This window comes from Equus quagga, chromosome 11 (assembly GCF_021613505.1).
Source record: "Equus quagga isolate Etosha38 chromosome 11, UCLA_HA_Equagga_1.0, whole genome shotgun sequence".
NCBI classification, from domain to species: domain Eukaryota; kingdom Metazoa; phylum Chordata; class Mammalia; order Perissodactyla; family Equidae; genus Equus; species Equus quagga.
In genome coordinates, this window is record NC_060277.1 from 41910021 (window position 1) to 42022563 (window position 112543).

At 42.2% G+C, this 112543-nt stretch overlaps 3 protein-coding genes and 1 pseudogene across 10 annotated transcripts in view; 2 read left to right on the forward strand and 2 right to left on the reverse strand.

The window, feature by feature from the left end:
• ANKRD6 (ankyrin repeat domain 6) overlaps positions 1-200 on the reverse strand; it is a 176702-nt gene extending 176502 nt beyond the window's left edge. For 7 of the 8 annotated variants that reach the window (XM_046676224.1, XM_046676233.1, XM_046676232.1 and 4 more), the window contains exon 1: positions 67-200. The gene's annotated coding sequence lies outside the window, so the exon portion shown is untranslated. The remainder of the gene's footprint in view (positions 1-66) is intronic. The other variant, XM_046676222.1, reaches the window with a different exon arrangement.
• Positions 201-6600: 6400 nt separating this feature from the next.
• On the reverse strand, positions 6601-7064 carry LOC124246281 (60S ribosomal protein L21-like; annotated as a pseudogene).
• An 11850-nt stretch (positions 7065-18914) lies between these two features.
• Positions 18915-69354, forward strand: RRAGD (Ras related GTP binding D). The gene is made up of 7 exons (XM_046675987.1): positions 18915-19315; positions 40046-40341; positions 46847-47046; positions 48131-48245; positions 49722-49864; positions 54472-54620; positions 60194-69354. The coding sequence occupies exons 1-7, from the start codon at positions 19177-19179 to the stop codon at positions 60343-60345; spliced, it is 1194 nt and encodes a 397-aa protein (XP_046531943.1). The 5' UTR covers positions 18915-19176; the 3' UTR covers positions 60346-69354.
• A 15677-nt stretch (positions 69355-85031) lies between these two features.
• UBE2J1 (ubiquitin conjugating enzyme E2 J1) lies at positions 85032-110636 on the forward strand. The gene is made up of 8 exons (XM_046676442.1): positions 85032-85169; positions 93764-93837; positions 94777-94908; positions 97118-97202; positions 97488-97593; positions 99703-99832; positions 101774-101893; positions 107307-110636. The coding sequence occupies exons 1-8, from the start codon at positions 85139-85141 to the stop codon at positions 107583-107585; spliced, it is 957 nt and encodes a 318-aa protein (XP_046532398.1). The 5' UTR covers positions 85032-85138; the 3' UTR covers positions 107586-110636.
• The last annotated feature ends 1907 nt before the right edge of the window (positions 110637-112543 follow it).

Consider the following 112543-nt stretch of genomic DNA (forward strand, 5'->3'; position numbering starts at 1 on the left):
GAGTGGGGGGCGCCCGCCCTCGGATGAAGAGGGGTCGCGAAGGGACCCGGCGAGGGCGCACGGTACCTTTCTCTCCCGCGCCGGACGTCCGCGCCGCAGAGACCGATGCCGGCGACAGGGTGGGGGGCGAGGGGAGACGATGGGCACGCGCTCCCGCTGGCTCCGGCGGCCCCAGGGCCTCGGCGCCGCGCAGCGCCGCCGCCTCCAGCCGCCCCTCGCAGGCTGCGCGCCCCGCTCCCGCAGGTTACCTGTGGCCGCGCCGCCGCGCCCGCCGCCCGCAGGGCCTCCGCCCCGCCCCGCCCGCGCCTCCGAACCTGGGGCCGCAGCGCCCCGCAGCGGCCGGCCGGGGTACGGCGGGGGTCGGGGGGAGACGCGGCCCCCGAGGCCCGGGGGCGGTCCTTAGTCGCCCAGCTGGGGCCGCTGCCGGTTCTGCGGCCACCGGAGAGGCCTCCTTCTGAACAGTGGGAGGAAAGCGGGTGCAGTGGGGTGAGGTTTTCCGCACGGGAGTTGCCACGAGGTTTATTGAAAGGAGAGGGGAATTAGGAGAAGAAACCATCCCTCAACCTGTGGCCAAGTGGATATTTCAATATATTCGTAGTTCACTTAACTGTTGGCTCAGTGGAAGCTGAACAACAATGATGAATGATCCGGATTCATTAAGAGCTGGAGAAGGGCAAGGAAGCCTTTATTCTGAACACCTTGTCTGTTAGCATGTCGGAACTATCTCATATGAAACAGGCAAAAAAAGCATTGAGCTTTCTTAACTCCTGTATTCAAATCACACTTTACCTACCATTACCTCAGTCTGTTTTTGTCTGTTTTTCACAGTTACTTTTTCAGTATCTAGAAGAGCTGCCTAAACGTAGTAAACCCTGAATAAATTGTGGTTGAATGAATGTATGAATGAATGGGACCCCTTCAACCTTTTGAAGAAGCATGACAGGTATTTGCTTTCCAAACACGGGGAGCTGGAGAGGGAGGCAGAACCCTAGAATGGAATTACAGTCTTGTCTGAGGTATGGGACAAGCCTATTTTGAACCTGATTCTTCTTATCCCCTCTGAAATAGGCCTGCTTTCCGGGGGAAAAGAAACATGATGATTTCCTCCATTTTCTTAAGATATTTGTCTCCCTCTGTCCTTCAGGGAGCGTGAGGCAGGAGAAATCCACACAACTCCTACCCACCAGGGAGGGGTAAGTATTTTCCTCTACTACTTCGGAACTTCCCCCAACCCCGTAGTCATAGCAGCAGCTTTACTTGGCAGCGTGTGAAACCTCTCTTCTGAGTGTCCTTGGACCTTCTTTAGATGTGTTCTCTGTCCCTGTCACTCCCCAACTAGAGCTGTTAGGAGAGCACATTTCCTTTCCCTGCCCATCAGTAGCTCTGAATTTCTCTCCAGGCAGGTCACCATTGAGTTCTAGCGGAACCCCTGAAGTCAAGGTATGTACACGTGACCTTTCAACCTGGTCATTTCTTTCTTTTTCTTTTCCGGATTAGGGAGTTTTCCTAGCTAGTCCCTTGGACAAACTGTCTACAAAAATACAGAGTACTCCATTCCTTTGGGAAGCTTTTGTAACATCACCATAAAGTCATAATGAGATGGAGTTTTAGGTTACATTTGTGGGCAGTCAGAGTCATCCCATTAAGTCTGCTGAAAGGAACAGAAAGCCCAAGCCAGCCAGTAAGACATGTGACTGCTCCTGGGAGCTGCCTGGTCTGCAGTTGTTCCCAGACCTTGATTAATGGGAATTCCTGGCAGGGGGCCTCATGAGAGCCAAAGCAGGCAGTGGGTGATCCGCCTGGAGATCTTGCTTGCTCATCTCCAAGTGAGCACACAGTCTTTGGGCAACTAATGAAAGGAGATTTCTAAACCTCCCTCTGTATGAGGACGGCTCCCAGCCTGCAGTTCTTTTTTTTTCTTTTGAGGAAGATTAGCCCTGAGCTAACATCTGCTGGCAGTCCTCTTTTTGCTGAGGAAGGTTGGCCCTGAGCTAACATCCGTGCCCATCTTCCTCTACTTTATATGTGGGACGCCGACCACAGCATGGCTTGCGAAGCAGTGCCATGTCCACACCCAGGATCTGAACCGGCGAAGCCTCCGCCGATGAAGCAGAATGTGCGAACTTAACCACTGCACCACTGGGCCGGCCCCCCAGCCTGCAGTTCTGTTCTTGCCCCTCTGCTCGGCTCCATCGCAGCCAGCTTCATCTACCTACCCCACTACCTGCTCCTTCTGTCTCATGAGAAAGAAGTCTGCTCTGCCAATAATTTTCATTGCTTTGTGAGAATATAATCCTCTTCTATTTGCAGCAACATTTCTTTAATGAGTTGACTGCACTAGCTATCTTTCATGTCCTTAACTTCGATTCATCCTTCAGCCCACCACTCTGGCTTCTAGCCCTGCCACTCCCTGAAACTGCCCTTGCTAAGGCCTCTATTCAAGAAATCTTCCATGTGTCCCTCCATGATCATATCCTCCTCCTCCAGAGGAAGCCACCATCCTGAATTTTCTGTTAGTAATTTTCTTATCACAAATATATATACGTCTCTCGAAATACTACATTGTTCAGTTTTGCCTGTTTTTGAACTTTTTGTAAATGGAATCATTCTGCGTGATTCCTATGCCACTTGCTTTTTTCACTCAGCATTCTGTTTCTGAATCAGCTAGTCAATTTCTCTGTTACGTAGTATTTCATTGTAAAAAGATACCACGATTTATTTACCTGGTTTACTTTAGGACATTGAGCTGGCTCTAGTTTTTGCTATTGCAAACAATGTTGCTATGAACATTCTTAAGTATTTCTCCTAATGCATGTGTGCAAGAATTTTTAGAATACCTAGTAGACTTGGAAGTGGACTTGTTGGGTCTGAAGTATGAGTCTGTTCGAATTTACTAGGTAATGCCAAATTGTTTTCTAAACCAGTCATACCAATTTTTATTCTCATCAGCAGTGTATGAAAGTCCCCTTGGCCCACATCTTGCCACTACTTGTTTTTTTTGTAGGTGTGAATTTTCTTATGATCGTGATCTGTAGTTCCCCAATTACCAGTACAACTGAGCATCTTTTATGTTTAGTAACTATTCTTGTTTTCTCTTTTCTTTTCCTTTTTTTTAAAGATTTTGTTTTTTTCCTTTTTCTCCCCAAAGCCCCCCCGGCACATAGCTGTATATTCTTCATTGTGGGTCTTTCTAGTTGTGGTATGTGGGACGCTGCCTCAGCGTGGCTTGATGAGCAGTGCCACATCCGCGCCCAGGATTCGAACCAACGAAACACTGGGCCGCCTGCAGCGGAGCGTGCGAACTTAACCACTCGGTCATGGGGCCAGCCCCGTTTTCTCTTTTCTTAATTGGTCATATCTTTTGCCCTGTTTCATGTGTTTTGAGAAATCCTTCCTGACCCTGAGGATATAAAAATATTCTCCCATATTTTCTTCTAAAAGTTTTAAAGTTTTGCCTTTCACATTTAAGTCCACATTCCATCTGAAATTCACTTCTGTCATTTACAATACCAGAGCTATCTTATAATGGTTTCCATGTATGTATGGGTCTGTTATAGGTTCTCCATTTTGTTCCATTTGCCTATCCCTGTGCTAGTACCATACAGCCTGGAAATTTGTGGTTTTATATTAAATCTTGGCTTCTGATCACGCGAAGTCCTACCCTGACTTACTTCTTTTTCTTCTTCATAAGGATGTCAAGTTGCAGCTTGACAGGCTTCATGAAAAATTTGGGGTTTTGATTTGGAATTGTGGCAGATTGTATTATTCATTCACAATTATTTGTTCCCGTCCCACCTTTGCCATGCTTTCCTATAGTGGTTGTAGACTCCTCTGCCCCGCTGGTTTGGGGTTTGTGTGACTTGCCTTGACCAAGGCATGTTGGAGCAGAAGCTTTAAATGTGTTGCGTGCTTTAGTGCTCACTGCTTGAGCTTTTACTCTTCTCCATGAGACTATCATGCCCCAGAGAGTGGCTGCTGCTTCAGCTGGGATCCCAGGATGAGAAGACACATGGAATCATGCAGAGCCCAGTATGGCTACACGCAGTCTGCAGCCCTCATGTGATGGGGGCAAGAAATAAATGGTTTGCTGCTACTGCAGTTTGGAGAGAACTGACATCTTTATACCGTTGAGTCTTCTTATCTATGAACATGTTTGACACATCTGCCCATTTATTTAGAACTTTAGTGACTTCAAAAGTTTTACAACTTTTTATTTTCTGACATTTATTCTTAATTATCTTTTTTGTTACTATTGCAAATGATATCTTCTATAAAAATGTGTTTTCTATCCCATTTTGTTGTCAATAAGAAAAATGCAAATGTCTTTGTTTATTGAGCTTATATCTGGCAACATTGCTAAATTCTTTTATTAATTTTTAGATTCTTCAGTTTTCTTTTTGAGGAAGATCAGCCCTGAGCTAACAGTTGCTGCCAATCCTCCTCTTTTTTGCTGAGGAAGCCTGGCCCTGAGCTAACATCCGTGCCCATCTTCCTCTACTTGTTATATGTGGGACGCCTGCCACAGCATGGCTTGACAAGCAGTACATAGGTCTTCACCTGGGATCTGAACCGGCATACCCTGGGCCACCAAAGCAGAACAAGTGAACTTAACTGCTCCACCACTGGGCCGGCCCCTCTTTAGTTTTCTATGTACCTGCAAGCAATGATATTTTATTTCTTCCTTTCCAATCCTTATATCTTTTTAAAAAATTTATTTTGAGATAATTACAGATTCACAAGAAATTGCAGAGCCAGCCCTGATGGTCTAGCAGTTAAGGTTCAGCACTCTCACTGCTTCAGCTGCCCAGGTTCACTTCTGGGTCGTGAAACCACACCACCCGTCTATCAATTGCCATGCTGTGGTGGCAGCTTATCTGGAAGAACTAGAAGATGGGGCTGGCCCTGTGGCGTAGTGGTTAGGTTCAGCATGCTCCACTTTGGTGGCCTGGGTTCACGGGTTTAGAGCCCAGGTGCCGACCTTCACCACTCATCAGCCATGCTGTTGTGGTGACCCACATATAACGTGGAAGAAGACTGGCACAGATGTTAGCTCAGGGCTAATCTTCCTCAAGCCAAAAAAAAAAAGGAAGATTGGCAACAGATATCAGCTCAGGGAAATACTTGCCTGCAAAAAAAAAAAAAAAAGAAATTGCAAAAATAGTATAGGAGGTCCTTTGTACTCTTCACCCAGTTTCCCCCCAATAGTTATATCTTATGTAACTATTTGATAATATCAAAACCAGGACATTGACATCAGTACAATGTGTGTATATAGCTCTATGCAATTTTATCACGTGTGTAACTTTACGTAACCACCACCACGATTAAGATACAGAACTATGCCATCACCACAAAGAAGCTTCCTCATGCTACTGCATTACGGCCACACCCAACACCCTCCCCTACAGCATCCCTAACCCCCAACAACCACTTATCTGTTTCCATCTCTGTAATTTTGTCATTTCTAGAATGTTATATAGGGGGCCGGCCCTGTGGCCGAGGGGTTAAGTTTGCGCGCTCTACTTCGCGGCCCAGGGTTTTGCTGGTTTGGATCCTGGGCGCCGGCATGACACCACTCGTCAGGCCACGCTGAGGTGGCATCCCACATAGCAGAGCCAGAAGGACCTGCAACTAGAATATACAACTATGTATTGGGGGGCTTTGGAGAGAAGAAAAACAAGAAGATTGGCAACAGATGTTAGTTCAGGTGCCAATTTATAAAAAAAAAAAAAAGAATGTTATATAAATGGAATCATACATAATGTGAACTTTTGAGACTGGCTTTTTTTCACTCAGCATAAATGCCCTTGAGATCCATCCAAGTTGTTACATGTATCATTAGTTCACTGTTTTTATTGCTGAGTAGTATCCCATGGTATGGATGTACCACAGTTTGTTTAGCCATTCATCTGTTGAAAGGCATCTGGGTCAATTACAGTTTTTGGTTGTTATGAATAAAGCTGCTAGGAACAATTCTGTACAGGTTTTTATATGAACATAAGTTTTAATTTCTCCAAGATGTGTCCATAAGGGCAATTGCTGGATTGAACAATAGTTGCATGTTTAATTTTATAAGAACCTGCCAGGGGCTGGCCCGGTGGCACAGTGGTTAAGTTTGCATGTTCTACTTTGGCGGCCCAGGGTTCACCAGTTCCAGTCCTGGGTGTGGAACTACACACCACATGTCAAGCCATGCTGTGGTAGGCGTCCCACATATAAAGTAGAGGAAGATGGGCACGGATGTTAGCTCAGGGCCAGTCTTCTTCAGCAAAAAGAGGAGGATTGGCAGCAGATGTTAGTTCAGGGCTAATCTTCCTCAAAGGAACAAAAAAGAAACTACCAAAGCATTTTCCAGAATGGCTATATCACTTTACATTCCCATCACTGATATATGAGAGATCCACTTTCTCTCCATCCTTGCCAGCATCCAGTATTGTCACTATTTTTTATTTTAGCCATTTTGATAGCCACGTAGTGGTATCTCGTTGTAGTCCTGAAGTCTTAGTATTTGCATTTTTTAATGGCTAGTGATGACAAACATTTTTCTTTTCTTTTCTTTTTTTTACAGTCCAGAGGTCTTTTATTTTTTTAAAAAACCTATTATGCCATGAATTTATAGAGAATGCGTTCCAGCAGCGCAGGCTCCTTTCCACTGGTTCTCACAAGGCATGCTTCTCTGTGTGGAGCAGGCTGGAACTTCAGTTGAATCCAAATACCTTTGTCTTTGGCTTCCTTCTTTTTCTGATCATTTTCCTTCACATATTTCAGGAAGCTATCTCAGCTCTTAGAGTGATTAATATGCTCAATATGCAAGAATCTGGCCCTTACCTTGTTTGTTTGCAACAATGCCAACAGCATGCTGGGTGACACTGTCCACTCCTCCAGTTTTGCAGGGTAAGTTTGTGGGGCATTCCTTTTTAAACAGTGCCCATTCCCCTAATGTCTACAATGTTACCTTTCTTGTAGATGCACATGCATGTGGCCAAAGGAACAACTCCATGTTTTCTGAAAGGCCTAGAGAACATACAGCTGGTGCTTCAGCTTTTTCCCTTTGGGTGGGTCATTTTGGCGAATACTGGAAGATGCTGGTTCTGCCTGGAAGGATGAACATCTTTTCATGTGCTTATTTAACATCCCTATAGCCTCTTCAGTAAAATGTCTCTTCATGTCTTTTGCCTATTTTCTAATTGGATTTTTTTTTTTACTGTTGAGTTTTGAAAACTCTTTATAGATTCTAGATATGAGTCCTGTGTCAGACATACAGTTAATGAATATTTTACTCCAGTCTGTAGCTTGCCTTTTCATTCTCTTAACACGGTCTTTGCAATGAAAGAGTTTTTAATTTTGGTGAAGTTCAACTTATTGATTTTTTTCTAAGTAGTACATGCCTTCAGTGTCACAAGCCTTTTGTTTCTTGTTCCTATCTTATGATGCAATCAAGCATTTACAGTACACTGTGGAACAGAGTGGAGTTAGTGGACATCCTTCTCTGTTCCTGATTTTTTTTTTTTTTTTGAGGAAGATTAGCCCTGAGCTAACATCTGCTGCCAATCCTACTCTTTTTGCTGAGGAAGACTGGCCCTGAGCCAACATCCATGCCCATCTTCCTCTACTTTATATGTGGGACGCCTACCACAGCGTGGGTTGCCAAGCAGTGCCATGTCCGCACCCAGGAGCTGAAGTGGCGAACCCTGGGACGCCGAGGTGCAACATGCACACTTAACCGCTGCACCACTGGGCTGGCCCCCCCTCCCTGATTTTAAGCTACTGATTATCGGTCTCTCTCACTGACTTCCAGTTTTCAAGAAAAAGAGACCATGTTTGTCAGTTAGAATGATTTGACTGCAAGAGAGAGCATGCCTGACGAGAGTAGGTTAAATAATAAAAACACATAATAGCTTACATAATAAAAATAGCCGGGCGAGGCTCTTTTCATGGTTCTACTGTCCCACCAGCAGTACTGGCTTTTGTCTTTCTCTTGATTTTGAGGCAGGAGAAAGGGGCAGGGTTTCTCACTGTATTTATTTTGATTTGGGAACAAATTCTGCTCAGCTACCCCTTGAATATCTTTCTCCTTACACGTCATTGATCACAACTGTGTCACAAAGGTGAGGGGCTGGTTACCATACCTAGCATAGACCATTCATGATTCGACCTCTGCGTCTGGGGTTCCTTCCCTGAGTGTGTTGATACCCAAGACATTTAGCAGAGTCGGGGTGTGGGTTATGCCACCAACAAAGTCTACCTGACATTTGTTTGACTCTGTGTTTCCTGTGCCTGGCCATGTGAGGCACATGGTGGATACATTTGGAGGTTTCTTTTCAGCTTATCCCCCTTTGTTAAGAGCTGTCTCCCCACTCATGAGAGTAGACCTCTGCACCCCCACAATTGCACCCCAGCCACAGTGGATTGGACCATTAATTCAGCATATTTATTGGGACTTGATCACCATCAAATTACCATGTTGTACATAGAATACAGTGTAAATGGTGTGCCCTAGAATTGTACTTCCTGGAGATTCTGACCACTGTGCTGGGCCCTGAGGACAGAATGGGGAACAAAGGCAGATGGTCCCGGAGTCTATTGGTGAATAGAGACTGCAACCAAATATTGAATCATTGCTGAGAGAAATGCTCTGAAGGAGTACACGGTGCTATGTAAAGTATGACCGGGGGACTAGGCCAGGAGCAGACCACTGGGCCAAACTCAACCAATCAAATTTCCTTGCCTGGGAATCAAAGATAATAAAAGCTAACACTCATACAGTGCTCACCTTTTCAAATGATTTTACATAGTTTAATGGATTTAATTCTTCCCATGACCCTATTGAGGTATATAACATCATCACTAGTTTAGAGATGAGGAAATTGAGCCACAGAGAGGTTAAGTAACTTGGTGCAGGTCACACACCTAGGTAATGGTGGAGCTAGGATTTGAGCCCAGGTAGCCTGGTTCCAGAACCTGGGCCTGCTATCACTGGGACTGGAGGGTGGGGCAGCCGTCTCCTGCCATCTGGTGGGAAAAGCACAGAAAGCCGGTATTCACGCAGAGAGAGGAGAATGAAGTGAGAAGTACAGAGAAAAGCAAAAACAAGTTCCCTTTCTAATGAAGCCTCAATTATCTCCTGTAATATCCTGAGCCACCTTTACCAGCATTCTCTGAATGTGACATAACTTCTGAACTTCACCACCAGGTATATGATCAGTTTTCATCCATCCGTCCATCCCTCCACTCATAAAGGGCATGTACTGTGTCAGTTAGGATCAGCTCTACTGCAAAGTTCAGAGCACCTTACCTTCAGTGGCTTAAGCAGGACTTCCCAACTGGTTTGCCGCTACCACCTGTGTGCCATAAGTGGGTTACAGATATGGCCAACTTATTGATCCCTCAGCCTTTGGGGCAGCTGGGCAGGGCCTGAGGTGGCCAAAGTCTCTGGGGCAGTCACCTCTGGCTGCAAGCAGCCTATCCATTTAGGTCAACGTGCCATACAAATAGTACCAATTTCTATGTGCGCCACGAATTGGCAAGATGGGGAAGCACTGGCTTAAGGAATGGATTGCTAATTTTCTCATGAAATATGAAGTTTGGGGGCAGGCGTTTCCAGATTTGAGTACAGCAGTTCAGCAAAATCATCTAGGCTCTTTCTCTCTTTATATTCTGCCATTCCCACGACAGGCTTTTGGTCTTCACCACGTTACCCTGCGGTTGCAGATGGCTTCCCTCCCTCCAAGTACAGTGTTCTTCCACAGCTGTGTTCTAAGCAGGAAAGGGTGGTGTCAGGGGCTCTTCTGGTTCATTGCCTCTTTTATTAGGAAGCAAACTCTTTCCTAGAAGTTCCCCAGCAGGATTCCACCTTACTGACCAGATATGAAGGAGTCTCTGAGTTTGAGGCTCTGACTTCTTCCGTCTCTGGTCTGGGAAGCAGGCAAGGGAGAAGGGGCTGGGAGTGGCTGGTAAGTAGCTGACCCACAGTGTCTGCCACTTTCGTAGGTAACATTAAGTGATGTGTGTAAGTGATAGTTCCTGGATTTCATGCTAGTGGATTTTTAATAAGGTTGTTTGCCTTGGAGAATCTGCTTTCTTTTTTTTTTTGACAAAGATTAGCCCTGAGCTAACTGCTGCCAATCCTCCTCTTTTTGCTGAAGAAGACTGGCCCTGAGCTAACATCCGTGCCCATCTTCCTCTACTTTATATGTGGGACTCCTACCACAGCATGGCGTGCCAAGCAGTACCATGTCCACACCTGGGATCCAAATCGGTGAACCCCGGGCAATGGAAGTGGAACGTGCACACTTTGCTGCGCCACCAGGCTGGCCCCATGAATCTGCTTTCTTGTATCGTTGGATGTACAAATTTGAGTAACTCTCCCAGCCAAAGCAGGGGTTACCAAGTCCAAACTGATCTACAGACATGTGGAGCTGTTAATAACTCTGTTGGGCTGGTTCTATTGTCAAGAGCTTTCTACTCTTGTGTTATGGCACCATTCATGTCAGAAGCTTGTTAAAACTCCATATGAATAGGGGCCAACACAGTGCTGTAGTGGTTAAGTTTGCACACTCTGCCTTGGCAGCCTGGGGTTCATGGGTTTGGATACTGGGCACAGACCTACACACCACTCATCAAGCCATGCTGTGGCGGTGTCCCAAGTACAAAGTAGATGAAGACTGGCACAGATGTTAGCTTAGGGCCAATCTTCCTCACCAAAAAAAAAAAAAAAACTGTATGAATAAAAAGTTAATTTTTTATAGAAGTCCATATTGTAGGAATTCCATCTCACTAGTTTGGGACTTTTCTTGGATAATTACAAATGTCTTTAGTTCATCCATGACTTGCAGTTGGAAAAATTTATTATTTATTCAAAAGACAACATGATAGACATCTAAGAAATGGCCAAAATTACAGGATTAAGGGAGATTGCCTTGTGGCAATATACAGTAACTGGAATGCTAAAAAATCGAGGACCTTGGTTCACCTCCTGCTCCCCATTCCTGTTCCTATCTCAGTTTTACTTATTTTAATAAATGCCCAATTCACCAACTGGGAGGAAATATTTAGAAATTAGATATCTGACAAGGAGTTAATTTCCAAAATATATGAAGAACTTATTCAACTCAACAACAAAAAGATAAACAATCCAATCAAAAAATGGGCAGAGGATGTGAACAGACGTTTTTCCAAAGAAGATATACAGATGGCCAATAGGCACATGAAGGGATGTTCAACATCACTGATCATTAGGGAAATGCAAATCAAAACTACAATAAGACATCACCTCATACCCATCAGACTGGCTATAATTAAGAAGATGAGAAATAATCGGTGTTGGAGAGGATGTAGAGAAAAGGGAACCCTCATACACTGCTGGTGGGAATGCACACTGGTGCAACCACTGTGGAAAACAGTATTGAGATTTCTCAAAAAATTAAAAATAGAAATACCATACAATCTAGCTACTTGATATGTATCCAAAGAACTTGAAATCAACAATACAGGGGCTGGCCCCGTGGCCGAGTGGTTAAGTTCCCGTGCTCCACTGAAGACGGCCCAGTGTTTCATTGGTTAGAATCCTGGGTGCAGACATGGTACTGCTCGTCAAACCACGCTGAGGCAGCATCCCACATGCCACAACTAGAAGGACCCACAACGAAGAATATACAACTATGTACCGGGGGGCTTTGGGGAGAAAAAGGAAAAAAGATAAAATCTTAAAAATATATATATATATAAAGAGACCTATGCACCCCTATGTTCATTGCAGCATTATTCACAATAACCAAGAGTTGGAAGCAACCCTCGTGCCCATCAACTGATGAATGGATAAAGAAGATGTGGTATATATATATATATAGTGGAATACTACTCAGCCATAAAAAAGATGAAATCTTGCCATTTGCAACAAGATGGGTGGACCTTGAGGGTCTTATGTTAAGCAAAATAAGCCAGACCGAGAAAGATACATACCATATGATTTCACTCATATGTGGAAGATAAATAAACACATGAATAAAGAGAAAAGATTAGTGGCTACTAGAGGGAAAGGGGGAGGTGGACAAAAGGGGTAAAGGGGCACATATGTATGGTGGCAGGTAAAAACTGGACTACTGGAGGTCAGCACTATGCAGTTTATACAGAAAATGAAATATAATAATGTACTCCTGAAATTACACAATGTAATAAACCAATATGACCTTAATTAAATTAAAAAAATAAATAAATAAATGCAATTACCATACATCTAGTTGCTCAAACCAAATGCCTGGGAGGAGTCCTTGTTCTGACCACCCACATTAAATAAGCTATCAATAAGTCTTATCTATTCTACCTCTGAAATTTATGTCAAGTCTATCCACTGCTCTCTATTTCTGCTGTCTCCACTCCTTTCTCTTATGGACTACTACAGTGACCTCCTAACTGTTACTTCTGCTTCCACTCTTAAATCTATGATCCATTTTCCCCACATTAGCCAGAATATGTGCATCAGTTATCTACTGCTGTGTAACAAAACACCCCAAATCTTAATGGCTTTAAAAAACAACCATTTTAATTTGCTCATGATTCTGTGGGCTTGCTGGAAACCAGCAAAACAGCAAGTCTGTGTTCCATGTGGCGTGGGCTGGACTTGCTCATGTGGCTGCAACTTGGGCTGGAGAATCCAAGATGATGTCACTCACATCTGGCCCCTCAGCTGGGACAGCAAGAATGCCAGGGGCTCTCTCCTCTTGTGCTCTGGCATCCTCAGGGCCTCGCTGTCTGTGGGGCCTCTCCAGCCAGCTAGCCCAGACTTCTTCTCATGGTGGCTCAAGGCCTCCCAGAAAGTGAAAAAAGGAAGCAGCAAGGGCTTGTAGGGCCCAATCTAGGAAGTTGCACAGTATCACTGTCACTTCCACCACACTCTGTTGGTTAAAGCAAGTCACAGAGCCTGCCCACATGCAAGAGGAGGGAAAATAGGTAGGAGGAGTGGCAAAGTCTTATTTGCAAAAGGGCATGTGGGTGGCATGGATGGTTGTGGCTGGCTTTGGAAACAATCTACCAGCATGTGCTTTTAGAAAAGTAAAGCACACATTTCACCTCTCTGCTTAAAACTCTTCAATGCTTCCAGTGACGCTTAGAATAAAACCCAAACTGCTTATCCTGGCTGAAAAGACTACTTGTCCCTCATGCCTACCGCCCTGCCCCTCTCTCATCACACCGACATTTCGGACATTTCGTTCCTCCAACACCAAGCCCGTTCCCTTCTCCTTCGCTTTTCCAACTGCTGAGACAGCTCCAGGGGAACACGCTCCATCTGACTTTCACTTTGCTATCTCCTTCTCATGGTCAACTCAAATGTCACCTTTTTAGAGAGGTCTTCTCTGGTTACCCCATCTGAATCAGGCTCCCAGTACTCTTTCATCTCCCTCTATGTATTTCCTGCAAAACACAGCCCTAAAAATCTAGTTGTCTTCATGTTCATTTGAAAAAAAAAATTGTTGACTATTTAAGAGATGAAGTTATCAAATATAAATCTCTATAATGGCTGCAAATATTTTTTGCACATTTAAAAGCAGACTGTTTCTAGGGCTGGCCTGGTGGCAGAGTGGTTAAGTTCGTGTGCTCCACTTTGGTGGCATGGGGTTCATAAGTTCGGATCCCAGGTGTGAACCTAGCACCACTTGTCAAGCCACTTTGTGGTTCCTCTATTTCATCCAAGGAAGATTGACACAGATGTTAGCTCAGCAACAATCTTCCTCAAGCAAAAAGAGGAAGATTGGCAACAGATGGTAGCTCAGGGCCAATCTTCCTCACCAAAAAAAAAAAAAAAAAAAAAAAAAAGCAGCACAGACTGTTTCCTTCTGTTGAGGGGAGCAAATAGACTGTAGGTCAGGAGTGGGAGAAACTAACATTTCATTGGATGTTCTTTTATGCTGTTTGACTATTTTACCATATGCATGTTTTTAAAATGTCAAAACATTATTTTAATAAAATCTCTTTAATGATGGATTGCCTCTGTGGAAACAATTTAATGATTTCATCAGGTTATCAACTGTCTTAGGAGAACTGGAGACTGTGAGCTGCTGTCTTGAAAAATTTGATTGGCTTCCCTGGTTTAGCAGGAGTCCAGCAAGATTCTGTAGAAGGCTCTTTCCTTTGTTTGCTTCAAGAGAGAATTAATGGCTTTAAATACATATTTAAAAAGAAAGCCTGAAAGGCTTTCAACATGTGAATCCCAGGAACCAGGCACAATGCCATCAGATACCTCAAAATACCCTAAGATGCAGGATGTTGGCTGTATTTAATGGCTTGCCCTATTCAGGACTGCAGTTATTCTGCCTAAACTGCACAGGTCTCTTTTAAATAGCTCTCGAGTTCTTTGTTACAAGACATCTAATTGGTAACAGCAAAGTAATTCACCATAATAAGGGCACAAAACTTCTGGCCTTTAAAATTCAAAATTTAAACAAAAATACAGATATTATACTTTAGCTTAGCATATAGTACAATATAGCCATATAAACCAGAAAGGGCACTAATCACTTGATATTTGTGTTCCTAATAAAAGGAGTGATATGATCAACAATCTTATTATAAGTAGTTTTCTGACATTTGTTGGTTAGGAAGTTGTTCAGGTTTTTTTTTCTTCCTTTTAGTGAATCCTTTAAGCTAAATGGCCTGAGACACCAGGTGCATATATTTTTTTTAAGATTTTATTATTATTTTTATTTTTTATTTTTCCTTCTTCTTCCCAAAGCCCCCCAGTACATGGTTGTATATTTTAGTTGTGGGTCCTTCTAGTTGTGGCATGTGGGACACTGCCTCAGCGTGGCCTGATGAGTGGTGCTAGGTCTGCGCCTGGGATGGGAACTGGAGAAACCCTGGGCTGCTGAAGCAGAGCACGTGAACTTAACCGCTTGGCCACAGGACTGGCCCCAACCATTTTTGAGTGTCTTTTTCTTTTTTGAGGAAGATTAGCCCTGAGCTAACTGCTGCCAATCCTCCTCTTTTTGCTGAGAAAGACTGGTCCTGAGCTAACATCTGTTCCCATCTTCCTCTACTTTATACGTGGGATGCCTGCCACAGCATGGCGTGCCAAGCGGTGCCATGTCCGCACCCAGGATCCAAACCAGCGAACCCCAGGCAGCTGAAGTGGAATGTGCACACTTAACTGCTGCGCCATCTGGCCAGCCCCGAGTGTCTTTGTGTGTTTTGCTTCTTTACCTATGAGCTTAGGAGCCAGCTCTTCACTTCCCCTCCCCCCTTTCAGTTTAGGACTATAAATTGACTTTAGCCTCAGGCCATTAAATAGGAACAAAGTCTAATGTTTGGCTGAGCACCAAAGTAGTTCCCACCATCCCCTCCATGTGGTACCTTGGGTGGATTGTTTAACCTCAGTTTTCTTATCTGTAGAGTAAGGACAATACTATGACTGACTTCATGGGAATATTTTGAAAGTCATGTTACCTTGGAACAGTGCCTCATTCACGGAAAATTTCAGTAAATATTAGTTGGTTAAATTTTAATGGGCAATAGACAATGCTCATCTTTCATGATGCTACAAAATATCTCTAAAATTTAAGTTTTTTTAGAAGGAAAGGTTAATAAAAATAAAATAAGCATTTAAGAGTCATTAGATTGTAATTCCTTCAAATCTTCAGGTCGTCCTGAATGGATGATGGCTCAAAAGTCATTGTCTCTCCCATGTCAGCTCATTCCTGGTTGTGCTCTTGTAGCTCATGGTTCATACTTATCTCACTGTGGCATGTCCCAGGGTTCAAAGGAAGCAGAAAACTTGGCTTCTCTCTCTTCGAGAAGTTCCTCTCAAAAATATGCCAGGTCTGTGTAGAGACCTGGCCACGTACTATCTAGTTCCCTTCTTTTCTTTCATTGTCTCCTTAAACATTTATGAAGCACCTACTATGTATATGGCAACCTGCCATGGTTACATACAGCAGCAAAAATCATGGGTAGCCCAGAGACAAATGCTCACAATCTTGAGAATGCTTTCCCAGGGAGACGTCACAGACAGCCTGAGCTCCAGGCCCGAGTGGCCCAGGGGGTCACCAAGTCACTAAGCAGATCCCACACCAAATTTCTCAAAAACTTTCAATTTTTTAAATTTTTATTCAAATTCTGAAAGAATCCACACACATGACTTTTTACATTTATGAAGTTCTATTTCTAAGATATTTTTCAACATATCCTTTATTTGAAAGCTGACAGTATCGAAATGATAACAGCAAAAAGTGAAAAGCAATACAATTTTTCCTGTTTTGTTTGTTCACACTTTATCAATACCGTACATTTCTGAAATAACAGTTAATTGGAATCTCTTAAACCTATATATGACTCTTTTATCTACTTTGGGGTGGAGCATACTTGAGGGTTTGGTTTTTACTGATTTTTTGTGGATTTGTCCAATTCTCAAATATCTTAGGGTGTGCTCCAATCCACTGCTGGTGTTCCCCCTAACATCTTGCTTTCTGGGACAGGCAGAGGATCATCAGATAGCTCCAGCCTCTCTGGGTCTCAGGCATAGTGGGGCTTTTAGCTTAGGAGTTCTCCTGTCCTGAATCCCTGGCTCCCTGGGACACACACACTCAGCCAGCAGCCCAGGGATGCCCTGACCGTCTGGGCTGACCTTAGACTGGCTTCTAGGGCCCCGTAAGTAGCCCTCTGCAGTTTGAATCAGGCCACCTCAACGGCCTTGCCAGGCTGATGGGTTTGCTCTGGAATAGCTGAAAGTCTTTATACCTCCTCTAGGAGAGACCTTCCTCCTGGGGACTTTCTCGAGTGGATGAAAATGGACTAGGAAAACTACCCCTAGTGTAACTTCCTCTTCTAAGAGCAGGTAGAGCCTGCTTGTGCTGGTTATGCTGTTTGTCCCCCACCCCACCTCACCCTGGGACCTACCCTGCCCTCCCTCCCTACCCTCTGTGTCCTGGACTAGGTTCCAGGCTCCCTTGCCCTCTGGCTTCCAGTTGGGTTTGGCCAATGGGAGGCACTTCCAGGAGAATGGAAGGTGGGAGGAGAGAGAGGTCTGAGTATCTCTTCCCACTGCTGTCTCCACATGAGGTGCTTCTGGCAGAGGCTGTGTCCTCACCAGCTATAGCTGCTGTTTTGTGTCCAGGACTCTAGCTCCCTTCCTTTACTCCTACCAGTTTTGGGGTGATAATCTCTTCCCACTGTTGCTAATCCCTGTGTTGATTCCCTAACCTCTGCCCACACCCCTGTAAATTGTCCCTTCACTTAAAGGCTTTGAAGTTAAAATCTTTGCATGTGCCATCTGTTTTCCACCTGAGAAGGACCTTGATTGATATAGTCACACCAAGTTATACTGTCTCCACCTGGAAAATCTGAAGACTTTTCCAATTAGAAGCAGCCACCTCCCAGGCTGGCCGCTGGCAGAGTGGTTAAGTTTGTGCGTTCTGCTTCAGCGGCCCAGGGTTTCACCAGTTCGAATCCTGAGTATGGACATGGCACCGCTCATCAAGCCATGCTGAGGCTGCATCCCACATGCCACAACTAGAAGGACTCACAACTAAAAATACACAACTATGTACGGGGGGCTTTGGGGAGAAAAAGGAAAAATAAAAAAAAAAATCTTTAAAAAAAAAAAAAAGCAGCAGCCACCTCCCAAAAGGTATCTGCATCCACCTTCAACATCCACACTTACTACAAAAACCAGGACAAGAATTGCGATTTGCTATACTGAGAGCTCCTCAGGACAGGAACACTGTTCTAAGCGTATGTGGATTCTCCCTTTCCCCCACTTAGTCCAGCCCCTGGCATACAGTAGGTGCTCAATAAATGTTCCCTACAGAGGCAGCACCCTTGGGCCCCAAGAGCCTCCAGCTTCAGCTCCCTTCTTCTTTTCCTCCCCCACACCAACTGCTGAGCTGCTGGCACCTGTAGGAACTGGCTCACCATGCTGGCCACCTGGTTTATTTCTTGTTGCGCTTGACAGAAGGAAGTTCATCCACGTGACTTTTGCAGTATCCAGAAAGGGTGAGTACAGTATGTCCTGTGGTGAAAAGCTTGTGGAGGAATGCAGGTTTTAGTCTCACCCCCACATTGCTGCTATTCCTATGTGAGAATTGTCCCCCCTCTCGCCCCCCCCCCAAAAGCCTCGAAACATTTTATTTTGAGATGTAGGATTACAGCCTACGCAACAAGGAGACAGGAGGAGGTGGCCATGAATAGCCTCTGAGTGTGTTATACACCTGAGACCTTTCCCACAACGCTGCAGAGGCATTTTATTCAGTCTAGGCAGCCACGAGGCATGTTACAGAAACATTTACATCTGGGTAGGCCTGATTTTTGAATATTCTTGCTGAGAAGCACTTTGAACCATAAAGGCACACTAAAAGGCAATTGCTATGGAGACTGCGCCTCCGCCGTGCATTTCCCTGAGTTTTCTTCATGGGGCGCTTCAGCACCCACAGGGGGTTCTAGGCACGCTGATCTGGGGAGAAGCCTGGGCGCAGCAGTGTTGCGGGGGGGCCGGGGGGGGCTGGGGGGGGCTGCAACCTACTTAGGACTGGAACCCTCGCCCGGGACTGAAATCTGCAAAAGGTCGCCCGAGGTAGGGTGTGTGTGTCGGGGAGGTTCTCAGGGTGTGCAGGCCCCTAGCTCACCCGCTTGTGTGGAGACCACGTGCAATAGGGGCGCGTGGGGGCCCCTGGCGCGCAGCCGCGGTGGGTGACTGCGCCGCATCCGGGGGCCCCAGGTCCGGGGCGCGTGTCTGTGTGCCCCTCTGAGACGGTGGGGGGCTCCGCGCCCCCCTGCGCCCTCGAGTGTGTGTGCGCGGCCTCGACCCAGCGCCCGCCGAGCGGTGCCTGCGCCCGGGACAGCGCGCGCGCGCCCGTGCGGGGTGTGTGTGTGTGTGAGTGTGTGACAGTGTGTGTCAGGTGACTTGGGTCACGCAGTCTCTCTCTCCCTCCTCGGGGAGGAACTGCCGCGCTCCGGCTGACTCCTCCGCGGGCGGGCGGGGCGGGGCAGGGGGCTCCGGGCGCGCCGGGAATCGCGGGCCCCAGACCTGGACGCCGCCTGCCGCGGGGGACGCGCGGCCCCCGCCTCCGCCGGCTCCCACGAACCTCCAGACAAAACCCCAATTCAGAAATCGTTGGCGAGCGGCAGGCGAGGAGGTTTGGCCCCCACCAGGAACCCCCGCCGCCCCCGGGACGGCCGGCCGTGGGCGCGATGAGCCAGGTGCTGGGGAAGCTGCAGCCGGAGGACGAGGACGACGACGAGGAGGAGGATGAGCTGGTGGGGCTAGCGGACTACGGGGACGGGCCCGACTCCTCGGACGCCGACCCGGACAGCGGGGCGGAGGAGGGAGGTGAGCGCGGAGTCCCCTGCCCGGCCCCCAGCCCCGCGCGTCCTCAGCTTGCAGCCGGGGCGGGCGCGCGGGCCGCGGACCTGGAGGGGATCCGGGAGAGCAGAGTTGCGGGGTGGGGGTGGGGAGGGGCTCTAGGCGCAACCGCGAGCCGCGAAATGGGGGCGCCGGGTGCAGGCGGCGGAAGGGGGACCCGGGTCAGTGAGAGGGCAGAGAGGAAGCGTCTGAGCAGGAGGGACAGGCACTCTCTGGTCCCTTCCAGGGCCAGTACCTCCCCCCCCCCGCCCCACCCCGAGCTCTCCGCGGGGTCTGGGGGTTGGGAAGAGGAGGGGACCGCCCGGCGCGCCCTGGGACCTCTCCCTGAATGCTGCTGTCGAAGCCGGGGTCAGATGTCGGGGCTAAAAAAGGCAGCCGGCGGCAGCGTGACTGGCAGGGTCGTCGGCAGCTGCGGGTGTCAGTCTCGCCCTGTGTCGCCGGGGGAGGGGTCCTGGGGCCGCCCAGGTCTGCGGCGTGGGGGCACCGGTGGAGCGGCCGGGGGATGCGCCCAGGATGGGAGTCCCGGAGTGGCCGCGGGTTTCCCGGGATCCAGGCAAATATGGTTGTTAGGACACCTTATCTGTGCTCAGTGTCACCACCTGGGCATGGCAGCGCCTGCCCTGGAGTGAGCGCGGGGCGGGGGAATGCGTTGCCGCTCCGAAGCAAACTCTGTTTCCTGTTCAAGAAGCGGCATTTAGCAATTGTTTAGCCTGTGGGGGCTTCCTACACTCTTAAGGCCTAAGGAAGTTGAGAGCTTTTTAGGATTCCAAAAAGGTTCATTTTTTTTCCCCCTCCAAAGCAAGGGGAAAAAGTGCTTTATTGAAAGGTCACTTGAAAAGGTCAGTAGAATGAGGCAGTTAAACCTAACGTCCAGGTGAAGCCGTATGCATCCTAGAGAAGGAACTAACTTTTAAAATTTTCACTTTGAGGAAATTGTATGAGGGATAAAACTTTGTGACTATTGATTTGAAGAACTTGTGTTGGAAAATTCATTGAACTTATTTTAAATTCTCTATTCAAAGCCTTTCTCCAGAGGACACTTTTCATTATTTTACATATGGTGGGTGCTGCTTTCAAATACTCAGAAAAGGAAGGGAGTTAACTAAACCTTGAGCCTGAGAGCTGAGAAAGAAGCTTTCCAAGTCATCCTTTTTCATAGTGTCCTGTCTCCAGCGAGGATTTGTGCTAATTCCCCATTTGCTTAAACTGGTGTGTGCACCTGTGCTCTTGTCTCTTCTGCACGCCCCATAATTGGTCCCACAGTTGAGCACGCGGCCACATTTTTGTAGAAAAAGGCTTTCAACCCTTCTGTTGGAGCCTCTAGGGCTACCTTTGGTAATTAAATTGTTCACTCATTTCATTATTATTCAAATTGCGTTCGTTGGCTCCTCCTAGATTCTTAGGAGACTCCAGAGATGGAGAATGGGGATGTATTTGCAAAGTATTTGAAATGGAAGACACACAATAGGGTGCACGGGTGATAATCTTTAAAAAAGGAAAAGAAAGAAAAGAGTCTATATCCGGGAAGAAAAGCCCTGTAATTTGATATTGTCCTGGGAGCCAGAGGTTCCAGGAAAAGCACAGGACCTGTTTGTTTATTCTGCGGTTCTTTAAGGGGGCGCTATTAAAATTTGATTTGGGGACTTGAAATTGAAGCGAAAGTGAAGCTTTGCCTGAGGGGTGGGATTTCCTGTGGGGAGGGCTTCCCCGGAGCCTGCTCTTAGATGCTGTCCCCGCTCCTAACCTCAAGGCAAACCTGTCTGTAACCATGCTTTTGATTACTTCAGTAATAAAACCCTCCCTCGTGAGTTCTTGGGATTAACCTGGAATCTTGCTATAAAAGCCTTGAGTATATTTATGTGGTATGAGGAGTATCAAATGAATATTTGCTCCTGCAAACATTACTGAAGCTGGGCCTTTCCACCTGGGCTCGCTGTGGATAGGTGGTCTGTCCCCAGAAGACTTCCTCCGTTGTCTCTGCTCCTGTTCTTTCCATGTGTCCCGGGCTTTGGTTTTGGGGTTTAGGCCTGAACACAGAACCCCTCTCAGGACATTCGCTTTCTAGAGTAGCAGATAGGCTCCTCAGTCAGCAGTTCTAGCAAGGACTGACCCTGACAACTGTCATGACCCCTGATACCGTCCCAAGAGCTGGGATGAGGGTGGAGGTTGGGAGTTGTGACTTCGAGGTGCCACCAAAGGGCCATCCTAATTTCTGATAGGCCCTGGGCATGGGTTGCATTATAATCCTGTATTATTTTTGGTTCAGTTTACATTTACCTATTCCCAAACTTAAGAAGTGGAATGTGGGGAGAAAAGGACTTATCTACTGTGAGAAAAGATGGATGTGGTGCACTTTGAACCATGAACAAAGCATTTTTCTAATAAACCCTCCTCCCCCTTCACCTTCCTAAGGAACTTGGTTTGGTGCCTGTGCTTAGTGGAGACCTGGGGCTTTTTCCATGAGGTTCAGAAGTCTACCCTGGTGGGTGGGATGCAGGACTACCTAGCATTACCAGGTCAGCTGCAAAGCAATTTATCAGGAGCTCTGCAAAAGAATGTGGACTGAAGGTGGATAGTATGGCTTTCATTTCCCTTAGTCTTATAAGGAACCTCTGACCTTATTTGTACACTGGGTGACTCGTAAGTTTTACTACACTGTGCTAAGTTTGAAAGCATAGTGCCGCTAAGGTGAGACTTCAGTTGCTCTTCTCTGGCTTGCACTCCCAATTTTATTCATGAATAGCAGGAGTGTCTTTGGGCTCTTGAGGTCTGTGAAGGACAGATTTGGGCACGTCTCAACACCCCTTTCAGGGCAGTTAATCGGAGAGCAGGTGCATCTCACCCTCAACCTCCACGCTCCAGATAAAACTCCAGAGAGAGGAGGCAATAAATAATCAAGCCATTAGAAACAATTGCACCAAAAATAATGATTGTTTTTAGACACATGGACTTTAAATCTTTAGTAAATTACTGTGCTTGAAAAACTATAATAACAAGAAAAGCAGTTAAAAGATCATATTTAATCAGAAAGTGAAATTGTTTTTCTTCAAAGTCCCTCCCAGTTTTTAGGGGAAACTTGGCTGAGCTGCTCCCCCACAGTCCAGCTAAGTGCGGTCTTGTTTCCATAGCAGCCGTGCCTTCTCTTAGGGTCTGAGGAAGTGACAGTCTAGGTGGTGAGTGGAGGCATGAAAAATCCAGGGTCAGCAGGTGATACTTCCCTGGTGGGTGTAAATTCAGTGAATCCAGCAGTTTGTATTTGTTCATCGTTATTGTCAGTTTTTTGTTTTCATAAAATAATTTTAGAATTATTAGTGAATTCATTTTCTCACTGTTCCTTGAGAGTAAGCAGAGATGATTGTTCTCCTGATACTGAAACTGTGGCTCGGAGATGCCAGGGGACTTTTCTGCAGCCACAACATGAGCTAAAACTGAGCAAGGTTTAGGAGAGGGTCAAGTTTGTGGAAATGTAAGTCCCTTTCTTTGTCATCCTGCCTTGTCCCAAAAGAGTTGGGTTGACTACAATCCTGGCTATAGCTAATCTCTTGAGTTTTCTTCTGGCCCTGGAAGTACAGAGATAGAAAAGAGTTGAATAGCTGGAAATACCGAAGAGTTAAAAATGATGTGACCAAGGTCACACCTTAGGCACAGTGCTCATCAGATGTTTTGTAAACCTGTTTCAGTGATTGAGGGTATCGTAGAATCTTGATTCTCTACTTTTGTCAGAAATCTCTCCCATTTTAATATTAGAACAGACATAAGGTGGTCTTTTGGAAAAATGAGGCAGAAATAGCAAGGTCTGGAGTTCCTTATATTATAAGGGTGTGGCTCTGAGTTTGAGAGATCATCTTTTTCAGTCCCCAGCTGCCTGAGAGTCTCTGTCTGAGTTCATTCTCCTTTGTTCAGCGCCCCCACCCCGTGGGTATTGTTGATGACAGGATTGCACTTCCTACCACAGCCACTTCTTCCTGCTCATTTTTGTGTCTTTCTTCTCTACCTCCTCTATTCTTCCGTACCTTTTTTGTAAAACTTTTTTTATTCTCCCTCTTCTGGTAAAGCCTCAAAGCGCTCTTGTGACAGTGGCTTTTCCTGGTTCCGCTGTGTCCTGGGAGCTGGTCGACCTTCTCCTCTTGAGGCCCTCTGGGGAAGACTCCAGCCCAGTTTCTTGGTGTGTAAAATGGAGGACTACGTAAAACCAACCTCGATCACTCTCAAAGTGATCGTTAAAACAAGGGTTCAGAAGAACGCTTTTCCCTTCTTGGGGGAGCAAGGAAAATTCTGATTGGTAATCAAAACCCATTAGAAACGTTACTGAATACATATGTTAAGGAAATATTCGTCTATAAAATCACGTTTTTTAGTTACCTGCCAGCGTGAAGTGGGAGGATTTCATAGAGAAAGATTTGGTCTTCACGTATAAATAAAATCACCTTCAAAAATCTTTATGCCTTTGAAAATATACGTTCTGTTTGCATTTAATTCTCCATACTAAGTAGTTAATCAAATGGACAGTGAATCTTCATGATTTTTGCATGTTCTCTTATTTTCTTGTTTTTTATTGTGGTAGCATTGGTTTATATTATTAAATAAATTTGAGGTGTACATCATTATATTTCGACGTCTGTATAGACTGCATCATGTTCAGCACCAAAAGCCTAGTTGCCATCCATCCCCTACACATGTGCCCCTTTACCCCTTTTGCCCTCCTTACACCTTCTTTCCCTTCTGGTAACCACTAATCTGTTCTCTTTATCTATGTGTTTGTTTATCTCCCACATATAAGTGAAATCATACAGTAGTTGTCTTTCTCCATCTGACTTATTTGCTTAGCATAATACCCTCAAGGTCCATCCATATTGTTGCATATGGCAAGATTTCATCTTTTTTATGGCTGAGTAGTATTTCACTGTATATATATATACACCACATCTTATTTATCCATTCATCTGTTGATGGGCACTTAGGTTGTCTCCAGGTCATGGCTATTGTGAATAATGCTGCAGTGAACATAAGAGTGCATATATCTTTTTGAATTCGTGTTTTCACGTTCTTTGGATAAATACCTATAAGTGAAATTGCTGGATCATGTGATAGTTCTTTTTTAAATTTTTTGAGAAATTTCCGTCTTGTTTTCCATAGTGGCTGTACCAATTTACATTCCCATCAGCAGTGTACTAGGGTTCCCTTTTCCCCACATCCTCTCCAACAGTTGTTATTTCTTATCTTTTTAATAGCCATTCTGATGGGCATGAGGTGATAATCTCATTGTGGTTTCGATTTGCATTTCCCTAATAGTGATGTTGAACATCTTTTCATGTGTTTGTTGGCCGTCTGTATATCTTTTTTGGAAAAATGTCTATTCAGATCCTCTGGCCATTTTTTAATCAGGCTTTTTTCATTGTTGTTGTTGAGTTGAATGAGTTCTTTATATATTTTAGATATTAACCTTTATTGGATATATGATTTGCAAATATGTTCTCCCAATTGCTCAGTTATCTTTTCATTTTGATGATGGTTTCCTTTGCTGTGCAGATGCTTTTTAGTTTGATGTAGTCCCGTATGTTTCTTTTCTCTTTTGTTTCCCTTGCTTGAGGAGATAGATTTAAAAAGATATTGCTCAGACCAATGTCAGAGAGCATACTGCCTATGTTTTCTTTTCTTTTTTTAAAAGATTTTATTTTTTTCCTTTTTCTCCCCAAAGCTGATACATAGTTGTGTATTCTTAGTTGTGGGTCCTTCTAGTTGTGGCATGTGGGATGCCGCCTCAGCATGACTTGATGAGCGGTGTCATGTCCGCACCCAGGATTTGAACCAGCGACACCCTGGGCCGCCGAAGCAGAGCACACGAACTTAACCACTCGGCCAAGGGGCTGGCCCCTGCCTATGTTTTCTTTTAGGAGTTTTATGGTTTCAGCTCTTACATTCAAGTCTTTAATCCATTTTGAGTAAATTTTTGTGCATGGTGTAAAAGACAGGGGTCTATTTTCATTCCTTTGCATGTGGCTGTCCAGTTTTCCCAACATCATTATTGAAGAGACTTTCCTTTCTCCGTTGTATGTTCTCACAAAATCTCTGATTAAGGGTACTGTTATTATTCATATAATAACTCCCACTTGTGTTGAAATTTCATATTGAACCCTGGGGTCTTGAGTGTATAAGTAGTTCATTGGTCAGAAATATAAAGGATCACAGATAATGTTGCAAATAAAAACAAACCAGAGGCCTCTTCCTAAAACCATAAGTTTATAGAACCTTAAGACTTTGTTGACTCTACAGAATACTAATAAGCAAAGAAATTCTAACTTTCCCTTAGGACTGAGTGAGCCTCTCACTGTAGTCACATTCCACAAAAGACCCTCTCGTTACCCAGGCTTGGGCTGGGAAAAAAAGAGAAAAAAAGAAGCTGCATGTGTATGTGTGTGTCCTTGATAGAGACTGATAGAGGAGGAAATAAATACTGATGGAGGGCTGGAGACATAGAGGACATGTATGGGGTCACACAGCTGGTAAACGGCGTAGCTGGGACTTGAACCCCAGCCTGGCACTAACGAGTACTTTTTTTTTTTTTTAAGATTTTATTTTTTCCTTTTTCTCCCCAAAGCCCCCAGTACATAGTTGTATATTCTTCGTTGTGGGTTCTTCTAGTTGTGATACGTGCGACGCTGCCTCAGCGTGGCCCGACGAGCAGTGCCATGTCCACGCCCAGGGTTCGAACCAACGAAACACTGGGCCGCCTGCAGCGGAGCACGCGAACTTAACCACTCGGCCACGGGGCCAGCCCCACTAACGAGTACTTTTTAAACTGTTCCCCTTGCCATCACTTTGGCACCATGCTATTCTAATTCTTTCATTAAATCTTTGTTTTATTTTCCCGTTTTGGACCTGTTCAAAGGTGTCACCTCTTGGAGAACTGTCCTTAATTATAATAGCTCTCAATTGTAAAATACATCAGAATTTATGAAGTGCATTTCATACGAGGTCTCGTTCTCCCCAGAGAGACCCCTTGAGCTCAGGAAGGCAGGGCCAACCCGTTAGAACTGTGGAAGGAGGTGCACATTGCCCTTCAATTCCCATTTTCCTGATTTCGGGTTCTTTCTTTGTTGTGGACATTCCCAACCCACAGATCAGCCAGGCATGCCGGCCGCCTTGTGCTCAAGGTGCCAGCCGTCTTTCTCTCCCTTCCTTCTATATTTACAAGGCCTATTGCTTTTTGACAGGGCTCTGCCAGTTACTGATTAAGTCATTAGCCTGCAGGTGTTAAAGCCTGAAAATGGCCCAGTTAGATGACCACTCCCCATGATGCTATTCCTTGGGTCACTGAGTTTCCGTGGGATCTCCTGCCGACTATTTGCAAAGCTGGGCTGTTTGGGAAATGGTACTGCAGGACCCACTGCAAGATAGGTAAGGTGTGTTTAGTACTCTGACCACAGTAGATAAACTTTATCCAGCATCGAGTTCATCCTCTTAATACCGAGTCCTGGTCTGGGCAAAAGTCATACGAAGTTTCATTTTAAAGCTTCAGTCAGTTTAGCTTCAGATTCAACTCAGTCACGTTCATTCAATCATCCTAACCAACAAACATCTATTGAGTGTTTATTGTGGTAAGCACAGAGGCCTCAGGTTTTACATCTGTAAAGGATAAACGCTGTCACTTGAGGATTACATGGGACACAGGTGGTCAGTAAATGGTAACTGCTGAGTGATAAGAGGTTGGAGCAGGTTGATTTGAGCTGTTCCGTGGTGGCCAAGGCTAAAACCTCTGAAATGTGCCCTCGTCTTCAGCCAACAAGATCAGGGAAAAAAAGGACCATCAAGGCATGGACACCCTCAGCAATCTGCATTTCCGCTTCAAACCTGTCTGCAACACCCTTCTGAGGCCCCAAATGCTTTCCTCACTGAGCTGCAGGCCGACAGGCACCCCAGAGTCAACAACTTCAGGTATCCGTTCAGCGTCTTCCGCTTCACCATCTTGCTGAACGGGCCCTTGCTCACTTGGTCTTCCAGGTCAGGGACCTGGGGCTTCTTTCTCCCTTATCCTCTGTGTCCAGTGGGTCACCAAGTACCATTCAGTCGATTTGAACTTCTCACAAATCTGTTCCTTTTGACCATTTCCACAGCCTGTGGCTTAGTTCTTCCATTTCTTATTTTTCTAGAACAACCTCCTAACTGCTGTCAACGAGGGGGGGTGGGGGGGGGGAACTTTTCCTCTAGTCTCTTAGCTTCTGAATGGGAGCCTGCAAATTAAACTGACAAAAGACAGATCAAGAAGAGAAAAACAGATTTAATTACATACTAATGCATGAGAGTTCATCAAAAATGCAATTCAAGGAGGTGTTTAGGATTTGGGGCTTATATACCATCTTAGAGGATGGGGAGGGGCAGAGGGGCACTTCTGGAGAACAAATGACTTCTTAGAAGGGGGTTGGGGAAGGGGCACTTATGGAAAAACAAATGACTTTTTGGAAAGAGAAATGGGCCCCTGGGAGAAAAGGTGGGAGATGGGATAGTTTCGGGACAGCGTCTGTTTGGGTGTGGTGCCAACTTCTCTTCTCATTTCAGTCTGTCTCCAACAATAGAAGATCATAGTTGCTCCTTTTGGGAGGCTCTGCTTTAGGCAAATAGGGATTTCAGGAACTCAAATGCCTTTAGCTGAAAATAATTTCTACCCCACAGAGGCTTATTCTAGGCCCTTCATTGTCTCCACACTGACCCCCCGCCCTTAGGGAGTCTATTTCTAGAGTGAACTTCCTAAAGTGTAAATCTGATCATGTTAGTCTCCCCTTAAAATCCTTGTGGGGGCCGGCCCCATGGCCGAGTAGTTAAGTTTGCCTGCTCCGCTACGGCGGCCCAGGGTTTCGCTGGTTCGGATCCTGGGCGCGGACATGGCACCGCTCATCAGGCCACGTTGAGGCGGCGTTCCATGCGCCACAACTAGAAGGACCCACAACTACAATATACAAGTATGTACTGGGGGGTTTGGGGAGAAAAAGCAGAAATTAAAAAAAAAAGAAAAAAAGATTGGCAACAGTTGTTAGCTTAGGCCAATCTTTGGGGAAAAAAAATCCTTGTGATTTCCTCATGTTTTTCTGGGTGAAATCCAAACTTCCCAGCATCTTGTTTGTGAGCTAGCCTGTTCCCTCTCTCTCAACTCATTTATTCCAGGATATTTATTGGATTCACGTCACATGCTACATTGTATTCTGCCTGTGTATATGTGAGAGGGGCAGATATTAAACAAGTAAACAGACAAGAAGACAAACTTATAAACTAAAGAGATAATTTTGTATAGTGATAAGTACTATTAAGAAGACACAGGGTTGTTAGGAAGTGATGGGGCCCAGCTGAGATGAGAGGACGTAAAATTCCCTCTGGGCCGAGTGGGAAGAAGGCGAGGTGAATCCTGGGGAGAGCTTAGCAGGTGGAGGCAGGGACAGGTCCAGACCCTGAGGTGAGGAAGCGGAGGCCAGTGTGGCCGCAGGATAGGAGCCGGTGGGGAGGATGGATTAGGCACCGGATGAGAGGGTAGCCCACACAGGGCCTTTTGCGGAAAGAAGGCGTTTCGGTTTTATTCTAAATGCTGTGGGAACCTACTGGGCAGTGTGAAGCCTTTTCTTGCCTTTTAAACTACAGTCCCTAAACTCTGGGAAGGTCAAAATCTCTTGCTGGCACGACCGTTCTCTCATTCATCTCTTTCGTGCCTCCTCTTCTTTAAGACTCGGATGTTATTTGTGCCGGGAGCCCTCTCTGAGCCGGTGGCACCTAGGTAGCAGTGCATCGTAATTGTCAGTCTCTCTTGTCGATTTCCCCCTCTAATCGCTAAGGGATCAATCTTGTCTTTGTGATGGCAGCCCCTGGCTCAGCCCTGTCTAGACTTGGCAGATGGTCAGGGAACTTTTATGAAAGGAGAACAAACTGCCCTCTTGTAAGTTTCACCTCACGCCAACAACTTCCTCCAAACCCCGCTGACACTTTTTTATTTATTTATTTTTTTAAAGATTTTATTTTTTTCCTTTTTCTCCCCAAAGCCCCCCGGTACATAGTTGTATATTCTTCATTGTGGGTCCTTCTAGTTGTGGCATGTGGGACGCTGCCTCAGCATGGTTTGATGAGCAGTGCCATGTCCGCGCCCAGGATTCGAACGAATGAAACACTGGGCCGCCTGCAGCGGAGCGCGTGAACATAACCACTCAGCCATGGGGCCAGCCCCCCCCGACACTTTTAAAGAGCCCTCTCTGGGTTCCATCTCTAGTCCCCAATCCTCCTGTAGTTCCTTTCTGATTTCCTTCTTCGTTTTTCTTTTTTTTTTTTTTTAAAAGTACTAGCCTTTTTATTGCCCCTTTCAAAGCAACTAACATCCTTCGTTCTCTTTCACACTTTAAGCTTTCTCAAGTTGTTCTTACCAAACTTGCGTGAGCATTTCCTGACCACTCCCAGAGTGGACTGAGACACTCTGAGAAACCCCGTCCGGTTTCAGAAGCAGAGATGCTTGGGGGAAGGGTGGGAGGGGAGGTTTTGTCAGCAGTCACCTCTATGTAAGAAACCTTTCCTGATCAACAGCAGTGACCTACAACATTTCTTTGACTATGGTCCACAATAAAAAATACATTCATATTGTGAATCAGCACTCATATATGGACAGGTAAACCTAGAAGAGTTTCACCAGCAGTATTTACTCTTATTCTGCATGATGTACTCTGACGTTTTCTAGTCTCTTCTCTTTGTTGCAGTTTTTGTTTAATGCCCTCTGATTGGTGGCCAAGGCCCTGGATGAGAACGCCACCACATACCAGCCCTGTGACCTGGGGCAGGTTCTTTCCTCCAGATTCCTCAGGTGGAAAGCAGACTCGTATCTCCTCATTGGGCAGAAATGTCACACAGTTTATTTCCATACAGACAGGCTAAATCTGATATGATGCATCTGCGTGGGTCTAAGGGTTCTCCACAGAGTCGATGGGACTCTTGCTGTTCTGGCTCATCATTTCCCAGCTGTTTACAGTTTGCGGCCCACGCTTGAATTTGGCAGGACAAGGAAATACTTCCAGCTGTATGTGTATTTTGCTTCCCAGCCACTCTATGTATGTAAACATGCATATACACTCCCTCCGCTCCTCACAGGGGTCTGCATTACCTCCTCACTCTCCTGGGAGGAGGTCCGACCCCAGGGCACCAGCATGGATGACCGTGCCACACAGAGACTTGCAGACCCTGCTGAAGATAGGTTTAAAATCTACACCGACATCCAGCAGTATAAATTGGGAAGAAAGAAAGACTTTTATAAGCACTTAAGTATTTTTGTACTTGTACATAATTTAATGTGGAATTTTGCTTTCGTTGACTGGAGGCAGTGTTGCACAGCAGAAAGAGAGTGCGTAGACTTTGGATGAGCCAGTCCTCAGTTTGAATGTCACTTGATCTTCCAGAGCCTGAATTTCTCCACCTGTGAAAGGGAGGTAATAATATCTATTCCTGAAGGAGTGTGAAAGGGATAAAGTGTATACCGTGCCTAGGGCAGTACTTGGTGTGTGGAAGGCACCTTCCCACTTGCTTGCTGTGTTTTCATTGCATGCGTATTTTCCTGTTCCGTGCAAGATGTTGTGCCCTTGCTTACATTTGGGCTCCCCTCAACGTCATCCAAATCCTGCACTGCTCTACATCTGCTTTCATAGCCTTTGTAATCCACTGGGTTCCTCCCCACAGCCCAAGGGCATTTCTCCCCTACTTTGCATTGATCTAACCTTGCTGTTTGGGAGGTGATAATGGATCAACTACAGCTCTTTAGGTTTCCATTCTTGTCTTTGAGAGTACATTTTTTTTCAAACAGCTGTATTGAGGTATAATTGACATAAAGTGCACCAATTTGATAAGTTTTGACATGTGTGTGCATCTGTGAAACCATCACTACAATCAAGATGAACGTACCCATCACCTCTCAAAGTTCCTTTGTGCCCCTTAGTGGTCCCTCCCTCCAACCCCTCCTTACTACCTCTTCCATTTCTCAGGCAACCACTGATCTGCTGTTTATCACTAGAGATTTGTTTACAGTTTTTAGAACTTTATGTAAGTGAATCATAGATTATGTCCTTTTTCAACTGGCTTCTTTCACTCAGCATCATCCTTTTGAGATTCATCCGTGTTGTGGGTATTAATGGTTTATTTCTTTGTATTGCTGAGATGCACCACAATTTGTCCATTCATCTGTTGATGGACATTTGGTTTTTCCCCAGTTTTTGACTATTACGAATAAAATTGTTATGAGCCTTTGCGTACAAGTTTTTGCATGGACATATGCTTTCATTTCTTTTGGGTAAATACCTAGCAGTGGAATGGTTGGGATGTAACATATAGATAATATAATAGATGTATGTTTAACTTCTTAAGAAACTATCAAACTGTTTTCCAGAATGGTAGTACCATTTTACATTGCCATCAGCAGTGTATGAGACTTTTGGTACCTCCACATCCTCCTCAACGTGTGTTACTGTCTGTCTTCCTCAGTGTTAGCCATCTTAGTGTGTATGCAATAGCATCTCATTGTGGTTTTGAGTTACATTTTCCTAACGATTAGTGACATGTTGAGCATCTTTTCATGTGCTTATTTACCTTCCATAAAAATCTTATCTGAAGAATTATCTGTTCAAATCTCCTGCCACCTTCCCTTTGTTAAATTGGGTTTTATTTTCTTATTAATGAGTTTTTAGAGTTCTTTACATATTCTGGATACAAATCCTTTATCAGATATATGATTTGCAAATACTTTCTCCCAATCTTTGGCTTGGTTTTTTTTATTATTTTAACAATGTCATTTGAAGAGCAGAAGTTTTTTTGTTTTGTTTTGTTCTTCCTGTACAAATCCCCCCAGTACATAGTTGTATATTTTAGTTGTGGGTCCTTCTGGCTCTGCTATGTGGGACGCTGCCTCTGAGTGGCCTGATGAGTGGTACCATGTCCGCACCCAGGATCCAAACCAGCGAAACCCTGGGCTGCTGAAGCGGAGTGCGCGAACTTAACTACTATGCCACGGGGCCGGCCCCAAGAAGATTTGTTTTAATAAAAACCAATTTATCAGTTTTGGGGGAAGGTGTCATATCTGAGAAATCTTTGCCTACCCCAAGATCACAAATATTTTCTCCTAGAAATTACACAGTTTTAGGCTTTACAATTAGGCCTATGATCTGTTTTGAGTTAATTTTTGTATATGGTGTGAGATGTAGATTGAAATTAACTTTTTGGCATATGAATGTCCAGGAGTTCTAGCGCTGTTTGGTGAAAATGACTATCCTTTCCTTAGTGAGTTACTTTTGCATCTTTGTCAAAAATCAGTTGTAGGTTTATTTCTGGACTCCCTGTTCTGTTCCAATAATCTATTTGTCTATCTTTATGCCAATACCATACCCTCTAGACTAGTTTTTTTTTTTTTTAAGGAAGATTAGCCCTGAGATAACTGCTGCCAATCCTCTTCTTCTTGCTGAGGAAGACTGGCCCTGAGCCAACATCCGTGCCCATCTTCCTCTACTTTTTTATATGTGGGACGCCTACCACAGCATGGCGTGCCAAGCCTTGCCATGTCTGCACTCGGGATCCGAACGGGCAAACCCCACCCAGGCTGCTGAAGCAGAACATGCGCACTTAACCGCTGCGCCACTTGGCTGGCCCCTCTAGACTAGATTTTAAGTTTCTTCAAGATAGGAACCATGTTTTACATATCTTTTGTCCAATCCACGTTTACCGATCAACTACTTTGAGTACATTAACCAATATATTTATTGTATTGAAAAAGCAAAATTGTTTTCTTTTTTTTTTAAGATTTTATTTTTCCTTCTTCTCTCCAAATCCCCCTGGTACATAGTTGTATATATTTTTAGTTGTGGGTCCTTCTAGTTGTGGCATGTGGGACGCCGCCTCAGCATGGCCTGATGAGTGGTGCCATGTCCGCGCCCAGGATTCGAACTGGTGAAACCCCGGGCCGCCGCAGCATAGCGCACGAACTTAACCACTCGGCCACAAGGCCGGCCTCTGAAAAAGCAAAATTCTTAAGACACTATTTAAAGAGAAAATGTGGAGTTGAAATCACAATTTAAGGAGTACTTAATATTTTGAAATGTTTGTGTTGGCATATAAAGTAAAAAAAAATCAAAGGTTTTCAGTGAGCTTGTTTATCTTTGAAATTTAACTTAAAAGTCTGAGCTTTGTAAATTAAAACATAAAACAGTATGTCAGTTGTTGTCTCTTAATTCTCCCATTTCCGTGTCCTTGACTCCCATACATTAAACATTTTTTTCATTCTTTTTTAAAACTAATTTTATATATATGTGCGTGTGTTTCCTTTTTAAAATTAAACCCCAAATCCCTTTAATGATTCCCCTAAATCCTTCCTGCCCCCATGCTTTGCCGTTTGCTATGCATCCTTCTGGACACTTTTCTAATGCATTTTTGCATATATTCATATTTTCTACTAGTTTGAGATGATTATTCTTAAATTTAAAAAAATTGATATGTAATTATGCTTTTCTAACAAGAACCATAGCATCCTTTTACATTCCTTTTGCCTACCTCTCCCTTACCAGTTTTCCATGTCTATGTTGTCTGGAATTTTAGTTTCTGATTTTTATTCAAAAATTTAAAACCAATACTTATTTAAAATGAATAGGTTTCAGGAACATGTCTTTGTTTTCTGTTGCTTATTGCATTGCTCTACATTTTGGGTGTATTTTTCTTTCAGGAGTACATCCTTGAGTAATTCTTTCAAAGAGATTAAGTGGACAGTAAACTTTCTGAGTCCTTAAATGTCTGAAAACATCTTTATTTTGCTCCTACATTTGAAAAGTAGTATGACTGGGTATATAAATCTGATTTCAAAGATATTTCCTTGAGTCCTTTGAAGATACTGTTCTATTTTCTTCTTGCATCCTGAGTTGTTAAGAAGTCTCATATCTTTCTCTTCTTTTTCCTCCCTAAAGCCCCAGTACATAGTTGTGTATAGTTGTAAGTTCTGGTTCTTCTATGTGAGCTGCCACCACAGCATGGCTACTGACAGACAAGTGGTGTGGTTCTGCGCCTGGGACCTGAACCCGGGCCACCAAAGCAGAGTGAGGTGAACTCTAACCACTAGGCAATTAAGGCTGGCTCCCTTTCTGATTTCTTTGTAGGTAACTGTTTTCCTTTTCTGATAGTTTTAAGGAGTTTGTTATTATCCTTGATATTTTGAAGTTTGACTGTGATTATTCTAGGTGTGGGCTTGTTTTTGTTTGAATTTCTCCTTTTTACTTTGTGGGCCTGTTCATTTTGAGTTTTATCATTTCTTGGTTTGGGAAAGGCTTATCTACTATTAGTTAAATATTCTTTTCCCTTATAATCTCTATTTTCTCCTTTTGGAACTTCTTTGAAAGATAATAGGACTTCTGAATCTTATTCCTGATGTCACTTTAACCTTTATTTCATATTTTCCAGTGCTCTATTCTTTTATACTGCATTCTGAGGGAATTTGACTTTCCAGGTCACTATTGCCCTTTTCATCTGTATTGATTCTGCTTTTCAATTCATATGCCCCCTCCCATTATATTTTTATTTCTGATATCTCTAAGGCCCTTTTTCATGTCTGTGCTGATTCTGAAACTGTCTGTTCTTGTTTCCTGAATGCCATATTTTCTCTTATCTCTGAGTAGTTTCGTTGTACTTAACTTGGAAGTTTACTCTGACTCCTTGATGAGCTCTCCTTCTTCATGTGTACGTTCTTCCATTTGTTGAGTCTGTAATTCTCTTCTATTTGAGGAAATGTCTGGAGGGAAGATGGTGCTGCTTCCGCCCCTTGAACTCCACACGCTGTAGTGAGAGTTAGGAAAAGTCACAGTACTTGGAGGGTGGTAGTGTGGGTGCTCCCTGTTCCTTCTGGGCATCACTGACCCCTGGGGTGCTGCCTTCCCTCTCACTCCCAGGCTCCAACAGTCACTGCTCCCACCTGGAAGATGATCTAGGGTATGTATAGGTGGGGTTGGGTAGGTGGGCAGTGGTACACAGGGCTTATCTGCTTGGCTCTTCTCATTTGATTCTCCAAATAACAACCCCGTTGGTTGTCTTCATGCCCCTTCCTGTTTGGGCTTCCACCAGTTTTACCCTCTGCAGCCGAACTCTGCTGTTTATAGGCAGATAGGCAAGGGCTACAGGGTCCCTCTTCAATCTGATCTTCATGTTTCTTAGGGATTTCTGAGCAACGTGTCAACTTTGAGTTCTCTTTTTTGTTTCAGGCTTGGCTATTCATGTTTATTTGTTCATCTACTTATTTAAAGATTGGCACCTGAGCTAACATCTGTTGCCAACTTTTTTTTTTTTTCCTTCTTCTCTCCAAAGCCACCCAGTACATAGTTGTATGTTCTAGTTGAAGGTCCTTCTAGTTCTAGTATGTGGGATGTGCCTCAGCCTGGCTTGATGAGCAGTGCTAGGTCAATGCCCAGGCTCCAAACTGGTGAAACTCTGGGCTGCCAAAGCGGAGAGCATGAACTTAACCACTCGGCTGTGGGGCCAGCCTCAAGACTCTGACATGTTATCAGTCTGATATATATATATATATAATTTTTTTTGGTAAGGAAGATTGGCCCTGAGCTAACATCTGTTGCCAATCTTCCTCTTTTTGCTGAGGAAAGTTGTTGCTAACATCCGTGTGACTCTTCCCCTATTTTGTATGTGGGACACCTCTGCAGCATGGCTTGATGAGTGCTGTGTAGGTCTGCACCCAGGATTTGAACCTGTGAACCTGGGGCCGCCGAAGCGGAGCATGTGAACTTAACCACTATGCCACTGGGGCAGCCCAGTCCTATATTTTTGAAGCTGAAAGTCCTGTTATCTTTTTCAGTTCATGCCCTGCTTTTGCTAAGATTGCCTTTTGATGGCAATACTGCAAGTGAATAGCATATAATCACTGATGAAGAAAAAGAAAGCTGGTGACCTTTTGGACAGTTTACTTCCACATCACTGCTTCTAGAGTATGTCATCAGCAATTTGTTGAATTGGGTTAAGTTGAACTGGAAAAGTGTGTGTGGATAGTATGGGGTGAGATGTTGCTTATAGTAGTGTCTGTGCACGAAAGGACCTGCTTACTTTTTTTTAAATTCAATTATTATTCTACCTGAAATTTGTGTGTTTATCTACACTTATTGCAGATTCAAACATCAAAATATTATATATAATAAATGAAATGTACTGAAATATTATCAGGTATTACTGTGTTTTGGAAAAAGTTGTTAGTTACAATAGGGAAATAAAGAGTTACTTTACAGTCTGTATTAGATTAGACTTCGACTGGCATCAGGGACTGAGAAGAACATAGAAGTGTAGTTCAGAAGGAAGCAAAAAAGAAATTTAGAGGGGCTGACCCTGTGTCCTAATGGTTAAGTTCATGTGCTCCGCTTTGGCAGCCCAGGTTTGGATCCCAGGTGTGGACCCATACCACTTGTCAGTAGCCATGCTGTGGCAGCAACCCACATAGAAAATAGAGGAAGATTGGCACAGGTCTTAGCTCAGGGTGAATCTTCCTCAGCAAAAAATAAAGAAATATAGAAAAATAAGTTAGCGTACATATATCTCTATATTTGCCTATAGTCTGCCTTTTTTCTTTTTTTTCTTTTAAAGATTTTATTTTTCCTTTTTTTCCCCAAAGTCTCCCAGTACATTGTTGTGCATTTTTAGTTGTGGGTCCTTCTAGTTGTGGCATGTGGGATGCCACCTCAGCATGGCCTGATGAGTGGTGCCATGTCTGTGCCCAGGATTCAAACTGATGAAACCCTGGGCCACTGAAGTGGAGCATGCAAACTTAACCACTCGGCCATGGGGCCGGCCTGCCTTTTTTCTTAAAATGTTGATTTCTTTTCTTGATCTTTCTCTAAGTTTCATACTGGGTCTTTTATTTTTATTTATTTATTTATTTGGTCAGTCATTAAGCTTTTTATTTTTAAAAATTGAGGTATATTTCACATACCATGATATTTTCCCTTTTAAGTATACAAATCGGTGGTTTTAGTATATTCACAAGGATGTGTAATCATCACCACTGTTTAATTCCCGAACATTTTCACCACTCCAAAGAAGCCATGTGCCCATTAACAGTCACTCCCCATTTTCCCTTCCCTCTAGCCCCTGGCAACCACAAAGTACCTTTTGTCTCTATGGATTTGTCTATTCTGGACATTTCATATAAATGGAATCAAACAATATCTGACCTTTTGAGTCTAGCTTCTTTCACTTCCAGTGTTCATCCATGCTGTGGTGTGAATCAATACTTCATTCTTTTTTTTAAAGCTGAGTAATATTCCATTGTATGGGTATATCACATTTTGTTAATCTGTTCATCAGTTGATGACCATTGGATTTTTTCTACTTTTTGGCTATTATGAATAATGCTCCTGTGAACATTCGTGTACAAGTTTGCTTGGACATATGTTTTCCTTTCTTTGAATATATTCCTAGGAGCGGAATTGCTGGGTCACATGGTGACTCAATGTTTAACCTTTTGAGGAACTGCCAAACTTTTTTTCAAAGCACACCCTTTTACATTCTAGCAGTGTATAAGGGTTCCAATTTCTCCACATCCTCACCAACATTTATTATTGTCTTTTTAATTATAGCCATCCTAGTAGTGGGTGGAAGTGACATCTCGTTGTGGTTTTGTTTAGTACCTCTCTGATAGGTAATGATGTGGAGCATCTTTCCATGTGCTTATTTGCCGTTTGTGTATCTTCTTTGGAGAAATGTGTGATCCTTTGCCCATTTTTTAAATTGGTTTTTCTTTTTACTGTTGAATTGTAAACATTGTGTATATATTCTGGTTATTAGACCTTTATCACATATATGATTTGCAAATGTTTTTTTCCCATTCTGTGACTTGTTTTCACTTTCTTGATAGTGTCCTTTGAAACAGTAAAATTTTTCATTTTGATGAGGTTCAGTTTATTTTTTTCTGTGGTTCCTTGTGCTTTTGGCGTCATAGCTAAGAAACCATCGTCTAATCTGAGACCATCAAGATTTACGCCTATGTTTCCTTCTAAGAGTTTTAGCTCTTAAATTTAGATGTTTCATCCGTTTTGAGTTAATTTTTGTATTTGCTGTACGATAAGGGTCCAACTGCATTCTTTCGCTTGTGGATATCCAGTTTGTCCCAGCATCATTTGCTGAATGAGTCCTATATGTAATAGTCATCTTAGGTCCGTAATCCCATTTAACTATCATAACAGCCCTATGAGATTTTTATTGTCACTATCAAACTTCATTTTATGGATTTTGAAACAGTCTCAAAAGCTAAGTATCCTGTCCAAGGTCTCAGAGCTCAAACCTTGGATCTTGTTGACTTCAGAGCCCTGACACTTAAGCACTAGGTGACACTTCCTTTGCTTCTGTGAAATGTACACGCTCTTGGTCACGGAGGAACACTGCTCGGAAATTAAGTGGTTGTCTAGGACTGAAGAACATTTTGGAACTAACGCTCTATACTTCAAGAACAAAGACAAGAGAGAGCCCTACAGAGTTTTAAGCTTTTACACCAATTCCCACTTATATCAAGTAATGCCCAATCCCTTTAGGACCCTTGGCAAAGGATTTTAGGATCGAATTTTTGTTACCAGGGACTAGAGTAATGCTGGCCTTTAGAACTCTATGATGATGACAGTATTCTGTGTCTGCACTGTCCAGTGCATTAGCCACTTGCCAGATGGGGCTCTTAAACCCATGCAATGTGGCTAATGCAACTAAGGAACTGAGTTTTTTTTATGGTGGTAAAACATACATAACATGCAATTTATCATTATAACCATTTTTACGTGTACAGTTCAGTGACATTAAGTGCATTCACATTCATATTGTACAACCATCACCACCATCCACTTCTAGAACTTTACCTTCCCCAGCTGAAATCCCATACCCATTAAACACTAACTTCCCATTCCCGCGGCCCCTGGAAACCACTATTCTACTCTCCGTGTCTATGAATTGGACTACTCTAGGAACCTCACTAACTCCCCGTCCTCCTCAGCCCCTGAAAACCACCGTCCCACCCTCTGTGTCTGTAAATTTGACTCCTCTAGGAACCTGATATAAGGTGAAATGAATTTTTAATTTTAATAAAGTTTAATTTAGACAGTCACATGAGGCTAGTGGCTACCTTACTGGACAGTGCAGGCCTGGAGCCAGGGTGGGCCTTGGGGAGGTGCGCCTCTCACAAGGTGTACACCTGCTTTCTGGCCACTCTGGTCTGAGGGATCTAGTGTCTGCCCATTTTCCAGGCCTTTGTGCATGTGAGGCACCAGCCAGGAGAGGTAACTCAAGTAAACACGCCTCTCTTTAGGGCATGGAGACACTGAGGATCTAGGCAAAGAAAGATGTTGCTCTGGAACGCTAAGACTGGAGTCTTTCCCCCGACTCTGCTCCAGGAAGTCTGTGCTCTTCACCCTCCAGATGCCCCTGCTCGCGAGGTGGGCTCCAACAGGTTTTCTGGCCCCCGGGGATGGTGTGAGAGGTGGTGAGACAGCATTGTTCAGTGTTTCGCACTTACTATAAGCCAGCCCCTCGGTGAGTGGGGTGATGTCGTTAGCACTGTCCGTATTTGGAAAAGTAGCACAGGCTGTGAATCATAAATCTCGTCTGAGGTGGAAGTGAAACTCCTCTGATTAACCGCCGTGACGGCATCTCACCCTCATTCTCGTTTTGTGGTTTCTCCAGTGCTGGACTTCAGCGATCCCTTCAGCACCGAGGTGAAGCCCAGGATCCTGCTCATGGGCCTGAGGAGAAGCGGCAAGTCGTCCATTCAGAAAGTCGTCTTTCACAAGATGTCCCCCAACGAAACCCTGTTCCTGGAGAGCACGAACAAGATCTGCCGGGAAGACGTCTCCAACAGCTCCTTTGTTAATTTTCAGATTTGGGACTTCCCAGGACAGATTGACTTTTTTGACCCCACGTTTGACTATGAGATGATCTTCCGGGGAACAGGAGCACTGATATTTGTCATTGACTCCCAGGTAAAGCACAGTCTCGGGGTGCGACGGACCTGTGGTGCCCGTGTCAGCAGCCCCTCCTCCCCCGTGTTCAAGCAAGTTCCTTTGTGATGCTTTTGGTTCGGTTTTTAGAAGCGAGAATAGGCCTTTCTACCAAACAAGCGTTTCTCAGTTGGGGCTCCAGGCCTTGCGATGGAGAGAAGGCTCCCGGCAGCCTTGACAACAGCGACATTAGGGAGCTGTGTGCGTCTCAGCAAACGGTAGGCCTAGGAAACCTCACACTTGGCGGGAACCACCAGACAGGCCAAGGACAGCAATATGTGTCCGCCTTCTGGTACTCCTGGCAGACATCTGTAAAGGATCACAGGTTCTCTGCAGCAAAAAGATGTATATAAATTTGCATTTTATTTATTTATTTATTTGTTTATTTGTTTATTTTTCCTTCTTTGCCCCAAAGGCCCCCAGTACATAGTTGTATATTTTAGCTGTGGGTCCTTCTAGTTGTGGCGTGTGGGATGCTGCCTCAGCGTGGCTCCATGAGCCGTGCCAGGTCAGCATCCAGGATCTGAACTGGTGAAACTCTGAAGCGGAGCGTAATATCCCAACCACGCGGCCACAGGGCCGGCCCCTACACTTTAAAATGTTTACTATTTCCTATGAAGATAAAGTTCTAAGTGTGAACATTTTTCTTATGAACCAAATAATTGTAATTATTACTAGTACGTAGTTGATTGGCAGCATAACTATAATATATGTTATAGGTAATTAAACATAAAAAATAAAATTTGAGATAAATATATCTCTTAAGAAGATGGTTATTTTCTGCTTAATTCATGGATCTGTGCTTGAATAAGACAGGATTTGACATCAGTTCTATTTTTGTCTTTTGTTTATAGAGGTGTAAGCACTGAGAAACCTTGTTCACATAAAAAGTAGGTAGATATGGGGTTAGTTTTTTTATAGCGTTCACTCAATTATTTAAACTTGTCCTAAGTTATAGTTCCTAAAGTACTCAATTTTCTATCACAAAAAATTACTTTTATTCCTTTATCAATAGACATCCGGATTATGTCCTCTTCTTGCTGAAAGCAGAGAACTGGGGACCCCTTGACCGGTGATTACTACCCAGGCATTAGAGTCATTCACTTTATCAGGATTCAGAACCAGTCATCTGAACTGTCTCTTTGGCACCTGGTTTTGTGTGCCCAGGGCCTTTCTCCTGTGAAGGGGGAGCAGAACTGGTGGTTAGAGGAGCGGGGGAGGGAAGCAGTGGGCCACAGGTGCATCTCAGACAGGTCAGTGTTAGGACAGAGTTCAGGCAGTAGGACTGGGCCACTGATGCTTTCTGCTCCCCTGTCCAGGTCTCAATGTTTCCCTGAAACTGTGGCCCTATAATCCGGTGACTGGGCTCTCCTGGCCCTTCCAGGAGCCCCAGTGATGTTAGGGAGGAAGGGCTATGAAGACTGTTAAAATAATGGTTCTGAGCCCACGCTTGGAAAATCATTCTCTGAGAAGACTGCTCATGCCTGAGAACATCATAAATTCATTCACAGAGCTAGGTGCCTGTTTGATACAATAATGAAATTTTCAACTAAGCCTTTTAGTTCCAAACGACTGCACCGGCTACTTCTGGTGTAGCTGTGGGAGTGTGACCATGTGGTTAGGAGGGTTTCCTCTTTCTTTTTTGGTGGAGTGTGGAGGGGAAGACTTGAAATTCCAGTGCCTGGTCCACAGACAGCAGCATCTCTCCTCACATGGGCCCTTCCAGAAATGCGTGCTTGTTGACATCTGTGTCAGGTTCAGGGCCTGCTGTCAGTCGCTGCTCTCCTGGCTGTCCCACTTGTACTGACCTGTTTTCTGGCCCATCTGTGGCCTTGGCAGTACCCCCTGCCTTCCTGCCTCAGATCTGCCAGCACCATAAATTAGGGAGCTTGGAGCCCAGGAGGAGCAGTTGGGCTGTGTGCACGCTGCTGCAGGGGAGGCGAGCCTCCAGGGATGTCATGCTTGTCTGTGTCTTCCGAACTCCACTTTCTCCCTAAGTCCCACGGCTACTGTTTCTGTAGTTGAAGTGGGTACAGCAGTCGTAGCCCGACCCATGGGTAAGTGGCTTCCAACCGGATGACTCATCACTTCAAGACCCTGGCTTAGAAGGTCCTTCCTTCAAGACCATGCTGTGCTACATGGCAGTTTGCATTTATGGAATTCAAATTCCCAGTGCACCTCCACCTCAGGTGTTTGTAAGATTGTTATAAAGTGTCTAAAATAAGCACACTTGCCTCTTTTTACATTGTGATCGTAATTTGGTCTTTTTTTTTCTTAAAGATTTTATTTTTCCTTCTTTTGCCAGAGCCCCCCAGTACATAGTTGTGTATTTTTAGTTGTGGGTCCTTCTAGTTGTGGCATGTGGGATGCCCCCTTAGCATGGCTTGATGAGTGGTGCTAGGTCCATGCCCAGGATCCAAACTAGCGAAACCTTGGGCCGGCGAAACCCTGGGCAGCTGAAGCAGAGCTCGAAAACTTAACCACTCCGCCACAGGGCCGGCCCCTGTAATTTGGTTTTAATTTTACCTGAACATAAAAAGTGAACCTTCAATTTGGATTGATAAATGTGCTTTTTGTTTTATTTTGTTTCTTTGTTCGTTGAGTTGCTTTTAACTATGGGGCAGAGAAAGGTATCAGAATATTAGAGAAATTCGTCTTTTCAAGTTATATCTTTTTTTGTGTGTGTGTGTGTGTTTTTTTTTTTAATTGAGTTAATGATAGGTTACAATCTTGTGAAATTTCAGTTGTACATTAATGTTTGTCATTCGTGTTGTGGGTGCGCCACTTCACCCTTTGTGCCCACCCCCGACGGCACCTTTCCCCTGGTAGCCACTAATCTGTTCTCTTTGTCCACATTTCAAGTTAAATCTTTTACAAAGGTAGGAAAAACATTGTTGAGAGCTGTCATTTACTAAAAATGAGGAGTGATTAAATACAGTTTCAGAGTCTGTCTGATATGCTTTTCTGTTGGAAGCAGACTGTAAAAATCATCTTTGTGGGAATCTTTACATGATGTGATTACAAGCTCTGAAGCGAAAACCAAACTTTAGGGGCCAGCCCGGTGGCGTAGGAGTTAAGTTGATGTGCTCCAGTTCAGCAGCCCGGGGTTTGCAGGTTCAGATTCAGGGTGCAGACCTGCACACTGCTCATCAAGCCATGCTGTGGCGGTGTCCCACATACAAAATAGAGGATTGGCACAGATAGTAGCTCAGGGACCATCTTTCTCAAGAAAAAAAAAGAGAGAGGAAGATTGGCAACAAATGTTAGCTCAGGGCCAGTCTTCCTCACCAAAAAAACCAAAAAAACTGAAAAACAAACTTTAGAGAAGTGTTTCAGCAGTGTCATTGCCTTTATTTCTAAGCAGTGCTCTGCTGGTCTGACACCTAATATTTTTATTTTTTGCTTGTGAATTCCTTACAATCACAGGATTGCCAGATAAATATATCACCAAGGAGAAAATGTGTCCTCACAGAATGTTGTAAAATAGAATAGAATGAAAGCATGAAGAGTGATTTCCCGTGAGCTAAACGAGGGCTACCACCTGCCCACCCCCCGCAGAGCCCACAGAATGGACCACATCCCCAGGGCCGCCCTCAGCCCCCGAAGCCATTTCACATGTGCCTGGGGATCCAAAATAGAGTGTCTGTCGGCTTGACCCACATTGGTGATTGTGACCTGCCTGTAATTCCTGGATCTAATTTTGGAATAGGAACTAGGCAGTGTATTTTTCCTTTATTTTTATTTGTTGTAGAAGATAATAGCAAACACAGTAGAAAAAAATCATTCACAACCCCTCTGCTCTAATAAACCAAGTATTTTCTTCTTTTTGATGTCATTGTTGGTCCTTGTAGCTATATACCACTTCATCAGTTTGTTGGTATCAGACCATTTGATATGCCTGGCAGGGTGGTCAGCGTAGCAATTTCTAGTCTTTGGAAATTGTGAGGCTCTTGATGTTGGCTGGTTTTGCTCACAGACATGTCCCCTTAACTCTCCTCTTCAGTTAAAGACATAAGCAATAACACTTTTTTTTAAGGTGTAACTTACATACAGTAAAATGCACTCATTCTAAGTGCACAATTCAGTGAGTTTGACAAATGTGCACACCTTGTAACCACCTCACAATCAAGGTAGAGACTATTTCCACCCCCCTAGAGGGTTCCTCTGTCCTTTCTCAGATGGCCCCACACTCCAGCCCCAGACAACTGCTGATGTGCTTTCTGTCGCTGCAGATGAGTTGGCCTTTTCTAGAATTTCATATATGTGGAACTGTACAGTAATAACTTTAGTTTTTATGTGATACATTTTAAGGTATTAGAAAAGTGCTGCAAATCATTAATCTGGAATTTTTCCAGAATGCTAGCCCAGTGTCCAATATTTGTCTTTCATGTTAAAGTCTTTAGAGTGTGAAGGATGAGAAAGATTCCATTTGCCATTTTTCTCTCTTCATAGTTTCCTATTAGTTTCTTTTTTTTAAAGATTTTTATTTTTCCTTCTTCTCACCAAAGCCCCCCAGTACATAGTTGTATATATTTTTAGTTGTGGGTCCTTCTAGTTGTGGCACGTGGGACGCCACCTCAGCATGGCTTGATGAGTGGCGTTAGGTCCTTGCCCAGGATCCAAAACGGTGAAACCCTGGGCCACCGCAGCAGAGCATGCAAACTTAACCACTGGGCCACAGGGCCAGCCCCTCCTATTAGTTTCTTGAATATTTTGATTTATCTAAAGACCAGGGATACATTTTTGTTAATTTAGTTTGGGGAATAGACGAATGCCGAAAACATCCCCTGTTTTATTGGCTTTCTGTATTTATCCAGGTTTGGAGTCAGAATGGGGGTGAAATGTCCTTTAAATTCTGTCCTGCAGATCTCTTCCCCGTTTTTCCTATAAAAACAAGACCCGTTCACATCTTGTAAATTAGCAATAATTAAGAGACCCGACAACACTGAGTGTTGGTGAGGGTCTGCAGCATCGGATGCTCTCACACATGCAGTCAAGTTCAAGGTGCTTGTTCCTGTGACCTGACAAGTCCACCTTCTGGGTAAGCCCTAAAAACTCGCAAACAGACAAAAGATGTGTACACGAGGCTGTCCACCTTATCAGATAGTTAGTGTCTGAACTAGCACATGACTGGAAACATTCTGAATGTCCATCAGCAGGCAAATGCATGGTAAATTATAGACCATCCATACAATGAAATTTTATAGAGCCATTGAGAGGAGTTATGCACTAGAGTTATGTGCCTCAGTGTAGGTGAATCTCACTAACATAATGTTGACTGAAAAAGGCAAACTGTAATATACATGTGCCTGGATATTTCTGTAAATTCCAAACCAATGTAAATGAATTCTGTATGTTGTTTAGGGAGACATATGTATGGAGTAATGTGTAAGGAAATGAGTGAGAATAAACACTAAACTTGGGATACTGGTTGCCTCTGGAGGGTGGGGGTAGAGACAGGGGTGGGCTGGGAGGATGGGGAGAAACACACAGGGCTTCAGTGTCTAATGTTTGATTCCTTAAACAGAAAGAGTGCACACGGGTGTTCATTATGTTGTTATATGAATATCATCTGTAGGAAGGAGAAAAAAATAGCATTATGTTATTTGGGGCAATTACTCTAGACCAGGGGTCAGGAAACCTTTTCTGTAAGGGCCAGATGGTAAATATTTTAGACTTTGCAGGCTGTACTGTCTCTGAGGAGTTTCCCCAGAGGAAAACCGCTCAGCTCTGCCACGGTACCACATAAGCAGCCATAGACAGTGTGCAAACCAATGAGTGTGGCTGCGTTTCCTTAAAACTTTACTTACAAACAACAGGGAGTGGGCTCAATTTGGCCCAAGGGCCAGGGTTTGTTGACCTCTGCTCTAGACCAGTGGTTCTTAAAATTTTTCCTCCTGGCTCCTTCCCCATCTTCCCAGTGACCCAGGTCATGTTTTCATCTCTAATTGTTCATCACAGTTCACCAAGAGACTCGAAATCTGGGAGGACTAGTATCCCAGGGAAGGTCCTAAGTGGCAGGGGGTCATTTTCAATCCGTAAAACTGCAGCTCTGATCTTTAGACGGTCTTCAAGCTAAATCAGAACTGCCTACAGCTGCATTTTCCTGACCTTTCTTTTTCTCTCTTTGTTAACAAAACTTAAGTTTTTAATCTTGAATTCTATGAAACTGGCTTTTATTTGGGCTTTTGCAAAATATTTTTGGAGGTTGCCCCCACATGGTTTTCATATTGAGTGTATGTGGAAGGAAGAAAATGATAACTGTGAGGTGAGGTGATGTTTTGGTTCGTTAGCTTGATTGGGGGATCATTTCACAACGTGTACGTGGATGAAAACATTACCTTGCACACCTTAAATATCTGCAGTGTTTTTTGTCAGTCATACTTCAGTAAAGCTTGGAAACAAGAAGCATGTGTGTGGAAGGCAGCATGGAAGGGTTCAGGAAACAAAGCAGCCTCTGCTGACAGGAGCGTGCCTTTGTTCCTAGGACGATTACATGGAGGCCTTGGCCAGGCTCCACCTCACAGTGACCCGGGCCTACAAGGTGAACACTGACATCAACTTCGAGGTGTTTATTCATAAAGTGGACGGTCTGTCAGATGACCACAAAATTGAAACCCAAAGAGATATTCACCAGAGGGCAAATGATGACCTTGCAGATGCTGGATTAGAAAAAATTCACCTCAGGTGAGAACAGAAACCCTTCAGGGCTCACAGTACTAGAGGGGAAAAAAGGAGGTTCGGGGTCCAAAGTCACCATGAGTGGTTTGGCATGGGCTGTAATTTACCTTTGTTTTGTGCTGTAGACAATGGATAGTATTTGGAAAGAGCAAGCTTTGCGTGTTGTAATTCTAACATTTGGGAAAGGCAGTGGGGTTTAAAAAGAATTTTTTTTAACAAATGGTCAAAGCTAAGGTTCTTCCCCCATATGAAAAACCGTAACATAAAACCCATGAACCTAATCCAGGAAGTTAGTCAATGCTGCAGTTTATAGTTCTTGTTAAATATGATAGTATCTATAATCGTAAGTAAAGGAGTACTCTGGAAATAATCCAAATAGAAATAAATACAGGAGAAGTCCACTGCTCTGTAAGTTTTTTGTGGGGTATATGCATCATTCATTTTGCAAATTAGAAAATAAAAAAATTAGACGCTTCCGTATCAGTAATATGTCTGTCACTCTGAAGGCACGTGTAAAGATGATCTGGTGTGGACTCTTTTGCAGAATGTAAGGCAGCTGATATGGGCACATTTTGCTGCATTTTTTTTTTTTTTTTTGAGGAAGATCAGCCCTGAGCTAACATCTGCTGCTAATCCTCCTCTTTTTGCTGAGGAAAACTGGCCCTGAGCTAACATCCCTGCCCATCTTCCTCTACTTTGTGGGATGCCTGCCACAGCATGGCTTGCCAAGCAGTGCCATATGCGCACCCAGGATCCGAACCGGCGAACCCCCGGCTGCTGAAGCAGAACATGCGCACTTAACCGCTGCACCACCCGACAGGCCCCCCTTTGGCTGCGTTTTTAAATTTTCCAGTCCAGCTAGTCAGCAAAGAATGGGCACAGTTCTTGCTTTTTGGAAGTTGGGCAGGAATGGCTTGTTAAGACATGCTCATTTTGTACCGAGGTGGTTTTGAATTCTGAAGGAGGCTAGAATGTGTGTGTGAGAACTGGCGTAGCTGCAGAAGGCAGGGTACTGGTGTTAGGATGTAGCCTAAGCGACCTCTTCCTCAGTTAAAGGGAAAACATGCTGACATATTGTTTCCTCTTTCAGCTTTTATCTGACAAGCATATATGATCATTCAATATTTGAAGCTTTTAGTAAAGTGGTTCAGAAACTGATTCCGCAACTCCCCACTCTGGAGAATTTGCTAAACATCTTTATCTCAGTAAGTAAATAACACCGTCCTGTTAGAGTCACTGCAGACTTTAAGAATGACGTTGATCTTGTTTCTGCTTGCTCTTACAGCATTTCAAGGTCACTGAAGTATTACTTTTGAAGATTGCTCCTACATATTGTTTTAGGTCCTTTAAAATTTAACTCCTTAATGGATTTCTGTATTTCACTGGTATAATTGGAGGGTTTATTCAAGTTGTAGGCAATTGTGGGGACCTGGATTTGGCCACCCCAAGATATGTCTCTTTGGCATGAGGACTATTTGAGGCTGGTTTCTTTGCAGACAGGAAAGCAACTAAAAAGTAGAACTAAATCTCTATCTGTAAAGATATCCCCCTGTCTGTACCAGGAAGAAGAAAGGAGATGACCTTGTCTCTAGAAACTCTTAATCAATGGGGAAGGCAAGGACTGAAATCTGCATTTGTTTATTGTGCTTGTCTGGTAACCTCCTGTAACTGATTTCCCTCCCCCTCCCAACCTTGGCATTTCTGTAGGGATTAAGCATCTTTCCTTATGCTAGGAACTAATTGCTGCACTCACCTGTGACCACCCAGCTCAAGACAATAGACTTGCCTCCTGCTACGCCCTCTGCCCTCCAAGATAGCAGACCACTATCTGCTGTGTCCATCAAGCGCCATGCCCACAGGGCAATCTTGTGACTATTGTGGGAGGGACATTTCAATCATATGTGAAATATCCTGTTTGGGGGTATATAACCACTCTGTGCACCCCACTTCTTCAGTGTCCTTTCTTCCTTTGCAAAGAAAGGCCCCAGGCCATGGTCCTCATAAAGCTTTGTTTAATTTTCTCTTGCTATTCTGTCTCATGTGAATTTAATTAGTTCTCTGGCCAGACGAACCCACTTTGGATAGAGGAAATGTCTTCCTCCCCATCACAATCATTCAATGTTAATAGAGTCCTACCAGAGGTAGGGAGCATAAAAGTTGGTTTTAGCTATGAGATATATACTGTTGAATATTTTTTTATGTGTTTATCCCTATGAATGATGTGCTGACAGAATGACTCCTAAAACGCGCCAGCTCTAGGCAGGCTCCACAAAGTAGAATTGGGGCAGACCTTGACGGTTTTATTCACATTTATCCTCACTGCACAATTTTGAGTTTGTTTAGATTTTTAAAATTTAGTTTTAATTTAAAATCAGTGAAATTAGTGTTTTTACTTGACCTTTTTCCTAATATTTCGAAGAGTCAGGAAACACTGCCCAATTTGTTTACCTAAAGTAAATAATTTATGATAATTGATTCTACTTTTCATTTCTCATGCAAGTCCGTTATAAAGAAGTTTCTGACAATGAGGCTTAAATCGTAATAAAATGGAACATCCTAAATTTTTATTAACTTAATTCTTGCTTGTTCATATTTTCCATTGATGATAGTGTATAATTTTATGTAAGCATGACATGGTCTGAAATCAGCTGTCACTTTAAGGCAGCATCTTTTTGTTTCAGAATTCTGGAATTGAAAAGGCGTTTCTATTTGATGTGGTCAGTAAAATTTACATTGCGACTGATAGTACCCCAGTGGATATGCAGACCTATGAACTCTGCTGTGATATGATCGATGTGGTCATCGACATCTCTTGCATCTATGGGTAAGTGAAACTTTTGAAAGGCTACAATTGAGCCATACTTCTCTTTCATAACCTTTAAGACATTTTGCGTTTACTTATTGATTTTAATACTTTTGTTTTAAATGACTGAGATCTATAGATAAATATACCATTTAGCATGCAATAATGATAACAAAAAATATTGAGTAAATGCCTGGCATTATGCTAATAATTTCATTGCATACATTATATCATTTAATTCTCCGCACTATTTATTGAGGTGGGAATTACCAATCCCATTTTACAGATGGGGAAGCTGAGGTTGACTGGTTAAGCTTGAAACCCGGCTCAGACTGTCAATAAAACATGGAACTAGAATTTGAACTCAAGTCTAACTGGTTCCTGGTTCCTCTACTGAAAAATCTGTCATCATAACATCATAGACACTTGGGAGAGACTAACAGGATCCTTGAATTCTACATAAATATCTCATGTTAACAACAGTTCTATTATCTTCTTCATTACAGGAAATAACTGCTAGGTTGTTGGGTTTTTTTTTTTTAATATACTTCTGATTGTCTTCTATTGTGGCCAGCAGAGAATTAAAAAACTAAGCGAACGTTACCTATTTATTACTTTGGTCTTACATTCTTAGAAAACAGAACTTCCTGTACCCTTAAAATAATATAAAGTAAACAAGGAGTGGGGAAAATCGATTGTCATCAGACTTAGAAACAACCCCACATAATTATAAATTTGCTGAATGGGTGCTGTACAGAGTGAATGGGTGTGAACTAGTTTGTCTGTCTTCTTCAGACCTCAGGTTGTTGCTGTCTGTCTGTACGGGATCTTACTTCCTCATCCAATCATTGATGAGGTAAAGTTTTTGTTCATCTTCCTCTTTACTCCCTGACCTGCCTTACACAGCCTCCCTTCAGCTTCTGTGAGAGTCTCAGTCTTGCCATTTCTCTCTTCCACTGGCTGAGAATCCTTTGCCCACTGGGTCAGATTCTCTCTGTTAACTGTTATACACACAGGTATGCACACGGTCCCTTCCATTATGAAATAGGAAAAGTGATGCTTACTCACAGGAATGTAATGAGGATGAAATATCACTAGGCTTGCCCTGGTAGACCCTGGATAAATGTAGCTGCCATTCTTATTCTTATTATTATAAACACTGCTATCTGGCTTTAGAACTAGAGCTTATTTCCCAAGATTACTGCCCTGCAGTATTCTCTTGTTTTTAAACTGCGAGTGGATGACCTTGAAAGAGTCATGGCAGCTGAATGTACCCTGATTACAGTTTAGATTGCTCTCGCAATCAATGAACAGCACAATTAATCTGGCATATATTTCATGATATGCGTAATCATTATTTTGCCATATGGTAATTAGACATAAGTGGTAAGTTGTTCATGTGAATTATGTTAATCAGAGTTACTTTTACCCAGCTAAAACAAACACGGGGAGGGAGGGGCTGGGAGGAGGAGGAGGGAGCTGGGCCTTGCCGTCAGGTTGTTTTTTTGTGGCGGAGTGCAGTGTTCCCGGGAACCCACCCGGTTCAGTAAGAACCAGTCTGGGTCACAAGTGGGGCACGGTTCCTGGGTTTCATCAGCCTGTTTGCTGGAGCGGCAGTGCGCCAGCCCAGTTACCGGCAGGGGGCGGCCGGGGAAGCGCGCAGCGCCCGGGATGCAGGCGGCCCTGTGATTGGAGGTCTCGCTGCCAGTCTCAGCTGCCCGGTGGAGACCGGCAGCCCTAGAGGCGGTGACCTGGGTCTCAGTCGGTCTGCTCGGCAATCTCAGCTGGAGTCCTGCGACGGCCGGTCCGCTCTACGCATAGAAGCACATGCACGCTTTAAAATACATTTCATCTTCTTGTGTTTCATTGCTTTGTAGGTGAAAACTGGAGGAGTAGAACATAGTTGTTGCAGTTGTAAAACCCAACCACTTTCTATCATTTTTTTGTTCTTGTTTGTGTTTCTACTCTGTTTATTGTTTACTTTTTTCTGATTATGAAAGTAATGCGTGCTCATTGCCGAAAATACATAAAAGTGTAAAGAATAAAATTAAAATAGGCCATAATCTCATCACCTAGAGACAGTCACTATTAACATTTTTATGTATTTTATTCTTATTTCTGTGTGTAATTTTTAGGATCATGTGATCACTTTGTATATATAATTTTATATCCTGCTTTTTTTCGTTTAACATTATCACCTAAGATTTTTCCTTTGTTATTAAATGCTGTTAATAAACAACATTTAGTATCTATATATAGTATTATATTTACTTGGAAATTTTAAATGCAGCTTTCTTCATTGGGTAAAAAATTTAAAATGTTTCAGTTTATTGTTCTCAGAACGTTACTTATAAGCAAGAGAAATTCAGTCTAAAAAACAGTAGCTAAAAATACTGCAAAGAAAGCTAAGAATTTTGCTAAAGCATCTTTAACATCTGAGATCCAACACTTCATATAGAGTTTTTCTTTAATGTTTTCACTGATTATAGTGAGTTGAATCCTTTTTTTAAAAAACTAACTTCCACAATTTACTTTTAAGTAGCCATGTGTGTGCCAGTTTAAAATATTCTCAAAACTAAAAACCTACATTTCCTTAAATATACTCTGCAATTCAGACTTTTCATTTAATCTGGTTTGTCACCCTATCCTTGTGATATTTACAAGATTAAAAGCATTAACACTGGGGCTGGCCTCGTGGCCGAGTGGTTGAGTTCGCGTGCTCTGCTGCAGGTGGCCCAGTGTTTCGTTGGTTCGAATCCTGGGCGCGGACATGGCACTGCTCATCGGGCCACACTGAGGTGGCGTCCCACATGCCACAACTAGAAGGACCCACAATGAAGAATATACAACTATGTACTGGGGGGCTTTGGGGAGAAAAAGGATAATTTAAAAAAAAAAATCTTAAAAAAAAAAAAAGCATTAACACTAGTGTGAGGTCCTGGCTCTACCCCCTTATCTTCTTTAACCAAGTTATGTTATTTTCTCCCAGCCATAGTTCCTCAATACTAGCTTGGAGGAATCTTGTGCCAGACAATGGCTAACGCATGCTAAGAACTAAGAATGGTGCCCGTCACATGGTAAATGTTTAGTAAATGCTGGCTCTTATTATATAAAAGTTATAAGGTTTAATACCTGCTAAATTATTATGCTGTATTAATACAATTTAGCACAATTCCAGTTAAGTCAAATTTCTGATCAATTATTCATAAATTTGGGAAGGAAAAATAAATCAAATGTATAAACAGTTTCAGATAAGGGAAAAAGGTACAGGGACGTGCTCTTTGCCTGTGAGGAAAGGATACATAACTCTTTGATTACATCAGTGTCTTCAGAGGGTTCAGTTTTGGTCATAATTGTAATAATAATAATAATGGTTAACATTCATTGTGCATTTTATGTGTTCTCAGTACTCTGCTCAGTGCTATATATGGATTATGTCATTGCATTAGGAAACTTTGAACTAATTACTGTTCGTGTATACAGAGGAGGAAATTGAGGCTCAAAGAATTTACTCAACTCACCCAAGCTCCCACAGTAAGTGAGAGCTGGGATTCAAACGTGAGTCATTGGTGTCTCACACCTTTGCTTAAATAGACCAATATGTCTATTTATCTTTTTATTTTGAAAACATTTCAAACCTATAGAAAATGTGCAAGCATAGTACAATGAATTCCTATATACTTTTCACTGGGATTCATCAATTTTTATCAATTTGTCATATTTGTCCTTCTTCCCTTTTTCTTTTTTTTTTTTTTTTTTCCTTTTTATCCCCAAAGCCCCCCAGGTACATAGTTGTATATTCTTCGTCATGGCATGTGGGACGCTGCCTCAGCGTGGTTTGATGAGCAGTGCCATGTCCGTGCCCAGGATTCGAACCAACGAAACACTGGGCCGCCTGCAGCAGAGCGCACGAACTTAACCACTCAGCCACGGGGCCAGCCCCTCTTTTTCTAATACATGTGTGTACTTGTTTTTGCTGAACCATTTGGGAGTCAGTTGCAGACATCATGATTCTTTGATCCTAGCTGCTTGAGCATCTATTTATTAAGAACAAGGACATTGTCTTACAGGACCATGGTTTAATGATCAGATTACGCATGTTTAACTTGGCTACTCTGTTTTCTCAAATATAGTCCATACTGAAATTTTACCGATGGTCCCAGTTCTGTCTTTTATAGCGGTTCTGTCCCCTGATCTGGAGTCTAGTCCAGCCTTTGGCTGTCAGGTTTCTTGAGGCTTCTTTCGTTTGGAACAGTTCTTCAGCCCATCTGGGGCTTTCATCAGAGCGTGCTTTTGACAGCCTGGCTATTCTGTCGTGAGAACACAAGAAGCCCTTGTGGGCTGCGGAGGGGAGAGAGCAGACTCCATCCCTCACCTGTTTTCCTCTGGCGCCGGAGGGTTGCCTAGCTGCCGCAACAGCCACTCGTTGTGTCAGTGGGAAAGTGACTGCCATACACTGTGTGTATTCTTGTGATTGTGTGTTTCTGACGTCTTTTGCTGAAGGTACTGTAAGTGTAAACTACTTATCGTTATGATTGTCATCCTGTGTGTTAAAGCTGCTCTCTGTCGCTGGGTTACATCGTTCTTTCTCGATGGTCAAATATGTTTTGGTTTCTGTCCCCATTTAGTCTCAAAGAAGATGGAGCAGGAACCCCCTATGACAAGGAATCAACAGCCATTATAAAGCTGAATAATACAACAGTTCTTTATTTAAAAGAGGTGACAAAGTTCCTGGCTCTTGTTTGCTTTGTCAGAGAGGAAAGCTTTGAAAGAAAAGGTAATTTTTTTGTGTGATTTAAATGAAGCATTTCAATTCAGACAAATACTGCCTTTCCTGCTTGTTGAAGGTGGTGGGGACAGCAGTATCCTCCTGCAGTTTCCAGACTTCGGTCACAGGCCCCCTTGGCTGCTGCCCACATCAGTCGAGCTTTTGGGATCCGTGAAGCAGCCTGCCCCCTAGTGATGCAGCCTTGAGGTGGCCACAGAAGCAGGGGCTTGAGCTTTTCTGGGCGTGGAGCTGGCTGGGGCCTTATTGCCAGGCTGTAAAGTCTCCTACCAAGGGGAGGGCCCCCCAGCCGATAGTGAGGGCCGAGGACCTCCCTCTTGGTCCACACCTCTAGAAGGTCTTAGGGACTGGGTGACCTGTTACTTCCCCCCAACTAAAGGAGGGGATGACAGGACTCATACAACATTAAAGCTGGACAATATTAACTTCTGTTCAGCTTTCATACATTAAGTCCTCAAAACACAGGATGGCATCATGATTCCAAAGAGGGAAGACATGAATATACTTAACAAGGTCACCACATATCCTTTTAGGACCAAATTTGGTTTTATTTTAAAACAAAAGCAATTAACCTCATAAAGACACTTGTTTTTCCCCTACTATGTAAACTAGGAAATACCAGTTTACTGACAAGACTAGGGATTTTTTCTAGTAACTAGGGTATGATTTGCCAATTTTTTGGGTAAAAAAATTCCCAAGAAAGTGGCAATAGTAACATTTACTTTTTTTCCTTATAAGCAATACATGTTCGTTATAAAAATACTTTGAAAATTTAGGAAAGTATAAAGAACAAAATAAAACCACTCCATTTCACCATCTAGAGCTAAACCCCATGTTAAATTTCTGGGCTTTTCTTTCTTCCTCCTTTCCTCCCTTCCTCCCTCCCATCTGCTCTTTCTCCCTTCCAACAAAAGTGGGGTCATATTGTCTCTATAGTTTTAAATCTTGATGTTTTCACTTATTTATATCATGAAAATTTTCCTGATTCATTGACCATGAAAACATAATTTAGATTTTTAGAATTTTATTGTTTTTATCACAAAAGTAATAGATGCGTTTAGAAGATTTAGCAATATATAAGCAGAAAAGAAATAGTTATTAAGGGGCTGGCCTGGTGGCTCAGGGGTTAAGTTCACACGTTCCACTTTGGCGACCCAGGGGTCCACCGGTTCCGATCCTGGGTGCACACATGGCACCACGTGGCAAGCCATGCTGTGGCAGGCATCCCACATATAAAGTAGAGGAAGATGGGCGCTGATGTTAGCTCAGGGCCAGTCTTCCTCAGCAAAAAGAGGAGGATTGGCAGCAGGTGTTAGCTTAGGCCTGATCTTCCTCAAAAAAAAAAAAGAAAGAAATAGTTATTGGTAAGCTTTCCACTCAGAAAATCACTCTTAACATTTTCTGCATAACTTTCCAGCCTTTCTTTTATATATATAAAATATATATATATACACATATAAACTATGGGATTGTATGATAAATACTACTTTATAACCTTCCCTTAAATTATTGCAAACATCTTTCCACTTCACTAAATCGTTTTTTACTACATCATTTTAATGATTGTGTTCAATTCTTCTATTTCTAGGAATTTACTTTGTTTCTAGATTTTGATGTTTATTGAATAATCTATGATGACATTCTTTGCTCTAAATATTTGTGTACATTTTTAGTTATTTCCTCAGGAAAAACCTCAACAAATGGAATTCCTTACATCAAAGGGTAGGCACATTTTGGTGGCTTCTAATGCATTTTACCAAAATGTCCTTCAGAAAGATGTTATGGGTTTATGCTACTAAGAGAATGAGTGTGTCCATTTTGCTGTATTCTTATGAATATTGGGTATTAACATTAAAAATTGATCATTGAAAACTGGTATATCATGTAAATTTACATTTCCTTGCTTCTTAATGAAGTTGTGTATTTTTCCTGTATTTACTATTACCAACCAAATTGCCTTATGTGTCCTTGGCCCTCAAAACTTTTAGTTAAATAGTGTTAATATCTTTTATTCCTTATTTTCATCTTGTTGAAAGTAAGAACAGATTATGTAACAGATTCATGGAATTTTGGAGATAGACAGGACGATACCTTTTTTCACCCTCAATTACAGATGATTTTACCCAGGGACGGGAAATGTAAGTGACTTTCTCCCAAGGTCACACCACCAGTGTAGGACAGTCAGGGCTAAAGATTCTGAGGTCTCTCCCCATATAGAATAAGTTGTGTGTAATGTGTTTTAAACCATTATACATGTATTTCCTTGGTTAAAAATATTTCCAGAATTTATATTTGGTATTGGTTTAATATTTCATGTTGATTTTGGAAACTTGGGAAAATAAAATTATGGGGCCGGCTCGGTGGTGCAGCGGTTAAGTGCGCACGTTCCGCTTCTTGGGGGCCCAGGGTTGGCCGGTTTGGATCCTGGGTGCGGACATGGCACTGCTTGGCACGCCATGCTGTGGTAGGCGTCCCACATATAAAATAGAGGAAGATGGGCACGATGTTAGCTCAGGGTCAGGCTTCCTCAGCAAAAAGAGGAGGACTGGCAGTAGTTAGCTCAGGGCTAATCTTCCTCAAAAAAAAAAAAAAAGGAAAATAAAATTAATGCAAATAGTACAACTACAGTCCCAGTACCATCTAGGGTGGCAGCAGGTCCTAAAATTTAGGATACATTAGAATCAACCTAGAGAGCTTGTAATTTGAACTGATTTTAGACTTAACAGAAAAGTTGCAAAACTAGTACATAGTTTACAAATGTTCCTCATCTAGCTTCCCCAAATGTTAACATCTTATATACTGCAGTACAGTTATCAAAACTAGGGAATGAACGTTGCTACAATGCTATCAACATAACTACAGACCTTATTCAAATTTCACCAGATTTTCAAAAAACGTCCTTTTTCTGTTCCAGGATCCCAAATTGATTTAATTGTCATTTCTCCTAGTCTCCTCCAATCCGGGATAGTTCCTTGTCTTTCATGACCTTGACCCTTTTGAAGAGTGCTGATCAATTATTTTGCAGAATATCCCTCAAATTGGTTTGTCTGATGTTTTCACACAGTTAGAATGAGATTATGTACTTTGGCAACAATACCACCCAGAAATGGCGTCATGTCCCTCTCAGAGTGTTGTCTCAAGTGGTTCATGAGGTTGGCGTCTTATTACTGGTGATACTGACTTTGATTTAGTTAACATAGCATCTGCCAGGTTTTTCCACTGGAAAGTTCCTGTCTTTCCTTTTGTAGTTAATACTTTCAAACTGTGCAAATCCTGTTTCTCCTCACTCTTTTGCCCACTCATTTTAACATCCATCTATGGTTGTGGATGTAAATGTAAGCAGGAATTTATCATGTGGATCTTGGGTAAGTTATTGCTAAACTACCTAGGTGGGATCACCTCTGAGGATAGGCAGATTTTGTAGAATTTATTAAACTAACTAGAAACCTAGGTATTAGTTTTAATGTTATGTTATAATTAAGAAATGTAAATAAATAGGCAGACTTAATGTTTAACCCCATCGTGTTAAACTTGTGTGCTTTTTAGGGTGACCACCCATCTCCATTTGCCTGGGACAGAGGGGGTCCTGGGGCAGGAGACCCTCAGTGCTGAAACTGGGGAAGTCCCAGGCAAATGGGATGAGTGGGTCACCCCAGCTATCAGGAAGTTATCTTTAAAAAAGAACTTAATGCTTAGAAATGTGTGGAGTAGCTTAATTTGTTTTTGTTGCGTTAATCTCAAGTGTAGTTGAGTCCTGTTGGTGCTGATAATCACTTGTTGATTAGCGTTTCCTCCTGTTGGTTTCCTTCTGAGTTTTGGTTAATGATCTCCATCACTGCTTTGGCAGAATGCAGAGGGCTGAAAGCAGGTATGTGGTTCTTAGCCTTGGCTGCACATTACAGGCACCTTGGGAAAGGAGGCGGTTAAAAAAATAATGGAAATTTGGGTCCTCCTCCAAATAATTAGAATAGAATTCCTGGGAGAGGCGCCCAGGGTTAGTTAATTTTTTAAAGTTCCCTGGGTGTTTTTTATGTGCAGCTAGGGTTGAGAACCACTGAACTAGAGAAGGATGTTGTGGGACGTGTATGGGAGTGAAGACAGTGCTTATTCTGTTCATGTCTCTGTTCCTGTATTTTCAACTGCCTTTAATAAAAGGGTTGAAAATAAACAGCGAAGTCTTTATATGAATGCTTACTTCCTTTAAAAACCTCAGTTGTGAATTTTCACTTTTAAAGCTCAAAATGTAGCAAGATTGCTGTTACATTTAAAAATATGCAAAGATGAATAAGTTAAGATTTGTCAGGAAGTATCAGTAGGATATGTCTGAAATTTCCCTAGTTGAGTATTTGATTGCACCCTCTTCATGGACCCAAAGTCAAGCTAAGCTTTCTTCCTAAGGCAAATAGGATAGGTAGAGAATTGTGAGGTTGTTCTCACATCTCATATCCAAATTCCCACTAAATAAGGTCATTTCTTTGTTCCTTGTTTATTTCTGGTTACGTTCCCCCTTACTGTCCATTGGTCTTTTCTGGAGGAAATGATTTCCTAGTCTTAGGGCACCTGTGGTCACTAGCGATGCAAAAGCAGCAGAGGGCGCCGCTCAGAGGGTTTCCTGCTCCTGGAAGCGGAGGCTGTGTTTCCTTTCCGCACTTCACCTGCAGTTAGTTGTGACTCCTTTGAAGAATTTCACTCCTTGGCTGGAATCTCGATTCTTTCTTTGGTTGGGGCTTTGGAAGCATCACCTGAGTGGATGGAAACAATTGTTGGGCTAGTTATTTTAATAAGTTTAAAGATAGTAAATAGAACCAACTGACTTATCCTAATAAAGTATGCATGACACTTTTATGAATTAGTGGTGATGATGAAAAATACACTCAAGACTTTGGATTATCTTTTATTCTATTTTTGTACTGCTAATTAATTCCTGAAAACACAAGAAGATTCTCTCCTAGTATTTCTCTGTTTAAAATTTACTTAATATGGAAAAACCGAGTGTGTCATTGGTTGTTGGATTCCTGAGCTCCGAGTTGACCTGAGGTGGCTGTTACCACTCTGAAATCAAGGGCTCTGCTTTCCCGGGGGCTTTACAACAGTGGCTTAAAGAAAGTGATATTCAGTAAATATTGATTGATCGATTACTTGGTTGATACTATGGCTTTGAGGTCTCAGCCACACTCCAAGTCAGGGTCTGCCTCCACTCAGTCACTTTAATAATGCCTTTTGGGGAAAAATAATAATAAATATTTCATTGAAGATATATCCTAATTGTAAGACATCTTTAATTCTGAAAGGTTAAAAAAAAAGTGCAGTTCAGATGGTTCTTCAGATCTTTTGGGTCATAGACACCTTGAAAATGTGGTATATACTCGGGAACCTTTCTTTACTGAAAAATACACATTCAGGAGACTGCCTCCCAGCTGCAGACCTCCCGGGGAAATCTATGGACCTCATGCTAAGGCCGCTCCTCTACTGCCCCCTACTGGCTTGTTTTCGCCATGGCGGACATGGAAAGAGGGAGATTATTTCTATTGGACAATTCTAAATGTTTTTGTTTTCTTCTCCAGGGCTTATTGACTATAATTTTCATTGCTTCCGGAAGGCCATCCATGAAGTTTTTGAGGTGAGGATGAAAGTGGTGAAATCGCGAAAGGTTCAGAATCGGCTGCAGAAGAAAAAAGGAGCCACTCCCAACGGGACCCCTAGGGTGCTGCTGTAGGTGAGGTCTCAGGAGCATCTTTTGAAATCAGACTTTTCAGTGAGGCTGCTGCGCTGTGTTGCACTAGAGGAAGAAGGAGATTGGGACACATGACATATATTTGTTGTAAAAAAAAAAAATTCCTGCAACCCTCTTGATCTTCTCTTTTTTAAATAAAGTAAGCACTTTGAAGCAAAAACTTGTATATTAACAATGAAGTGAAATCCACTGTAATTTCATTACCTAAATGTAAACTTTTATGGTCTGTAGTAGGAAAAATCCTGTGTGAGACCTGCCAGGAACTGTATATATTTTGCACTTTTTCATGTTTTTTTCTCATTGGACTAAACTTTGATAAAACAACTTTTCTAAGCTTTTTTCTGTACTTGGTGTCAAGGACATGTGTACTGTCTCTATATGGCAATCAGAACATCAAAAAGCGATGCATTGGCAATGACTTTTTATAAATTTGGGGATCTTTGCTACCAATTGTTGAGCAAAATCCTTTTTCAGTGGAGCTGGAACAGGTTGGGGCAGCAAGCTCCAGGAGCAATAAGAACTGGCCCCTGCTTATAGCTGGCATAAACAGGAGTTTTGTAGAATAATAGCACCAAATTTATCTAGAAATTTCTATAGCCTTGGCCGTGCTTCCCTACTCAGCAGTTATTACCGAGCTCTTTACCTCAACACACATCTCTATAATCACTTTCTACAGAGAGCTTATTTCTTTTTGCTGCGTTACTGTTCTATATAACCTTTGGGACCACATTTCCAAAACGGTGCCGATCACTGGAAAGAAATAAGAATGTTGCTGAATTGCAGGGTTTCTGATGGCTTGTCTGTACCTGCCACCCAAGCTAAAGTCACATCAGAGGCCACATGGTTTCCCAAATGTAGGTGATTGACAACTGCAGATTTAAAAATATATATATATACAGTTCCATGTGTTTGGCCCCTGTGAAGTGGGCCTGTTATTGTGCAACATTTGAAGTACTTATTTAGGACCGGTTTTTTATTGCTCCATGACCACAAGGAATGTCTCAGATCTCTGCCACAGGGCCTAATCCTGGTGGGCACATTTGTCACCTCTGAGTCATCTCCACTGTGACAGTGGGCCTTGTGGACTCTGCCTGTTGCCACCATATGGTTGAACTAGAGCTCAGCTTGCCAGCAGCTTGCTCTGCTCGGCTGAAAAGCCATCCTGAAAACCCCTGAAGGTCAGCGGACAGAGAGTGGCCACTACATTCAGCATGGTTAGTTATGTATTTGTTTCTGTGAAGTTCTTCCACTCATGTTTACCGTAGACTAACAGCAAGTTAGGACACTCCTAAATCGACCCCCATCCCAAACCATTCCCGGTAGATAATTCTAGGTCCATCCTCAGGGTCACTGCCCTGAGGCATGCTTGTAGGTATTAGATTTTTATTTTCTATTTTTTTAGCAGAGCCTCATAGGGATATCACAGCTGTTCCTAGCAAAATGTATCAAGTTTCTAAAGCAACTTGTCCTTGAAACTATCCCACTTCTTTCTGTGGCTTCTTTCCATCCTCTCTCCTTCTCCCCGAGTCCTAGTCCTCTGAGGCTGGTAACTGCAGTTTAAGAAGGTAGCTGATTGGGGTTTGAAGTTTGAGCCCTCCCAAGGGTCTGTGCATTTTGGAAGGAAATTTCTTAAAAATCGTGAAGGTGCCCTAACTCCCTTCCTTGTGATTCTTATGCAGAAACCTGGGTGGGTAGGACCCCAGGGCTCCAGGGAAGCCTTTTCGCTAATTTCCAGACCTACACCCTGTTGGACCTTTGCCAGTAGGCCTGGTACATGTGGGTTATTCTTATAAATCTAATTCTCTAATATTTTTTACACGATGTTTCTTTTTGAATAAGCAAGTAAAGGATCGCTTTTCTAATGCGACTTTATCCTCCAGATAGCGACACTCGCCTGTCTGGTAAATCACACGTTACTTAGGTATGTATATTATTGTAACCAGGAGGAGCTTCCATTTATAAGCTTGGGTGTATGATGGGTTTTTGTTAAAATGTGCCTTAAAAGCCTATTACTTCAAGAGCAAATGATTCTTTGGGGGAAAGGCAAAATTAATGCTATGGCATAGGACCCAAGTTCATGGTAGTAAGTGCACTCTGATTAATCACACACTAATATATGGATTACTGCCTCAAACCTGTAAGCATGACAATGACCTCTTAGTTAAAGACAGATGTAGGAGTTACGTGTAAGCGTTCAGTTTTGAAGTCTGTGCTATTGGAATTACAAAATCTCTTCAATTCCTTTTGCATTTTATTTTTGATATGGGACTTAGCTTACTGTGACGTGTATGGCCATGTTTAGATCTCAAATCTAGTGCTATGAATACAAAGTCCACATACATGGCTACTGTGACTGCTCTGGAACATTTTTGCTCCTTTTCAAAGGTTGAGAACTTCACTTACAGGTTTCTAGAGCAATTAGAACTTCTCTGTGGAGGGGAGACTGTAAATTATCTTCTTTGCTTATTTTCAGTGATGTAGATCAGTGTGTATGACCAGGGTAAGGGTGTATTTGAAGGAATATAAGTAAAAAACTGGTTGATATTCACACACAGTGTTATTTTGTGAACATAATATATTTTGACCCTTAGATATAAAATGACTAAAAACACAGCAATATTGTCATATACGGGTTATATGCTAACTCTGTTTGAAACATACTCCAGAAAAACAGCTGAACTGTTTTGATTATTAATATACAGTTTGTAGTCAACGTACACGGGCTGTATGTGATTTGTAATCAGGTATGGTATTGTGTTTTACTTTAAGCTGTATGTCATGTGTGACCGTTGTTAAACCATTGCTTTCGAGAATGTTAACTGACAATTTAAAAGCGTGCGTCATGCACTCAGGAGTTGATAAGGCTCTCATTTTATTTCAGGCATATTCATAACTAATCTTTCTGGGAGCAGAACGGTCTCTTTGGTGAAAAGGAAGTAAGGTCCTCATATTTATGAGGTTGTTTACCATACACGCATGTCACTGCTTCGTTGGCCCTGTTGGGTCCCTTTAGTAAAATGTGTTTATCCTGATCTTATGGAAATGAGGATAAATTGCTCTATTTAAATTGGATTCACACTTTTACTTTTTTTTAAATCCTCTTATCTCTCCATATTTTTGATGGGGACATGCCTCTTTTGATTATAGAACTGTAGAACTAGACATCTGTTATTTCAGTAAACTTTAGATATTAATTCTTGCTGCTCTGGCCCTAATCCCTAGCCATCTGGAAATTCTTCTCCAAGAGTTCACCTTACTGTTCCTTACTTGCTTAGTAAGACTGCACTCCATAATGACTTTTACAGATCCCCTAAGAGTGCTCAGAGAAGGCTAGCATTAGATACATGAAATCCTGTTTCTGATCGGAAAACCTCATCTGAAATAATTATTTCCAAGATTCTTAATCAGTGGTGATGTTGAGTTTAGGAGAAAGAAAATGTTATTTTTAACAGAATCGTTTAAGAATAATAAATATCGATTGAGTGCACACAATATGCCACACCACTCTTAAACGCTTTTACATGACTTATCGTCATAAACCCAGGAGGTAGGTACTGTTATCACTCCTCTTTTACAGATGAGGCAACCGAGGCCAAAGAGATGAAATAACTTGGTCAAGATCGTATTACTAGTAAGACACAAGGCCTGGAGTCTGACTCAAGTCCACCCTCTCAACCCTAAGCAGCCTCACCCAACATCCCCTTAAATGCCCTCTTTTCACAAACCTGAAGAGAGTGACTTGAAGTTTGGGATTCACTCCTGCATGGGCTTATGAAGGCTGAAATGCTGGGCTATTTAAAATGCCTTTTCTGATGCAACAATCAATAGGAGCAGTCTTATAAATGTTCTTTACTCAGCGAAGAAAGTCAACAAAGATTATGTTTTTTTTTCCTAATCCATTAAGTAACTCTAGTGCCAAAAATAATATTAACAGAGAGTGTTTAAATATCAGAAGAAAATTTAAATACTTTTTACAGCCATTTGGTTTTTTAAGAAGCCATAGTATATCAAACAGAAAATCGAGAGAGAATAAGCCTTCGATCTTAGCTATATTCAGCCTTTTACCTTGAATTTTTAATATATATAATCATAACTTATAGAAAACAAAATACTGATCTGGATTGAAATTCAAAAAGATACATTTCAATCTTAATCTTTTCTTGAGCTTTAGACCTATATTTAAAATTGCCAGTAGCATGCCTTTACTGGAATCTTCTGTAAGAGGGCCCTCAAATCTAACGTGTCTAAAATTGAACTGGCTTCCTTCTTGCTAAGTCTTCTCCTCTTCCTTCTGTGATGGCATGACTGTCCTCGCTGGCATCCTTTCCAGAAATGTGGGCCTCATCTTGACTTTTCTTTCCTGCACACCTCCTCCATTAATCACCCAGTTCTTTCAGCTCAGCCTTACAAACATCTGTTGAATCTATTCTCTCTGTCTCTTCTGCCACCATCCTGGTTTGGACTGCCATCTCCTCGTTTGGATCTCAATTGCCTCTTAACCATATCTCTGCCTCATCCATCCATCCACTCCATTCTCCGCACAAGACCCAGTGTGACCTTTGTAAAGAACCGTTCTGACCACATCACTCCCTTGCTTAACACCCTTCATAACTCTCCATTCTGGATATCAAACTCCTTAATAAAGTCTGCAAGAACCTGCCTCCCGACCTCCCTCTCCAGCTGTAGCTCATCCTCCCTCAGCAGAGCTGAACCAGCGTGCCTGTACAGTGTGTGGTAAATAAGAGGAATGTGAGTTTTGACTCATTTGTCAGTCATTTTCTGAGGGACATTATAATATTCGTTCATTCAATGATGATTAATAGGACACCTATTATATGCCAGATATTGTGTAAAATCGCTAAAAGACAGCCACTGGAGATGGAAGGATTTTAATATCTAAAAATAACAGAAGATAAACTACTTTAATTTTAGATAGGCCCTTATAGGTGTCAGTTTTTACAACGACAGTTATATAGGACTTCACCACTCCAGCAAAGACCATGGATAGCCATAACTACCATCTGAGAGGTTAAGTTGTTCAGCCAATAGCAGATCAAAAGCTACATTTAATGTTAATTTACTATAAGACTAAATATACTATAAGAAGTAGGCTGTGAAAGTGGAAATGTTTATTGAAGTAGTGCCTTTCCTTATAATTAAGAAAAGAGGTGAATTATCTTACAAGTCAGTTTTAAATGTTAGTTATTTTAATGTTCATACTTTTCTAACTTAATATATATATGAAATCAATATCATTTCCAGAATTAGGCTTAATAAAAAGTTTATTTTACTGTTACTCCTCTTTTCAATCTGTTTCTCCCAGGGACCTATGAGGGCTGCCTAAGGTCGATGTTTATGTTCTCTTAATATGTGGACATGAGGACAGTAGAAGATGTGAGAAGAATCTGATGGTAGAATATAGGCTAACGTAGAGCTTTTTTAGATCATCTAGAATTTTGAAAGGTTGGATGATACTTTAAAATGTGCCAAATTTGGCCCAGCAGGTCCTCAAGCATCTACTTTTATCATAAATTCAACTTAAGTTCAGGCAGTGATCCTGTTTTGGTTGTACCATTAGTATCTTTGCAGATTTTTCTAATAGTCATGGTAAAGTGAAAAAACAGGCTTTAATAGTCCTTATTATAATTTTAAAGATACTTCAAATTGTATCATGTTATTCCAAGGAACAATTCAGTTCCACCAAAACAAACAAATAAATTTAAATTTATTTTCTGTATAAAACATGTTATTAAAAATAAGTAAATAAATAAAAACAAACAAATTAGAAACAAAATCCAAAATGAGATCTTTAAGACTAGTCCAGTAAACACCAGTCAATAGTTTTTCCTTGTAGAATTTTGCATTTTTAGTTTCAGTAAATGATTTAGCAGTTAAAGCTGAGATGGAGTCCAGTCCTCAGTATTCAATCTTGAAAAAATAAACTATCTTAAAAAGCAGAACCGGGCAGCCCTGGAGGCCTCATGGTTAAGTGCAGTGTGTTCCGCTTTGGTAGCTGGGCTTCAGTTCCCAGGCACGGACCCACACTGCCCTGTCAGTGGCCGTGCTGTGCTGGCGGCCCACATCCACAAAACAGAGGAAGATTGGCACAGATGTTCGCTCAGGGCAAATCTTCCTCAGAGGAAAAAAAAAAAAGAACCACCATGTGAACTCAGGCCCAAAGCAATGTTTGAATGGTATGCTTAAAACTGCCCTGAAACAGAACTATAGGACTTAACCCTTTATGAAATCCATTTGAAACTTTTTATTGTTTCGAGCCACAATAAATACAATTCACGTTTCAGCCTATCACACACTCATACTTAGAAATATTACTTTTAAAAAATCCTGTGAAGTGCTATTCTTTCTACATGCAATGCATTCTAGTATTTTTCTCTTTCATTTCCTTTTTTAAAAAGATCTCACAATCCCCTAATGGGTCTTGACCTACAATTTGTAGAGCATTGCTAGGGAACCCATTAGCCAGATCAAAGAAATCTGAGGATTTTCTTTCTAGCCTAAAATATTTTCCTTCTCTCTGTGAATTTTAAGATCTTAACAAACATAGGGGAAATTCTGAGGAAGTTCTTGAGTTTTTCTTTCTTTGGATCAGGGCTTTCTGCTGTGTTTACCAGAGCCGTTTTCCTTGCCTTTGCCCTCCCTCGGATGTTTTTGTCTGCTGGGTTGTACTAGCAGTGGGGGTCCCAGGGGCTGGAGTCCTGAGAGATCCTGTTTTACTATAGACCCTGTCTTTGAATATAGTAAGGAATTAACTTGACTTGGAGTTTGGTGACTCATGAGTTCATATCTAACTTCTGTGGGGTCCTTTGTTAAATCAGATGACGTTGGTCTTATCCGGTATCAAAAATCTGTGTGAGTTTTGCCCTTTTGCGCTATTTTGACACTCCCAAGAACCAGGTGGACAAGGCCCTTCCCCAGGAAAGGGATCTGATCTGCCTCCCAGGGTGGAGGGAGAGATGGAGGAGGACGTGCACTAGCGTCCAGCTGCCCGAGGCCTTGACCGCCTGCTTCCTCAAACTGTACTAAGAATCTGCTGGGACAAGGGGATCTTTCTAGTCCCCCAGAACTGAGAGTCAAAAACCTAAGGCCCTTTCCTTGAATGGCCAACTACAGCAGAGCAATTAACATCTCTGTTTCTTCCATACTAACCCTCACCAGCACTGGAGAATTCCATTACTACGAACTGTTTGTGTTTGCTTCTGGCTTCCATGATTGCCCAAGTCCCTCTGGCTGCTACCCAATTCTCCCTGCCTCTGGCCTTGCGGGGAGCTCACCCCTGTGGTGCCCTGCTTTCATCACCTGGACAGTCAGTTACCGGCAACGAACTCCAGACTTCCAGCCCTCTGTAAGGTGGTCTTGGTAACGAGGCTCTCACTTCCCCTCTATGGGAAGCAGCCAGTAAAGGGGGCGGAGTGGGAGAGACCAGTCCTGTATGTCTTTCCATCTCAGTAGGAGATGAAGGAACTCAGGTTTATAATGGGCAAGAAACGGTGCCACCAATTCCTGTCATACTGTTTCATTTAATGCTCTAGGCCAGTGTTTCCCAAAGTTACCTGATCTTAAGAGTCATCTAGCATGCTTAAAAATGCAAATTCCCTCTCTGCCCAAGTCTTCTTGAATCAGAATCTCTTGGCAGAGTTCTGGGAATCTGTATTTAAATACGCATTCTAGACAATTCTTATAATTTGGGAGACATTGTTTGGGCTGTAGTTATTAAAAGGGATGGGGAAGGGGCATGGTGGAAGGCCAGGATTGGAATCGCCTGGGGAAGCTCTTGTCACTCCTCCACTCCGTAAACACACACACACACACACATGCCACAAGTGTTAGTGTCTTTTTCCAACTTGATTATGTAGCTTTAAAATCTACATTACTTAATTACAGTTTCAGTCTAAATTTTTATGGATGTAAATTAAAAACTCAAAACCATTTATTAATTTAGATATTTAAATACTTATTTACATTTAATGCCACAAGTTATACAAAATCATATTAATTTAGAAAAATTGCTTTTTGCTCAATCAAATCATTTTATTCAAATTCTTCACAGGCGTCTTCTACGGCACGGTCTTTATCATCATTGGAACAACATCTTTAGTCATCTCACAGTTCCCTTGTAGTTATTTAAGATAGAACATGTTTTAAACTGAGTAGGTTAGTTCTCAATGATTCCAAATGAAAAGGACAGGAAAAAAAATTGAGTAGGATGCCGTCAGTGGAGATTTTACTGAGTCTCGAGAACCATTTGTTAAACATTAGGTTAGGGGTTTTTCCCCTTGCAAATTCGCAGTCTCCACAAATAGTTACTTCTTGTATTCTTCTTTTCAATGACTTTTAAAAAAGCCTACTACTAATGATCTCCAATGCTTGTTCTCCAAGGTCATATCCTCAGGAATAATTAATAAGTATGTCTTCACCTTTTCCCCCTGATTTTGTTAGGTGACTCTTATAAGATAGAAAACTGCCATTGCTTGAGTCCTTTCAAGACATATTGTCTTCCTGAATTCTGGCATATATGATATATATATATATATATTTAAGAATATCTGCACCTAAACCCAACTTCAACTTCTGGGAAAGTCAGACTGGCCCAGCTATTTTCTCACGAGATGCTAGAAGGCAGATGGAGTGTGGCATACCTGCACCTTTTGCTTATTTTGTGCTAAAAGAATACATTGTAGGGAAGTCCAAGACTGTTTTTAGAAGTTGATGACTTGGTTATTATTCAGTTCGTCTATCATTGTAAAGTGGATTTTAACAGGAAGCGGTGTAGGGCTGTTTGTTCTAAAGACTTAAATAATATTGCTGAAATGCCCTGTGGCTGCAGAGTTACTCTAAGAAGTTCCATAATTCACGTGTGCACTGAGCATTGTCTGTAGACTGAAGAATGTTTCACATATCAATAACTGTTATTTTTTCTGGAAGTTTGTGGATGCTATAGTGGTGAATAAAATACAAATTTGTTTAAAAGTATTGAACTCATAGTAATTTTTTGTCATTTTGCATTTTCCCATGAAACTGTTCTGAAGGTGGGGAGCAGAATTCTAAGCTCCTCAGGCTAGTTTGTAGGTGACCAAGTTTCATCGATCAGCAAGTGGCTAAAGGGGTCCAGAGAATGACAAATTGGGGTAACAGGATATGGGGACACAAAAGAAAAGGTATAGAGAGAGTGGCAGAGGGACAGTGCTTGGAAGAGCTATTAGGAGAGGACTCAGGAGGGAGGCAGAAGACACACCTGTGCCAGAGCGATCTGCTGGCACACCATGACGTACCTGCTCTTTCACCCGGGGCCAGTAGTTTTATCTTAGTTGCAGGTGTTTCCTCTAGAGCTAAACTTAGCAAATGAAAGATCTCTTGTCAAACTCATCAGTTCGTCAGAACTAAGGAGTAAGGAATAGGAGTATTGTAATTTCTGTTGCTAATTTTAAGAGCACCTTTATTATGAAAGAAATGAAGACATGAAATCCATACAAACAAAGCAAAAAGGTTTCTTTTTCCTCATCCCTAACACCAAGAGCTGCAATTTTGGGGGAGACGCCAGATAATTCAAAGCTATAGTAGCAAACTGGGTCTCCAAGAAAAGACATAATTTTTAAGAAAGCCACAGTAAAATGATTTTTATAAGGGTGTCAACAACTATTTGCTACTGTATTTAGAAAATGCTTCTCTGCTTACTAATGGGAAAAAAACTGTTTTTTTAAAAGATTTTATTTTTCCTTTTTCTCCCCAAAGCCCCCCGGTACATAGTTGTGTATTTTCAGTTGTGGGTCCCTCCAGTTGTGGCATGTGGGACGCCACCTCAGCACGGCCTGATGAGCAGTGCCATGTCCACACCCAGGATTCGAACCGGCAAAACTACCGGCCGCTGAAGCAGAGCATACGAACACAACCACTCGGCCACGGGGCTGGCCTGGGGAAAAACCTTTTAAATGAGGTACTTGTGCTGATGCAGTACAAGTCATCTGGTAGAAGGAACCTACTAAACTAGTATTGTGAGCACTCCCCTGGGTTTCGAACATATGCACTTGATATCTCTCCATGATCCTTTTTTCTGGTGTACAGTATTACAAAGCACGAAAATAGAATGATCAGGTAAGACATATCTTGAACATAGCAGAAACTGAGAAGGAAATATGAAGAGGCAGTTTCTCTCCCGGATCTCTCAGCCGGCCACCAGATTGTAGGCCAAAGCAGAGCCATGAGAGCTGCTGTGCAGTAAGGTTGGGCGTGTGAAAACCAAACTCCTTCCTGGCTGAGATTTTTGTTCAGGTGACCAGAGTTTAATTTTGTGTCCCTGATAATGGCCATCACCTCCTTACAGTAATACGAGCTATATCCCCAGGGGAAACTTAGTCCCGTTTTTCTTATTGACTATTCCAAAGGGGAAACTGTGGGAGAAAAACAATAGGGAAAACTATTGCAGGTGAATTTTTTTAAATAAAAAAGCTCTATTATAAAATACTTAAAGTAATTAATAAAATGTTTACCATAAAGTCCATATATGGCTTTCTGAAGTATTTTTCATTTTTAATTCTCCTCTAGGAACACATTAAGGTAAAATTAGTCAATTCATACTATCAGTCTAAGTGGTAAGAGCACTGCTACTTGCAAAACAAGTAATCCAGTTAGCTGATGACATATTTTTAGTATAAAAAGGTATATACAATGGAATTTCAACTCTGTTAAAATAGCTATGCTTTATAAACAAAGGCTCAAGGTAAATGATGTGGATTAAGGCTGCCCCAGCCAGAGAAGCCCAAGGTGACCTGGCCTAACATGCCAAACTATGTGACCCAGTGGACTTTTTTTTTATGGTATGAATTAGGACTGCCCCAGGGAGAGAAGCCCGGGGCATCCTCACCTGCATGCCGATCTATATGGCCAGATTCGTATCTAAAGTTATATGACCGCACAATAACCAGACCCCATCTGCACTGAAATCATTTAATGACTTTTTGCATCATCTTTTCTTTTTTTCCAGTAAAAATAAGTCATGTACCCATGTCTTATAAAATTAGCCCTAACCCTCAACTCAGGGCAGCAGCAGGAGCTCTGACTGCCCGTGGGTCCTGTCCCCACGCACCAGCTCTGCCTGCCCATGGGACCTGTCCCCATGCCAGCAGGGGCAGCAGCAGGAGCTCTGACTGCCCATGGGTCCCGTCCCCATGCAGAGGCAGCAGCAGGAGCTCTGACCGCCCGTGGGTCCTGTCCCCATGCCAGCGGGGGCAGCAGAAGCAGCGGCAGCAGAAGCTCTGACTGCCCATGGGTCCTGTCCCCATGCTGTTCCACACTATTCTCTAAATAAAAGAGCACTACTGCCAGATCTTGAGAGTCTAAGAAATCTTTCTTTTGACTCCTCGGCTCACCGACCCCGCATCATTTCTGGTGGCCCGTACGGGGAATTGCTTCATCGGCTTGTGAGCTCGAGTTCTGGTAAGTGCCCTTTTCTTCCTTGTGCCTTTCTCTTTTTCAAGGATGGATCTAAATTCACTTCTCCATCGGGAACTTTCTTGGATGGCTGTATGAATCCACGTTTGCTGCCCATGGCTACTCTATGGGGCAAATTGTGGCATTCAGCCTGAAGAGAATCAGTACCTTAAGCCTGAGGGTGATGGAAAATGAATTAATCCATTCCTTCCTGCTCTTTTTCAAGGATGGATCTAGATTCACGGCTCCATCGGGAACTTTCTCGGACAGTTGTATGAATCCACGTTTGCTGACCATGGCTACTCTTTGGGGCAAATTGTGGCATTCAGCTTGAAGAGAATCAGTACCTTAAGCCTCAGGGTGATGGAGAATGAATTAATCCATTCCTTCCTGACTCTATCTCTAATAGACAAATTTTACGTGGGCGCGGGTCGGCCACTTAAGTCATTAGGACGGCCGCCAATCTCCAAGACTCCCGTGGAAGGTTTCTTTTCCTAAGGCTGGATTGGGATCCCTCCCTCTGGCACCTGACCACTCTCTGAACTGCGAGGAAAGTCCCACTCGGGACTCCAGTTCAAGGAAAGTACCAAACTCTAACCTTTGGTGGAGTATGGGAACCCCTTCTTGGGAGAATGGCTCCAGGATGCAATTGGGTAGAATGTCCCCCAGACTGGCGGAAAATTCCTCACTGTCTTTCTCTTTCTCACTGTCTTTGCCCTTTTATCCTGGGGACCATTCGCCAGGCACCTATTACTGTCAGGCAGAATAGGGAAGATGTTCAAGGGATGCCCCTATCATCCCTTGCTACAGGAACTCCATTGGGGGGATTTTCAAGGTAATGGCTCCCTTTTCTCTCTGGGACCATTCACCAGGCACCTATTCCTGCCAGGCAGAATAGGGAAGATGTTCAAGGGATGCCCCCATCATCCCTTGCTACAGGAACCCCAGTGGGGGGATTTTCAAGGTAATGGCTCCTTTTCTTTCTCCTTTTCTCTCGGGGACCATTCACCAGGCCTATGCTGTCAGGCAGAATAGGCACCAGACACCTGTTACTGCCAGGCATAACAGGGAAGGTATACAAGGGATGCAATGCCGGGGGATGCCCCCATCACCTCTTGCTATAGGAACCCCACAGTAGGAACAATGGGTAGGACGCTGCCCTAGGTTCAGGGGGGATTTTTCACGGTAATGGACCCGTTTCTTTTGTCTCTCTTGGAGTTACAATGGCCATTTTCGTCTCCGTTTGAGCTTTGCAACCGGGAAACAAAGAAATCTTTAAAGAGTAAAAGGCTCCACCCCTGGGAGCCCCAACTTTGGGTTTCTGGGCCTGATCACCCCAGCAACCCTAAGTGGGGGTGCCCTTTCTTCCTTCGGGAAGAAAGGCCCCGGGCCATGGTTCCTCATAAAGCTTTGTTTAATTTTCTCTTGCTATTCTGTCTCATGTGAATTTAATTCGTTCTCCAGCCAGACGAACCCCCATATGGGGAGAGGAAATGTCCTCCTCCCCTACAGTTTTGGCGTAGTCAGCAGGATGAAATTTCACTGGCTGTACACTGCTTGCTCCTGGACTGCTGCGGCCGAGAGATCCCGGACCCCTGACGAGAGCCGGCAAGAGGTAAGAGTTCTTACCACGTCAGTCTCCCGGATCTCTGCCGGCAGAGTCCAATGGAAGCAAGAGTGGTGAGTTTTTTGCTCTTCTAAATTTAGATTAGCAGGAGAAAATGTTGGTGAGGCTAGCTTCTTGGATTCAGTGACTCTAGGATTTGAGTACTCACTGGTCGTAGATCCTTTTCCTCCCAGAGATAGACTTTTCCTTATCTCTGTCTTTTTGTTTGTCATAAGACACAGGCATCTCTATAAGCCTGTTGTCTGGGCCTTTTGTCTTGTTCTGTGTCTTGAGAGCTTGGCTTTGTGACCTTTCTGGTCTCCGCCATCGGAGGATGCATGTACCGGCATGCATCTTGGCGGCCAGTCACATAGACTGGGGCTCTGGGAAACTTGACACTCTTTGTCCGGCTGTGTAAGCTCTCGGGGAAGTTTGTCATAAGAGGTCCCAACTGCTTTCATAAGGGGCCTTTGTCGTCTCTTGCCTTAACTTTCTTAGGCTATTGTTGGGAGTGAATTTTCTGCATCTCTTTTGGGGACGCCTCTTTGTCCTTGGTTAAGCTTTGGTTGAGTCGCTGTTAAGATCCTACTCGTCAATTCGGCCTGATCACCCCAGCAACCCTAAGTGGGGGTGCCCTCTCTTGACAATTGACTCATTGAGTATTTTAGTCACCTACTGAGTCGGTTATGAGGGTAGGACACCTGTGATTTATTTTGTGAACTGTCGTGCTAGCGTAGTGTGCCCCAGCACGGGAACTGTTGTGTGACTCTTATCTTGATAACCCTCTGGAAGAGGCCATGAGGGTGAGGTCTGATCTCTTCTTTTCCTTTCTTTGTCTGTTTTGCTCATCATCTCTTCTGTTGTCACCAAGTCAAGGTTAAGTTCAGGCTAGACCTGAGCAGAACCTTGACCTTCTGTAAAATTGGAAAAATAAGCCTTTTGCCAGGGATTTAACTCTCAAACCTGGCTCTGGGAGCCCCAGCCTCCAGCCAGTTCCAGGCCTTTGCCTCCTGCTTCCCTACCTCAACTTTGCTGGCTCAGAGACAAAGTGCCCAGGCTGAGCAGGACTTGACTAAATCTTATAACTATGTCAACACCCGCAATCGGCCTCTGCACACCCGCAATCGGCCTCTGCACCCTTTCTCCAGCTGTTGTCAGTCAGACACTGGCTTTACCGCCACGGGGAAGGCTCCTAAGCATCCCCAGAGACCCACCCTGTGGATGCGTTCTAACTCCATCTGGGAGAAAATTTGAGGGGTTTCTCTGTGCCTTTGTGATGCAGTTGGACAGGTAGATCAACCTGGAATGTAATTTGAGTTACAATCCAGTTTCTGGGAAATCAAGAGCAACTGTCCTTAGAAAATCCTTGCAAGACTGGAAATACAGCTCTAGAGGCAGTTCAGATTCCACCTAGTTCCTTTATCACGAAAAGGATTATCATCTCCCCTCTCCAGGAACTACTATCTAAGCCCATCACTAATTCCTAAGACTGAAGAAAAAAAAAAAAGAAAGAAAGAAAGAAAGAGGAGGGGAGAGGAAAAACAGCCATAAGCGTGCCCTTGCCAAAAATCTAGCATCTTGAGTGTCTCCTCCACAAATATTGGTTAAAAAAAAACAATAGCTGTGCAGTGTCTGTGTACGTATGTCTTATGTATGTTATATGTGTGACATTTTTACCTCCGATGGTATGGCCAAATTAAGAGCCCGGTTTAATTGGCTTAAAGTAAGCGCTTACATAAATTCTAAATGTAGTAGAAATTAATCCAGTGTCTTTCAAGTTAACTTGATGTGAATTAACCTTTGGTAAATGAAAGCTTGTTTAAGTTTGTTGGTTTGATTGAAAATAGTCTTCTTGTCAGAGTTGTCAGTATTTGCATGTGATGCAGGCATGCAGCCTGGGTTTACTAGTCAAATAAGTTCACGTTGTCTGTTAAATTCGTCAGCAAAATAATAGCTTTAAATGATGACCAGTTTTGTCTAATGTCTCGTGAAGTTTTTGTGGGTACAATAACTGTTTTATGGTCTGTATACTTGGGAAAAAAAAAAACAGCTTCCAAATTGTTTTGATAACAATCTTGAGTTTTGCCAAGTTAAGTTAAATGATAAAAATCTGAGCATCTGGGTCATTTTTGGATTGGATAGCACATAAGCATTACAGCTAAACTTATCTAAGTTATCTACTTTTGGCTTCTTATTGCAGAGAGGCTAAAAGTCTTTGGGTCTGTTATTGTAAAGCGGCGTGTTTCTAGAAATTATGAAGTATTTAGAATGCTGATATAAAAGACAATTTGTGATTGCTTACCTTTTAGTGTTTACCAGGGTCTGTTAATGGTTAAAAGTTCTAATTAACATATATAATTAAAGCTACTGGGAATTAATAAGGAAAATAGCTCTGTATTCAAGGAAAGTTAAAATGTATGTTTTCAGTAAAGAGGGTATAAAGAATGGAAGTATTTTTGTTTGATGGGTTAAGAAAGATAAGTTTGTCCTAAAGTACTAGAAAGGAAAAAAGACAGACTTTGGGACAAATTCTGAAGGCAAAAAGAAAGTTGTAGAAGGTTTGTGAAGGAGAAATTCTGAAAGGAGTTTTATACCTGGTCAAGTAGACTAAGATTAGAGTAAATCCAATTAAGTGAATGAGTTTTAATGTTAAAAATAAGTTGGTACAGAAATTAAAATTTGGTTTTCTCTCAAAGCATAATTTTCTTGAACTTTTGGCCTGCTCTAACTCTACCTAAAAGACAGAAAATCTATGTTTTGTTAAAATAATTTCCTATATTCAGAAAGAAAGAGGTCTCTTCTAAAATTTTTTGACGGTGTTGTTTGCTCTTGACTGTCTCTGTTGTCACTTTGAATGGATGCCTGAGCATTGTTTAACAGTGAGTGTTGTTTCCTATTTGAACAAGCATTTTAAAAACTTTTGATATTTTTGACAAGCTTCTCCCTCAAAAATATTCAAATCCTGAATGAAGGCTTTCTTTTGACCTGGTAGATGGAAGAAGAATTTCTCTGAGGATTTTCAGAGGGCCCCTGAGACTTCTCAAAGAAATTTGCTCTCTTCCTATAAGGAGGAAAATACTAAATTACATGGGAAGCATTGTCAAATAAGCGATGATAAACTTTCTTATGTGGTATTACGTGGGTGAATGTTATTAATATACGTGTCTTAACATTATATAGCATTCCTAAAATTCTAATCTGTTCTGGTTATCAGTCATAATTCCAGTTATTATCTTAAAGTGTTATATGTCACAGAAATAGCCAAGTTTCTTTGTCAATTGCCCTTTTGAGTCTTTTGTCCATTTGCAGATAGTTGCTGTTTTACTGTGATGCTTTTTGCTTTTGCAAATATGTTTCGTCTCCAGAGAAATTCCTGGAAAGGATTCTGACACAAGGGTTCTAAACTACAGGTTTCTGATAAACTTTCAGATTGTAAAACTGAACTGGGTAAGAAATTACAGAATTCTAACAGAAATTAAGCTCATAGATCTGCTAACAGAAGATTAAGCTCAAGAACTGATTATACAGGACTGTGTGAACTGATGAGGATGATTATAATTTTTTATGACTTCTGTTTGAAATATTGCTGAGTTTTGATGTTTTGTTTTGTTTTCTCATATTTAAGGAAATCTTTCTCTCTTTTCTGTTATGCTAACTATGACTTACAGCAATTTGGTGAAATTATACATTTATGAGCAAAACTGAAACATTTATCTTTTTCTCCCTACCTGATCCCTCCAGAATTTAGAAACTCTTTGTGAGTGAGCATGGTTATTTCGTGGCAATATAGTTATTTGCATAAGTTCAATAAGAACCTATTCTCCTTATAACAGGACACATTGGTTATCTTACCAAGGCTTTGAGTGGAATGTCATATTTGAGAGAAACATACAGGCTCAGATATGACAACACAGCTTTTCAGGAACAAAGATTGGACATTCTGGAATACAGCCACTTGGAAATATGGGCCTGGTACCTTGTTTACAGAGATTCTGGCAATCTTACCCGGTAAGTAAGGAAGCTTGCTTATCTGGCAGGTGCAAGGAACCTCAGAATATCTTGGAGGACCTCGAGAAGAGAGGAGTCCACCCAAACCTGTAGGTACTGCAGGCGAAATCTGATGGCAAGTCCTTGGCTTGGCTTTTCTGGCCTCGAGAGGCCTTTACAGTTCAATCTGAGATTCCTCATAAAAAATAATTCCAGCAAAGCAGATTTAAAAAAGCCTGTATAATCAATTGGTATTCTTGCTGCACTTATGTAAATAATTGGCAAACCAGTTAATCTTAATTTGGCTATCTTTTGTAAAAATGAGGGTGATTTTAGAGAGAAAAATTATGTTTCAGTAGAAGCTATAGTACGCATTCATGGATATTAGAGTCTAGCTCTTTTCTTCCACAAGATTCATCTATTACTAATCATAATGTCTCCTCGTGGCCGTCTGTCTCTGATACCTGGGAGTTCCCTGGCCACAATCAAACCTTTTCCTTCAATACTACTGCCCAAACACTAACTAGATTTGCCCTGTCACAGGTGGATCATAAACGACAAGTTCCAAAGGTGAAGTCCCCAACTTATCGATACACACAGGATGGACTATATCAAATTTGGGATGAATATATTTGGCTCACTCCTACTAGTGGTCAACTCAGTCAAAAGGCCACTATATGTTGGGAACAAACCAATCACACCTGTGATATGTGGCCTAATAGCACCCGACCTATGGGACAAATTCCCCGTCATATGTGTTCTCATATCATAAGCTTAAAAAACACTGATTGTTTTGGGACTGACTGGGATAGATGGCCCAGAGTATATTGGTTAGCCCCTAATGGCACTCAGTGGCTCCAACTTATGGCCTTGGCTGCCACCTGGATGGATTGGACGATGCACTCTAGGCTTCATGTGGATGCAAGGTAGAACTACATTTACTGTATCTCCTCCTGCTAACCTACCCAACCTGCAACAGTGCTGGACCCGCTCTGTCTTCCACTGGTATGACCATCTTTCCTCAATTTTCCTTCCCCAATTAGGAATCGAAAGTGTCATCTTGCACATGGAAGTCCTAAACAAATTTACTATGAAGGCATTAAATGATACACAACATAGCCTTTCGCTGCTTGATTTAGAAGTGTCCCAAATGCGTAAGGCAGTCCTCCAAAACCGAATGGCACTGGATGTCTTGACAGCAGCACAGGGGGGCACCTGTGCCATTATAAAAACTGAATGTTGTGTCTATATTCCTGACTACCATCAAAATATCTCCAGCTTCCTATCTGATATGAGCCACCAAATTAAGTCCATGTCTGACCCTCCCCTATCTCTAAATGACTGGTTGAACTCCTGGTCAGGACCAGGTTTCTGGACTGCTATCAAAACCTTATTCATTGGGTTAATCATACTGCTTATATCTCTTATTATAATTTGTTGTCTGTTTCGTTGTTTGTCTTCCGCATGTCAACAAAGTTTCACCTCCTGGACCACCTCTCGTCAACTGATTCTCTCGTCCCCAGAGGCTCTGGATGCCTTGTCAGCCTTGGACTCCACGGGTGCAGTCTTCCGGTCCGCTGAACCTCCTACCTATACCTATGGCCCCATTTAGGGACAGCTCTACGACCTTGTACAGCCGGAAGCAGTTACAGAAGACTGACCGTCGTCCATATCCCCAAAAGATTTCGGGGCCAAATGGGTTCAGGGGGCGTTTATGATGTGGATTAAGGCTGCCCCAGCTAGAGAAGCCCACGGTGACCTGGCCTACATGCCAAACTATGTGATCCAGTGGACTTTTTTTTATGGTATGAATTAGGACTGCTCCAGGGAGAGAAGCCCAGGGCATCCTCACCTACATGCCGATCTATATGGCCAGATTCGTATCTAAAGTTATATGACCGCACAATAACCAGACCCCATCTGCACTGAAATCATTTAATGACTTTTTGCATCATCTTTTCTTTTTTTCCAGTAAAAATAAGTCATGTACCCATGCCTTATAAAATTAGCCCTAACCCTCAACTCAGGGCAGCAGCAGGAGCTCTGACTGCCCGTGGGTCCTGTCCCCACGCACCAGCTCTGCCTGCCCATGGGTCCTGTCCCCATGCCAGCGGGGGCAGCAGCAGCTGCTCTGCCTGCCCATGGGCCCTGTCCCCATGCCAGCGGGGGCAGCAGAAGCGGCGGCAGCAGAAGCTCTGACTGCCCATGGGTCCTGTCCCCATGCTATTCCACACTATTCTCTAAATAAAAGAGCACGACTGCCAGATCTTGAGAGTCTAAGAAATCTTTCTTTTGACTCCTCGGCTCAGCCACCCCGCATCAGTAAATACACTACAATGTTAATCATGGCCATTTCTGAGCAGGAGCTTTATGGGAGATTTGCATCTTGTTCATATTCCAAATATTGAGCAATCATGTATTACTTTTGTGATTAAGAAAAAAAGCATTTTAAAAAATAAGAAAAGTTTTGAGTGCTGAAGAATAAATATCTTAAAATGTGTGGCCTACGAATAGCACTGGAGCTCTCAGAAGCATATTCCTGTTTTCAAATGGTGGGAAAAAGGCCCTGCGTGACACGGGAGCCTGATCCCTCTTAGTGGAGCGAAAATGATCCAGGCTTCAGAGTTGGAAGAGCTGGACTCGAATCAGCGTTCCTCCACTTTCTAGATAAGTAGCCTTGAAAAGGTCAAGGAAACTTTGAGAACCTCTGTAAAATGGATTTCAAAGTATTCAAGTCAAATCAAGAAAGAAATGAAAATCTAGAAAAATTTCCTTTCATCAATATGATAAAAAAAGAATATGCCAGAAGGATAAGAACTTGTAGTTGAAAAAACTGAGAATTTAAGTAAATCACTTGCTTTCACTGAGACCTCAATTGTCTTCATCAGTAAAATGGGTATAAATAACCTGTGTTGCTGCCAGGGTGATTGTGAAGAATAAATGAGTTGATGTATGTCAAGTGCCCAATACAGGGCCCGATACATAACAGATCCTCAAAAACTATAGTCCAGGCCTTGCTCCAGGATGCAAATGGTGACAGGAGAGGGACCTGGACTTCAAAGGGCTTTTGGTTACTATCTAAGGAAAAGAGGACTATATAGGTCAAGGATTTGTGGTTCTAAGACATTTATTGAAGATTCTAAAACATTTTAAACTTCATCTTTTGTGACTTTGTTATCTCCTGAGTCTGCTTTAAGGGAAAAAAACTCTTAAAATGAAAAGCAGTTTTCGGGGCTGGCCCCGTGGCCGAGTGGTTGAGTTCGCGGGCTCCGCTGCAGGCGGCCCAGTGTTGCATTGGTTCGAATCCTGGGCGCGGACATGGCACTGCTCATCAGGCCACGCTGAGGCGGCGTCCCACATGCCACAACTGGAAGGACCCACAACGAAGAATATACAACTATGTGCTGGGGGGCTTTGGGGAGAAAAAGGAAAAAATAAAATCTTTAAAAAAAAAAAAAAAAAAGCAGTTTTCTTTAGGACTACCAAATGTTAAAGAAAAATTATCCTGAATTCGATCTGGGATAGAACTTTTTTGCCTAATGTAAGTGTTCCTGATAAAATATAAGCAATTTTTGTATAAACTTAATGTTTTGGAGAAACTAGCTCCCTTCCCACCAAGCTGTCAGTCAAGAATCTAGTAACCTTTAAATAGAATTACTCTTCTTTTTGCATCTGAATACTCTTTTCTCTGTAAATGTCTCTGCCAAGAGAAATCTTTGAATTGGCTGGCTAGAAGTCTTTGCTCTTGCAGCAAGATTGTAATAAGCTTTAAGTGCCCATAACTAAATTGTCAGAATAGATTTTTTTTTTTAACCAAGGAAGTAGAGGTTATAATTCCTACTGAGCCAGTCTTGTGGGGAGAAGAGCCCCAGGGAGGAGACTACGTGGTGGTGGCTTCTAAAAAGAAAGAAAAGCAAAATGTCCTGTTCTCTGTGCGGAGGAAGAAAAGGAGAGGAGAGCCGAGCCCAAGAGGACTACAGAACCCAGAGTTTGACTGACTTGGAGGCAGAATAACCAAAGGGTTCCTAGTGCTTCTGGAACTCTGTTTCTTCAGCTATCAGAAGGGAATGACTACCTGCTTCACAAGCCTCTCTGTACAAACCACAAGGCTTCTGCAGAGCTGTGGCATGGAGAGGGTGTCAACTGTTAGACAATTTGGAGATGCAACACAAAGAAGGAATGAAGCAGCACATTGGGGTTTGGGTTTGTTTGCATATCTCAGCCAATCAGATTATCAGTTTGCTTTTCAGAAAACAACATCATGGAATGGTCTAAAGATACCATCATTAAAAAAGAGACAACAGGCCCAAAATAGAGTCACTTGTGCTAAGCCCACATCAGCAAACCAAGACCTAATACATAACCCAATTGCAGTTTTAACCTCTCTGTGAAACGGAATCTTAAACCAGTCATTCTGGAATTTCCCAGTCTGTGCTAGTGAGGTAATCCATCTGTTAGATCCCCTCCATCCCCCAAAGAAAGATGAAGTCATCCACTCTTTCCTTGTCCTTGCCACCTTCTGCCTATAAAATTCTCCCCTTTTGTATGGCTGTCTGTAGCTCCTATTTGCTAGATGAGATGCAGCCCGTGAATCATTGAATAAAGCTAATTTTGATGTGGATTAAGGCTGCCCCAGCTAGAGAAGCCCAAGGTGACCTGGCCTACATGCCAAACTATATGACCCAGTGGACTTTTTTATGGTATGAATTAGGACCGCCCCAGGGAGAGAAGCCCAGGGCATCCTCACCTACATGCCGATCTATATGGCCAGATTCGTATCTAAAGTTATATGACCGCACAATAACCAGACCCCATCTGCACTGAAATCATTTAACGACTTTTTACATCATCTTTTCTTTTCTCCAGTAAAAATAAGTCACGTACCCATGCCTTATAAAATTAGCCCTAACCCTCAACTCGGGGCAGCAGCAGGAGCTCTGACCGCCCGTGGGTCCTGTCCCCACGCACCAGCTCTGCCTGCCCATGGGTCCTGTCCCCATGCCAGCGGGGGCAGCAGCAGCTGCTCTGCCTGCCCATGGGTCCTGTCCCCATGCCAGCGGGGGCAGCAGCAGCTGCTCTGCCTGCCCATGGGTCCTGTCCCCATGCCAGCGGGGGCAGCAGCAGCTGCTCTGCCTGCCCATGGGCCCTGTCCCCATGCCAGCGGCGGCAGCAGAAGCGGCGGCAGCAGAAGCTCTGACTGCCCATGGGTCCTGTCCCCATGCTATTCCACACTATTCTCTAAATAAAAGAGCACTACTGCCGGATCTTGAGAGTCTAAGAAATCTTTCTTTTGACTCCTCGGCTCACCGACCCCGCATCAATTTGATCTTTAAACTTACTCAGTTGCATTTTGTCTTTTAATACTATCTAATTTTATTTTATATAGCCTCCACTTCCTCCCCAACCCCTACTCCCCACCAAGTTCATGCTTTAAAAAGGGTCGCTGGTACAATTTAGATACCAAGAACTCAGTTCACTTTAGATTTAGATTCTCAACTTTAACAGTAAAAAATGTAGCAGAGGAAAAAGAATTTTTCTTCCACCCTTCTGAGTTCTTGGTTGAGACTCCCTGTAATAAAAGACAGACAAACAAGAGAAAACCAAGTAGTTTATTAACCTCAGGTATAGATGGGAGATACCAGGGGAAACTGAGTATCTCCTGGAGACATCTCATCCACCACCTTAAACACTATCTTCAGCTAAAGACAGAAGAAAGATGTCAGGGGAGATGAGAGATGGGAGGTAACCAGGAAAGCACAGCAAACGATGGTAAGCTTTGTTTTGTAGATTTAAGTTGCAGCCTTCTCCACTGATAAGACTCTCTTGTGATTTAGAGTCAACCTTCTCTTCCAGGCACAGAGAGGGAGACACCCTTACAAATGGAGATTTCCTTTATAAATATAAATTTCCCTTAAAAAGGGTAACCTATTCTGTTTTCAGAGCTTCTCCTATGCCTGCTGTTTCTCAAAATAATTCTTATGCCAAAGATGTATATTTTGGGGTAGCATATTCTGCAAATCAAATAGTTTTTTATCTTTATATACCAAAATATGACTTGCCCAACCTGATTAACCCTCTTCATCCCACCTGGAATTCCTTCCTTCCCTCTTCATCCTCCCCACCGTCCCACTCCTTCCCTTTTTTACTAAATCCTTGCTCCTCCTTTAAGCCTTCAGAACCCATAGTCCTCTCTCTCTCAATCCCACTTTTTCGACAAACAAGTGTCTTTTGAGGTTAACTTTCCTATTTGTATGCTTTCCTCCAAATTCAATGTAATTCCCTTAGTTTTATTTGACAAGTTTTAATTCTTTTTAAAAATCTCCCACAATGCTTAAAAGTGTCTTGCACCTTGTAGGGGAGGAAGACATTTCCTCTTCCCAAATGTGGGTTCGTCTGGCCGGAGAACGAATTAAATTCACACGAGACAGAATAGCAAGAGAAAATTAAACAAAGCTTTATGAGCAACCATGGCCCGGGTCCTTTTGGGAAGAAAGGACACTGAAGAAGTGGGGTGCACAGAGTGGTTATATACCCCAACACAGGGTGTTTCACATATGATTGAAATGTCCCTCCCACATAGTCACAAGATTGCCCTGTCGGCACAGCACTTGATGGACACAGCAGGTAGTGGTCTGCTATCTCCGAGGGCGTAGCAGGAGGCAAGTCTATTGTCTTGAGCTGTGTGGTCACAGGTGAGCACAGCAATCAGTTTCTAGCCTAAGGAAAGATGCTTAATCCTTAAAGAAATGCCAAGTTGGGAGGGGGAGGGAAGTCAGTTACAGGAGGTTACCAGACTAGCACAATAAAATGCAGATTTAAGTCCTTGCCTTTGGCATTGATTAAGAGTTTCTAGAAAGAAGGTCATCTCCTTTCTTCTTCCTGGTACAGAGAGGGAGGCACCTTTTACAGATAGAGATTTACCTTACAAATGTAAACGTGTCCTAACAAAGGGCAAGTTCCATTCCTCAGAGCCTCCTTCCCTGTCCCAGTTTATCAAAAGCAATCAGCCTCAAATAATCCTGATGCCAAAGAGACATATCTTGGGGTGGCCAATTCCAGACCCCTACACACCTCATCACATTATCTGAAAAAAGAAATATCAAAATCCTACTCCATTTCCTCATCACTGGATTTCCCCTTCCTCATTTAACTGTTTGCACCCCAAACAGCTAGGGGATTTAAAAGCGGAGCCCTCCGTAGACCCCGCGGGGCTGCGGGCAGCTCGGCAGCCGGAGCCCAGAATCGCGAGGGCTGGGGTCCCGGACAGGCGGCGAGGAGCACCGGGATGCTTCCGGCCACGCCGGGCCTCGGCCCGGGCCGCGAGCGCTGGGACCCCGCTGGGACCCCGCTGGGCCCGGGGGCGGGGCAGGGCGGCCGCCCTAGCAGATCCCGGCGCGGACTGCGCGGGGCCAGCGGCGGCCGCGGGATGACCGGCGGCCCGCCACGAAGCGACTGCCACGTCAGGGCAACTTCACAAACCCCGGGCGACAGCAGCTGACGCGGCCGGGCCTGCGGCCAGGCCAGGAGGCGGACCCCTAGCCCCGCGGCCGCTGCAGCTCCGCCCCGGCCCGCGCCGGCGCCCGCCCTCCGCCCGGCCCTCAGGGAGGCGGGGGAGCAGCGCGGAGGCGGCGCCAGCGCGGAGCGCGCGCCTCGCCGGCCCCCCTGCCCCCGCCCGCACTCGGGCCCGCTGGGCGGCGTCGGCGGAGGCTACTGGGCCAGGCGGCGCGGAGAGCGGCCATGGAGACCCGCTACAACCTGAAGAGTCCGGGTGAGCGGGCTGGAGGCGGGGCGGCGCCGGCGGGCGGACCGGGGGGCCGGGGGGCCGGGGGCCCTGAACGCTGTGGTGCCCCGCGTCCGCCGCTCCTCGCGGCTCCGTTCCGGGTGTCGCGCTCTACGCGAGGCCGCCGCCTGCCGGGTTGGCGCAGGCCGCGGGGCACGGGCGGCCAGTCCTGGGCGCTGGGCAGCCCCGCGGCCCCCGGCCTCTCCCTTTGCCCGTCCTCGGCGCGTAGGCCTGGGTCGTAAACTCCGCCCCGGGAACAGCTGGAGCGGTGCTGTCCAGGGGCGATGGCTGCAGCCTCCTGCCGTGCCTGCGCTCCGGTTACCCCTCCTCCGGCGCTGCCGCCGGACTGTCATTAGCTGTTTGGTCCACTCGCATTTGAGGATTTGGTTGTTTAAATATCTATTTGCAGCATTTAGGGCGAATAGAATTACAGACATAAAGGAAATATTCTGTACTAAACCAATTAACCAAAGAGCTAAGAAAACTAGTTAGTTGAGCCGTGCACTTTAGAGCTAACCATGATGTTTGCCGTACTGAGTAATATGGTGTATGTCTATATTCACTCATAGAGGCTTCTTTTCCTGTGTTTACTGCCCCTGCTTCATTCCCAGAAGCAGCCCAAACCATCCTGGCCTCACATTCTTACTGGTGCATTAGAAAGATGTGAGGAGAGTCGCCGGCTCTCTTATATTAAGACAGGCTTGAAGTGAATCGCTGGCTTCTATACATGGTATTAGTTCCAGGTGTACCTTGAGAAATTTGTCAGGAGGGAGGAACTCCACAGTTCAGCTCTAAGTGAGAATACTAGGATGTTAGGGGTGGTTTGACCAAATCTTGCTGCTGCTTATTTTTTCCTTCAAAAAAAGCAGCTTCTCAGGAGGAATCAGTAAGATTGTCATCCTTATGGAAAGAGTTGACATTGTGAATCTTTGACTTTTTTAATATGGAAGAATATGCAAAGACTCCAGAAAACCCTGAGGATATTGATTGAACAGAGCTTTGTTAACTTTAGTGCTGTCCAGCAAAGAAATTTCTTAGGTGACCAAGTGTGTCGAACGAGTCATACTATTTGGGGGCCATGGACTCCTGTAAAGATCTGGTGAAGGCTATGAACCCTCCAAGAAATATATTTATACAGTTCAATTGCAGTGGGTTCCTGATCCCCCCTCAATCCCATCTCTTAAGAACTCCAGGAAAAAGAAAAGGAAGATCAAAGAGAAGGAAGGAAAGACAAGCTTAATTTTAAGGTTAGATGGTAGAATGATTAAATTATTTACATTGTCATAGGTATAAAGAAAACTATGTGGGGGCTGGCCCCGTGGCCGAGTGGTTAAGTTCGCTCGCTCCACTTCCGCGGCCCAGGGTTTCGCCTGTTCCGCTCCTGGTCACCGACGTGGCACCGCTCATCAGGCCATGTTGAGGCAGCGTCCCACGTGTCACAACTAGAAGGATCCACAACTAAAATAATACAACTATGTACTGGGGGGTTTGGGGAGAAAAAGCAAAAAAAAAAAAAGGAAAACTATGTGGGTAAAATCATATAGTGACTCCTTGGTCACATGGTACCAAGTTCCTTAGGATCACTGAGGTACTTAGTGGAGTATCCAAAGAAGTAATGGAAATATGAGTAATAATGCAATTTGGAATGGAGAACCGGTGAGTCCCAAGAGGTTGTTATCAGAGGACATTGCTCAATTTTGATAGGTTATCGCACCTGAGATTATGATAAGTGTTTAAAATTCTCTGGAATTTTGTGCATTTCCAAAGTATGTGACTTATTGTCAGTTGGCTGAGCTTTGGACGACATGCTTCTAGCTGTGTAATAAATTGCTTCCTTTTTTTGTTGTTTCGTTTGCTCAAAGGTGGTGTTGCTGTTCTAAAAAGATAATTTTTTTAACCTTTTTTTGGTTGTGTGGATCATTTGGAGTTCATGGAGAAGGTGAATTAGATGAGATATGGGACTTAGTAGCAATGCTAGGAGGCATAGTGAAAATGCTTTCTTCCTTTGTTTTATTCTCAGTCTCGTGATATTTTTAGAGTAATGCATATGTGAAAGGGAGTGATTAAAAACCCTGCACAATGTTGGAGATATCTTTTTCTGTCTGATGTGGATGGATAGGATAGTTAAGACAACACAGACAACTGGGTAAGGGCCAGATTGCTAGCATGTGGATATTAAATTTGTTCATTCAGTAAGATAGGAAAACTTATTTCCTTGTGATTTTTCTGGATTGGACTTGTGGTTGTGGGCAGAGCTCTGGGTGGGGCCACTTCATATGCCTCTGACTAGCTAGCAGTAGTTGCCTCTGGATCAAGCTCCCTGGTCTCTTTTTGGGGTCTGCTCTGGCCAAGGCGGGATGGTCTCATAGTACAAAGTAGGGAGACCTACATGTGAAGAACTTCCTGTGGCAGCTGTCCTCACAGGAGGCCTGTGGGCGTGTTCAGCAGGTGATTGGTGTGTAAGAGACCAGAAACCTAGGAGTTACCCTATCCATGCCTGTGGTGTCAACTGCAGCTTCTGCCAGTCATTCTCAAGCTTTAATGTCCAATTCAGACCCTTCTCCTAGGCTGTAGATACATAGAACTTACTGGTCATTTAACATCTTTACCCAGATTTCCCACAGACCGAAAAAAATCTCTACAGGGTATAAAAACCAAACTCATCAGTTTTCTCTCCTCCCCTAAACTTGAACCCCACCCTAATATTTCTTATCCCAGGCATTAACAGCAACTAGGCACCCATGGGAGTCATCTTTTTTTTTTTTTTAAAAGATTGGCACTTGAGCTAACAACTTTTGCCAGTCTTTTTTTTTTTTTTCTGCTTTTTCTCCCCAAATCCCCCCAGTACATAGTTGTATTTTTTGTTGTGGGTCCTTCTAGTTGTGGCACGTGGGACACCGCCTCAACGTGGCCTGACAAGTGGTGCCATGTCTGTGCCCAGGATCCAAACCAGTGAAACCCTGGGCCACCAAAGCAGAACGAGCAAACTTAACCACTAGGCCACGGGGCCAGCCCCAGGAGTCATCTTTGATCTCTTGGTCTACTCCTCTACTCCATCTCCTACCCTGAAACAAACACACACGCACACGCACGCTCAGGCATTTGTGCATGGGCACTAGTACACACAGACACATCTATCTAATCAGTCACTGTTGTCATCAGATCAAGTAAAACAAAACAAAACAAAAACTGATTAGCTCACTCCTCAAATTGAAAAATGTTCAGTGGCTTCCTGATAGCTGTGGATAAAGTTCCAAGTCAACTGTTCAGCTTGGCTTGCAGGGCTGCTCATGATTTGATCTTTGCCCTCCTCACCAGCCTCATCTCCTACCTTTGCATTTTCAGCATCTATTCATTTTGCATTTTCAGCATCTATTCATTTTGCCCAAATGACTCTCCAGATGGAGCAACTCTTCTCACCTGTATGCCTTGGTCCCTGTTGGAACCTCTGCTTGAAATGCATCTGAAATTCCTATTAATTCTTCAAGCTTAAAGTTCAGCCTTGTCCAGCTCTCCTAGGCAGACAAAGGTAGTCCCTACATTTATGCATACTAGATCAGTGTTTGTGTTGTGATTGTTTTTATGTCTTTCTCACTGTGAACATTTTTTGTGCGTGTGTGTAAGGAAGATTGTCCCTGAGCTAACATCCGTGGCAGTCTTCCTCTATTTTGTATGTGGGACACTGCCACAGCATGGCTTGATGAGCAGTGTGTACGTCTGTGCCCGGGATCCAAACCTGCAAAACCTGGGCTGCTGAAGCGGAGTGTGTGAAATTAACACTATACCACCAGGCCAGCCCCTCACTGTGAACTTTTTGAAGGCAAGAAGCAGGTCTTGGTCATTCTTTTTTTTTTTTAATAGCGATATAATTGACATATAACATTATGTTAGTTTCTGGTGTTGGTCATTCGTTTCTCTCCATCACTCAGACATTCTTTAAATGTTTGTTGAATGGATACTTTTGCAGAGTCTTACTGGGCAGACACATTAATCCTGAAACATTTGCTCAAGTGCCTTCACCATGGGATTAGGAAGAGGCAGTTGGGGAACATGACATTGGGTTCACGTCCTCAATATACCTGCCTCCTGCATTTTACCCATGCTTTGGAGATTGATGATATCAAGATACTTGCTTTCCAGGAGAAATAGATGTGTGAGAGAGAGTAACCTGTAAAAGATCTCTTTAGTTGGAGCTTTGTCTCTAAACCCCAATGTCAGCCCAGTGAGCTAGCCTCGGCTTGTGAAGAATGCTAGTGCCTAGGCCCATGGCGCTTAGAGCTTGCATCCAGAGTGATCTTGAGGCCTCCATAAAAGGGAAGAACAAAAGCAGGCAGGTAGGTGCTCCTCACTCCCATTCCCTTCCCTGGCACATTTATCTCACCATGGTAGGAGAGTTCCCTTGAATAACCTTGCAAAGAGATAAGAGAGGAGCTGATTGGAAAAAGTTTTTTCTCTAACCATGAGATGCAAGAGATGGAGAATCAGGAGTGGTGGACTGTGTTCTAGCCTGAGTTGCCAGGCAGTACTTTGAAACTTGCCTATTCTGTAGCAGTGATATTTCTCCTTGGGAGCCAGAGAGCCATGCTATGAGGCCAACTACAGAAGCTCAAGGCCTGGTTTTGAACGAGGGAGAGTCATTGAGAGGGCCTTATAGCCAGCCCATTTCTGACCTTCCTAACTTGTGACGTGGGGAACAGGGAGGGGTGAAAGGGAAAGGAGGATTATGTGAAGAAAGTATTGACTCTCATTTGACGAGTGTAAACATTAAGGCAGAATAAGATGAAGTGACTTGTTCAGAGATTTAGAGCTACAAAACGTCAGAGCCAGAAATTTAATGCAGCTCTAATTCAGAGTCCACGTTCTTTTTCACTAAGGCGTTCATAATAGATCTTATTACAGAAAAAAATAGGGGCTGGCCCCGTGGCCGAGTGGTTAAGTTTGCGCGCTCCGCTGCAGCGGCCCAGGGTTCGGACCCTTGGCGCGGACTTGGCACCACTCGTCAGGCCACCTTGAGGCGGCATCCCATGTGCCACAACTAGAAGGACCTGCAACTAAGATGTACAACTATGTACCAGGGGGGGTTTGGGGAGATAAAGCAGAAAAAAAAAAGATTGGCCACAGTTGTTAGCTCAGGTGCCAATCTTAAAAAAAAAAAGAAAAAAGAAAAAAATAGGTTATGAAAACACTAACTGATCTCCCCTTCTGTTTGGCTCCGTGCTTTAGCTCTCACGTAGTATGTGCCTCTGTGGCCTATGAACTAATGAAATCAACATGTTTAGTTGTTGAACCAATGATTGTTCCTTTAAATACATTCTTATAGCAATTCTGACGCTTTCATACATCTCTCATAATATCCAGGTACTATTGGGTGTTTATTTTCTTCTTTCCTGTTGGACTGAGCTCAATGGGGAAAAGGGAGAGAAAATGATAAGGATATGGAATGACGTAAAATCTTAAGCTTCATCACTGGTCAGGCAGCTGATGTGGAATGAAGGAAAAACAATCTCCTTGGCATCTTTGCTGACAGCAGCTAAGCTAATGAACTTCATACCAGTTTTTTTTTTTTTTTTTGAGGAAGACTGGCCCTGAGCTAACATCCGTGCCCATCTTCCTCTACTTTATTTGTGGGACGCCTACCACAGCATGGCCTGACAAGCGGTGTGTGGGTTCGCACCCGGGATCAGAACTGGTGAACCCTGGGCCGCCAAAGTGGAATGTGTGAACTTAACTGCTGTACCACCTGGCCCGCCCCCTAAAAGAATGATATTTTTATGTGGCTTTAAATCGGGTTTTCAATCCTTGTTCCATGGGCCCCTTACTAGGTAGAATAGGTGGAAAGGGGGAAATAGCCTGAAGGCCCTTCCAGGCTGGCCTCTTCAACCAAAATGCTCTGTTATCTGTTGTACATATTGAGGTTCTCATTAAGCTTTTCTTTGAACAAAGACTTTTATCTTATTGTCAAATAAGTTTGAAAAACATTGCTTTTAATCAGATCCTTGGAAAGAGATTTCTTGGGGGAAGATAGTAAAATTCAATTCAACTAATATTTGTGCTTACTTTGTGCTAAGCCCTGAGGAGACTGCAGTGAAGTTGATTGTTTAGCAGGAAAGATAGGTATTAAGTAGTTACAAATGAGATGAACTTTATAAAAATAAAATATAGACTGCTACAAGGGCTTATAGCATGGGGACTCCACCTGGGCTCTAGGGCAGTGGCTTCCAAACCTGACTGACTGTTAGAATAACTTGGAGAGCGTTTCTGGTTTCCACTGTCCTCCCGGGACTCCTCAGGAATTTTTATCTGTCCAGATGGGAATCTAGAGTCACTCCTCTGGAGATGGACAAGGGACAGCATCAGGGAGACCTCCCTGAGGAAGTTACTTAAAGGTCTAGTGGGAGCCAGTCTAGATGGTGAGGTGGGGTGGGGCAGGAGCAGCAGTGTGAGCTGAGGAACATGGCGTATGCTGGGTTAGAAACATGTACATATTGAGACACTCTCCACACAAGTTCTAGACACTAGGCCTTGTTCAATTCTTGACCCCCCACCCCAAGACTATAAGTTCCTTGATAACTGAAACTAGATTTTATTTTGGTTGTAGCTATAGCATCTAGTATGACCTCAATAAATTTTTTGTGTGTGAGGAAGATTGGCCCTGAGCTAATATCTGTGCCAATCTTCTTCTTTTTGCTTGAGGAAGATTGTCACTGAGCTATGTCTGCCAGTCCTCCTCTGTTTTATGTGGGATGCCACCACAGCGTGGCTTGACAAGCGGTGCTAGGTCTGCACCCGGGATCTGAACATACGAACCCCAGGCCACCAAAGCCGAGCCCATGAACTTAACCACTACGCCACTGGGCCAGCCCTGAGCTCAGTAAATTTTTGACGGTCAAGTGAACAAAGTCTCTGCCAACAGGAGCCTAGTTCAGGGTAGGAGATGGAAAAGAATATTAATAATGATGGAGTAGGATAGTGACTTAACTTTTTTCAGCTTAAGAACCCTTGTTTAAATGAAATTTTATGCGAAGGTCCTGATACATACTGAACCATTTGGTTGTATAGATGTGGGAGTTGCTTCTCAGTTAACCTCTCTCCCCATAACATTCCAACCTGTGCCTCCACTCATTTTACTTTTATTGTTTCCTCTCCCTATTCATATCCACCTTCGGAATTCCTACTGTCCTTCTCTAAGATGTCAGTGCCTGACCCCTTGTCTGTCTGCTCTCAGGTTAGGTGTCCACCTAGTGCGTACCTCTTTTATAGCATGTATCAAACTATGTCAGTTGGTTTTCAAGCAGAGTTTCGGCATCCTGGGGCTACCTGTCTTTTCTCTGGCTTTGCTCTCCCATGCCAGTATTCTGACATTTTTTTAGGACCTAAAGCTTGAGATGAGAGGGGCTGGGATGGAAGGATTGTCCTTTGAGAGCCAATAAGGAAAGAAGGAGGGTACAGATACAGATAGGGTTGTATATTGTGATAGGCTGCTGACAGCCATTTATCAGGGGAATAAAAGGCTGTGTCATTAACTGAAAGAGGTGGAAGAGAAAAGAGATGAGAAGCGAGTAAATAGGTGTCAAATAGTCTTGGGGTGCTAGTTGGAGAGAGTGGGCTGGTGGGCTTACTAGAAAAATGTAGGAACATTGGGTGGCATTATGTCCCAGTGGAGGTTGTTGATAATAGCTCTGTAAGGGCATCAATGTGCTTGCTTCTGTGACTTTTTTACTCCCACTTCAGTAATGCTCAGCTGTTTGGGTATAGACACCAAATGAGAAGATGGTTGGATTGGATCAGTTGGAGTTGAATTTTATTAGGAGAGTGTGAAGAGGAACTCCTGAGAGCCAAGAGTGTGGATAAAGAGGGAAGTGAATATATGTATAGATGGGGTAAAGAAAGTTGTGGGATCCGTGGATTGAAGGTTTTAATTAAGCTGAAGAATCATTTCAAAAAGGAATTCAATTAGGGCCATGGAGATGCAGTGACCTCTGGGGACAGTCCGTTAAATTAATGCGAGCTAGTGGATGGAAAGTCCCAAGAGGTTGAGGATATAGGGGGGTTTACGTTTATGAGCATGAATTCCAGAGGGCACGTTTTGTTAACATAGGTGTTTGAACAAGGTAGACTTGGACTGCCTGTGTTAGAATCCCAGCTCTGTCATTTACTAGCTGTGTGATTTTGGATAATTATGTAATCTCTCCATGTCTCAGTTTCTTTGCCTGGAAAATGGGGTAAAAATAGTACCTACGTCATAGCGTTGTTTGTTTTGAGGATTACATGAGTTAATGTTGGAGTGCTACCACATAGGAAGTATATATAAGTACTTATTAAATAAAAATAGTGTCTTTATGAGACTTGCCTATATATTTGAATTAATGTGTAATTCTTCTAACGCCTAACTGTCATTTCCTTCCCCCTTCCTCCCATTATTACTGTTAGCTCATAATTAAACCCGTACCGTATACTCGGTTGAATTAGTCCTCTACACATTTTTTGTCGAAGGAGCAACTTCTTCATTGGGTTTCTAAATCTGTGCTAATCACTTGGAAAAGTGTATTTTAAATGCGTCTATCTTGTGAATTTTCTTTTAGCTGTTAAACGTTTAATGAAAGAAGCGGCAGAATTGAAAGATCCAACAGATCATTACCATGCGCAGCCTTTGGAGGTTAGTTTCTACCTCCATCTTCCATGTATGAATTTTAATACTTTCATATTTTAAATTGCTTAAAATTGTTTTTCATTGCTTTGAGTCATAACAGACGTGTTTGATGTGGTTTATTGATATATTTTACTCCCTATGTTTCCTCTTTTATTAACCATTCGGAATCAGGTATTTTACAAGAAGCAGATTACCAGTCTCTATAAAAGGGGTCTCAGATGCCAAATTGGTTTTAGGTCATGAGTGTGAGGGAGGGAGGAGAAGTGGGAAGAACCCCAGACTCTGCAGTTTGGAAGACCTAGCCCTTTTTGGCTAGTCTGGCCTTTTGGCACAAACATCTCCACCTCTCTTCAGTCTTCTCATCTGTAAAAGGAGGGTATTTAAATGTGCTCAGTCTGGCTTCCAAGATAATAGTGAGACTAAAATGTAATAATGTGTGTGCGAGCATTTTGCAAGTGTAAACTCTAAAGTACTTGGTAATTGTAAGATAGTGGTGATAGCATATATATTAATATTATTGACCACTTATAAATAAGCTCTTAGGCATCTATGAGGGGTAATTTTTAAAAGTTTGTTAAAATAATCCAAAGATACAGTAATTATTTGGTTATATAATAATTATCACTTAGTTGTATTCAAGGATTAATTTCCAGCTTAATTACATCTATAATCTTATTTATGAATATATAGCAATGCTCAGACGTTTTTAAATGCATTTGTTTAAAAAAGATTTTAGCTCTTATGGGACATAAAAGCTAGATTAAATAGCTTTTATTTGTAACTTTACACTTGGGAAATTTTGTGCATTTTATACTTGAGAAGCTATTCTAGCAATAATGTAAAATATTAATTTTTCTCACCCTGGAATATTTCTAATACTCATTGGTAAAAACGATCAAACTTTTTACTGTTATTGATTCCTTGCTGGTTATTATTTTTGTTCAGGATAACCTTTTTGAATGGCACTTCACAGTTAGAGGACCCCCAGATTCTGATTTTGATGGAGGAGTTTATCATGGACGAATAGTGCTGCCGCCAGAGTACCCCATGAAACCACCAAGCATCATTCTCCTGACGGTAGGATTGGCTTTTGGATGCTTGTGGTCTAACTCTTCATGGTGGCTGCAAAGTATATTCAGCATATTCATTTTCATTAAGAAATAAAGTGGGACATTATTATAATTTTGCCTTTGGGGACCAGGCCTTGGTACCACAATTTTTCCCCCCAAAAATAATTCCTAGGAATTACCGATGATAATAGAATGCATAATTGCCATGGTGTGGTTGTTAGGCTTTACTGAATTAATGTATGCAGAGTGCTAGGCACAGTGTCTGGCACATGGTGAGTACTAGTAAAGGGTAGTTAATGTTACTGTACCTCTTAATCACATCCTGTCCCTCAGTTTCTCCCCTTTCTTACACTCTGGTCTTCAGTTTCCTCATTTATATGTGTAGCTCTTAGAATAAGAGCTGACACAGAGTCCTCAATAAATGTTAGCTGTGTTATTACTATTTATATCTTAGGATTTCCATCTTCGCATATTTTATCCCCATGTGAAGGAAAACTATTGATCTGATTTTCTTTTATCTTTCCTGAGACTTTGTTCCATCAGTGAATTCCTCTCTTAATTGTTAAGCTTTCCTTCCCTCATTTCGTTTAATTGATATGTGTTTAATTATCCCCTCTTCTTGAAAAAAGCAGACGTAAAACCTTTCTGTATCTCTGCTACCACTTGAAGCTATTGTGCTGTTTTCTCTTTGATAACCTTCGAGGCCTCCGTCCACTGGGTTAGCCTGGTGCCATCTGGTTTCCACATCCAGCACCCTGTTGAAACGAGCTTACTCCACCAACCTCAGAAACGAGGTTGAGAAATCCTACTGCTTCTTCTCAGTCTTCATTCTGTTCCATGGCACACATTGTGTTGCAAATGGTGACACAAAAGATGTTCATCAATAAATACCAAATTAGTGCTGCTTTTACGTATATTTGGTGTAGTGGAAAGAGCATTAGTTTTAGAGCTGATAGACCTGGATTCTGACCAGTGCTTTTTCCATTATACCATCGGCAGTTTACATAAGCTCTTTAAAATTCAGTTTTCTCATTTGTCAAAAGCGTTTTGTAGTGTAAATATAGTCATACTATAAATTTCCTGGCATATAGAAGCTGCTTAACAAATATTAGGTGATGCTAAGAATTGTTAGTATTGGCAGTAGGGCCGGAGCAGGATCCTGGAGGGGCCCTACTATGTTGAGTCACTTTAGTTGCTAGATCATGGGGAGAGCCACGTGGTCTAGGGACAGGGGCTGGTGCCTGGGGAACCTGGTGGGGGTGTTTGGGGCAGAGCTGTTCACTGACATATACAGAAATATTTCAGTAGTTAGCGAACGGTCTGGTCATATTTAGCACGCTGGCCGAGAATCAGCCCTGCCCTTCTGATTTTCAATATTTGCTCTTTCTGGTTCACTTCCTCTCTTTTGAAAAGTCTTCTCTAACCTTCATTCAACAAATATTTATTAAACACTCGTCATGCACTCTGTGCATCAGAGAATAAGTCAAATTCTCTGCCCATGTGGAGCTTATGTTCTAACTTCATGCCTCTTCTTCTCCTAAGTATGGATATGCTACAAGTTCAGACTTCAACTGTTTTCTCTTATTTCTGTGAGATGGCTTCAACGATCACCTCTGTGAAGTCAGGTACCAAAAATGTTTTCTTCAGATGTCAGCGTGTCTGTATTTCTGCCTGCCTGCTGGACATCCTCAATAGCTCTTCTACCAAGACAGTAGATCCAAGTCCAAAAATGAAATCATTCTCTCTGATCTTCCTCTTCTGTGCTCCTGTCTTATGAGATTGTATCATCCTCCTGAAAATCACTCCCCTCAGAGCCTTCCTCACCAGTACCTAGTTGGGTGGTACTAAGTCCTGAGGTTTTATCCCAGCCTCTACCTGTCTTCTCTTGTAGATCCTTCATAGAGCCTGGCGCCGCACTAGGCACAGAGGAGGACGTCAGGACCTCTTTATGTGTAAATTATTTAGATTTCAGTTGTGCAACTCAGTTTCAGAAAGCTGCTACAGCTTCTAAAAACAGCTTTTATTATTCGTTCAGAATCCAACGAATATTTGTGGAGTGTCTATAAGAGAACAAAAATCTGTGTGCCCTTAAAGATTACATTCTTTTAAAGTTATCTTTAAAAATTATTTACATATAAAATGGATTTATACTTATAAAGTATAAAACATTAAACACACACATATATAATTTTTTAAATGCCTTATTTATTCCTAAGGCTAATGGACGATTTGAAGTAGGCAAGAAAATCTGTTTGAGCATCTCAGGACATCATCCTGAAACTTGGCAGCCTTCGTGGAGTAGTGAGTATTAATTTAAAGTGAATAAATCTTATATAACTTTAGTCAATTCATAACTATATATTATAATACACTCTTGAGATTGAAGCTGTTTAGGACAAATAATTTGATATTATTGAATAAATAATAAAGATGCTTTTCCTTGTCTAGATTTTTGCTATCATTTTAATACAGCTCTCCTTCCTGTACCTGTTCAGTGAGAGCTTATGAGTCTTTTTCTTCTCTTTCTGGGGTAAACTCAGTTCCTTTTATGAAGCAAGTTAAATTGGTGTTTACTTTTTATTTCAGTAAGAACAGCATTATTAGCCATCATTGGGTTTATGCCAACAAAAGGAGAGGGAGCCATAGGTTCTCTAGATTACACACCTGAGGAAAGAAGAGCACTTGCCAAAAAGTAAGTTTTGCGTTTCATTCTTCATTAAGATCCAAATACTATTCTGGCTGATGGCTATTAGGAGATAGGCTCTGTCTCTTACTTTGTAAGTTACCTTGGCTGCAGGGTCTACTCTTAGTTTTGCTATTTTAGAAATTCAGTTGTACCAGTTTATCCAGGAGTGACCAGAGTCTAAGGAATTGATTTCATGCTATCTTGTTTTAGAAAGTAGTTGATAATAATCATCCTACAATGGGAGATATCTTCTCCTAGAACATGGTACTGGTCATTTGTCTCCACTTGGGGAGTATTGCAGATGGAAAAGAACCAGAGCAGTTATTTATATGTTTATGTGTAGCTTTCTACAAGATTAAAAATTCCTTGATGGTGGGGAGGGAATCCACTTTACACATCTTCGCATCTGGCTCATAGCAAGTGTTCAATAAATGATAGTGAATAAAGCAAAGATTTTCTTTATCAAGGTGAGGTTTCCCAGTGGTATTGCCTTCTCAGTTTTTTCCAGGTACATTCTGTCTATATAACCCAGATTAGTCTTTAGATTCAGAGTTTCCTCTCCTTTGAGTGGTGCTAAGACTAATTCTTGATTTTGATCATTTTCCTCTTCTGGACTCTGCTGTCTACCACCCTTCAGACATATTATGTTAATTAAATGATAGTATATCTTACCTTACACAGCCTAGAATTGGCCCTTCACAGATGTTTGTTAAATCGAATAGATTTTGGTGTCTGGAAGATTTGGTAGACTCCCTGGTCTCATCATCAGCGTTTCTTTTTAAACCTCTTTCCCAGGTTCTAGGGAAATACCTTACTTGTGGCTCCTATTCAGCGATTATAACATGTACTGTGAATGTATAGCATTTGTTTTTTTATGATTTTCTATCTTGATACTTATATCCATTTCATGTACAAGGTGATAAAAAAGAAAAGAACTTGGTTTTTTTCTTCTAGACTTCTCAGTATATCTATTTATTCTAGATGCTCAGTCTATAATAGAGGCTTTTTAAACATGATTTTGCATTCAACTGTGGGAGCATACCACCCTTGGGGATAGACTGATATATTCAAAATAAACATTCTCCTTTAAGTTTCATCTGACTTCTCAGTTAAAAGTGGACACATTTTAAGGCAAATAATTTGGATACAGCTGATTCTCAAGAGGATCTAGACAGTAGTGCTGCTTCTAGTGAAACAAAATTTTCATCAATAAATGCTAAATGAATGCTTCTTTTACATGTATTTTGTTTACAGGAAATTATTTAATAATTTAAATAACATGTTCTTCAAGACCTAAGGCTTTTATCATGTTGAACTAGAGGAGCAATAAAACAATTTTTTAAAAGGAAGTTCAGCAATGTAACTATATATTTCTACGTATTATACATATTTACTTCCAGTCATACAAATCCTCAGCACTCTTGTGAGCTTCAGAGCACTTTTGGCTATATCTGGAATACAAAGGAGAATATGAAAACATAGAAAAATAAATTGTAGGAAAGACTAGTTAACAGATTATCTTGAGTATCTGCTTAATATGAGTGATAAATTTCAGAGTCTTTGGATTTTCCATGAGTTCTCCATCTTTCAAATGTACTGCTATGTAGATGAATAGGATTTGTGAGTTTTTTTCCTGGAAATATGTGTAAATTCTATTTTTAATTGGCTTCTTTACTGTTTTATATATGTTTCTGCTAAAGACAATTCAAGCTTTATAGTGGACTTTTTTCACAAGTTTAACATATGGTTGTTAGTGTGATTTTGAGGATGTGTATTTAGACAGTTTATATATTTTGTTGTATTAATCTAAAACTTATTTTTCTTTAGATAGTATGTTGGGAAAAAATGGAATCTAAGCCTTGGATTTTATTTTTAATTTTAGATTTTTTTTAATTGAGATATAATTGACATAGATTTTTTTATACCAATCTAACTTGTGTATTTGTCTCAGAACTATAATTATTGCTAGCATAGTCTAATTTACATGTAGATGAATGTAATATGGAATTATCCAGTGTTCTTGTCTTTTAAATTTAATCATTCAGTATTTGAGTAAATTGGATTAACATTCAAGTATTTGATTTATACCCATCAAAAAAAATTATTTCCTACCAGATCACAAGATTTCTGTTGTGAGGGATGTGGTTCTGCCATGAAGGATGTCCTGTTGCCTTTAAAATCTGGAAGTGATTCAAGCCAGGCTGACCAAGAAGCCAAGGAACTGGCTAGACAAATCAGTTTTAAGGTACTCTAAATTCCTAAATAAATTCTAGTTATGGAGCTCTTTTGTTTACTTTCAAATTCTGCATAGAAAGTAAAGTAATATGGTTCTATTGCAATGAAGTTTTTAGAAATAATTTTTTTTTATTGTAAAACTGATAATATACATTCACAAAGGCAGTAAAAGGTGGTAGTTAAAAGCTTAGACTCTGGTGTACATGCTGGGGTTCAAACCCCAGCTCTGCTGTTATTGGTAGTAGGACGTCAAACATGTTACTTAACTTTACTTTGTGCCTTCTTCTAATCTGTAAATAATAATGGTGCAGTCGTGTGTCACTGGACGATGGGGACACATTCTGAGAAACACATCCTTAGGTGTTTTTGTCATCGTGCAGACATCATAGAGTATACTGAAGGGGAGCGAAATTTGCCACCCCAAACTGTGTCTCTCTAACATGAAGGTTATTTTAGGCTGATTATTTTTAAGAAACAAAAGACTCAGAAAGTTTTTCTTGTTGGCTCCCCCTTAAGTGCCTAAAAGAATTCAGATGAAAGAAGTTGTCTTGGGAAGCAAGCTATCACCTCAGCCTTACATGAACGAGGTGGGAGACAGGCGGGAACCTAGTGCTTTTGCCTGTTTGCTGGGCTCCCCTCTGTGTCTTCTGGTTCTGTGTGGCCAAACAAACACTTGTTTTCCAAACGTTTGCTCCTTTTCACTACCTGTGAATTGCCTTCCTTCCCTTTGACGTCCCTGACTCTCTCCACCTTCAACATCTTTTGTCTTTAGCTGAGATGGTATTTAAGGTGAGGGCTTCAGCCGTTGTGGCGAGTTACTTGGTTTTCCTGGGTTTCTGTCATGTATACATGTTATTAAACTTTTGTTTGTTTTTCTCCTGTTAATCTGTCTCATGTCAATTTAATTCTTAGATCAGCCAGAAGAACCTAAAAGGGTAGAGGAAAATTTCTCCCTCCCGTACAGTGCTTACACAAACCTAGATCCTATCACCTATTACACAGCTAGGCTGTATGGTACTAATCTTTTGGGACCTCTGTCAAATATGTGGTGCATCATTGACCTAAACATTGTTATGCAGTGCATGACTGTAGAACTGTCACTGGTGCTCAATAAATTTTAGCTATGATTATAGAAAATATAGATAAACAATAAGAAAATAACAGTCATGCATAATCCCATCCCCAAGAAATAACTGTTGTTAATATTTTGGTTCATCTCGCTTATATCCTTTTTTTCATCTAATTGCTTCTGGATTTAATTAGCTCCACCTGCATTAAGCAATATACTACCTCCTTTTTCTTCTCCACTTCTGTACATCCTGTCTGTCTTTCCAGGTCCAGTTCTTAGGAGAAATTTTTCCTTTATTTCATTGTGGTGCCTGAAAGAGGAGGTGCTTAATAAATGTTGGTTATTCTCTTCCTTCTAAGGATTCCTATTTTACTTAAAATTGCTTGTCTGAAAATATCAGGGCCAGGTGTGTTTTGTACATCAGAATTTCAGATTTTAGAAACTATCAAACATATACCATATGTTAACACCTGTAGTGGGATCTGGGGCAGCACCCGATAATCAAACCCATTACTATTTCCTTACAAACCTGGGAATATTTATGCTAATATGGGATAAAGACTGCTAATAGCCTCACATGTCAAAGTTTGCCTGAAAATTACAAGAACTTAGTTTTTAGAGCTTTTTGGAACTGTGGATTATGAACCATGAGTGTTAGTTTCGTCCCTCACCAAGTAACATCTCCTTGAGAACAGGGGCTGTCTGTGCTTCTTCCTAGAATACTTCAGAGTGTTGTACATGTGAGTGCCCCGTAGTTAACTGATTGATAGTTTATATTAAGGTAGCAATTAATGTAAATCCAAGGGAGGGAATTTAGTAGGTTGTGGGTTATTCTGTACATTTCCTCTTGTAATACTGCTCTTGGCTGTATCTTTTTTATAGGCAGAAGTCAATTCATCCGGAAAGTCTATTGCTGAGTCGGACTTAAACCACTCTTTTTCACTAAATGATTTACAAGATGATATACCTACAACATTCCAGGGTGCTACGGCTAGTACATCGGTATGGCTCTTGTCTTTTACGTATGTGTGTATCTATATCATTATCTTTATTTACAATAGGAGGAGGAGATCCCTAGATGAGGCATCTGAATATTTTGGTTCTCCCTAACAGTTAGATTCTAGCGTAGCTCTCCCACTAATGAATTATGTTATCTTAAGCAAGTGATTTATATGTTTTGGACCTTCTTTTCTGTTAATTGGGGCTGGACTAATAATTTTTAGGTCCCATCATCCTTCTAGAATTCTATGATTTCTTTGAAAAGCTAGTTTCTATATAGTGCTACACTCTGAATATAACAAAATGTACATAAATAAGCCACTTTCTAAATAGACAACTGTGTCTCTGGCAGTTTTGTTAAGCTACATGAAGGCACTGATTTAATAAAGGCCTCGAGCTAAAGATTTGCCTTCGACTGGCTTTGTCCAGTATAGTAGCCACTGGCCACATGTGGCTATCTAAGTTTATATTTAAATTATTCAGAATTAAATTAAATTAAAATTTCAGTTCCTCAGTTGCACAAATGATCCATAGCCACATGTGCATAGTGGCTACCATATTGGACAGCATAGATATAGAACATTACCATCATCATAAAAAGTTCTGTTGGACAGCACTGCCTTACCCATAGTAATTGTCCAATAAATAATTATTGAATAAAAAATAAATGATGCTATGGGTGTTGCTGGTTGTGCCCTGATCTGTTGTCAAAGTATTAGTGGGCCTAGGTCATCAGAGAGACCCTAGGTCACCAGAGAGAAAATGTGACTGGATTGTTGCTAAATAATTAGGATTATGGGGAAAAACATTGACTTTCCTTTTTATGTAAAAAAGATGAACTGGCTTTTGGGATCTTTTTGGTAACAGATCGTGTGGTTGAGTGGCCACATTTTTCCCCCCTCTCCGGTTTATAAAGGATTTTAAAGGGTCAGGAAAGTTGAAATAGGAAACTACATATTTGCCCCTTACTCAGGAATAACTTACTCTAAAGTGGGACTGAGTAGTCTTGAGTGGCTCTGTCCTGGTCAGAGAGCGAGATGGGCAGAGAGAAGTAAGTTGGAGAAAGCAGGGAGAGGGTGCTCTGGAGGAAGTACTGGGAGGGCTGGAGATGGAGGGATAAGAAAAAAGGGTATGCTGAGAGGTAAATCATTTTTATGTGTAATTTTATGAATTGCAGAGGGATATAATGAATTCATTTTAGTCCGTATGTGTGTTAACTTTTCACCTTTAGAACTTTGTTTTTTATTTCTTAAATAGCTTTTTTTTTTTTTAGAAATGGAGCCATCCTATATAGAGAGGAGCTGGTAGTCTTTTTTTTCCAGCTGTAAGGACAATCTCCTAAAATTTGTGATGTATTTAAATCTGTCTTTAGTCTATTTTAAATCTATCTCAAGTCACCCTGTTACATATTCCAGTTACACTTATGCCAGTTGTAATTTACTTTACAATTAATTATTTATTGTCTATCTCATGTCCCAGAATGTAAGTTCCTTGAGGATCAGGGCTCTCTCTCTACTGCACTGGATCCCCAGTGCCTGGCATGGTGCCTTGTACACAGTAGGTGGTCAGTACATGTTTGTTGATTGACGAAATGATCTTAGGATTAGTACTTTTAAAAAATACTAGGAATACAGGTAAAGAAATCAAGACGTTTGAGTAAATTAGATTGCACAAACAATATTGTTATTAGTACAGTAGTATTTCAAAGTAGTCCTTTGATTTTAAAGTACATAAAACTTAGAATTTTTTTTTTTAAAGATTTTATTTTTTCCTTTTTCTCCCAAAGCCCCCCGTACATAGTTGTATATTCTTCATTGTGGGTCCTTCTAGTTGTGGCATGTGGGACGCTGCCTCAGCGTGGTTTGATGAGCAGTGCCATGTCCGCACCCAGGATTCGAACCAACGAAACACTGGGCTGCCTGCAGCGGAGCGTGCGAACTTAACCACTCGGCCACGGGGCCAGCTCCATAAAACTTAGAATTCTTTCATAGGTATGGGTAACTAATTGATAGTAGTTCTGGTTAAAACACTGACATGTAGTAAGTTGTCTACAACTGCAAGTTAAGCTTTTTATTACATTTATGTACAAATTATCTCAGAGTGTGATTATACAATTTTATCACTGTGGAAGTCACTGAGACTTGGTTTTGGCTAGAGGTGGCTGCCTTACCTGCAAGTGTAATGTAAATTTGCTGAGATGTTGTACATCAAATCCCAGATAAGCTATGTTTTTTTAGCTTTGAGGGGGCGAGAGATTGCCCAAAGTCTAAATACAGCAGATAACATCAGGCCATCTGTTGCTTTCTGATGCAGATTTTTTAGCTGTGTAGAAATGGGGAAAATACTGATGGTAGTTTTGTGTTCTTTCAGTCTGTCGGATTTTTTCCCCCGCTTCTCAGGGGTTGAGCTTCTGAATAAGCCATTCCGTTTTGTATTAAAAAGCAAATGCAAAACTCCCTCACAGATGCTGGTTATTCTAGGTTATTATAGAAAAATTTATATGTATACAAGGGACTTATCTGTGATTTTTTTTCCAATATTTAAATTGAATTTAATTAAGTGCAAACATCACATACTTCTACCTTCCCAGACATGGTCACTTCATTTTAATTAAGGAAATGGAAACTGTTATGACTTGTTTTCATGCTGTGATATGTGTGTTTGAACAAGTTGAGGCAAACAGCAAAGATTTAGAAGTCCTGCCACAAAGCTTACCGTATTTTGAAAATGCGGAAGCCGACAGTTCTCCATCTGGCAGTTCAATAGGAACTTCCGGAACTGAGTCCAGTCAGTCCCTCAACTCCAGATAATCTAGGTTCCCGGGGCCTGTAACCTTGGGGTCGGTACAGTTTTCCCTTGATGTGATTGTTTTAAATAGGAAAAATTTTAGCATTTTATAATATTGTAGCACTAGATTTTAGTAATGTATCATCCAAAGGCATCTGAAATATAGGAACCTAGATTAAGCAGTATATCTATAAAAATATTTCCATTAAATGCATGAGTAATGTCTTATCTAAAGCCAACATTTTAAGGGATTGTTGTTCTAAGTATATTAATTATACTAATAAAGGTCTGAAAAGCTGTCCTAAGTAAAGTCATGACATTTTTTTAACCTAAATTTAGTGCCTCCAAAGGAATATATTAATAACAATATTAATAATAGCTAACATTTAATAAGCAATTGTGTATCCTAAGCATTTTATTTCATTATCCTGTTTAATCCTCACAATACTGAGTTGGATAGTATCCTCGTTATACAGATGAGGGAGCTGAGTCTTATGTTAAATAATTTGCTTGGGGTTACACATCTACAAAGTGGCAAAGCCAGCCTAGTAATGGGAAGGCTTCTGGTTTTGGTCAGGTATGTGGGCAGAATAGTGTTCTGCCCTCAGACTAATGGAAAAAGATAACATGTATAAAATAAAAGCTTGAAGCTGAGTCAATCTCTTGTGTTAGTTTCTGGATTGGTAGCACCATCGTGTTTTTTATTTTCCTTTAGAACCCTTTTCCCTCGAAGCCTTGAGTGCATTTGCTTTCTCAGACACTTTCATCCTCTTGGCTGAGCAATTGAAGGAATGGGAGATTTTGAATGGAATGTTGCTGTGTTGGCTGCCATGACTCAGTTCAACTCAATGAGTATTAAGTCACGAGTGACTCCTGTGCCTGTAAGACCCCATAAAGTGCTGTGGCTTTGCGTATCTGCTCTCTTCGATGAGCACACTGCTCTTGGGAGTCCTGGAGAATGGAAGTCCAAGTTCATGCAACTCTCATTCAGTATCAGCCCTGACTTTTACTTGTAACTTTTCAAAGTCAGAGCTCCTTTCTTAGCTCTGTGTTATAGGTCACTACATTTGAGTGCTTCCAAAAGATAGTTTTAAGAAATTCAGATTATTTAAGCATCTTGAGGTGAATGTCAAATTTAAAATGTAATGTCTGAGTCTGGCCCGGTGGCATAGTGTTTTGCATTTGCACGCCCCACTTCGGTGGCCTGGGGTTCCCAGGTCTGAATCCTGGACGTGGAGCTACACACCACTCTTCAAGCCATGCTGTGGCGGCGTCCCACACAGAACTGGAAGGACTTACAACTAGGATATACGGCTATGTGCTGGGGCTTTGGGGAGGGGGAACAAAAAGAGGAAGATTGGCCTGTAATTTCTTCTTCAGGTAACTTAGATCAGCAGTTTTTTCCCTAATGGTTATGGCTGTTGCCAGCACAAAGCCCATCCTCTTGCCTTTTAAAAAAAGTATTTAAATTACATTATTTGATTCTTTTTTTTCTTCTAAATATTAAAATTTTCTCTAATGGAAAGTATTTTAGATGTTTTATATTTACTCAGTTTTTAAAGTTTTTCGGAATAAAACATGCATTCTTATTTTTTATTTGAAAGAATGTGTATTGGCACTAATTTAATCAGTATAAAGTTGTTTTCAGTAAAAGAATTAAGGTCATTGGATTATTAGGGGTAGAGTTAAGGTATCTTTATGAATAAAGTAGAATTCCTATTTTATAGAGCTTTTCTTATCTATAACCATGTTTAAGACTTTGAATCACTTGGTACCACATTGTGGTTATACTTTGACCAAGCAGTCGTTGAAAGGATAGAAAGCAGTCAACATCTAGTGCTTTGTGCGGCAACTAGTGTGCCAGAGGAGAGGATGCATCGAGCCTCCCACAACTGCCTTCAGATTTTTCTCGGCACACACCCAGGGAACTCTTGACCACAGAAAGTAACACAGTTCATACTTTATATGCATAAAGTAACACAGTTCAAACACACGGGAAAAGGTTCTTCTAGACTTGTGTTCAATTCAGCTGACAGGAATTGTGAGAAAGAATAAGCCTGATTTGAAAACCACTTCTAATTCTTTCAACAGTATTGCTGTGAAGAACATACGGTTTGAAATTATTTCCTATGTTCTATGATTATTGGTGAAAGCATGTTGATGTAGTAAGATAATACTGGAAAAAATCTGTTTCATGAAGGGCACACAGTTAAGAGTTGCTTTTTTTTGCCATTTAGCATGGCAAATTTTCAAGCAGAAAGTAGAAACCAAATTGCTTCCCTCCTTGGCTCTCCTGAAAGAAGGGAGGTGCCCAGATGCCTAGCAGATACTGCTGGAGTTGCAGCTGAGGGAGAGTAGAAAGGCGTCTATGGAGAATCTGGGTCAACTCGGTCCTTGTCGTATTTGTTGCTGGTAAATTCCTCCTCCACCTGGTGAGTACTCAGAGTAAGTTGTGTTGCTGGCTTATTCACGAGGGTGAGTTGCTAGTCTCAGCATTCAGATACTTCTTAGTAGTTTTGCTCTTGGTTGTATTTAGTACTCTGAGACTCTCTGTACTCTTGAATAGATGACAGGTATATATACAAGTTTTCTTTGCCAATTACAAACACAACTTCTTACAATTTCCTAGTATGGAGTCCCGACCCCCTCGGCAGCGTCGCTTCAGCAGCCTGCCCCGCCTGTAGCTAAGAATACCTCCATGAGTCCTCGCCAGCGCCGGGCCCAGCAGCAGAGTCAGAGGAGGTCGTCTGCTTCACCAGACGTGGTCCAGGGCCCGCAGCTGAGAGACAACCACACTGGTCATGGCGGATCCGCGGTACTGATTGTCATCTTGACTTTGGCCTTGGCAGCTCTTATATTCCGACGAATATATCTGGCCAATGAGTACATTTTTGACTTTGAGTTATAATGTTGTTTTGTGTCTTAAGAGCTGTGACTCAACTGCTTCATTAAACATTCTGCATTGGGTATAATCTAAGAATTTTTTACAACAAGTTTATTTTGTATTTACCCCTCATTCCTTTTTTGATCCTTAAGAAATTCAGTATAAATCTAGCTAGACATTCAGACTGTCCTGCTTAGTATAAGGGACTGGGAGTGGAAGCCCCTCGTCTCCCTATGTGACCTGCTTTACAGGGAAATGACATCGTTGTTTCTCATGCCTCAGCTTCTTTTTATGTAAATTTGTGATACTTTTCTGTATAACCCTTTGACGTTTTTGGATAAAAAATGGTGTTTTAAGTTCCATTATGTATTAATAGTTACTCAATACCATTCATTGAGTATTCTGTTTCTACTTATGTAGAATGATATAGGGATAAGAGTTGAAAAGGGAAAGTAAAACCCCTCAAATAGCTTACTTAAAATATTGTTCATAAGAACCATACTGGGAATGCCCATTCTGTGACTTACTTTGTGTCCTAAACATTCTTCAGTGAAAATAACTATTTCAGTCAAACGTTTGTGAGAAAATGAGATGACATCTGTGTTGTTGATGTTACTTGAAGAGGGAATAATGCTTTGTAACCACTTTGATATGCTGTTATCCCCTTCTCTTCAGTATGCACACAAGATTTAAAAAGGAAAGAAAACAATCCTCCGTAGATCTTTGTTTTGAGGAAGGGTCCAAGCCAGAAAATCCCTTGATTTTCATCCAGAAGTTAAGTGGGAGGATCTTAAGATTTGAATATTTGCTTTGCTTTGAATTGTATATCTTTTAAGATGTGTTATATGCCTACCTTTGTAATCATTATAAATTTAATTATTCCAGGAATATGCATAATGATGAAATATTTCATGTACCATTTTAATAGAAAAGCTCAGGGCCCAAATAACAGTGATAGAAATTAGAAAAGTCTTTACTTAGAATTGTCCACCTAATCAAAGCCCAAGAAATAATTTTCAGTGCAAAATCAATATATAACTTAGTGCTAGCTAGCTCCACAGACTCAAGTAGATAATTTTATCATCCTAATGCCTGATGAGAACATAGAATCATAGAACAACATTGCCTTTAGCATGTTCAGTAACAGCACTGAGGGCACTCTTGAGAGTATTGTTAATGAAGATTTAATGTTTAAATACAGGCAGCCCCTCCCTAGCTTTCAGACAGGTTATTCTCTCCAAGTGCACTTGTAAGTTAATTTTGTTTACAACTCAATGTTGTAAATGGTGTTTAGATCCTAGATGAGTCCACAAAAGTTAGTCCATAATGTCTATTGAATACTTTGGGGGATGGTATTCATAAAGTCCTTTTATTTCTTTTAACTAACTGAAGTTATAGGCAAGATAGAAAATTTGTGAAATTATTTTAAAGGCAAATTTAATTTTTACTCCTACTATGGGACTTTGATTCCATTAACCGTGAGGCACAATTTCTGCGTTCATCTGATAGCCAGTTTTCCTTTATATCTGCATCTAAAATAAGAACATATTATATACTATTATATAATAATAGTTGTCTTAAACTTTAATAAATTAGTGTTTTAAAAGTGTTTATAGATTGTTTCTGTTATAGCTATAGCTTGATAAAGTCTAAAAAAACCCAAGGACTTTATGAAGACCTCATATGTCAGGAAAATTATAGGTTACCATTTGATAACTTTATTGCCATGAGAAAATATTTTCTGAAGTCTTGATTTGGAACACAAGATATTAGAAGTACTGGTTCAGTGGTCAGTGGTCTCCTAGCGAGAGGTCACCGACCCACTGGGGAAGGCCAGGTCCTGTTCTCCCAAGAAGAAGGAAACCCCGTGCTCTCAGCCTGTGCTGAGACGAATCGTGTGCTTGAACGGTCCTCCCGCCATTTCCTCTCAGTCAGACTGGAGCCAGCCTCTACACCTCTGTGATCTTGTTGCCTGTTCCATGGGGTGGACCTCTACTTCAAAATTGATGAAGCCGAGAAGATTTGCACTGTGCAGATCCTTCTCTCTCTGATTTGCATCTCTTCCCTCACCCGTCAGCTGACAGGCCACCTTCTTGTTTGTGTTGGCTTTTTTTTTGCACCTGCTACGTGTATCTGAAAGTGGCACATTTTTTGCTCCTTCCCTTTCAGCTCCCGTATGCTACCTAAAATTCTTCAAGTTGTCGATCTGACATCCATTGTGGAGTTAATGAGCAAAATTGATCTTTGGGGCCATTCTTACTCGGGGCCATTCTTACTCAAAGGCCATCTGAAGGACCGCTTCAGAAAACTATTTTTAAAGCCCCAGTGTAACCCCTTAATTATAGAATAAGGGCAAAACTGAATGTTTGTTGGGTGAGGGCTTAGGACTCCTTCTCCCAATCCTTGGATTTGGGGCACGCATGGCTCTTTCTTTGACCAACATAGCACTTGACTACATATCAAGGTCGTTAAAATAGCATGCTTGAAAAAATGTATAATGACTGTTTCACCTGTAATAAAGCCAATGAAACTTTTCAAATTTTATGTGTTGTGGGGCTTTTATGTAGCACTTTACATTTTCATGCTGCTTATTGTTTTACTCTACTGAAATAAATGAATTTCCTCAAAATTCTCAACTAATTTTTTAAAAAAACCTCTAAAAACTTTATTATTTTGACAGTGGAAATATAAAATTTCCTATTTCAGGAGAATAAGAAACTTTTTTGTTATTTTTGGCTCTGAATAAACTTTCTGGTATCTTGAAACCACCCGTTTGTATAGACCCGAATCAGTAAACAAGCAAACCTCACACATTTCGACTTAGTTTGAGCAGAACCCTAGGCTGAAGTACTGAAAAGCCTATACTGTTTTATTGCTTGCAAGTAAGTATATGAAAGGTGAATGCATTTAGTGAACATGACTTTTAACGAAGAATAATGTATACATTAACATGGGTACTAGTAAAGCCTTTGTGGGAGGCTGTACCTTGCTCAAAAGCTGTTTGGAACACCTCTTTAACAAGCTGCCTTCAGAACTTGTTTGAGCTGCTCAATAAAACCAGTGACTTTATTCATACCTTGTTTTGACCAAAGGTTGTATTCTTTATGTCATCTGATCTTATCTCCTGTCCTTTCTGCCTCCTTGAATATTCTCTCACATCTTTCCCCTTCTTTTCATGCTCATGGCCACTACCCAAATGAGCCATCATCTCCTCTGAATTAGTGCAGTAACCTCTTAACAGGTCTCCAGTCTTGCCCCATTCCTCACCCTGCAGCCAGTCTTCTCCCATGCACAGATCTGACCCCGTCTCTCCCATTGCTTTTAAGATAGACCCAAATGCTTAATGTATGACACAAGGCTGTGCCAGACCAGAGTCCCATCTAGCTCTCTGGCCTAATCTGACCTCAGCGAATGCTACTGGGACCTTCCCACAGTTCTGAGCTTGAGCCACTGGGGCCAATTCTCTGTCCTGAGAGAAATGAACAAATGTTAAGGTTATACATCCACTGCCTCACACCACGTACAAAAATTAACTCAAAATGCGGGGCTGGCCCCGTGGCCGAGTGGTTAAGTTTGCGCGCTCCGCTGCAGGCGGCCCAGTGTTTCGTTAGTTCGAATCCTGGGCGCGGACATGGCACTGCTCATCAGACCACGCTGAGGCAGCGTCCCACATGCCACAACTAGAAGAACCCACAACGAAGAATACACAACTATGTACCGGGGGGCTTTGGGGAGAAAAAGGAAAAAAATAAAATCTTTAAAAAAAAAAAAAAATTAACTCAAAATGGATCTAAAACTTTAAGAGAACAAAAACTATAAAACCATTAGAAGACAGCACAGAAAATCTTTGTGATTTGTTGCCTAATTGGTGAGGCAGTAGTTTCTTAGATATGAGATCAAAAGCACAAGCAATCAAAGAAAAAGTAGGTAAATTATATTTCATCAAAATAAAAAAATCTTTTCTGTTTCACCATTCAGAAAGTGAAAATACAACACAGAATGGGAGAAAATATTTGCAGATTATATGTCTCATTGGGGACTTGTATCCAGAATATCTAAAGAATTTTTATAATAATTTGATTTAAAAATGACAAAGGATTTGAATAAACATTTGTACAAAGAAGATACACACATGGCCAATAAACACACAAAAAGGTACTCTACATTAATCATTAGGGAAATGCATGTCAAAACCACAGTGAGATACCACTTCACACCCACTATGATGGCTAGCATAGAAAATGTGTTGGTGAGAACATGGAAAAATTGGAACCCTCGTCCTTTGTTGGTGGGAATGTAAAATGGTGCAGCCACTTTGAAAAACTGTTTGGCAGTTCCTCAAAAAGTTAAACAGAGTTCCCATATGACCCAGCAATTCCACTTCTAGGTGTATATCCAAGAGAAATGAAAACATGTTCACACAAACTTGTATGTGAATCTTCATAGCAGCATTATAGTCCAAACAGGAAACTCAAATGCCCATCAACTGATGAATGGATAAACAAAATGTGTTATATCTATACAATGGAATATTATTTGACAATAAAAATGAATAAAGTTATGATGCATGCTACAACATGGATGAATCTTGAAAACATGCTAAGTGAGTGACGTCAGACAAAAAAGGCTACATTGTATGATTCCATTTATGTGAAATGTCCAAAATAGGCAAAGCCATAGAAACAGAAAGTAGATTGGTGATTGCCAGGGACTGAAGGGAAGGGAGAATGGGGAGTGACTGCCAATGGGTATGAGGTTTCTTTTGAGGGAGATGAAAATGTCCTAAAATTAGATAGTGATGATAGTTGCACAACTCTGAATATACTAAAAACCATACTTTAATAAAGGGGTGTATTTATGGTATGTGAATGATATTTCAGTAAAGCTGTTATGAAAAAACGTTACACCATCTCCAAGTGTGGTTTTCTCCCTACTGTAATTACAATAATTGAACCACTAAAAATAAGAGAGATTTAGAGAAA

Excerpts from the sequence above, each read along its gene's own strand:
- RRAGD (XM_046675987.1), top strand. The coding sequence starts at position 19,177 with ATGAGCCAGGTGCTGGGGAAGCTGCAGCCGGAGGACGAGGACGACGAC. Across the intron at positions 19,316-40,045 it reads CAGCGGGGCGGAGGAGGGAG|TGCTGGACTTCAGCGATCCC; the intron begins GTGAGCGCGGAG and ends TGGTTTCTCCAG. Across the intron at positions 49,865-54,471 it reads GACATCTCTTGCATCTATGG|TCTCAAAGAAGATGGAGCAG; the intron begins GTAAGTGAAACT and ends GTCCCCATTTAG.
- UBE2J1 (XM_046676442.1), top strand. The coding sequence starts at position 85,139 with ATGGAGACCCGCTACAACCTGAAGAGTCCGG. Across the intron at positions 85,170-93,763 it reads CTACAACCTGAAGAGTCCGG|CTGTTAAACGTTTAATGAAA; the intron begins GTGAGCGGGCTG and ends ATTTTCTTTTAG. Across the intron at positions 93,838-94,776 it reads ACCATGCGCAGCCTTTGGAG|GATAACCTTTTTGAATGGCA; the intron begins GTTAGTTTCTAC and ends ATTTTTGTTCAG.